Genomic DNA, 143,589 nt, shown 5'->3' with positions numbered 1-143,589 from the left:
ATTAAATTTAAATTATATAGCCAAAAACCATTCTTCTGAAGAGAAGAACCAAACATGAAGTCTTTATTCCTCCTTGCTATTTTGTTCACTTACTCCTTCACTCCAACATGATGCCCATGAACTATGTGCCCAGAAGTGGGAACTGACCTGAAATAAGTAGCCAGTCCTCTTAGTCTATGAGGAGTAGTTCAAAGCCAGGTGTGGTGGCACACACCTTTAATCCTAGCACTTGGAGGATGAGGTGGTTATTATGCCTTTTAAAGCTGAGTATCTTATATTTTAAATATTTTATTTTATTTATTTGAGGGAGGGGGGAGAGAGAGGGAAGGGATAGAGAGAGAGAGAGAGAGAGAGAGAGAGAGAGAGAGAGAGAGAGAGAATGGGTGTACCAGGGCCTTCAGCCACTGCAAACGGGCTCCAGACGCATGCATCCCCTTGTGCATCTGGCTTATATGGTATCTGGGGAATTGAACCTGGGCCATTTGGCTTTGCAGGCAAGTGCCTTAACTGCTAAGTCATCTCTCCAGCCCTGAGTATCTTATTTTTGTTTAGTGGAAGCCTCTTAAATTAGTTCCAACTCATTAGACATGGCTCAACTCACTTTCTAGCTACTAGGTATGAAATTATTTTTCAGATTGAACTCATGCTTTTCTTGTAGCAGACCTGGAGCTCACTCTTTTTCCAAAAAAAAAAAAAAAGCCTTTGTTGGGCTGAAGAGATGGCTTAGCAGTTAAGGCATTTGCCTGCAAAGCCAAAGGACCTCGGTTCAATTCCCCAGGACCCACGTAAACCAGATGCACAAAGTAGCACATGCATCTGGAGTTCATTTGCAGTGGCTAGAGGCCCTGGTGTGTCCATCCATTCTTCTCTCTCTCTCTCTGTCTGTCTGCCTGCTTCTCTCATAAATTAAAAAAAAAAAAAGCCTTTGTTTCTCTCAGACATGGTAGTTCACGACCATAGAATATTTGGTACAAGCATGGCTCATTGCTACTGGGTTAACACTGTTTCTAGGCTTTCTAAACCAAAGAGATGAACAAATACCTCAGATTTATGCTGATACTTCCGTTTCAGTTAGTAGGTTCTTTAGGGTTAACAGTGTTCTTCATCATGTTATAACCATACTAATTTCTCTCCAGGTAATAACACTTCACTATAGTGTGAGAACATTCCAGTACTAAATCTCTGTTGCTTCCCTATTAGACCTCATGCCTGGTTGACATGTATTTTACTTTTTTTAAATCTTTTTTTTTTTTTTTAAGGTAGGGTCTTACTCTGGTCCAGGTTGACCTGGAATTATCTATGTAGTCTCAGGGTGGCCTCAAACTCATCCTCCTACGTCTGCCTCCCGAGTGCTGGGATTAAAGGTGTGCACCACCACGCCTGGCTCTAAGTCTTTTTTTTTTTATTGGTAACATCCATAATTATAGACAATGAACCATGATAATTCCCTTTTGTTGCAGTCAGGTTTGCATTACTGGCAGAAATCTCCTAACCAAGAGCAGCTTTTTTTTTCTTTCTTTCTTTTTCTGAGGTAGGGTCTCACTCTAGCTCAGGCTGACCTGGAATTCACTATGTAGTCTCAAGGTGGTCTCGAACTCACAGTGATCCTCCTACCTCTGCCTCCTGAGTGCTGGGATTAAAGGCGTGCGCCATCACGCCTGGCCCCCAAGAGCAGCTTTTGGGAAAAAAAAAGTTTGTTTTGGCTTACAAACTTGAGGGGGAAGCTCCATTATGGCAAGGGAAAAGGATAGCATGAGCACAGGGTGGATATCACATCCTGGCCAACATAAGGAGGACAATAGCAACAGGAGAGTGTGCCAAATACTGGCAAGGGGAAGTTGGCTATAACACCCATAAGCCCGCCCCCAACAATACACTGCCTCCAGCAGGTGTTAATTCCCAAATCTCCATCAGCTGGGAACCTAGCATTCAGAACACTCAAGTTTATGGGGGACACCTGAATTGAACCACCACGTTCTGCCTCTGGCCCCCATAAACTGATACCCATACATGATATAAAATACAATGCATTCAGTCCAACTTTAAAAGTTCCTATAGTTTTTATCAATCCTAATGATGTTCAAACAACCCCATAATCCAAGGTCTTTTAACTGAGGCATAATACCAAAAAAAATCCTCCCCAAATCCCATATTGGCACAGTATAAACACTCACACTTCAAAAGATGGCATTGGGCATAGCAAAGAAACATTCAACCAATACAAGATTCAAACAGGGCAAACATCAAACTCTGTATCTCCAAGTCCAACAACTCTAGTCAGTGATAAGTCTCCAAGTCCGATAATTCTAACCAGCAATAAGACTCTGGAGTTCCAATTCCACCCCTCCTGGACAACTCCATCCAGGACTGGCAGCTGTCCTTAGCAGCCATCTCATTGTCCTGGCATCTCCACTGGGTCTCCACTGCAAGCCAGGGGTCATCCTCACAGCCCCATCTGGTCTCCATGCAGGCATCTAGCAAACTTGCTTTACACTGATCATGGCCATTTCCAAAACACAAGGCTATGTTGCAAATTCAATGACCCTCTCCTGCATTTCTTATACTACACAATACCAGGTAGGGTGCCAATTTGTTAATCCAGAGGGGAATAAGGCAGACTTTGAAGAACAGGACATTCCTTTAGCGTTCAGGTCCCTTCAAAAGAATCTACATTCTTCTTGTTGCCCCAGTGCAGGTCAGCTACCCAATCTCAAAGGCTGTAATCTCTTATATAATTTCAGTTGAACAGGCAGAAGTTTTAGTCCACAGATTTCATTTCTGTGCCATATTCCTCTGCTCATACCAGTCCATTTCTATGTAATGTAACCCGGTAGAACTTCTCAGTACATGGCCATAACAGCAAGCTTCTCACACAAAATGATTTCATCCCAGTCCAGACAAAGTTCTTTCTGACTCTCACAAGCCAAACCTCACAGTCCATAGCTCTTACTGCATTCAGGTCTTTCAACTCTGACCAGAGTAGTCCACCAAGCTGTACTTATAGCACTGCAAAGTGTCTTTTAGGCCAAGGTTTCAAATCCTTCCACATTCCTCTTGAAAATCAGCTCCAAAAGGCCAAAGCCACACAGACAGGTGTATAGCAGCAAATTATACCACTCCTTGGTACCAGGTTTACTGTTGCAGTCAGGTTCACATTTCTGGCAGAAATTACCTGACCAAGAGCAGCTTTGGGGTAAAAAGGGTTTATTTTGGCTTACGGACTCGAGAGTAGCTCCATGATGGCAGAGGAAAATGATGGCATGAACAGAGGGTGTACATCACCCCCTGGCCCACATAAGGTAGACCATAGCAACAGGAGAGTGTACCAAATACTGGCAAGGGGAAACTGTCTGTAATAACCATTAGCCTGCCCCCAACAGTACACTCCCTCATGGAATTGTTAATTCCCAAATCTCCATCAGCTGGGAACCTAATATTTTTTATTTTTATTTTTATTTTTATTTATTTATTTGAGAGAGAGAGAGAGGGATACAGTAATAGGCAGATAGAGAGAGAATGGGCATGCCAGGGCCTCCACCCCTATAAACGAACTCCAAATGCATGTGCCTCTTGTGCAGCTGGCTTATGTGGGTTCTGGGGAATCAAACCAAAGTCCTTTGGTTTTGCAGACAAGCTTCTTAACTGCTAAACCATCTCTGCAGCCCCAGTCTCTCTTTTATTTTGATGTCATCATCTTTTCCTCCTATTATGAGGGTCTTGTGTTGTTGTGTTGGTAGTACCAGGCATTACAAGGTCATAGATACCCAGGCCATTTTGTGTCTGAAAGATTGCACTGTAAGCAGTCTTACACTTCCTTTGGTACTCACATTCTTTTTTAAAAAAATTATTTTTATTTACTTAGTTTAGAGAGAGAGAGAGAGAGAGAGAGAGGAAGAGAGAATGGGTGCACTAGGGCCTCCAGCCACTGCAAACAAACTTCAGATGCATGTGCCACCCTGTGCATTTGGCTTATGTGGGTCCTGGGGAATTGAACCTAGGCCCTTTGGCTTTGCAGGCAAATGTCTTACCCACTAAACCATCTTTCTAGCTGTGGCTCTTACATTCTTTCTGCCACCTCTTCCTCAATGGAACCTGAGCCTTGGAAAATGTAAGCAGTTCTACCCTTCCTTTGGTCAAATGCTTTTGATTAGGTTTTTAGCACCAGGCATGTATTCTCTACTATGGAGTGGGCCTCAAGTCCAGTCAGAGAACAGTTGGTCTTCCCATTAACAGACATGCACCCATTGTACCCGTTGGTACATTTGGCCTAACTGGCCAGCCATAGAGCTTTCAGGGTCCATTGCTGATTAATACCATTGATGATTTTTCTCCTCCAAAAGGCTGCATAGTTCTTTCCAGCATCATGACAGGGAGTCAACAGGGAGGAGGCCTCTTACTCAGCTCCAGCTTGATTTTCAGTGTCCTACAGCCCAAGCATGTGGAGTCTTCAGCAATGTGGTCTTATCATGAAAGATATTTTCATAGGGGATGAAATTCTATGCCACCTTCAGTTGGTGTTTGGTTCCTAAAAATATTGCTTCATTATCTTTAGAAAATTATTTTATATTATATATATTATAACAGGTTATACACTTTCATCTCATTGCCCTGACTTTCCTGACACCTGAAGACCCTCCTCAGTGGGTTTGTGGTATTCATTGAGGGGTCATCAAGGCCTCAGTTGGTCCTTATGGAATAGGAAGGGGACCATGCCTTGGGGTACTCCTGACACTCTATGGCTTTTACAGTCTTTCTAACCATTCTTCTGCAATGTTTCCTGAGCCATAGTAGGCCTGTTGGCAGTCTAATACAGTGTTAAGTTCTTTATGGCCTCTGGAGTTCTGATTTGATAGATTTTGATTAATTATCATATCTGTCACCTCATCCTGGGGCTGGTTGTCAGCTAGAAGTAGAGCAGTATTCATGACATCACTTCCTCCGCAATTTCTCCTGGGCCCTGACAGATGTGGTAGAGGTGGCAAGTCTCATGGTGAAAAGTTGGATATCTTCTTGTCTTGTTGATGGACATCAGTTCTGTATTTTCTCTTTCATCTGGAAAATAAAGCAAATTCTCAAACCAAGCATGAGAGCAGTTTGCTTTAAAAGGGATATGCACAGTTGTTTGGGAGATTTTTAGTGTGCAAGCCCACTCTTCTCCAGAAAGCAGCGGGTGTTTCTCTCTGAAGTCTGGGTTTCCTGACCCTGGCTGGAATTTTGACTTGGTTTCCAGTACCAGTTGTGAGTTCTGTCCCACTGAGTGGGCTTTGTGTGCAATCAGAGAGCAGTTTGTTACCTACAAGGCTGCACACCACTATTGCACAAGTATGTTCTCTTGTCTGGCTGGTTGGTTTTGTAGTTTTCAGGGTCCCCTGCTCATTCATGCTGTTGGTGATCGTTGTCTTCCTGCGGTTCCAAAAGGGATCCCCAGCACTGCGAGGGCCAGCCAGGAGGTAGCTGGTTTCCCTTTCAGTTCCAGCATGGTATTCTGAGGTCCTGTGACCTCAGTCTCTGGTGTCTTCAGCAATAGAGTCTCACATTTTAGCTCTGGCAAGTGCTTTTGCAATGGCCTACATTGTTTTGGGAAACTTATGGGTCTCCTTGGCCAATAGCTCATTATGGGGATAACCCAATTCTGGGCCTGGGATTTACAAGCCAGAATCTGTGGCTTTAAGGTTTAGCTTTTGCCACCTTCCGTCCAGAATGTCACCCACCCCCCTTTATTAGTGGTTATATCTTGTTGAATGCTGGTCAAAATGAGGCTTTCCATGGAACTGATTCTTTTTTTTTTTCCTTTATCAAATTTTTTTAAATTTTTTAAGTTATTTTTTCCTTTATCCAAATTTTTAATTACAATTTTGCTATTCTTAGATTGCATTGGACTGGAAAATGTGACCTGTAAATTTTCAATATTCAGGATTTGAGATTTTCTTCAGTGCCTAGTATTGATCTGTGTCCCATTTTTTTTTTTTTGGAATATCTATTTTTCTTTATTTTTTTATTTAATTTAATTTATTAGTTTTCTTTTCAGCAAATACAGGCAGTTTGGTACCATTGTTTAGGTTCATCTATGATCTACCCCCTCCCATTGGACCCTCCTTGTTGATGTAAATGGGTTGTGCACTGTGGAGTTAGCCCCCAGTTATTGGTATGATAAATGTTTCTGCAAATCATGACCCAACATGTGACTCTGACATCCTTTCCACCCCCTCTTCCGCAAAATTTCCCTGAGCCATGTTGGGTTCATTTTTGGTCTGCTTCAGTGCTGAGGTGTTGGGGGCCTATGGAACTGATTCTTAACATCATCTTAACTTTTGTGTAATTCCCTCCCCAACTTACCCCTCTAAGTCCCTCCCACACTCAACATTTCATTTCTCTCAACCCATTTCATTTCTCTCCTGGTCTCACTCTGGTTTTATGCCCATATTCCTGGTACTAACTACCATTGGTCTCATCTCCAATTCGTCCCAGATAGGAACCTCATATGAGAGAGTACATGTGGCATTTGTTTTTCTGTGCCTGCATGACCTCACTTAGAATTTTTTCGAACTCCATCCATTTTCCTGCAAATTTCATTATTTCATTTTTCCTTACTGCTGAGTAGAATTCCATGGTGCATATGTGCCATATCTTCATTATCCATTCATCAGTTCATGGGCATCTAGACTGATTTTGGTTCCTAGCTGTTGTGAACAGAAATGCAACAGACATGGTTAAGCAAGTGTCTTTGTAGTGAACAGTGGAGTCTTTAGGGTATGGGCCCAGAAAGTGGTGGGATGTGTCAAATGGTAGATTAATTTTCATCTTTTTCAGGAGGCTCCATACTGATTCCCATAGTGGTTGTATCAATTTGCACTCCTGCCAACAGTAGGTAAAGGCTCCTTTTCCCCATAGCTTCACCAGCATTTGTTTTCATTCAATTTTTTGATGTATGCCATCCTGCCTGGAGTGAGATGAAATTTCAGAGTCATTATTTTAAATTTATTTTCAAGGAGAGAGAGAATGGGCATGCCAGGTGCTTCTAGCTGCTGAAAATGCACCTCAGACACATGCAGCACTTTGTGTATCTGGCTTTGCAAGGGTACTGAGAAATCCGACTTGGCAATCACCTTGACCCTGAGCCATCTTAGTCCTTTTTATTTGCATTTCTCTGATGACTAAAGATGTTGAATATCTTCTTAAAGTGTTCAATGACCAATTGTATTTCTTCCTTTGAAGCCCATTTAAAAATATTTTATTTATTTATTTATTTACCTATTTGAGAGTGGGACAGAGAGAGAGAGAAAAAGGAGGGAGGAGAGAGAGAGAAGGCATGCCAGCACCTCCTGTCATGCAAATTAACTTTAGACACATGCGCCATCTTTTGCATCTGGCTTATGTGTGTACTGGGGAATCGAACCTGGGTCATTAGGCCTCATAGGCAAGTTCCTTACTGTTAAGCCATCTTTCCAGCCCTCTATCCTATTTTTGATTGAGTTATTTAATTTTAAAGATATTTTTATTTATTTGAGAGAGAGAGAGAAAGGGGAAGAGGCAGATAGTGAAAGAGAATGGGACATCATGGTGTCTAGCCACTGCAAACAAACTCCAGACACATGTACCACCTTGTAAATCTGGCTTACGTGGTCCTGGGAAATTGGACATGGGTCCTTTGGATTTGTAGGCAAGTGCCTTAACCTCTAAGCTATCTCTTCAGCCCAGGTTGTTTGATTTTTTTTTTTAATTGTTGTTTTTTTGAGGTAGGGTTTCACTCTAGTCCAGGTTGACCTGGAATCAATGGGGTGACAGATGTCACAGCCAGATCGTCCTCACAATTTTGTTGATTTAGGTCTTCTTTTTTTCCTTTGATCAGTTTGACCAATGGCTTACCAATCTTGTTTATTTTTTGAAGAACCAGCTCTTTGTTTCATCAATTTTTAATTTTTTTCTGTATTTCCAATTTGTTGTTTTCTGTTTTAATCTTGATAATTTCTTTCCATCTGGTACTTTTGTTTGGGCTTGGACTATTTTTGTCTTTCTAGTGCTTTCAAATAGGTGTTTAAGTTATTTATTTGAGATCTCTCTGCTTTTGTAATTTAGGCATTTAGTACTATGAACTTTCCTCTTAGAACTGCCTTCATCGTGTCCCATAAGTTTAGCTTTTTTTTTTAAATGGGTAGGGGGAGAATTGATAAGTCAGGGCCTCAGCCACTGAAATCAAACTTCAGATGCTTGCACCATCTAGTGGGCATGCATGACCTTGAGCTTGCCTCATCTCTGTGTATCAAGCTTACATGGGATCTGGAAAGAGATCAAACATGGGCCCTTTGGCTTCATAGGCAAGCACCTCAACTGTTTAGACATCTCTACAGCCCCCTATATTGTGTTTTTATTGTCAGTTTAATAAAGTTATGGATTTCCTTTCTGACTTCTTCAACAACCCATTTATTGTTTAATAGTGAGTTGTTCAGCCACCAAGAATTGGTGTGTTTTCTGATGTAACTGTTATTGATTTCTAGTTTTAATGTATTGTGGTCAGATATAATGCAGGGACTTTTGTCATTTTTTTTCTGAATTTGTAGAGACATGCTTTTGCCTTATTTTATGATCTGTCTTGGAAAAAGTTCCATGTGCCACGTCATGTACTTCTTTTGGACTAGAATGTTTCACTAATAGTTGGTGTTCTTTTCTCTAGCTATGTTAAATTATTTCCTCTACCAATCTGTTGCTACTCATTTCTTTTTCTCTTTCACCATCCCCTCCTCTTCTGTTTATTATTTATTTCTTCCAATAATATGTTCTATGCAGTCATTTTTTAAATTAATTATTTACTTAGTTGCAAGCAGAGAGAGGAGAGAGACAGGGAGAATAAGTATGCCAGGGCCTCCAGCACTGTAAAAGAAATCTAGATGCAATGTATGAGCCACTTTGTGCATCTGGCTTTATGTAGGTACTGGGAAATCTAACCTGATGAGTCATTAGACTTTGCAGACAAATATCTTAACTGCTGAGCCATCTCTCCAGCCCCATACAGTCACATTTTTAACCTGTTTCCTAACTCCTCATCCATTTCTACCCTTGTTTTAAGTGCACCAGAATTGCTTCTATCTTCAGTAGCTGCTTTTCTTTTTGTAGAAGCTATACATGTGAGGAAGTTGGAAAAAGATGCCATCTTTCAACACCCATCATAGATTAGGACACACTGAGCCAGGCAGGGTAGTAAAACAACAGGCCAGAGGAAAGAAAGAGACATCTCAGAAACAGGAACACGAGCTGTTGGTAGACTGCTGTAAGGAGAAAAAGAAACAGCAGTCTTCATGCTGTATCATGTGCAAACATGGCCACCAGAAGGATGAATCAAGTTAATATGCTATGAAATTATAGGACAAGCTAAAAGAAAATAAGAACCTATCTTTATTACTTAGGAGCAATCAATGTCTTCTTCAGAAAGATCCTCAAAGCAAAAGCACTTCAGCAAAACTCTTGTATTTATTACATCAAAATAAGAATATCTTGCCGGGCATGGTGGCACACACCTTTAATCCCAGCATCCATGAGACAGAGATAGGTGGATTGCTGTGAGTTCAAGGCCATCCTGAGACTGTGTAGTGAGTTCCAGGTCAGCCTGGACTAGAGTGAGACCCTATCTTGAAAAACCAAAAAAAAAAAAAAAAAAATTAAGAAAGCATATCTTTTAAATGGAAGACACCAAAGATGACTTAAACCAGGTGATATATTGGTAGAAGATACTTTCAATATTTAAAACAACATGAGACTAATACATAGATTCTATAAGTAATTATGGTATCATGATCAAAAGTTGGAGCACCCAATACAAAAATGAGCAAAATGCATGAAAAGTAACACAGGGAGGAAAACAAAAAATTGACTTACATGTGAGGAGATGTTTATCCTCAGAAATTACCAGAGGTGGGCTGGAGACATGGTTTAGTGGTCAAGCACTTGCCTGTGAAGCTTAAGGACCCACATTAGCCAGATGCACAAGGGGGCACATGTGTCTTGAGTTTGCTTGCAGTGGCTGGAGGCCCTGGCACACCCATTCTCTCTCTCTCTATCTGCCTCTTTCTTTGTGTCTGTCACTCTCAAATAAATAAATAAAAATAAACAAAAAAATTTAAAAAAAAAGAAATTACCAGAGAGATGCAAATTAAAACAACAGGAAGATAGCTCACAGAATCACTGGTGTACAGTTAACAGGGTAGCCATTGGTCACCACACAGAGCTTGTGTGATGCATGGAATGAATGGAATGGCTGTCATGAGGAAGACTGATGGAAGATATCATCTCAACAGTTCAGGAAGCTAACTCTCATGTACCAAGTCCAATTTAACCACTACTGCCTCTGATTGTCCAAATTGCCAGGAACAGAGCTCAACATAATAACCTTTGATATGGCACTATTTCCTTCTTTCCTTCTTTCTTTTATTTTATTTTTTTCTTTTCATTTTTGTTGGTTTTTCAGGGTAGGGCCTCACTCTAGATCAGGCTGACCTGGAATTCACTATGTCATCTCAGAATGGCTTTTATCTCATGGCGATCCTCCTCCCTCTACCTCACAAGTACTGGGATTAAAGGTGGGCTTCACCACGTGTGGTGATGTGGCACTATTTCTTGAAGAAGCCAGCTGGCTCCTGGGGCCAAGTTTGACTTCTTTAGGTTTTTCTCACTGAATATTCATTAAGGTTTCTTAGAGAAATAGATCCAGCAGTAGGCAGGTAAGTCAGTAGGTAAATAGACAGATAGGAACAGATAATGATGATAGATAGACAAAAGGAGATTTGATATGAGAATTGCCTTATACATTTATAGAAACCAAGAAGTCACACAATCTGTTATCTGCAAGCTAGAAAACTAATAATGCCAGTGTATAATTCAGTCCAGGTAAAAAGACCCAACAATCATGTGGGTGTGGATCTTGGGGAGGCTAAAGGTTTTGAGTCTGAGCACTGAAGACAGATGTTCTGATGTCCAAGGGAAAGAGAATATGGATGTCTGAGCTCAAAGAGGAATGGAAAGAATGAGATGTGAGAAGGGTGAGGGAAGAATATAGATGATGGATGGATGGATGGATGGATGGATGGATAGATAGATAGATAGATAGATAGAGAATTCACTCTTCCTTAATTTTTTGTTTTTTTGAGGTAAGGTCTTGCTCTTATTCTCGCTCTAGCCCAGGATGATCTGGAATTCACTGTGTAGTCTCAGGGCAGCCTTGAACTTAGGGCAACATATCTCCTCTGCCTCCTGAGTGCTGAGATTAAAGGTGTGCACCACCACACCTGGCAGTTTTTTGTCCTATTGAGGTCTTCCACAGATTGGATGATGTCTATCATATTAGTAAGGGCAGATCTTTACTCAGCCTGCTATTCAAACCCCAATGTCTCTTAGAAACACTCTGATGAACACACCCAGAAACAATGCTTTGCCAGTTATCTGAGCATCTCTTAGTGTAGCTAAGTTGGAATATAAACCATTACACATTGGAAGAGCGAATCATTCATCTGTGTCTATGGAGTCTTACTGGAGGAATTATATTAATGGACAAGGGGCTTGGGAGATAATAAGCCAGCTATCTCTTGCCAATGCTAGCTTATTCTTGCTGCTTCCTCTCAGCTGATGTGACAAGATGTGATGCTCAGTTTTCTGATCTACCCTTTATTCCCTGCCATGAGGAACTTCCCTGTAGAGCTGTAAGCAGAAATAACCCCATTCTTTCCATAATATACCTTTAGGCAGGTGTTTTAGCCCAATAATGGGATGGTAACTACTAACATAAGCATGGAAATGTCATGTTTGTGGTATGTGTTTGCTTTCCTGCCTCGAAAATCTCAAACACAACACTACTGGGCTTGACAAATGCCTGATCCATATACATTTGACTATCACCTTATAGTCATGGAGGTATGGGAGAGAACCTGTGATCATGGGATCTAGTGATTGTATCACAAATCACACCATACCAAGGCAACTTTCAGAAAAGTTCTTTATAGCTACAGTGCTAGCTTGGATGAAACACGGAGAGTTGATGCTATCATTCATGACAGGATGTTAATGCAAATCTAGACATCTATATATGATGCTATGTTCCTAGTAGGAAATATTCATCAAGAGAGGGTTGTAAATAAGCTGCCCCACTGACTGACCCTCCCAGTGATCTGCTAAGGGACTTGGTTTCTTGTTCTTGAAACTCAGAGCTTGTCAGTGTTGGAGATTCTAGTCCCAAACAGAGAAGAATCTTGTCATGGATGCTACAACAGTCCCATAGACTTCTTGTGCTTAGAGAACAGCAAGTCAAAAGCGAAGTTACATGGGTGTCAGATATTAACCTCTATCAGCAGGAGGAGGTGAGGCTATTGTACACAATACCAGCAGCAAGTAACCTGGATGGCACTCATGAGGTTCACTTTTGTGCTTCCCAGGATGAGCCAGCATGTGCCAAACCTGAACCAAGAAAGGTATTTCTGTCAAACCTTCAGGCACTTCAGAGCAGTGAGTTGTATATCAGCTAAGCTACTAACATCTGGTGAGGTAACCTCTGAGGATGAAGGAAACTTAACACATATAAGAGGAGAGAAGCTTGCGGCTTTTCTTCCTCTGCTTGAACCTGTGAAAGCGGGCCTACCTTCTTCTGCCATCATGGAACTTCCCCTCTCTCTTCAGTAAATATCCCTTCTTCCATAAAAGAGGAAGAAAGATAGGATTCCATCAGTTACAGTGATAATGGCTACATTTCCCCTCACTAAACTCCGTTTTGTTTCCCTTTAGGATGCAATGCCAATGGAACTGTAGAAGGACAATTAACTTGAAGCTATGGGGAGAGAGGAAGCAGATCTGGGTAGCTCAAGAGCTACCATGCAGCAACCACAAGAATATGCCCCACAGACCTCCAAGTGAAGTATATAACTGACCTAGGGTTCTAGCTGCAGCTTAAGAAATATGGATCTAAGTTATTCCCAAGGACAGTCTTCCTCAAGGCATCTTCCAGCCAATGACTATGTGTAACAAAAATGCTGAGGGCCACCAATTCCTGGAAGACATAGGATTCCCTTAATACCTGTTTTGTTTGATGACTCACTAATGGCTTGACTGAACCTGCCTTATCCAAGGACAGCCTTACATCAGACAGTCTAGCATGCTTTCCCCCAAGATTCTCCCAAGCCTGCATTGTGATCTGACAGCTGTTCCAACCTTGCAAAGCTCTTTGTCTACTCTCTCTCTCTCTCTATCTTTTAAATAAATAAATAAAGTGTGAAACAAAAATGTAAAGAGATGGCTTAGCAGTTAAGGACCCAGGTTTGATTTCCCTGGGTACCATGTAAGCCAGATGTACAAGGTGGCACATGTGTCTGGAGTTTGTTTGCAGTGGCTAGAGACCCTGGCACACCCATTCTCTCTCTTTGTCTCTCAAATAAATAAATAAATAAAATGTGAAACAAAGCTCCTTGTCTAGTTCTTTTTTTTTTTTTTTTGTAATTACTTCAGATATTCTCCCAATAGAGTCCATGCACGATTTGCATCATGCATCTTTGTACCTGCTTCCAAGAGAGGCTGAACTTAAAAACAGAGACTATACACAAGGGATAAGGAGAAAGGACAGTCAAGGATGGCTCTGTGCTTTCCTATTTGGGTATCTGTGTATGAGTGATGATACTGAGAACTGGGAGACCAGGGATCTCCATTTGAATAAAGAAGATATAATAGGAGAATAGTGAGTGTGGGTGGATAGATATGGTACATACAGAAGGACAAAAAGGACAAAAGGCAAAACATGGTTCCACCTATTGGGAGGTCCTATTACAGATAAAGTTGACCCTTTCTCCATGGAGGGCTGGTTCTTATTCTTTTTTAAAAAATTATTTATTGACAGCTTTTACAGATGGTTACAATGTATTTTGGCCACATTCATCTGCCATTATTTTGTTTTGTTCCCCACCCCTCCTACTGATTTTTATTTTCTTCCCAATTTGTCCCACTTCTACTATGGTGTCTTTTTGTTGTGATCCACTGAGTCTAATTAGGCTTGCCTGCATGAGCAGAGAGAAAAGAGTATTTATTGCAGCAAGGGCAGCTTAGTAATGGCTATTTCATTGAAGAAAATGTTTCCTCTTTCCTTAGAAACCATCATCTGCCAATAACTCCTCAGAGAGCGATGGGGACCTCATGTTCTTCTCTGTCATCCCTGATTGAATATTGATGGGTCTAATGTTATACAGGTCTTGTGCAAGTAATGTCAGTAATGTCAATTGCTGAATACAGTTGCTGAACCAAGTTCAAGAGACAGTGCTCCACAGCACTCCTCCCCGTTCTCTGGCTCTTGCATTATTTTCCTAGCCCCACTCTTCCTTAATGTTCCCTGAGCCTTGGAGGGAGTGATTTTGATGTCCCATGTAATGCTGAGCATTCAACAGTCACTTATTGTCAGCATTCTGATGAGTTTTGAGTCTTCCCCCGTGGCTTAAACAGAAGACATTTATTTCTTACAGTTTTGGATGCTGGAAGTTCAAGGCCAAGGTGTGGTCAGAGTCAGTTTCTGGCAAGTGCTTCCCTCCTGGCTTACAGACAGTCGCTTTCTCACTGCATGGCTCATGCCCTTTCTTTGTTACAAATGGATGGAGAGATGGGGGGGGGGGTTTCAGGGCTTCAATATGAAAAGTTGGAGTGAGGGGTGGGGACAAACATTTAGTCTGTAATGGTTTCTTTCAGCTACACTAAGATGCACTCAGTCCCACAGACAGACTTTAAAAATGTCCTGTGCTGTGTGGTCACTTAGCACTGGGGATCTAAGATGTTTGCAATTCTTTTCAAGAAGGAATTAAATTTTGGCTCACGGAACTTGTCCACAAAACCTCATACTCCACTTTCAAAAAGTTGTCACTATTTTCAGCAGAATTTTTACAGACCCTATCATTCACAGCCTTAGGAAGTGGTGTCTGGAGCACAACTGGTTCATAGAGAACAATTATTTGACCTTATCTACTGGCCTTTATTCCCCACCAACTGTTTTATCTCCAAGTTAAATGTTAAAAATGGTGGTGGGGGAAATTGTCCATGTGAGTACAATCACTTCACAAACATTTTTGATAGCTATGTAAGGCTTTCTACACAGGGGCATGTTTGACTGGTATGTTGGATAAAGAAGAAAAAGCTAGAAACACAAGGTTAAGACTGTTTTACTGGAAGTGTCAGATAGCTTAAAATATTCAATAAGGAGATTTTAAATGACTGGCTTTGATTTAAAAGTTGTTTTTTTTAATCAGGGTTTAATGTTGATAATGCCACTCCTCCCTGTGCATCAATTATTTCATTATTCCTCCATGGGTTCCCAAGTGCATGATTCTCACACAGTAGTGCACTGGCTCCCTCCTGCTCTCTCTCCATCCATTCACACTCAGCCAACCCTCCAGCCTTTGTTCCCACTGCAAAACAGTGAGGAAAGGAATTGGCAATGTGGATAAGATATCATCTTGTGTGTTTGTTTTGCCCTGTTAGTAGTTGGATGTTTTAACAAGTTTATCAGTCTTACTTGCTTAACAAATATGTTAAAAACCGGAACTGTGGTGCTAAAGGCCAAAACAAATAGGACAAGTACTTCTGGCTTGAACATTTCCTTCTTGCAATAAACCTGAGTTCAAAGAAGCTACAGAAATATAAGGTGTACTTTTCATGTGCAATTCAAGTCAATAAACATTTGTTAAAGATCCTTTCAACTTTCCTTGCCTGATTACAGTGGGTCCTTTATGGAAGAGGGAGCTAGGCTCCAAACATTGGACAATTTTTCAATTGAGATTATCAGATGCTATGCAAAGGGTTGAGGGGTTCAAGAAGCTTCCTTCCAGTTCTGTGACTTTCTCCTTTCTCTGACTTTTCTTTCCATTTGCCCCAACATCCAAGGAACAGCCTTGTAAAATAGAAATAACATTGTATTCAGAGATTTTAAAAAAATTGTTTATTTTTATTTATTTATTTGAAAGTTACAGACAGATAGAGAAAGGGGGGGGGGAGAGAATGGGCACACCAGGGCTTGCAGCCACTGCAAACAAACTCCAGATGTGTGCGCCCCATTGTGCATCTGGCTAATGTGGGTCCTGGGGAAATGAGCCTCAAACCGGGGTTGTTAGGATTCACAGGCAAACGCTTAACCACTAAGCCATTTCTCCAGCCACAGAGATTTTTTTAAATAGTGTTTATTTATTTTTAAAGGTATTTTATATTTACTTATTTGGGAGAGAAAGAGACATATAAAGAGAGAATGGGTACACCAGGGCCTCTAGCCATTGAAAGGTACAAACTCCAGACACATGTGCCACCTTGTGCATCTGGCTTTACATGGGTACTGGGGAATCAAACCCAGGTCCTTAGCCTTTATAGACAAGTCGCTTAATCACTGAGCCATCTCTTCAGCCCAGATTGTGCTTATTTCTTTGGGACTAACATCAATCCACATCTCCCAAGGTCTCATCAGTCAGTGACAATTACCCAGGCCCCTTAATCCATTAGTGTGATCAAGTGTGGCTTATGTTGTAATGGAGGAAGAACACTCACGCAAAGCCAAAATTCCTAGGAAAGTAGACAATTCCTAGATGCATATGTGACTCTCATGGATGCTTTCAGACCTTCTCACTGTCCAAGAGTAAGTTGCTTTTTACATATCTAGTCAGATATCCACACTGGGGCTCCTAAGGATTTCTTGATAGATAGAGAAAGTCTGAGGCTCTGTAGTGAAGCAACTGAAGGAATATTGGAGAGAAAGACAGAGATAACATTCAATAGGGAAAATGTTGGGCAGAATAAAATGAAAAGTGACATTCAGGTTTAAGGTACTGGTGCAAGGTATGGCCTCAGGGTTCACAGAAACCTATCCCTGTTGCCTTTGGGGGTCTGTGAAGTCTGAGTTAAGAGCCTCTGCCATGGCCAGTGCCTGAACACACAGAAAACTACATGTATGATCTGGCTATGGTGGGCAGAAGATCAGAAGGAAGGAAAGGAAATCTTACTCTTCTCTCCAGAAGGGAGGCTTAGGAATGTGTCTACGTTCCCTTGCAAGTCCTGGGTGACATGGCTCAGACGATGGGAGGCCTTATCAGTAGGACTGGGGAAGGACATCAAGTTGGAGCCCTAAGAGGCCCCTGGTAGCTGGGATCTGCCTGGACACATCAACTTACACAGAATTGTGAGAATTTCTTCCTTAATGGTTCACTGGGAATTAAATTTCATCCACCTGGAAAACATAACAAAAAACAAAACAGCTTTATTTTTTTATTACAAAGTATGAATATCATATACACTAACTTTTTTTCTTTAGACTTTCTATATGATCAAGGGTAACTTTGGACTCCATCTCTCAAGTGCTGGGACTTGACGTGTGCACCACCATGCCTGGATCCATCTATCTACATTAATATTACCCTTTCCCTTTTCCTTGGTGGAAAGTGAGGGTTATTCTTTGCTTGACAGAACCTTTTCATCCTTACAGTGAGGCCGAGGTCAGTTATTTCCTGCTCTTTTAAAGGGCACCAAGATATCCTAGAGTCCCCAGCCCCCGACAGGTTGAGGTGTCACTCCAATCTGGGTGCTGTTTGTATCATGTCCTCTACTTGGCTTTTAGTTGGTAGGACCTATGTGCTGTGCATGTAGCATTTCACTGTATCACTCATGCGCACATCCATCCTTCTCTGACGAAGGTTGTTAACTAGTACCCTGCTTCCTGCCTTGACCACTAGCTCACTGTTTGGGCCACTGTGAAAGCAGCTGGACCCTCCTGAGCCTCCGACACAAGGACTTCCTCATTTCTACAATGGAGCTCTCTAGTTACTCCCAAACAGGGAACAGGAACACTAGACTTCCCTCTGTTTTTTAGGAAAGAAAAACCCATCAACTAGATGTAAAGAGCAACCCATCAACTCAGTGCAAAGGACTTTGGAGAGCTACCACGGTCTTCAGAACCCAGAACTCATGAGATCCAGAGAAGAAATTCAGCTCCCCCAAAACGAGCATGTGGAAATCCAAGAACTTGGGCACCAAGGAAACCGGAGCCATCAATCAATGAGCCAGCTTCAACTCCCCTAATGTAGGTCCTGCTGTGTCTGAATCCACTCTCAACTCAGGAGGGGACCTCCCTGATCATACTGTAGCCCGCAGGAGAACTATGGGTACCTGTTTGTGGCTTAGTGAAAGCTCTGGACTGAGGACTGAGCAAAGGAGAGTTCCAAAGAGGACTAGGAAGTCCTCGTTTCAGAGATAATAGAAAGTAGACCATAGGAGAGTGAAAGGCATTGGGAGATGTCCCATTAACAAGGGTGTTCAAGTTGACTTTGTAAGATGAGGAGGAGGCTCCTATCCCACAAGGGTGACAACAGGGCAAACAGACCTCCTCCTGTAGCCACTGCAACTAACACTGAGATTCCATTCTCATCTATAGCACTGGTCCTTTGGACTGCTGGTACTTGCCCATTGATGGTACTGAAGGACTTTTTATTTTTCTTTTAGTCAAACCTCATGTTTCTAAGAGAGAGATCTGGATCATTTAGAGGATTGTCTGGTGAAGAGATTTTCCCAAGTCTGTCCATGAGTCTGCTTCAAGCTAAACTGATCAGTTGCAGGATCTATTGGCTTCTGGACGGTGCTATGATACAGTCTTCTCCAGGTTGAAAGGAATGACCCCCTTGAAGCCCTATGATAGATCCCCAAATAGGCCTGACTAATGTGTGGGTCACCCAAAAAGTCCTGTGACCTCTGAGGTCACAGATGTCCCAGATGTCTGCTTTGGGGGGAGCTCAGAAAAGAGAGGAGCTTCCTGGGAGCACTTAAGCTGAGGCTTAATCTTCTGCCAATGATTTACTTTCCTCTGTGTCACTGAATTGGAAGATTGGGTGGGGATTTATCAGAATTTATACAGGAAAAACTTGTCCTAAGACCTTAAATACCAGTGAGCGTCAGGTTTCTGGCTGGAAGGTGAGCTCTGCTTTATAGGGTTGGTTTGCATTTTCTGACAGAGCTACATGGAGCATGAAAAATAGGCCTCTAGGCATTGCAATCTCTGCTCTCCTGGAGTCAGCTCCAGGAGTTCAAGCCGCCCTACAGAGAGGTAGGCACTGTGGTGATATTTGGAAGCTGGACTATGGTACTGAATAGGCCTGGGACAGTCACATCTCCACTACTTGCAACTTATGTGCTCTTGAAAATTTATTCGACTCTGTAGGCTTCAGTTTGGATCCTTGGTGAATTTTTTCTCAGTCTTATCAGCAATCATGTTTTCTGGGACTGGTGATACCTTTGCCTCTTCTAATATTCACAGTAGTGATTTCTTTTCTCCAGCTTCATTGCATTGGTTAGAATTGTCAGAATGATACTGATTAGCAATTGTGATGATGGATGTCTATATCACATTCTTGATCTGAATGGGATGTTTGACATTTTTAATGTTAAGTGTGACAGTTCCTATATACCATTATTGCTACATGTTATTCTGGTAGATACCACTTATAAGATTAAGAAGGTTTTGGTTTTTGTTTTGGCAGGGTCTTACTCTACCCAGGCTGACATAGAACTCACTCTGTAGCCTGAGGGTGGCCTCAGACTTATGGAAATCCTCCTGCCTCAGCCTCCTCAGTGCTGGGATTAAAAGCATGTGTCACCACTCCTGGCTTCTTGTATTTTTTTATTAAGTTTTTTTTCTTTTATTTATTTGAGAGAGAGAGAGAGAGAGAGAGAGGGAGAGGGAAATAGGCAGGGAGAGAGAGAAAAAAGAAAATGGGTGCACCAGGGCCCCAGCTGCTGCAAACGAACTCCAGATGTGTGAGCCCCCTTGTGCATCTGGCTTATGTGGGTCCTGGGGAATTGAACCTGGGTCCTTTGGCTTTGCAGACAAACACTTTAACCACTAAACCATTTCTCCAGCCCTTGTATTTTTTTTAAATCACAAATAGACATCAAATTTTCTCACATTTTTTGGCACCTATTGTTAAGACAATGCACTTGTTAAGTTTTCTATTAACTAACTGATTGCTTTCCTATATAAATCCAAGACAAACCTAATGGGCTCTGGTGAGCTTTTCTTTGACTTGATCATAGTTCCCTTAGACCGTGCCTCATCGAAGTCATCATGTGATGTTCTCTTACCTTCTCTTTGCATGCTGTCTCCATCAGGTTTTCTGAGGGTCAACTTTGATGAACTGTGTTGCTCAAAGGAGAGAGGAAGGACATGTTGAAGGAGCTCCAGCTGTTCTTGTCACTGGTCCTTCTGATTGCCTGTGGCTTTCTCTACCGCCTCACCCAGAGGTCTCCCTGTCTCTTCTGCCTGCCTCCCTTCAAGTCCCCAAGAGGGCCAGAAGACCTCCTGAGTGATGGGCGCAGCATTGTGTTCATAGAGACCTCAGAGAGACTGGAGCCGCCCCCGCTGGTCTCCTGTGCTGTGGAGTCTGCGGCCAAAATCTACCCCAACCTGCCCATCGCCTTCTTTATGAAAGGGCTCAGCAATGCCTCACAGCTGGCTCCTGACCCCAGCCACCCAGCCTTCTCCCTCCTCTCAGCCCTACACAATGTTTTCTTCTTCCCTTTGGATATGAAAAGGCTATTTGAAGACACACCCCTGTTTTCATGGTACACTAAAGTAAGTGTTTAGGGAAATTGAGAAAGTCAGCAGTTGGAAGGACCAATAGGACATTTAGAAAATGAATCCCAGGGGGCTAGGGAGTTTCCTCAGCAGTTAAAGGCACTTGCCGGCAAGGCCTGCCAAGTGGGATTCAATTCACAAGTTGCTCACATAAGCTGGATATGGTGCAAGTGTCTGACATAGATTGGTAGCGGCACATGCACACACACATACACACAATTTAAAAATCTCTTTAAAAAAGAAAGTGAATCCAGCATATTAGTCACTGAGCAAATGGGTAAACTAAGGGCAAGGACTGAAGGCAGCGATGGGACTCTTGGGCTCCTGTTGGCCCTCTTTCTACTGAGTCCTGACTTCAGTAAACAAGAAATACTTCAGTTAAGTTTGCATTTGGAACGGTATCTTTTGCTTTGAAGCTTATTTGAGACTTGGTCACTTTGGAAGCTATTCTTAATGAAATTTTAAATACCTTTTCTATGTGTATAGAACACTTGTTTTTTTTTTTTCACTATAATTTTAAACCCACCTATGTTAAACCTTTCTGCACCTTAGACAGAAACTAGGCAATATTTAATGTGAAAATAATGTAGGTAGAAAATGTAAGCTCACTGGTATTTGAGCATGCTGCTATGTGAGATTAGGTTGCATTAAGATATGATAGAGAAACTCCTACAGCTCTTGGGAATCCTATAATCCCCCTCTTAACAGCATAGCATACTAAGGAAATGATGTTTCAATGTGATATTGGTCTTATAGCTTATCCACAGTTGGTTAGTGCTTAAGGGAATTTATAGAACAGTTACTCATGGAGTCTATTATGCAGGACTTAACTATGTTTTATTTTTATTTATTTATTTACTTGAGAAAGAGAGAGAGATAGAGGCAAATCGAGAGAGAGAGAAAGAATGGGAGCAGCAGAGCACTCAGCTGCTGCAAACAAACTCCAGACGCATGCTCCACCTTGTGAATCTGGCTTATGTGGGTCCTAGGGAATCAAACCTGGGTCATTTGGCTTTGAAGGCAAGTGCCCTAACTGCTAAGCCATCTCTGTAGCCCCTTAACTTAACATCTTTTGAAACTTGTAAGACAACTTGGAATGAAAACTGCCTTCACATTTGTAATGTCATTATAAAGACTTTGGCTATGTAACTACCCTCAGCATTTTTTGGGAAAAACATTAAGATCTGAGGAAGCCTTTGGCACATGCCTATAATCCCAGAACCCTGCAGATAACGCAGGAGGATCAGGAGTTGAAGGTCATACTCAGCTCTAGAGCAAGTCTGGGCTACTGCGACCTGTCTCCAAAAGCAAAAGCTGGTTATGATGACTCAACACCTGTAGTGTTAGACTTGGGAGGCTTAAGTAGATGGATCACCATGAGTTTGAGGTCAGCCTGGGCTTCATCGTGAGTTCCAGGTCAGTCTGGGCTAGAGTGAGACCCTGCCTGAAAAAGAAGTCTGAAGTGACAGCATGATAAAGCATGATTAGAATAGAAGTGAATTTAGGGAATGTGTTAATTTTATAAATAAACTTATTTTAAAAAACAGAAAGAATTAATTTAAGAGTTGGCAATATTTGCTTGACACATAAAATCCTATGTAAATTCTAATCTACGCTGAATCAAATGTTGGCAAATCTTTTAGGCTTTGTGGGCCGGGCAGCACAAATGAGGTATTATGCATGTTGCTGTGTTTCCAATGGCTAACGTAACGAATTACCGCACACTTGGTGATCCGCAACAACAGACCTTTGTTCTCTCAGTCCTGGAGACCAGAACCTCCAAGTCATGTTCATCACACTGGGGCTGGTGTCAAGGTGTTGGCAGCACTGAAGGTCCAGCAAGGCCTCTAGGAAAGAGCTTTCTTGTCTCTTAAGAGCTTCTAGTGGCTGCCTGTATTCCCTGGCCAGTAGCCCATCACTCCGCTCACTGCGTCCGCGTCCAAGCCGCCTTCCTCTGTGTGTGTAAAATATCCCTCTACCCATCTCTCTAAATGGTATTTGTGATTTGGTTTTAGGATTCATCTGGATAATCCAGGATTACCACCCCATCTCCAGGCCCTTGACTTAATCACACCTGCAAAGAGCCTTTCCCCATATTTACAGGCTCCAGGAACTAGGACCTGATACTTTTAGGTAGCCGTTATTCAGTTGACTCCGTTGTATGTAAAATATAAAGCCCTGCCCCGTGCTGCTGTGCCTTGTCAGCCTACATGGTGACCATCCTTGAATCTAACTGCTGTCATCTAGAGACATTTTTCAGACTAAACTGCACTTTTAAATTCTTCTTCTGTGTTGTTCACATTTTAGCATCTGCCAGTACCCTTTCCCACCCATCCAATTTAATAGAAAAGGGTGACCAGTTTTATCTGGGGCATAAACCCTGAATCAGATCGCTTCTCTCATCCCCATGAGGATCTCACAAGCCTGGACCAGTTCAAGAAAGGACCTTTAATGGCTCAGCAGTCTCCCCAGCCCAGTGTCTGGATTACTTCAACAAGTTCCTAGCTGCCTCGGCGCTTCTGCCCTTACCACCTTCCACCCTAGCCGCAGATTCTTCAGACAGCAGCCAGATCACATCAGTCCTTTCTGCTCAACCTTCCAAACCATTTCAAAGTCTTGACCCCCCTCTACAGGATGCCTCCTTACCCCATTCTGACCCTTTTCTCTATTCCTCCTCTGCCCCTCCTCCCTTCTCTACTCTGTTTCTGTCTTATAGCCAGTGTGTTCCTTCCTTGGGGCCCCTGTTCTTAGATTCCTTCCCTAGAACCTTCTCTCAGACATGGCCATGGCTGTCCCATCTACTTTATTCAGGTTTTGGCTGAACACAATGTAATGTTGTGTTCCATTACAGCCCTTTTGTAGCTCCTCACTTAGATTTTTTTCCCTCCATAGTCCTTATCAACATCCAACACAGTACGTATTTATTTATTATTGGTGCCCCTCCCAGGAAGGATTTTTGCCTGTTTGTTCACTGCTGTACTCTTAGCAAGTTTCACAGAGCTTGGCATATAATAAATAGGTCCTCCTCAATAAATATTATGAAAAGAATTTAAAAAAAAGACAAAGGCCTGCATGCATTTTGAGATTCTCTTTTGCACCAATTTCTCAACTAGTGAACACATTGATTCTTTTCTAGTTCTGTACTTTAGGTTTTTTTTTTTTTTTTGTATGACTCTTTGGCATTTTGAGGGTTTCTAACAAATTCTTCCTTCATGCTTTCATATTTGTGGTTAATGTACACCCACATGGAGGAATGACTTATGTAGCTCATGGTGAAATTCCTGCTGGATTTCTTCTTTATCTTTCCACCACTTTAATGAAGAAGAAGAGAAAAAAAAAACACTACCGAATTTTGTGAAATCTTTAAAAGCTGCTAAAGTACTTTCATTGATTCTAATTGCTGTCAAAACTCTTTACTTCGAGGGCAATTTGGAGGTGGAGGTAAGCTCAGAAAATTTGCAAAGTTATCAACTGTGATCAAAACGATTTTTGGGGGGAGTAATCTTCCTGGCTGCACCCCTCACCCCCACCAGTGACTCTGGTCCTGGCCCCCTTACATGATAGCTCTCCCTCTGCTCACTGCTGTGGTTGCTTGCGTCTACTCCCCTAGGTCAACAGCAGTACAGAGAGATACTGGCTCCACGTCAGCTCCGATGCATGCCGCCTGGCCATCATCTGGAAATTCGGGGGCATCTACTTAGACACGGATGTTATCTCCATCAGGCCCATCCCCCAGGAAAACTTTCTGGCTGCTCAGGCTTCCCGGCACTCCAGCAATGGGGTTTTTGGGTTCCTCCCTCACCACCCCTTCTTGTGGGGTTGCATGGAAAACTTCGTTGAACACTACAATTCACACATTTGGGGCAACCAAGGTCCTCATTTGATGACGAGGATGTTGAGGGTGTGGTGCAGACTGGGAGATTTCCAAGATCTGGGTGACCTCAAGTGTCTGAACATGTCCTTTCTGCACCCCAAGAGATTTTACCCCATTCCTTATCCAGAGTGGAGGCGCTATTACGAAGTCTGGGACACAGAGCCCAGTTTTAATGACTCTTATGCCCTGCATTTGTGGAACTACATGAACCAGGGAAAGAGGACTGTGGTGAGAGGAAGCAACACCCTGGTAGAAAACCTTTATCGTAAGCACTGTCCCAGGACCTACAGGAACCTGATTCAAAGCCCAGAAGAATCAGCGACCAGGGAGCCAGGCCCGAGTACCAGATAGGTTTCCGCCACCACTGCACACTTTCTGGACTATCCCAATCTCACTTGATCTGTAGTGTCTCCAGGGCCTAGGGACTAACCCACATCTCCCTTCTTCCACTATAGCAGCGCACTCCCGGAGTCAGTGGCTACAGAGCAGAGGAGTGTATTTCTCTTTCATGTCTGAAGGCAGGTTCTTTCCATAGGAATGGGGCAGCAGTCATTGGGATCCCAGGCTGGCATCTTCCTGTTTGTCCTGTTAGCTGTCTACAGCCATTGCCCAGCCCCGTCCTATGTTCATTTTAGGCAGTGGGATGAAGGGATGAGGAAAGGCACAGCCTCTTTATCTTACGAAGTCTTCCCGCAAGCACTTTACAGGTACAAGTGCTACATATCCTTGCATCTCGGGGGCCAGAGGGAAGCTGGGGCAGGCAGCTCACTGTTTTGCTTTACATGTTTCATTTAATATCATAAGGGTCTGATAGAACATTGGGAATAAAAAGGGACTTGATTTCTGGTCCTGCTTTTGACATTTGACTTTGTTCATTTGCTGTTGCTACAACAAAATACCTGACTGGGGAATCCTGACTGGGGATATAAGAAGAGGTTTCTTTTTTTTGTTTTAAATATTTTATTTATTTGCAAGGGAAGAAACAGACAGACAGACAGACACACACACAAACAAACACACACACACACACACAGAGAGAGAGAGAGAGAGAGAGAGAGAGAGAGAGAGAGAGAGAGACAGAGACAGAGAGAGGGAGAGAATGGGTACACCAGAGCTTTTAGCTACTGCAAACAAACTCCAGATGCGTGTGCAACTTTATGCATCTAGCTTTACATGGGTATGGGGAAATCAAACCCAGGTCCTTAGGCTTTGCAAGCAAATGCCTTTTTTACTGCAGAGCCATTTCTCCAGCCCAAAGAGGAGGTTGCTCAAGTTCACAGTTCTGGAGGCCTCAAAGTCCACAATAAGATGGCCACATCTGTTTGGCTTCTGGCAAGGCCATCATGGAGGATGGCATTGCAATGGCGGGACCACATATAGAAGAGACCACATGGGAAGGTCAATGGCCAGGCTAGGATTACAGGCATGTTCCACTATAGGCAGCTCAGGCTTCCTCTCCCCCCACCCCAAAGTAGGGTCTCACTCTAGCCCAGGCTGACCTGGAATTTACTATGTAGCCTCAGAGTGCCCTCGAACTCACAGCAAGCCACCTACCTCTGTCTCCTGAGTGCTGGAATTAAAGGCATGTGTCACCATACCCTGCTGCAGGCTTCCTGTTTTTATAGGAACTAACTGGAGCCCTGTGAGAAGTACATTAATCCCTTCTGGGCACATTACCCCATGACCCAACCACATTCTACTAGGTCCTTCTCTTAATGGTTCCATCGCCTCTCAACATTGGCACACTGGAGACTGAGTTTACCACATGTGAAGCCAAATCCAAACTGTCAGTCAGTAAACAGCAATTAATCTCTTTCTGTGTACCAAGTACTAATTTAAGGGCCAAAGATACAACTGGATCAAGCAGACCAGATTCTTGGCACTTATATCCTAATCACTGGCAACTTTTCCTTGGAACTGCCTCTTCCTCTCCCGTCTGTCATTCCCCATGCTCTTCCTTTCCAATGCACATGTTGACTATGCCTGTGGTGGTTTGATTCAGGTGTCCCACATAAACAGGTGTCCTGAATTTCCAGGTGATAGAGATTTGGGAATTAACGCCTCCCGAAGGCAGTGTATTGTTGGGGGCGGGCTTATAGGTGTTATAGCCAGTTTCCCCTTGCCAGTGTTTGGCACACTCTCTTGTTCCTGTTGTCCTCCTTATGTGGGCCAGGGGGTGATGTCCACCCTCTGCTCATGCCATTGTTTTCCCCTGCCATTGTGGAGCTTCCCCTAGAGCCTGTAAGCCAAAATAAAACTTTTTCCCCCTCAAGCTGCTCTTGGTTGGGTGATTTCTACCAGCAATGCGAACCTGACTGCAACTATACCCAAGCTGATGCAGAAGAACAAACTACTTAAAACTGCTGACTTGGGCTGGAGAGATGGCTTAGTGGTTAAGGCACTTGCCTGGGAAGCCTAAGGACCTATGTTTGACTCCCCAGATGCCACATAAGCCAGACACACAAGGTGACTTAAGTGCAAGATCACACATGCACACAAGGTGATACAAGCATCTGGAGTCCTATTGCAAAGGCTAGAGGCCCTGGCATGCCAATTCTCTCTCTCACTCATTAAAACAAAACAAAACACACACACACACACACACACACACACACACACACACACACACACACACACAAACCATAAAAAACTGCTGACTAATTTGTATTCAAATAAAAAGAAAAATTTACCTCTTTCATTTCCAAGCATCATGTTGTATACCAGGAATATATATGCAATTAAAAATAAATGTATCTCGGGCTAAAGAGATGGCTTAGTGGTTAAGCACTTGCCTTTGAAGCCTAAGGACCCCGGTTCGAGGCTCGGTTCCCCAGGACCCACGTTAGCCAGATGCACAAGGGGGCGCACGCATCTGGAATTCGTTTGCAGTGGCTGGAAGCCCTAGTGCGCCCATTCTCTCTCTTTCTTTCTGCCTCTTTCTCTGTCTGTCACTCTCAAATAAATAAATAAAAATAAACCAAAAAAATTTTAAAAAAATAAATGTATCTCTTTTCAGGAGGGATGAAATTTTTGCAAAAATCTCATTATCCAAGGTTTTCTAGAACTTTCCTTTTGGTAATTTGTTTTATAGAGCAAAATTTACATTTTTCTCTAAATGTGAAATTATGATATCTTGTTAAGCTACCTTAATTCCATGATTTTTATTGCTGTGTTTGAGGCAGGATATCACTCTGTAGCCCAGACTGACCTTGACCTCACTCTATAATAGATCAGATTGGCCTCAAATTCATGGCGATCCTCCTACTTCAAACTTCTTAGTGCTGAGATTAAAGATGTGAGCCACCACACAGGCTCCAGTGTTTTCTTTTTTCTTCTGATATTTTTTCTCTTCAAGAATCACTGTTCTTATAGTCTTGCTAAAAGCTACTCATAAGTCATGTGTCCTCATGAACTTTATTTCGTTGATGGCTCTAGGCCATAAGATAGCTACCTGACATCCCACTCAGGGCTCCACATCCCCATGCCCCATGAGGACTGCCCTCTGGATTACATCCCTGGAACTCCTGCTGGTTTTCAGTTGAGGATTCTTAGGTCTATCCCTCTTGAGAAAGAGAAGCATCTCACCTGGGGGCTTTCATCACCATATCCCCAAACACTAGACACACCTTGTGTGTCTGGTTTTGAGGAATTTGATTGTAACCATTTCAATATCTCAGAAAGATAAGGTGTCTTCCAAGAAGACCAAACAGGTCAAAATGAATGTCATACATATTTCTTTATGCTGCTCAGTGCTCGTATGGGTTTGCCGTGACAATAGTGATATTTTGATGCTTATAGAGACCTTTGCCTAGTAGTAAGATAAGTTTCTGATCGATAAACATGGGGAATAAGTTAATAATATATTATGTAATAAATGCAGTCTGTGTGGTACAAAAGAATAATTTGAAACGTGATAGTGGTGGTTCTGGGGAGAACTGAACAATGTAATTTTGCTGCACATTTTGGTGAGGTTGAGTGTTATACAGGTTTAATTAGTAAGAGATATTTTCTTATTCTGTAAACCATGTGATATCTTTTATCCATTTTATGTTGGGTTCTTTTCTGTTTTTATTGATTCATAAGCAGTGTCCAGTCTGGCCTTTGTTGTTGTTGTTATTTTACAGGTACTAGTGAAAATTTTTATTCAAGCTTAATGTAAAAATCTTAGTCAAGAAAAATGAAGTACCAGATAAATGGTAATAGTTATTTTAACTTTGAAGTATCAAAATAGGAAGTCTTTGATTCCCTAAAGTGGTAGTCTCTGCGAAAACAGAATTTAAATCTTTTACCTACTCATTTGACAAAATAATCTGCTGACCCACACCTGTCGTTTTCTTCCCATGGGTTTTTAAGAGACTCCACACTAATTTAAGGCCAAATGTGTTTTACTCTCTTCTCCCTTTCCTTGACTTTTCCCTCTCTCCCTGCCACCACCCCTTCCCTACCAACCCCACAAGGAAAGAATTCCTGAAATGCAAGCATTTTCTGCTTAGTGGGTCCTGAAGGGGTAAAATCACAGAATTACTAGACTTGGCAAGGCCTGAGGGGCAACTTGGTACAAGAGATTTACTTCACCAGAATCTTACTTTGGGGGTTTAATGGTTAAGTTTTGTGTCAACTTGGTCTGTTTAGGAATCTACAGATCCTCATAACTGGGTCTCTGAGGTTGCTTCCAGGAAGGATTAACTAAAGGAGGAATCCTTCCCCCAGGGTGAGCCCTTACCCCAGAGTGGGTGGCCCCCCTTTGAGGGGGGGCTTTATCTAAGGAAGGTTGGGGAAGGAAAGTATCCCCTCTTCCCACCTGGCTGCTTACTGCTCCCTGCTTGCTGCTTACCAGTGTGGACTGAAGACCAGCGTGGACTGAAAACCAGCTGCTCTTCAGGTCGCCTCCAGACCTCCAGGGCCTGATTGAGACTGCTGGGACATCCAGCCTCCTCGTGGACTGAACAGCTACTGGGTCCCTTGCCTCTCAGGCTTGCAACTGCTATTGTTAGACTGCCTTAAGATGATCCAATAAATTCCCTTTTAATACAATTCATTCTGTAGGTTCGGTTCCTCTACAGAACCCTGACTAATACAGATTGTGGTACCAGGAGTGGTTCTAACTAATACAGGGGGTATCCACAATTCTCTCCAATAGCTGCTGTCACCCTATTTACCCATTAACTGAAAACAGGATATATATGTATAATTTCTTTTTGGTTTTCCAAGGTAGGGTCTCACTCCAGCTCAGGCTGACCTGGAATTCACTACGCAGTTTCAGGCTGGGATTAAAAGCATGAGCCGCCACCACGCCCGGCTTGCAAACAGGATATTTCAAAGGAGACTACGCTGTACTGAGAGCTGTTACAGGGTTTAAAAACACACCATGAATATCAGGCTTTGGGCTTATGTTAAATGTGGAACTGTCCAAAATGAAGCACTTTTCAATGAAGGAGAAGGAAACCTTTCCTTAAACTAAAGGGGATGGGGGGAGGGAACAACTGTTTATAGCATCAATTTGAATGAGGTTCAGTATGGCAACATTTGAAAAGCTGAGAAGGAGTCATCTTCATATTTTTGTGTCCCTAAATGTCCAATAATTTCTAGGAGAAATAACTATGAGGATTTAATCCCAGTTTAAGTATGTTCTCACTTGCTGAATTCTAAGTCTCAACTATTGTATAACCTTCCAAAGTAGTTCTATCTGCTGATTTCTACTCTCTTGATAGATTACACCAAAATGACTCCCCAAGTTGAGAACAACTTGGAACAAACTGTTGAAAACCTAGACTGATGACTGGCATCTCATGTTGGTATATTTAAAATTCTCACTTGAATCTTGAATTTCTTCAACATCAGGTGATAATGTGCCTTCAGGAGTAAAGCAAAAAAGGGGGACTTTCAAAGTACTCCTTTCAATTTCCTTTGTAATGTCCTTCTAAGTGCTGTTTCTGATCATATCTCATGTGGTATTCCAGAAGAGTATCAGTCATACTACATTTCTAAGTCATTGAGGAAACTGGTCTTAAGCTCTTTTAGATTCCAAATGTATACAAATGAAGTCACTTTAATCCTATAAATACTTCTTAATTTATTGTTAAAAAGTTGTGCTGTGGGCTGGAGAGATGGTTTAGCGGTTAGGCGCTTGCCTGTGAAGCCTAAGGACCCCGGTTCGAGGCTCGGTTCCCCAGGTCCCATGTTAGCCAGACGCACAAGGGGGCGCACGCGTCTGGAGTTCGTTTGCAGAGGCTGGAGGCCCTGGCGCGCCCATTCTCTCTCTCTCCCTCTATCTGTCTTTCTCTCTGTGTCTGTCGCTCTCAAATAAATAAATAATTTTAAAATTAAAAAAAAAAAAGTTGTGCTGTTAACCCTTTTATGGGGCAACAAGCTTTGTGAAAAGTACAAAACTTTTGGTTGAATGTAATATTGAGAGTGCTTTTGACATAGTTCACTGGTTTATCATGGGCAAGGCTAGAATCCATGAACCAAGCTGCAAAGATCTGAAGTTAAATAAGGTGGAAAGATTTGGAGAAACGAAAGAAATTCTTTCCTGTCTAATGTATACTCTTCAGATTAATGCATTCTTTGTATCAAGCCTTCGAAACTGTTAAATAAAGGATTTAAACAAGCATTTAAACTTCATTACACAGAAGAAGAATGTAAGAGCCAAAGGAAGGATAGGACTCCTTAAAACGTGCTCCTCCAGACACAAAATGTCCTGGATATCCATGACCTCACAGTGCCTGACACTACCTACACAAGACCATCATAAGAGGAGGAAAAGATGATGACATCAAAATAAGAGAGAGATTGATTGAGAGGGGGAGAAGATGGAGAATAGAGTTTTAAAGGGGAAAGCGGGAGGGAGGACATTACCATGGGTCATTGTTTATAATCATGGAAATAGTCAATAATAATAATAATAAAAAAAAAACCATGAATACAACTCTGTGTTGTATTTCAGGGGCCTCAATGCCCAGCCTGGAACTCGAGGTTCCTCCAGGGCCTTGCCACTCTCCAGGTACTCCAGGTACCTGTGCTGTTGCAGCAAAACCCTCATCCTCACAATTGTCCCCAATGATGTTTGAGAGATTTCAAGCATGCCTCTTACCACAGTAGCTTGAGGAGCATACATGGAAGTCTTTGTAGTCCATTCAGGTCATTTTCTGCCTTATCCCAGTCTCCTTGCATGACATGATTTCAGAATCTGGTAGCGGAAGGATGTTCTGGATGACATCCTGACTCTTGCATGAGGAGATCACCAGTCTGGTTGAGCCCTAGGCCATTGCGCTGCTGTCCATCAGCCTAATGACATCCTCATGGGGCTGCTAGACCTCTTCTTCTTCTTGAGGCTGCTGCCCAAGTTGGGGGGCTTGGCCAGGGTGGCGGTGACTATGGAGGAGGTCCACTGGGGACCCTCATTATTGACACTCAGGCTGTTGCTACTGTTGAGGGCTGCAGAGGGGGTGGTGGGAGGGAGGCAGTCCCACCATCACCACCACCACCACCACAGAGGAGGAGAAGGAGGAGGAGGAAGGAGGAGGCCAAGGTGAGGGCCACAAGGAGGGGCCTCCCCTGCTCATGGGGTGCTCAGTACGGCTGGGTTCTCGCTGGTGCAGAGGAGGGGAGGAACCCTGGTTGTGCTGGTGGTGACAGAGACGCTCAGTGCAAGGTCTGCCTGCTCTTTGTTGCCTTGAAATTTTTATGTAATCTAACCTGCCTTAAAATTTTATGTAAGCTATTTATCCTGGTATTTTAAATTTATTTTTATTTATTTATGGGGGGGGAGGGAGAGAATGGGCACACCAGAGCCTCAAGCCTCTGCAAATGAGGTCCAGATGCATGCACCACCTTGTGCATTTGGCATATGTGGGTCCTGGGGAATCCAAGCTGGGTCCTTGGGCTTCACAGGCAAGCCCCTTAACTACTACGCCATCTCTCCAGCCCGCCTTTCTATTTTTCCAGAAAAGAGCTTTTTCCTCAGAAAGCAGGTATCTTTTGTAAGGGCAAAACTTCCTTCAAAGTAATCTTTTCAGGGAAGGGGCTGAATGTAGGATCTCTTTTTAAGGCACAGGTTTCCTTCAGGTCTAGCCAACTCCATACATGTGAAGGTGCATGCTTTTCATTGAAATATTTTCAGGTTTTTCAAGGGAAACCAGTGAACCAGATCTTAATGCGAACTCTCCCTCTGACCATAGGCCTATCTCTGCATCAGTGAGGTGCAAGCTCTAGAAGACACCTTTGATCTAAAAGCACCTCAAGGACTGTTAGTAACCAGCATCCCAACCCTGGAGACCTCAGCTGCCAGGGCTTCCCTGCAGGAGTGTGGGATGGGATCTGGCATCTCAGCTATGATGCCAGCAGCTGGCAGCAGAGGATGTGCTCTTGGGGACTGCCCAGGCATGTTGTACTGTTTCTTGACACAACCCTGTGTCAGGTATAGGAAGAGGAACACCTGTGACAGGGGATGAGCTGGCCCAAGAGCAGGAGTCTTGTCCTGTACTGAGGAGTGGGAGAGGGACTACAGGGCAAGATGGAAACTGCAGATATTGAAAATTCATCCTCTTGCCTTCTACACAACAGGCATAGCCCAGTGACAGGGTGGCAGGAATGTCTCCTGGTCCAGCCATCTAGGGCCAGTTTTCCTTCATCTTTACCTAGGTATGGACTAAGCATGGTCCCCATTGATGCTGCCCCATGTTTTGTGTGCTGTGACAGGGAAGGTTACGGTTGCCTAGTGCTTTTTTTTAAAAAAATTATTTATTTATTTATTTGAGAGTGACAGACACAGAGAGAAAGACAGATAGAGGGAGAGAGAGAGAATGGGCACGCCAGGGCTTCCAGCCTCTGCAAACGAACTCCAGACGTGTGCGCCCCCTTGTGCATCTGGCTAATGTGGGACCTGGGGAACCGAGCCTCAAACTGGGGTCCTTAGGCTTCACAGGCAAGCGCCTAACCGCTAAGCCATCTCTCCAGCCCTGCCTAGTGCTTTTGATGTAAGACCAAGAAAAGACCTTGACACATGATAGACACTCAAGATATTCCTGCACTGAATGCTGAATGAAGTGAGGTCCAGTGAGGGCAAGACGTGAGTCCCGTGTATAAGAGGTCTTGCTCAGCTCAGCATGGGAGCTTTAGCTTTTGGCCAAAACAAATCTGAGCGCATGTCAAGTCTGCTTTGTCGAAGGAGGGCACCCCATTTGTGCATGGGGAAACTGAGGCTGGTGAAAATCACACACATAAACACATATGTAGGGATCCCCCCCAATAGGAGCTACTTTCTGTAAAGTTTAGGGATTATAATAAGACAGCAGAGAACAAAATATCCAAAAATTTTCACAGTATGAACTCAGAAAGACACATCACAGGTTCCCTAGGAACTGGGCTAAGCTGAAAGATATTGTAGGTAATTTGGTGCTCATTAAAAACCTTGCAAGAAGTTTATTTTTCTCATTTTATAGCTAAGAAAACTGGAGGTTAGGAGGTCAAGTGACTTTCCCAGGATTACCTAGTTTGGGAAGGAGGAATATAGATGTGTTTCTGACCCCAAAGCCTGTATACTGCTCCCAGCAGTGAAAAGGGGACCCTTACTAGATGAGAGGAAGAACAGACTGTCTCAGCGGGGGAGGTGGCTTACAGATGTGCTTACTTGGTTCTGATCCCTGCTCCATTTTTTGAGTACGTTCCCTTATATTTAAAAACCAGTTGGGAGGGCATGGTGGTGCACACCTTAAATCCTAGCACTCAGGTGGCAGAGGTAGGAGGATCGCCATGAGTTCAAGGCTGCCCTGAGACTACATAGCGAATTCCAGGTCAGCCTGGGCTAGAGTGAAACCCTACCTCAAAAAGCCAAAAATAAATGGGGGTGAAACATAATTTTGTTGTTTTAATCATTTCTGAGAATATAATTGGCTGACATGAAGTATTCAGAGTGTTCTGTAAACATCAGTATTGTCCATCTCTGGAAGTTTTGTGCTATTCCTGAACAGAAATTCTGTACCCATTAGACAGTAATTCCCTTGTCCCTTTCCCCATGGTCTCTGGCAACCACAATACTTTCTGTCTTTATGAACTTAACTGTATTTATGGGCCTGGTAAGTGGAAGCACACAGTGTTTTTCCTTTTTTGACTAGCTTATTTTACTGAGCATACATGTTAGCTATCTGTCACCATGATAAATACCTGAGATAATCAACTTGTAAGAGAAAAAGCTTAAGGCTTATAGTTCTATAGAACAGTTTTAATGGGGCCACAGTTTTTTGATTGGCCCCATTGTTTGGGCCTCATGGCAACTCATCATGGCAGGGCCATGTGTTGGACAAAAACCTCTCACCTCATGGCAGGAAGGCATAAGACAGAAAAACAAGGATTTTAGGGTCTCATTGTCACCTTCAACGGCATACTGTTAATGATAGGCCCCACCTCTTTTTTTAAAAAATTTTTTATTTATTTGAGAGCGACAGACACAGAGAGAAAGACAGATAGAGGGAGAGAGAGAGAATGGGCGCGCCAGGGCTTCCAGCCTCTGCAAACGAACTCCAGACGTGTGCACCCCCTTGTGCATCTGGCTAACGTGGGACCTGGGGAACTGAGCCTCGAACCGGGGTCCTTAGGCTTCACAGGCAAGCGCTTAACCGCTAAGCCATCTCTCCAGCCCAGACCCCACCTCTTAAAGGTCCTGCTAACTTCCAATTAGTGCCAGCTCAGGACTAAGCCTTCACCACAAGGACCTTTGGGGGATATTTAGCAGCATTGTACTTTTATTTGTCCTGAATGTTTATGTCCCCACAAAGAGGAGTTGAAATCATAACCTCTCCCTTGGCCATGACAGCTCAAGGAATGAGAACTTTGGGAGATGATTAGGCCATGAGGGTGAACCCCTCATGACTGCATTTAATCCCCTCATGAAAAACTCTGTAGAGAGCTACTATGATGGTTAACCTCTGGTTACCAACTTGATAGGATTTAGAATCACCATGGAATCAAGTCTCTTGGCATTTCTAGATCAGTATCCACTCTAACTGTGAACCATACCACTCCATGAGCTGGGATCCTGAACTGATTTACACAGGAGAAGGCAACTGAGCCACAGCATTCAGTACTCTCTGCTTCCTCGCTGCTCGTGTGAAGAGGTGAGCCAGTTCCCCACTCCTGTCATGCTTTCCCTGCTGTGTTGGACTTCCCTTTAAACTGTAAGTGGAAAAGAAACCCTTTTCTTCCTTAAGGTGCTTCTGGTTGGCTTTTCAGCAATGAGAAAGAAACTGATACATGAAATTGGCAATAAGAATGGGCTCACTGCTGTGATAAACCTGACCATATAGTTTTCAGTCTTTAGGAACTGTTTATGGGAGGAATGTAGAAGGATTTTAGGAGTTTGGACTAGAGAAACCTTATAAGGATGTAAGCAGAAATTAATGTACCATTCTAATGGGAGTTTGAAAGATAAGAAGACCAAGAGAAGTGTGGACAGTGATGGCTCAATTCATGATGAGTTTGCAGAAGGGAATATGGATTCTATCCGGAATTGAGATATTTGCCATTCATGTAATATTCTGGCAGAGAAATGGCTGCAATCTGCTTGTGTCTACAGAACTTGAGTTAAATTGAATTTAAAAAGTCATGGGCTGGGTCTGGAGAGATGGCTCAGAGGTTTAGTTGCTTGCTTGTAAAGCCTAAAGGCCTGGGTTTGATTGCCCAGTACCCATGTAAAGCCAGATGCACAGAGTGTCACATGCATCTGGAGTTCATTTGCAATGGCAGGATCCTGGGGCACCTCTTCTCTTTCTCTCTTTCTGTATGCCTTTCTCTGCTTGCAAATAAATAATATGTATGTATGTATATATGTATGTATGTATGTATGTATGTTATGGGTCAATGTGTTTGGTGGAAGAAATTCCAAAGCAAGAAAAATTGAATCTGTGGGATGGATTCTTGTTGATACTCTGATTCAGATCTACAATAAAGGCAAAATACAGAGTAGAAAGAGATGAAAAATTTAAAATTTGGCACAGAAATGTAAGCAAGTTTCAAGTCACAAGACCAGAGGTTGTAGTTGCTTCAGCAACAATTGTTAAAGAGGTGACTATGATTAAAGATAAGCCACCTCAGGCTGGAGAGAAAGCTTAGTGGTTAAGCACTTGCCTGTGAAGCCTAAGGACCCCGGTTCGAGGCTTGATTCCCCAGGACCCATGTTAGCCAGATGAACAAGGGGGTGCATGCATCTGGAGTTCGTTTGCAGTGGCTAGAAGCCCTGGCGCACCCATTCTCTCTCTCTCTGCCTCTTTCTCTCTTTGTCTGTTGCTCTCAAATAAATAAATAAAAACAAAAACGAACAAAAAAAGATAAGCCAACTCTCCTTCACTGGGACAATAGGAAGGATGGCCAATAGAAGGGAAGGAAAGACTCGACCCATGAAAGGCTCTAGCTAGCAAGAATGCAAATTCTTTAAAAATAAAATGGCCTGAAGAATGCTGAAGGAGGCCTGGAGATGGCTTAGTGGTTAAGATGCTTGCCTGCAAAGTCTAAGGACCCCAGTTTGATTCTCCAGTACCCATGAAAGCCAGATGCATCTGGAGTTTGTTTGCATGGCTAGAGGCCCTGATGCATCCATTCTCTCTCTCTCACTGCCTTTTTATCTCTCTTTCAAATAAATTATCTATCTATCTACACACACACACACACACACACACACACACACACACAGTTAATAAAGAATGCTGAAGGAAATCTCTGCCCCAAGCTCAATATATAGACACTGCTACAGCTTTTCCATGGCTTCCAGGCCTCATCTCAATCTGACAACAGAACTTGGCAACATTGCCCATGTAGTACTGGTTTTAGAAGAATGAATGATGCAAGACTGAGGAAATCATGGAGTATTGCACAAGTTTCAGAAAGCTGATGAGGCTAAGCAAAGTGAGGCAGAGCCGTAGTCCCTGCAGGGAGTTGTAGTTATCTTCTCATTGCTGGGACAAAACATCTAACCAAAAGCAGCTGATGGGAGGAAAGTTTTTATTTTGGCTTATAGATTCAGGGGGAAGCCTTATGATGACAAGGAAAAGCAAGGCATAAGCAGAGGCTGGACATCACCTCTGCCACAGCAAGTGAAAAACAGCAGCAAGAGAGTGAGTTGAACTCTAGCAAGGGATAGATGGCTACACCACCCCTCAGCCTGCTCCCAGTGGCACACCTACTCCAGAAACGCCCCACCTCCCAAATTGCCATCTTTTGTACTGACAAGACAGTCAGAACACATGAGGTTAAGGGAGGCATCTGATTTAAACCACCGCATAAGGACTCTACATGAAGCTGTGAAGGTTGCCATGGAGTCTTCAGGATATTGTAGACCAGGACTATGGGACATCTGTCCAGAAAGGCTGTGGGCTGTGGACAGATCTGGCCATGAGAGAGGCTATAGGCAGCACAGCTGAAGAGACAAATCTACCCAAGCCTATTCTTATCACTGGGAGTCCAGATACTGGACATGGAGCTCTAGAATTTGGTGTTTGATCTGCTGGGTTTTGGTCTTGCTTCGGTTTGATCATTCCTTGCCATGTACCCATTTTCCCTTTGGATTAGGAATGTTTACTTTGTGCCAATGCATGACAGAATTAAATAATTTGTATTTTATATTATTTTATTCATTTATTTGAGCGGGGGGAGGGGGGAGGAAGAAAGAGAAAATGCGCACACCAGGGCCTCCAGCCACTGCAAATGAACTCCAGATGCTTGTTCCACCGTGAGCATCTGGCTTACATGGGTCCTGGGGAATTGATCCTGGGTCCTTTGGCTTTGCAGGCAAGCACCTTAATCACTAAGCTATCTCTCCAGCTCTGTATTTGGATTTTACAGTACTTATAGTTAAGAGTCTTTTTGAGTCTCAGATAAGGCATTAGAATTTTGATCAGTGTTGGAGCTATTAAAGACTATGGGGGGGCTGGAGAGATGGCTTAGCGGTTAAGCGCTTGCCTGTGAAGCCTAAGGACGCCGGTTCAAGGCCCGGTTCCCCAGGTCCCACGTTAGCCAGATGCACAAGGGGGCGCACGTGTCTGGAGTTCGTTTGCAGTGGCTGGAAGCCCTGGCGCGCCCATTCTCTCTCTCTCCCTCTATCTGTCTTTCTCTCTATGTCTGTCGCTCTCAAAAAAAAAAAAAAAAAAAAGACTATGGGGACTTCTAAAGGTTTACTGAATGCGTTCTGCATTATGAGAAGGCGATGGGCTGATGGACAAGGGGTGGTGGGCTATGGCTTCAAAGTGTTATATTTGAGTGTCAAGTTACAAGGGGTGGGCTTGTGATGGTTAATCTTTGGTTGTCAATTTGACAGGATTTAGAATCACCATGGAAACAATCTCTTGGTATGTCTGTTGGGGATTTTCTAGATCAGAAGCCACCCTGATTGTGGATGGTGCTGTTCCATGGGCTGGGATCTTGGCCTTTTACTGTGTAGCAATCGTCATCACACTCTGCTTCCTCCCTGCTGACGTAATGACTTGAGTGTGCTTCCCTGTCCTGTCATGGTTTTTCTATCACATTGAACTGGAAACTGTAAGCTGAAAATAACTCCTTTCTTTCTTTAAGTTGCTTCTGGTATTTTGTCCCAGCAATGATACAGCTGTCTAAATTCTTTCACTCCTCCACATGTGGACACAGTAGTCTATCAAACAGCACATAGTTTCTCTGCAGACACTGCATCTGCTGGTACCCTGATCTTGGACTTGTTAGCTTCCTGAAGAATGAGCAATGAATTTCTGTCCAGTCTATAGTCTGAATGGACTAAGTCAATTTTCAAGGTCCATTCATGTTATAACATATGTCAAAAGAATAGCTTTTCTTTATAAGGATGAATGATACTCCACTGTATGTACTTACCACATTTTGTTTATCCAACTGTCGTGGTACCTTGATTTGTTTCCATATTTTGGATATTGTGAATAATATTATTTTACAAACAAGTGCCTTTCATTGCTGAGCTATCTGCCCAACCCCTGAGTAATGCTATTTTTAACGAGTGTACAAGTATCTGTTTTTTTTTTTTGGGGGGGGGAATCTTGCTTTCAATTACTTTGGATATAAACCTAACGTGGAATTGATGGATCATCTGGTTATCCTCTTTACATTTTTTGAGGAACTACCATTCTGTTTTCCACAACGGCTGTAGCATTTTGTATTCCTACCAGCAATGCACAGAGCTTCCCGTTTTCCAAAGGTTCTGCCCATTCTTGCCAATGCTTATTCCCTGTGCTCTGTCTCGCCCAAGACGCAGAGCTTGGCCTACTGAGGCTATGAGGTTAAGAAAGGCCTGAAGACACAACGAAACTAAAGTTTGCAGAATTCCGAGTCTCAGCACAGTACGGAGCCCCATGCGAAGGGTCCAGGTCAAAACTCCGGAAGTTCTTTTTGGTCTGGGGCCGGCGTGCAGCTGCCTGTTGAGGGTGTGGACGAGCTGCGGCTGTCCCAATTTGTAGCGGGACAAAGGCAGGGAAGTGAGGGAGTGAGGAGCAGGCCCAGCCGCTCCAGCAAGGCCAGGGAACTTGGATGCAGGATTTTCTTAACGGATTCAACGCGGCATTCCCTCCTTCCCTCCGCCTCTTAAGGAGCTAAAAATAGCTGTCCCAGGGGCGATGGGGAGGGGCTCCGCCTCTGCTGCGGCGGGAGTGGGAGGTCCCCGAGACCCCAGGGCTGGAGCTGATGGCATAGGACGCTCTCTCGAGCCCCGCCCCGCGGTGGGCAGCGCTGGGGCGGCCCCGGGCGAGCCTGGACCTGGCGCCCAGCGCGCAGCCTCCGTGGGGATGGGGGAAGCAGCATCCCTGGCTGTTGGCGGCTGGGGTTCCCGGAACTGCCTCGTGCGCTGTCTAGAGGATGATGGATGGAGGATGGAGTGAGTCTGCAGGACTTACGCTGATGGGGTGAGTGGAGAGGTGGCACCCTAGGACCTCTTCCCACTGTCCCTGCCACCGGGGGGCCCCTTCCCCCCCACAGTGGAGCACCCTGCTTCCTGGGAAAACTATGCCAGGAATTCAGCCCGGGAGGCGCGGGCGGGGAGCGCTGCTCCAGGAGGGGCCATGTGGGCGCAGGTTAAACATTACTAACCGCGCTCACCACGCTGCGGAGGGGTCAGCGAGCCTGGGGACCCGACCGCCTGCCACCCCTGCCTCGCGACCCCAGCTCCCCGCACCCGCCGGCCCGCCCGTCACCACGGATTGTTCTGGTCGGAGATACGCTGGAGGGAAGAACTCTCTCGCAAGGGTGATGGATGCGCAGAATAGGAATGATTGACCCCCCCACGATTTGGCTTCCCTGGGAGGTTGGCCCTGGGATGATTGAAGGTGTGCGTTCTGGAGGTAAACGGGGATCTTTTCGGTCTTGAGATCATTGTTAGACAAACTGTATTTGCTTCTCTAGTTTCTTGGTCTTCCAGCCTGCGCTGAAGTGTAGCAATAGGTAGCAACAGTGACTCTGACGCGCTGTGGCTGTGCTTGAAAGTCCAGGGCAGACTGCTTGGGGGCGGAGCAAGAGCGAAGGCCCGCAGGGTTCGAGGACTGGGCCTGGATAGAGACTACCTTCATAAACATCTTTTAGGGGCTTAGGGACCATTGCTTCCCCCCCTCCCTTTCTCTGGGAATTCAAGATCAAAGAGGCCTGGTGAGTGTGAGATGTTCTGACTTGCCTCCCCCCACCCCCTGCAATCTGGAGACTGGGTGAAATGGTCTCTCTCAGCGAGGTCCTTAACACCTCCCCCACATCCTTGGTAAAATTAAGGACTGACAAGCAAGAACAACCTAGCTTAGAGAAGGTTTGTCTTCCGGTCTGGGTCTGTGTGCTTGTCTGAGTCTGGAGACAGCTCCCTCCTGTAAAAAATAGCTCTGGATACATCCAGGATGGGAAATTGGCGCTCTATGGTTGTTTGACTCAGGTTAGTAGTTGAAACCATTTGTGTAACAGCTGTGGGCTCTGCCACGGAGCTGGACTTTTGTCAGAAGATTTGTTGCTCTACTCAAAACTGTCAAAGTGTGGAAGGGGATAACTTAATGGGAATGTCCTTGTGGCCACCTTGCAGTGGTCAGAAAGTTGTCACCTGCCTTCCACAGGCCTGTGACCTCATGAGCCACCTGGCCCAACCTCTGACGATGGAGGAGCACTATTAAGAAGCAGTACGTCCTTAATGGAAAAGAAAACTAGTAGAGTGTAAGGCAGTTTTCTTCTAGATGTGGAAACTTTTTTGAGTATTTAAAATTTTTTTTCATGTTTATATGTGTAGTATGTGTGGTGTGTTGTGTGTGGGGCGCATGCGTGTGCTTGTGCCCCTCATGTGTGCTTGCGTGCAGAGGCCACAGCAGAACACTGGGTGTTACTCCTCGGTCGCCCATCCCGGTTTCCTGGAGGCTAGTCTCTTTCTGGAGCTTGCCACCCGAGTCCCAGGCCTCTGCTCCCACAAGACTGGGGTTACACACATGTGTGGCCATGCCCAGCTGAAGAGCAGGTTTTGTTTGTTCTGAACCTGGGATGATGTCATGCCAATACCTATTTTTCTTTTCTAATGTTCCCAGCAGGCATCAAAAAGCCCCATCCCTTTTGATTTTTCATAAGGAAAATCCATTTGTGACAAAAATTCACCATTTTCTTTTGACAAAAACATGGACACATCTATTTAAAACTATCTCCTTGGGGCTAGAGATGTAGCTCATGTACAGTTTTGGGCTGGATCTGTCATCACACATCAAGTAGATAAAATTAAAAACTTAGAGCTGCTGGTCATAGGAGGCCAATTGCAAGAGAGAGCCCCGTACCTGGTGGAGTGAACTCTCTCTTGCTGCTTGTAAGTTCTGAGAGTGGGTACAGCCCCTAGGAGTGACAGGGAAGAGTAGGGTGGAAATAGGATCTCTTAACAAAAATAAAATAACAATCCAAGGTCAAGACCAAGACCACAGTTTGTAAAAGTAATGTTCTAGAGAGCCCCGAAACCCTCATTTCCACTGGGGGCCCCAGTACTCCCTTGCCTCTGATGTGTTTGCAAACTGTGGAGAGGTTTCCTTGGCAGCCGTGACAATTAATGTTAATGACATGCCTGAGATCCCCAGGGCAGGCACCGTGAAGTTCGCTTGGAAGCCTGGGTGAGTTTGTCAGTGATTGTTGGCAGCTTCTTTGAAACTGGGCACCTTCCAAACTTTCCTTTTGGCTGCATTTTTTGAGGAAGAAAAGAGACAGTGAGGTGGTGTTGTTTATAAGATCCTCACAAAGGTGTCTGGGTGTTGTTTCTTGGAGGGATGCCTGCCTTTTGAGGTGGTGAACACTGGTTACTGGGACAGTGCAAAGCCAGGGTAGTAGATGGGTTTTCTACAAGGGGTGTGGGATTGCCACAGGTAGCAACCCCAACACTCCACCAGTGAAACAAGTTGGCAAGGCTAGCACAAACACCCCTTTGGGTCACTAATTCACAATCATGGAGCAGGATTGGGAAGTTTTCTGGGGCTCCATCAAAACATGTAGAGGCAGAAAACACAGCTTCAGATTTCCTAGCCAAGGTGAGTCATCTCTACCTTGTGTTTCTATTCCCAGATGCAGGAAAGCAGTCTGCTGATAATTCAGTCTGGAGAAGGTATGCGTCCCTGCCTCTGGGGTGTGTGGTTTCCTGGTAACCTGCAACACTCTCATTGGCTTCAGCGGTGCCTGTCCTCCCTAGGAAGCTGTCCGTGGAGCCGTGGAGCAGCGCTGCAAAAGGACGATTTAAGGTCACCAGCACTGACTGTCATCATTTGCTGTATACTCTAGCAGCCTTTGCATTGTGATCAAGACATCCCAGGTACTGTAATTTCCAGGTAGGAAATAGTTTTTATAGACGTTTGTAGACCAGCACCAGGATTATTGGGAGGTAGGTTGGCATAATTCAAATTTGTGGAGCCAGGTAGAAGTTGGTTGGATTCTTACCCTTGTTACTTAGTAGTTGAGTATATGGAGCAGGTCTCTTATCTCCTCTGAGCCTCAGTTTCTATGTCCATCAGATAGGGCAAATCTTGGATACTTCTAAGTCTATATGTCAGCTACAAATAGTACATTTCTTTTTCTTTTTTGCATGACCACACTTTATTTTGTGTATTTGTGCTCCTATTTTTTTTTGAAAAATTTTCATACATGTACATAATGTATTTTAATAGTAATCCCTTCCTGTTATTTTCCCTTTTGTCCCCTCTTTTCTGCTGAGCTACTCCTTTCCAGTTATTCCTTCTTCAACTTGGATTATTTTTCCCCTCCTCCTCCATCCATGATGGAATGTTGATGGGCACTGTCAAGTCATGAATGCAATGACCACTTCATGTCTGGAAGACAGTATTCCAGAGCACTCCTTCCCAGAAATCGCACTATGAAAGGCTAGTATCATGTCTTGCACATAGGTGTTTGATAAATGAATGCTGCCGTCATCATGCCATTACCTTCAAATTTCCTGTTTGACTCATAAGACTGGACCTTCGGGATTCCTAGAGAAAGGGGGGAGTGAGATTTTAGGTGTGCTGTAGACTCGAGATTGACCGAGACCTTGAATCCAGAATCCTGCATAAGTGTGCATGGAGCCTCGACCTTCTGGGTTTATAATGAATGCTTAGGTTGTGGATGCAGAGGTCTAAGAGCTGTTGGGGAGACAAGCTGTGATACTAAGGCTGCATCTTGACAGCCCGCATGAGCTGGCGTTTCTCGCTGATGTGCAGGGCTCCTGCATGCTAAGCTCTCAATAGTCAGTGGGATTAATCTGTGAGTGCAGATGGTCAGCTAGCCAAGCACTTTGCTGTGACTGATTGGCATTTTCCTCCAGTGAGACCACATGAAGGACTTGGAACTCATTTTTACTCTTTACCCTAATTCTTTTTCTTTTAAATTTTTATATCTCTTTTCTAGCTTTCTGGTCTTTGCTACTGAGTTTTCTTCCTACTCACGCAGAAATCCAATCATCTGTAGCTAGGATCCACATATGAGAGAGAACATGCGACGTTTGGCTTTCTGGGCCTGGATTACCTCACTTAGTATAATCCTTTCCAGATCCATCCACTTGCCTGAAAATTTCATAACTTCATTTTTCTTTACTGCTGAGTAGAACTCCATTGTGTAAATGTGCCATATCTTCATTACTCACTCATCAGTTGAGGGACATCTAGGCTGGTTCCATTTCCCCTATTGTGAATTGAGCAGCAATAAACATGGTTGAGCAAGTATCTCTAAGGTAATGAGATGAGTCCTTAGGCTATATGCCTAGGAGTGCTATAGCTGGGTCATATGGTAGATCTATTTTTAGCTGTCTTGGAACCTCCACACTGATTTCCACAATGGCTTGACCAGATTGCATTCCCACCAACAGTGTAGAAGGGTTCCTCTTTTTTTGCATCCTTGTCAGCATTTATGGTCATTTATTTTCATGATGGTGGCCAATCTGACAGGAGTGAGATGAAATCTCAATGTAGTTTTAATCTGCATTTCCCTGATGACTAGGGATGTAGAACATTTTTTAAGATGCTTATATGCCATCTGTATTTCTTCTTTTGAGAACTCTCTATTTAGTTTCATAGCCCATTTGTAATTGGGTTTTTTGATTTCTTATTATTTAATTTTTTGAGTTCTTTGTATATCCTAGATATTAATCCTCTGTCAGATGTATAGCTGGCAAAGATTTTTTTCGCTTTTTGTATATTGCCTCTTTGCTTTATTCAGTGTTCTTTGCTGTACAAAATCTTTGTAATTTTATGAGGTCCCAGTGGTTAATTTGTGGTTTTATTGCCTGAGCAATTGGGGTTATAGCCAGAAAGTCTTTGCCAAACCAGTATGTTGAAGGGTTTTCCCTACTTTTTCCTCTAGCTGTTTCAGAGTTTCAGGTCTGATGTTAAAGTCTTTAATCCATTTGGACTTAATTCTTGTGCATGGAGAGATAGAAGGATCCATTTTCATTCTTCTTCAGATACATACCCAATTTTCCCAACACCATTTGCTGAAGAGGCTGTCTTTTCTCCAATGAGTATTTTTGGCATTTTTGTCAAATATCAGGTGGCTATAGCTACCCAGACTTATATCTGGGTCCTCCATTCTGTTCCATTGATCTACATGTCTGCTTTTGTGCCAGTACAATGCTGTTTTTGTTACTATGGCTCTGTAGTATAGGATAAAATCAGGTATGGTGATACCACCAGCCTTATTTTGTTGCTCAGTATTGTTTTGATATTTGAGATTATTTTGTGCTTCCAAATGAATTTTTGGATTGGTTTTTCTTTTTCTGTGAAGAATGCCATTGGAATTTTGATGGGGGTTGCATTAAATGTGTAGGTTGCTTTTGGTAAGATTGCCATTTTCACAATATTGATTCTTCCAATCCAAGAACAAGGGATGTCTTTCCATTTCCTAGTGTCTTCTGCAATTTCTTGCTTGAGTGTTTTAAAGTTTGCATTGTAGCCACCCTTCACTTCCTTGGCTAAGTTTATTCCAAGGTACTTTATTTACTTTTTTTTTTTGATCCAATTGTGAATGTGAGTGATTCTCTGATTTCATCCTCTGTGTGTTTGTTGTTAGCGTATAGGAAGGCTACTGATTTCTGTGTATTTATTTTGTATCCTACTACATGGCTATAGGTGTTTATCAGCTTTAACAGTTTGCTGGTAGAGTCTTTAGGGTCCTTTATGTATAGAATCATGTCATCTGTAAATAACTTGATCTCTTCCTTTCCAATTTGTATCCCTATTATGTGTGTTTTTTGTCTTATTGCTATGGCTAAGACTTCCAGTACTATATTAAATAAAAGTGGGGACAGTGGATATCCTTGTCTTGTTCCTGATTTTAGTGGAAAAGCTTCCAGTTTTCCACCATTTAGTAATATGTTGGCTGTAGGCTTGTCATAAATAGCCTTTATTATGTTGAGATATGTTCCTTCTATTCCCAGTCTCTGTAGGACTTTTATCATGAAGGGATGTTGGATTTTTGTCAAATGTTTTCTCTGCATCTTCTTGTCTTTTTTTTATTTTTAAAAATATTTTATTTATTTATGAGAGAGAGAAGAGGGGAGAGAGATAGAGTATGAATGCACACACCAGGGCCTCTAGCCAGTGCAAATGAACTCTAGACGCATGCACCACCTTGTGCATCTGGCTCTATGTGGGTACTGGGGAACTGAACCCAGGTCCTTAGGCTTTGCAAGAAAGTTCCTTAATTACTGAGCTAACTCTCCAGCCCCTCTTTACCCTAATTCTTGGTGATCCCTAGCCTTATTCCCTGAAAACATCAAGAATATAGAATTTTGAGGCAGAGAGTCAAGATTTTTAAAATTTTGTTGGGTTTAATAACCTGAACTTCAGGAAGTGGACCTGAGACTGGGATGCAACAATGTACAGTCCCTGGAGGTTGGGGGAGCAACGGAGAGGAAGGAAAGGACACCAAAACGTCCTGGTGGAGCCCCTTCCTTGGTGCTCCCATAGCACCCCTCTTCTGGCTTCTACGCTAGCACTTGCCACTCTACAGGGTAATTACTGTGTATTTTTCTGTCTTTTTGGAGAAGACACTCTGGCACCAGAAGCTGTAGTTAGTTGGGTGATTGTGGGAGAGTTATTTCATTCCCTGTTCATTTTCTTTTTTTTTGCAAATATTTTATTTTATTTTTATTTATTTGACAGAGAAAGAGGGAGGGGAGGGGAGAGAGAGAGAGAGAGAGAGAGAGAGAGAGAGAGAGAGAGAGAGAGAGAGAGGGGGAGGGAGGGAGGGAGGGAGGAGGGAGTGGGTGTACCAGGGCCTCCAGCCACTGCAGATGAACTCCAGATGCGTGCACCCTCTTGTGCTGCATCTGGCTAACATGGGTCCTGGGGAATCGAACCTGGGTCCTTTGGCTTTGCAGGAAAATGCCTTAACTGCTAAGCCATCCCTCCAGTCCCCTGTTCACTTTCTTAATCTGTCTAATGGGTAATTTTCAGAGTTCAACAGGACAACACATGTAAAACCTTAGAATCATGTGTGGAGCATAGAAGGAGTCCAGAAATGTTAATCCTCCCTCCCTTCCTACTGCCTTTTCTTCCTTTGTTCATAATGGCAAGAACCATTGTCTGTGTCCCCAGCAATTCTGAGTGTCAGTTAGAAGCTGGCAGTTAGAACGAGTTTGGGAATCATTTGCTGATGAGGAGATGGGTGGATAAATGCTGGACAGCCTCTCAGCGCTGACCAGAGTGGATGCTTCATGCCCTGGGAACCCAGAGGAGGGCCAGGGAATTTTGACTCTGGGCCTAGAAGGAATTTTTGGTGGTACTGATGATGAGCTGAGCCTTGAAGCCTGTATCCACTTGCAGTAGGAGCAGAAGGAGGTGGCAGTGGGCCATCTGTTTTGACAGGCAGCGTAGAATAGTGACTGAGAGCCGAGTTGGAGTTGGGCTGCCTGGGTTGGAATCCATCCTCCGGACCTTCGACCAGCATCTTTATGTCTATGTGACTTAGATGTAGTAGTGCCTCTTCAGCATCTCTTTGATCTGAGATAGCACACGAATTATTCTTGGTAAAGTGCTACAAAACAGTGACTGTAAAAGAAATAGCACAGAGGTATGAAAGTGTAGCTAGACAGGCAGTCTGGAAAGAGCTCATGGTGATCTTTTTTTTTTTTTTTCGAGGTAGGGTCTCACTCTGGCTCAGGCTGACCTGGAATTCACTGTGTAGTCTCAGGGTGGCCTCGAACTCACAGCGATCCTCCTACTTCTGCCTCCCAAGTGCTGGGATTAAAGGCGTGCGCCACCATGCCCGGCATGGTGATCTTTTTTTAAAAAATATTTTGTTTATTTATTTGTGTGAGAGAGAAAGAGGTGGGGTGGGGCGGAGAAGAGGGAGAGAATGGGTGCACCAGGGCCTCTGGCCACTGCAAACCAACTCCAGATGCATGCGCCCCCTTGTGCATCTGGCTTATGTGGGTTCTAAGGAATTGAACTTGGGTCCTTAGGCTTCGTAGGCAAGCACCTTAAGCACTAAGCCATCTATCTCTCCAGCCCCTCATAGAGAACTTTGAATGTCATTATTTTTTAACATGCATTGATTTTTATTTAATAAAAAGGTACACATAGACTTCCTCTCCCCTGCCCCAGTTCTTGTGAGGGTCTTTGGTGGGTTATTGGTGTTAAAAATATTTTTATTTATAAGGAGAGAGAGAGAGAGAGAGACAGAGTATGAATAAAACGGGGGTTATTAGGGTCTCTTGCTAGTACCAGTGAACTCCAGATGCATGAGCCACTTTGTGCTTTTCTGCATCTGGCTTTATGTGGGTACTAGGGAATTAAACCTGGGCAATCAGGCTTTGCAAGCAAGTGCCTTTAACTGCTGAGCCATCTCTGCAGTCCCTGAATGCCATTCTTAATGAATTTGGAATTAGCGCATGAAGAGATCATAAAATCCATCCCCGATGGCTGACGTCCTTGCCACGACCCCCAACACTTCCAACTGCAGAGGTTCTGCGTTTCTGGCCAGTTCCCAGGCGATGCTGATGCTGCTGGTCCAGGGAGCACACTTTGAACCATGGCCTTACTGAAGCTTGGACAGTAAGGCGGAGACTCAGTTTATCATCAAGCTCGTGTTATGGTTTCTCCTCTACATGGAATTTCACACATTTCATGCTACTTTCTTGGCACTGCTGGAACTTGGGCTTATACTATAAGTAAGCATTTTGGAAAGATTGCATCTAAAGGTCATAACTGGAGCACAGAGATTTGGGGGTATTTGCGGCTCAGAAGAGAGCAGGCATAGGGACTGGTTAAAAGCACTTGCTTGCAAAGCCTGCCACCCTGGGATCAGTTCCCCAAAACACCCATGTAAAGCCAGATCCAAAAAGTGATGTTTGCATCTGGTGTTCATTTGCAGCAGCGGCAAGAGACCCTGCTCCCTCCCTCCCTCCCTTCCTTGAAAATAAGACCTGGAGTAGCTAAAGCGATAGGTATGCGGGACTCGGGAGAGGGTGGTGAGAAGTGGATCACAGGTGAACAGCCGAGTGAATGGCGGGGGCGGTGTGGGGAGGCACTGCCTTAAAGGAAAAGCTGAACAAATTGAGGAAGCTGGGGGGAGCGTTCAGAGAGGTGGGGCGGTGCAAAGCCCCTGTGATGGAGAGTTTTGGCCTTATCATTAGAGAGAGGACTGGCGGCAAACACTGGAGGCCAAGGCTTCAACAGTTAAATGGCGAAGTTCTCAGGTGAGCTCACAGCCTATGGGAGGACAGGAAGTGGGTGTCTTGTTACCCTTGCCCGCAGCCTGCCTGGTAACCAGCTGTTGCTCAGGGGCACAGCTTGTTGTGAGCACTTGTCTCTGAGGTGCTGGTGGTAAAGCGGCAGCTTGGAGTTAGGCATGGTGAGTACCCTGTCCTCCAACTCTGACCCCACTTTTTTGTTGTTGTTTTAAATGTGACACTTGAGGTAGAGTAGAAATGTACCCGTGGTCGTCTGGTGGCCATGGTGGGGATGCTTACCTCTGGATGGTTTTATTTTTGGAATCCATTTTGGGATCTGAGGAAGGAGGAATGGGTGCTGAAAATAAGATGGGCCCACGGCACCCTGTAGCCAGTCTTAGGACCAGTGGGTGCTGTGCTATAAGGAGCCACACTGAGTTCCACCGCGCAGTGTTCCCAGGGCTAGCTGCCGGGCTAGGCTCAAGTAGGCACGTTTCACCGGAGGAGAGACTGTATGCGTGAATTGGAGGCTTGAGGGAAAAGAGGTGATATTCTGGTCAAAGTAAGGTTTCAGGAGGAAGTTAAATGTTTCAAATCCACAGACTCTACAGCTGCATGGCTGCGTAGTTTATACTTCAACTCTAGTCTCCCTAGCCGGAGTAAGCCACGTCCCCTTTCCAGTCTCTAGGGTTTTTTTTTCTTTTTTTGGGTTTCACTGTAGTCCAGGTTGACCTGGAGTTCAATATGTAGTCTTAGGCTGGCCTTAAACTCACAGTGATCCTCCTACCTCTGCCTTCCGAGTGCTGGGATTAAAGGCATGCGCCACCGTGCCCTGCTCTCTAGTTTTTTAAAAAATGTATTTTATTTATTTATTTGAGAGAGAGGGAGAGAGAGAGAGAAAGAGACAGAGAGAGAGAGTGAGAGAATATGGGTGTGCCAGGGCTGCAGCTGCTGCAAACGAACTCCAGATGCATGTGCCACCTTGTGCATCTGGCTTAGGTGGGTCCTGGGGAATCGAACCTAGGTCCTTTAGTCCCGCAGGCAAGAGCCGTAACTGCTAAGCCAATTCTGTAGCCCCCTGTTTTGTTTTTAAAATGGCAACTATAACGCTGCACCTGTGTGTGAATTCACACAGCATCTGTGTGCAGCTGTCTTGCACTGTGCTGGTGCATTCACTGAGCACCACCCCTGCCTCGCCTCACTTCTCCCAGCCCCTGGGAAGCAGTCACGGTTAGTTTTTTCCATGTGAAGACAGAGCTTGGAAAGGCCAGGGTCCTTTCTTGGAGTCTCTTTCTCTTTCCTCACCTAGTCTCACCACTACCCCAAGGCCTATATACTTCATGAGGTCAGTGACCTTTTGTATTAGTTATTTTTCCTCATTGCTGATGCTTGAGAAGGAAGGGTCTACCTTGCCTCATGCTTTGAGGGAATACGAATACAATCTATTATAGCGGGGAAAGCAAGATGGTGGAAGTGTGAGGCAGCTGGTTACTCTCTGGGGTTACAAGGCAGAGAGAGGGCTGGAGAGATTGCTCAACAGTTAAAGGTACTTGCTTGCAAAGACTGAGGGCCTGGGTCTGATTCCATAGCACACAAATAGAGCCAGATGCACAACGTGGTGCATGCATCTGGAGTATATTTGCAGTGGTCAGAGGCCCTGGCACAGCCATTTTCTCTCTGTGTCTCTTCCTGCTTGCCAATAATAAATACAACTATTTTAAAAAAGAAGGCAGAGAGAGATAAATATGGATTCTCTTTTGTCCCATTTTTTTTCATTCTGGGAGCTCAGCTCATGGGATGGTGCTTCCGTCATTCAGGGTGGGTCGTCCCTCCTCAGTTACGCTTCCCTGGAAACAGCCAGGGTTGTGTCTCATAGGTGATTCTAGACCCAGGGCCAGGTTGACAATGATTAATTATCACACCTTTCTATTCTGGCTTTGGGTTGCATTTACATGACTAAATTATACAGGCTAGAAAGAACTTGATTAAAGGGGGTAGCATGAATACCTTCTCAGATTCTTATGTCCTCAGGGGCAGAAATTGTACTATTTCTTTTAAAAAGTAAAGGTAATAAGAGATAATAACTTTGAACAGTATAGAGAGGTGAAACATGAAATTGAAGTGTTTGAATTTAGCATTTTGTAGAGGCAGCTATTGCTAACAGCTCTTTGCCTATCTTTCAAAACTTCTTGTGCTGTGAAATCATGCATATAAATGAGTCACATGATGGATAATAAATTAGTATATTATGAATAATCCCAACAGGTACAAATCACTCAAATTACCATTCTTAAAGACTCGTCTACTGTCTGATCTGTATGCCATTCATCTATTCATTTATTTATCCCCATTTTCACAAACTAATTTCTGTCTCTCATAGGCAGTCATTCCAATATGATACACACACACACACACACACACACACACGCTCATATTCTTTTTTGTTGTTGCTTTAAAGAAGCATCTCACTCTAGCCCAGGCTTGCCTTGAACTCACTCTGTAGACTAGGTTGGCCTTGAACTCATGGCAGTCCTCCTACTTCAGCCTCCTGAGTGCTGGGATTAAAGGTGCATGTCAGTTTTTGTGAGTTATTATTAAATGATCTAGTGTGATTTTATTAATATATTGTTAAGACAGAAAGGAAGGCAGATACATGTATGTTTATGTTATACATATGAACTTATTTCATATCAGTAGCTACATAGTAAACGTATAAAATGTATGTCCTTTATTGTACCTTGCTTTCTTGTGTTTTCTTTGTTATGTCTCCCTTTGTAAACAGAACTAAAATGACAATTTTATCTTAAAAATTATTGAGAACTTTAGTATATGAACACATTGCAAGTTGGTCATATTCCCATTAGGTTATACTCTTACGTCCCCTCTTCCCCACCCTCATTCCACTGAGGGCCCTCTCAGTGGGGTTGTGGGTAATCACAGTGGGGCCAAGAATGCAACAGCAAGGCTGGAGAGATGGCTTAGTGGTTAAGGTGTTTGCCTGCAAAGCCAAAGGACCAGGTTCAATTCCCCAAGAACCATGTAAGTCAGATGCACAAGGTGGTGCATACATCTGGAGCTTGTTTCCAGCAGTTGGAAACCCTGGCACGTCCATTTTCTATCTGCCTCTTTCTTTCTCTCTCAAATAAACAAATAAAAATAAAAATATTAGAGGTAAAGAATGCAGACTGGAGAGATGGCTTAGCAGTTAAGGCACTTGCTTGAGAAACCTAAGGACCCATGTTGGGCTCTCCAAATCCCATGTAAGCCAGACACACAAGGGGACACAAACACTCAAGGTCGTACATGCACAAAAGATGGCACACATGTCTGGAGTTTGATTTCAGTGGCTGGAGGCCTTGGCACACCAATTCTCACTCTCTCATAAAAAATACAAAAAAAAATGCAACAGTGGGTTTCTGTGGGGAGGAAGTGCCTCACAGTAAGCCCTCCCACACTGTGGCTCCCCCATTCTTTCCAACCCCTCTTTCACAGTGTTCCGTGAGTCTTGGGGGGCTATGACAAGTCTCATTTAGTGTTGAGCTCTGGTCAGCCTCTGATTTTGTGCTTTAATGAGTTTTGAGTCTCCTCAGTGTGTTCTGCCATCTCCCTGGAGAAGGTTCTCTTGGTAGCCATGATAGTAGCGCTCACATTTAATCTTCCGCTTCCTCTGCAATGTTCCCTGAGTCCTGGTGGATATGATGGAGGTGACTTGTTCTGGCCTAAGCATTTCACTTTCTCGTCATTCTGAAGAGTCTGGGTTCTACCAATATTTGCTGCCATCCATAAAAAGCAGGTTCTCTAACCAAGAGTGAGAGCAGCATTGGTCAAGGGGGATAAACTTAGACATTCAGAAAACTTTTGTGTGTGTGTGCTGAGGGCTGAAACCAGGGCCTTGTGCTTGCTAGGCTAGCACTCATCCACTGAGCTATATCCTCAACCCCTAGAAGACTTTTTGATGGGATTAAGCCCTCTAGCCAAAGAACATGGTAAGCTTCTTTCTAAGGTCTATGGTCTTTGGAGTCATAGACTTCTGATTTGTTTCTCACTACCAGACACGAATTCTCTCCCACTGAGTGGGCGCCATATCTGATCAGAAAGCAGTTGATTACCTCAGTAACTTTTATTCCACTGTTGCATTGGTGGGTCCATCTTGCCTGGATGATTGACTGTGTAACTTGCAGGATCTACTGCGTGTTCACACTGTTGATAACTTTTATCCCAGCTTAATTTCTCAGTATCCTGTGAACACAGCTTGTGGTATCTTCAGCAGTGGGGTCTTAACCATCTAGTTTTGGTGGGTAACCAGATGCTTTGGTAATGGCCTGAATAAGATTACTTTTTTTTTTTTTCCCCACAAGCACCTTTGTACACATAATTTGCAGTATAAATTGTAATTGCTTGTTTTCTTAAGTTTGTGTAGGGTGCTGGGAATCAAACTGAAGCACTTGCTAAACAACTGATTTACCACTGAACTGTGGTCCCAGCAGCCCCTCTGTTTTGGTGTGTGTGAGGGTCATGACGTGTGTTGCAGCCAGAGGACAATCTGAGGGTGTTGGTCCTTGCCTTTTACCTTGTTTGAAATAGGGTCTCTCTTGTTGGCTGCTGTGAACTCCAGACTAGCTGGCCTGTGAGCTTTAGGGTTCGCCTGACTCTCCTACTATTGCCAGTGGGGGTTGGGGTTGCACATACATGTGCTGTGGGGGTTCTGCTTCCCCTGGGTTCTGAGACCCTGCGTCCTGGTCAGCAGGCTTGTGTAGCAAGTGCTTTTAGCCACTGAGTCATCTTCCTGCTGACCTCACATTCTTCTTTTCCTTTTTTTTCTTTTTTTTTTTTTTTTTAATGTAGGGTCTTGCTGTAGCCCAGGCTGACCTGGAACTCACTATGCAGTCTCAAACTCGCCGTTAACTCACAATGATCCTCTTACTTCTGTCTCCTGAGTGCTAGGATTAAAGGGTCTATCACCACACCTGCCTTTTTTGGGTAAGATTAAAAAAAAATTCTTATTATTTGCAAGCAGGGAGAGGGTATGGGCGTGCCAGGGCCTCTTGCCGCGCACTGCACACGAACTCCAGATGCATGCACCACTGTGTGCATCTGGCTTTTACATGGGTACTGGGGACTTGAACCTGGACCATCAGGCTCACAGGCAAAAACCTTAACCATTAAGCTGTCTCTCCAGCCTCTGCCCCCACCTTTTATTCTGAGACATGTCAGACTAAGTTGATTTAGGCTGGCTTTGAACTTACTCTGTAGTCTAGGCAGGTCTTGGACTCAAAATATTGCTGATTCAGCCTCTGAAGTCCCGGGGATTACAGGCCTGTGCCACCACACTGGCTCTGAGAATCTACTTCTGTTTGTTTATTTTTCAGTGCTAGGGCTAGCATGCCATGAATGCTGTACAATCACTCTCCCACTGAGCTACATTGTAGCTCTAATTGTAAGGCTTACTATTGAAATACTCATTTTGAGTTCTCTTTGGTACTGCCAAATTACTGTTCAAGGAAAGGAGAGAGAAATTTCTATGCCTACCAAGATTATGGAAAATAGAATGTGTCTTTTGGCAAAAAGTACAGAATGCTTTTCTATGATATTTAACAGGCTTTGGGTGTAGCTCGGTGGTAGAGTACTTGCCTAGCGTGAGCAAGGCCCTGGGTTTGATCCCTGGTATAGCAACAAACAGACTAGCCCGGCGTAGATTGAGCACACACTCTGCATTGACACAGCACCTCTCCTGAGCCCCTCCTGGCAGAGGTGAATATCATTTCACATTCATTCCACCAGAGAGAACTTAGTCACATGACTATACAGGAGAAGCTGGGAAATGTGGCCCACACATGCTCTACTAGAATCCTGCATTATGGAAGAAAGATGTGGTTTACATAGATGGCTGTAATATTCCTGACAAGTATTTAAGACTTTATCTCCAGTAAGTATAGGGTTGCGGAAAGACCCCCCTTAAACATATGGCACAGTTCTCTGCCAGGTGCTCTTGCATTGGACCTGGAGGGGATTGCTGAGGACATACCACATGCCAGGGACTTGGCAAGGTGCATCAAATGCCTAATTCTTGGATTCCCTGTTCCCCCATTAGACAAAGGATGACTAAAGGGAAGACACTTGCCCACAGCAGAGAATTCAAATGCATATCTGTATGACAACAGGGGTCACAGTAAAGCAAGGCTTTGTCTTAATTCTAGCTGCTGTACAGATAACCTCACTGTGTCCTCCCTTGAGGGTCATGCTAGCCAGATACACAGTAGGTGTAGCCACTCAAACCTTGTCTAATGTAGGCTACCTTTCATTTCCTAGGCCCTCTTCCAGCTCCTTAGTCAGTGGCCTTGGTGGCACTCTATGCCTGTGGTCAGCCCAGGACCTCTCCTGCCCATGCAGTTCCCAGCTGCCACTGCTGAGAGTCTTAGTGGCTCTCTCTTTGGAGCCTACACACTGCCCACCTTCAAGTTCCAGCCTCGCCGGGAGAGCATAGACTGGAGGCGCATTAGCGCCCTGGATGTGGACCGTGTGGCCCGAGAGCTGGATGTGGCCACTCTGCAGGAGAACATCACCAGCGTCACCTTCTGTAACTTGGACCGGGAGGCGTGTAGCCGCTGTGGGCAGCCTGTGGACCCGGTGCTTCTCAAGGTGCTGCGCCTGGCACAGCTCATCATCGAGTATCTGCTGCATTGCCAGGACTGCCTGAGTGCCAGTGTGGCCCAGCTGGAGGCACGGCTACAGGCCAGCCTGGGCCAGCAGCAGCGGGGCCAGCAGGAGCTGGGCCGCCAGGCCGACGAGCTCAAGGGTGTGCGGGAAGAGAGCCGGCGGCGGCGCAAGATGATCACCACCCTGCAGCAGCTGCTTCTGCAGACGGGCACCCACACCTACCACACGGTGAGGAGTCTTCACGGATGGGGAGCTGGGCGTCCCCAGTCACGAGGCCAGCTGGGTGTCACTGCCTGAGGATATAGGGCCACTGTGGGCTGTTCTCATGGTCATGAGCAGATTTTAGCAATCCTGATTCTGGTCAGAGGGCCTCAGGATGTGTGATTAGAGTCTCTCTCTCTCTATGTGTGTGTGTGTGTGCATAGACCTTGTCGACTACAGGTGTGAGAGATGCATGTATGGAAGATATGTGTATAGAGTAAGTCTGTGCATGGACAGGGTGCATATCTAGTGTGTGTATATGACAGCATGGGTTGCATGGATATGCATGGATGGTAGACGTGCGTGTGCGTTCAATGTTTGTATGTAAATGCTTGCAGGGTTAACTGTATGGTATCTGTGTGTATGGAGAATATGGGGTATGTCATGTGTGTTTGTCCTGTCTTTGTTTTTAAATATATTTATTATTTAATTTATATACAAGCAGGGAGAGGGAGGAGGGGGGAGGAGAGAGAAACAGAGACGGAGACAGAGACAGAGAGCAAGCATGGGTGTGCTAGAGCCTCTTGCTACTGCAAACGAACTCCAGACACCTGTGCCACTTTGTGTCCGTGGTTTTACATGTGTGCTGGGGAGGTGAACCCAGTCCTGCAGGCTCTGCAAACAAGCACCTTTATCTGCTGAGCCACCACCCCAGCTGTTTGCCTGTAAGACTTCAGTAGGTATCCCTTAAAGACAAAGACCCCAGCTCAAGCGTACACACCCCACCAGCATCACACCCTGCTTTCTGTAGTATTGTCATGCGCACTCAGTGCTCACAGTCCCCAGAGTGTCGGCGGCATTTCTAGGTTGACGTCATTGCCTCATTTAATAAATCAAATTCGTCCTTCTTTCCTTCCATCCCCTCTGTATTCTTCCCTCCTTTCATTCTTTCCTTCTTTCTCTGTGGTGCTAAGGATGGAAACTAGTCTCTCACACATGCTCAATAGAAGTCCTTTTCTTAAAAAAAAATTATTTATTTACTTATTTGAGGGAGAGACAGAGAGAAAGAGAGGTAGGTAGGTAGGTAGGTAGATAGATAGATAGATAGATAGATAGATAGATAGATAGATAGACACAGTAGGGCCTCCAGCCACTGCAAATGATTTGCACATGTATGTGCTACTTTGTGCATCTGGCTTTATGTGGGTATTGGGAATCGAACTCAGGCTTTTAGGCTTTGCAAGCAGTCACCTTAACCACTTAACCATCTCTTCAGTCCTCAACACAAGTTTTATTAATAAGTCATACTTTAAAAATAATTAGGGCTGGAGAGAGAGCTTAAATTAAGTTAAGGCACTTGCCTACAAAGCCAAAGGACCTAGGTTCTATTCCCTGGTATAAAGCCACATGCACAAGGTGGTACATACCTCTGGCATTCATTTGCAGTGGCTAAAGGCCCTTAACACCCATTCTCTTTGTCTCTCAAATAAATAAAAATATTAATAATTACTTACTTGGGAGGGATGGAGGGAGGGAGGGAGGGAGGAAGGGAGGGAGGGAGGGAGAGAGAGGATGACTACATGGGTATGCCAGGGCCTCCATCCACTTCAAGCTCACTCCAGACCCATGTGCTACTTGTGTGTCTGTCTTTATGTGAGTCATGGGGAATCAAACCCAGATAGTCAAGCTTTGTAAGCAAGTGCCTTTAACTGCTGAGCCATCTCTCCAGCCCCCTGTCATACTTTTAACCCTTTAAATTCTTTCTTAGACAGCCCATGGGCCCACAAGGAGTTTCAATACAGGGAAATCCCAGATGACTCAGGGTATCTAGCCTGTCACTTCCAATTGCTTCCCCTCTGTGTAGTGCCACCTGTGTGACAAGACGTTTATGAATGCCACCTTTCTTCGGGGCCATATTCAGCGCAGGCATGCCAATGCAGCAGAAGGAGGTAAGTCTTTTGGGCTTGGGATTGGGTGGATGGCCATATATATACTTGAACACGCCTTTAAAACCTCACCATCCAGTTGAGGATGAGGTGGTCCTGCCATTGACTGTGTGTGTGTGTGTGGGGGGGTACTGAATAGGGATGGATGGGTTTTGGGGCCCCTATACAATCTTGCATGTATAGAGAAGAGGAGGGGTCAGAGCGGTAGGTACCAGTCTTAGCTTTGTCCCTTTCTGTGATGTGGCACTAGTCAGTGCTTCCCTACGAATTTCTGTGCGCTTCTGTGAATGGAGCAGTGGCTTGGAGGGCCTTTAGCTCCCAGTCTTTGGCGAATCCACAGCAGTGTGAGGCTAGCTATGAATGAGTGAAAATGGGACAGATGAGCCGTCAGACCAGGTGTTTGGCTGTTCTGTGTATTAGAGCTTATTTTGCCTTAATTATTTAGTTTTACCACTTCAAATTCCAAAATGAGTAGCAAGGCTATGTGTTATCCCATAATCCTGTACATGCTTTTTGAGGTTCAGCAGAAATATCTGTACAATAAGTATAAAAAATAGCATTAAAGAAAACATTTTTCCATCGTTTTAATTCTCTTTTCAATATACATATATCCTGGGTTGGAGAGATGGCTTAGCAGTTAAGGCACTTGCCTGTAAAGCCAAAAGACCTAGGTTCAATTCCCCAGGACCCAGGTAAGCCAAACACACAAGATGGAGCATGCATCTTACAGCAACAAGAAGCTCTAGCATACCTATTCTCTCTTTTAAGTAAATAAAAATAGTTCAAAACAAATGAGTTTTGGGGTTGAGGATATAGCTGAGTATGAATGGCATGTACAAGTCCTTAGGCTCAATTTCCAGTTTTAACAAAAAGTTGCACAACAATATCCTTTATAACCATACATTGATTATATACCTAACTCTTGCTGTTTATGTATTGGAGGTTGCTTAGGAAAAAAAAAAGATGGATTTCTGGGCCTTAAATACTTATTTTCTTATAAAAATATCTGTTTTTGATATAGAAACTTAAATTCAAGAAGACAAGAGAGAAAGAGGCAGATAGAGAAAGAGAGAGAGAGAGAGAGAGAGAGAGAGAGAGAGAGAGGGAGAGAGAATGGGCGCACCAGGGCCTCCAGCCACTGCAAACGAACTCCAGACACGTGAGCCCCCTTGTGCATCTGGTTTATGTGGGTCCTGGGGAATCAAACCCAGGTCCTTTGGCTTTGCAGGCAAGTGCCTTAACTTAGCTAAGCCCCATACACAGTTCATTGCTTATTTATTATTTAGTTATTTTTTCTGAGTACAAGGGTGGATTGAAGGGACAGGGACAGCTCAGTCCTTGGTGGCCACCCGACATGTGGCAGCCAGCACGCTGCTTAGCTCCTGGACCTTTCTCTTGGAGTGGGTGTGTGTCCCCACGTCACTTCTTGATGAACTTGAGCATGCTTTTCCTTGGACACTTGAGCGTCTCCGTGGCGCAGGTGCGAAGCTGCACACCTTGGGGTCACGTCCCGAAGAATGTGCTGTGTGCAGTCGGGCGCCCCGGCGCCGGCTCATGTTCTTAGTCACCTTGTTGGGGCCGGGGCCACGGGGCAGCGCGGCGCCATGGCTGCTGCTCTTCAACGGTGACCAAGGTGGAAGGACCGACTGTTACTTTTTTTGTGAGTCAAGCCCAACAGACTGGCCTTTTTTTTTTTTTTTTTTTTTTTTTTAAATGAAAAAGAGAGACAGAGAGGGAGAGAGAGAGAGAGAACTGGTGTGCCAGGGCCTCCAGCCACTGTAATCAAACTGCAGATACTTGTACTGCCTTGTGTGTGCAGCGTCACCTTGTGCATCTGGCTTATGTGGGATCTGGAGAGGCGAACATGGGTCCTTAGGCTTTGTAGGCAAGTGCCTTAACTGCTAAGCCGTCTCTCCAACCCCTACTGCTTTTTATTTTCCGAGGTAGGGTCTTGCTATAGCCCAGGGCTGATGTGGAATTCACAGTCTCAAGGTTTCCTTGAACTCACAGTAATCCTCCTACCTCTGCCTCCCAGGTGCTGGGATTAAAGACATGTGCCACCACACCTGGCCCTATTGCTTATTTAAAAAAATATATTTTATTTTTATTTATTTATTTGACAGAGAAAGAGGGAGAGAGAGAGAGAGAGAGAGAGAGAGAGAATGGGCACACCAGGGCCTCCAGCCACTGCAAATGAGCTCCAGATGTGTGTGCCCCCTTGTGCATCTGGCTAATGTGGGTCCTGGAGAACTGAACCTGGGCCCTTTGGCTTTGTAGGCAAGTGCCTTAAGCACTAAGCCATCCCTCCAGCCCTTTTTTTAAAAAAAATATTTTATTTATTTATTTAACAGGAGGCTAAAGCAGGGCGTTAAAAGGTCAATCTATGTTACACAGTTCAGAGCCAGCCTGGGCAACTTAGTGAGGGTCTGTCTAAAATAAAAAGGACAAAAAAGGGCTGAGACTGTTGCTCAGTGGTAGGGTGCTTGTGTAGCATGCCCAGTCCCTGGTACTGCCCCTCACCAAATTGTTCCTAAAAACATCTGACTGAGAAAAGCTATGTTTTTCTTTTCTTTTCTTTTTTTTTTTTGCCAAAGAAAAAGTTGAGTTTTTCTTTTTTTTCCCCTTCCCTCCCTTCCCCCTCCCCCTCCCTTCCTCCCTCCCTCCCCCCCCCCTCTCTCTCTCTTTCTTTCTTTCTTTCTTTCTTTTTTTCACTCTAGTTCAAGCTGGCCTGGAATTCACTATGTACTCTCTGGCTGGTCTTATACCTCCTACCTCCCGAGTACTGGGATTTAAAGACATGTGCCACCAAAACCGGCACTTTTATTTATTAATTTTAATTTTTTATTAAGTAGGGATTTGTATGGACACATCATATGTTGGTACCATCATTTCCCTCCTCCCTGCCCCCATTTCACTGGGGGCCCTCCTCAGTGGGGTTGCTGGTATTAGTTGGGAGAGCAGCAGTCAGCCCTGGTGGGGAGGGCTGTGTCTCTGGATATTCCTTCCCAGCTTGTAGCTCTTATAGTCTTTCTGCCCCCTCTTCCACAAAATTCCCTGAGCCGTGGTGGGTGTGTCGTAAGTGTACTTTAGTGTTGGAGGTTGAGTTTTAACAGTACTCAGCACTCTCTATCTAGAGATCTATTCTATTCCAGTTTAAAACAGAGTCTCATGTATGTAAACCAGGCTGACCTCCAATATGTTCCTTCAGCTTTGGTCTCCCAGGTTCTAGAATTACAGGTTTGCATCACCACCCTTCGCTACTAAGTGTTTGTAAAAAGTAATAAATGTTCCAGTATATTTGCCTTTTAAAAACAATTTTAGTTTTGATGAGAGAAAGAGAGACAGTCAGGGCTACAAATGAACTTCAGATGCTCGTATCACTTTGTGGACATGGCTTTACATGAGCACTGGGACATTGAGCCCAGGTTGACAGTCTTTACAAATAAACATTTTTAAACCCTGAGCCACTGCCCCATAGCTGGTCTTTTTGTTGACTCTAACTTTTTCTTTATCCACCTGTGGTTTAGTTTTTCTGATTCATTCTCAGTCTTTTAAATATTTTTAAATTTTAATTTATTTATTTGAGAGAGGGAGAAAGAAAGAGGCAAAGACAGAGGGAGGGAGGGAGGGAGGGAGAGAGGGAGAGAGGGAGAGAGAGAGAGAGAGAGAGAGAGAGAGAGAGAGCGCGCTTACATTTACCACTGCAGATGAACTCTAGACGCATGTACTGGGGAATCGAACCTGAGGCCTTAGGCTTCATAGGTAAGCACCTTAACCATTAAGCAATCTCTCCAGCCCTCATTCTGAGTCTTTGTTTTTGAGGTAGGGTCTCACTCTAGCCCAGGCTGATCTGGAACTCACTCTGTAGTCCCGAGTTGGCTTTTAACTTACAGTAATCCTCCTACCTCTGGTTCTCAAGAGTTAGGATTAATGGTGTGCACCACCAGGCCCAGCCTGACTCACTTTTTTTTTTAAACTTAAAAAAATCTTAAAATGGCTACAGAGATTGCTTGGTGGTTAAGGCGCTTGCCTGCAAAGCCTAAGGATTCATGTTTGATTCTGTAGTACCCATGTAAAGCCAGATGCACAAGGTAGTGTATGTGTCTGGAGTTCATTTGCTGTGCCTGGAGTCCCTGGTGTGCCTATTTTCCCCTTCTCTCATTCTCTGTCTCTCAAATAAATAAAGTAATAAAATTAAAAATCTTTAACAAAGAAAAAGAATTTTAAGGTAGTTTAAAGAATACACTTGAAGTAACTTGGCTAAAATGTTTCCTTCACATTGCCTTATTTTCATTTGAAATTTAAAACTGCATTCAAATTATACTACATTACTGAAAAACAGAATCTTAAAACTAGTTATCTTCCTGACTTTAATTCCTCTTTGCTGCAATAATACCTAATTAGGTTCTCTTTATTAATAACTGGCATGTGCAAACTATTGAGTATTCTCTTACTTTTCCTGTAACAATTTTGCATTTCCATTTGTCAGTAATGTCAAAATGCATTGAGTGTCAGTACAGCAGTGGTCGGTTCACATTTATCAAGCTGTTGTGCAAGGTGCTATGCTAAGCACTAGGTGTTTGCGGCTTGGGGAAACAGTGAGTCAGGTAGGTGAGAGGTATGGCCTTCGCCCAAGATCAGTGAGGTAGGTGGCAAAGCTCGTCTCACATGGAGGTGTAACTGCAGGAGGAAGAAATTCCACTCGGTGGCCTTTGCGCCCTCTCTTGCTCTGTGCCTCTAGGCAAGCCGAAGCCGCAGGAGCCGCCAGCGGAGGAGGTGTTGGCAGAGCTGCGGGCCAAGCTCACGTGGACTCAAGGAGAGCTGGAAGCCCACAGGGAGGCCGAGAGGCAGCGGCAGCTCCAGGTGGGCCTGCGGGGCGGACCGTCCAGGTGACGCAGCGCACAGGATTCCACACACAAGCATCCCATAGAGTCAGAAGTCCCGCCGGTTTCCCAGAGCTGGGAGTCAGGGCCAGAGTGGATGTGGCAAATCATTTTAGGTAGTCTGGAGAGGAGAGTGGAATGGTCTTGCCAGACCCTTGTGGCCAACAGTGGACCGAGAGCTGGGATTTCCTGTGAGCACAGGCCAAAGGCATTGGAACTCCATGATAACATTTTACATTGTTAGTTGGATTTCTGAGGGCAAAGAGTGAGTTTGGTTCTGAAGGTTCTGGAACCCAGCCTGAAAGAAATGTTCCGTCAGTATTTGCAGAATGAAAATGCCTTCTTCGTTCTTTCATCATTCATTGTCTTAGCATACATTTACCGAGTACCAGCCATGCCAGGTGAGGAATATAACAGAGTCTTTATCACAAGGGACTTTGCAGTGTAGATAGGACTAGCTTACAGTGGTCCCACTCCGGGTCTGTGACATATATTCTTTGAATTCCGCATAGTGTCCTCAGGGGCCTTAGCAGCTCCTCAGCAAATATGGTATAATATGGAATTAGTGATAATGTTGCTCTTTCTTTGGTAGGAAGTAGAGATCACTCGACAGAGGGAACTAGAAACTAAGAAAAAATTCGACGAGTGGAAAGAAAAAGAGCGGAGCAAGCTGTATGGGGAAATAGACAAGCTGAAACAGTTATTTTGGGATGAATTTAAAACTATTGCCAACCAGAACTCTACACTAGAAGAGGTATCCAACTTAAAAACCTTTTTCAAAGTTCTTTTGTTGAAGACCTGCTTGCATGTTCTCAGAATTCATTTCTTAGTCCTCACTCGTGTTATTTCATCTTTTTTAGAAGACAGGCTGCCTAATTGTTTTTGGAGGTAGGGTCTCACTACCCCAGTCTGATCTGAAATTCACTGTATAGTCTCAGGCCGGCCTCAAGCTCGCAGTGATCTTCTTACCTTGGCCTCTCCAGTGCTGGGATGAAAGGCATATGTGCCCCGAAGTTTAAATTAACACTTACCTAGTACTTAACATTTTCTGGTGTGTAGTAAGTGCTGTCAGATGTTAATCTTATTTTGTGAAGGATTTTCATTACTGGACAAGGAATGAGGCAGAATTTAAATGAATAATTTTTTTCCTGATATATTTTCCATGAATGCTGACTATATGCTAAACACTCTATTGAGTCCTGTGGGGTCTGTGGAGGTCACAAGTAACAGCTGACGTTTACTGTTCCCTCATCTCCATGCAGAATACTTTATACTCACCTTTAATCTTCATTAGCAATGAAATAGCACATCCTTTAAGTAGGTTGCACCATTTATTTGTTAACTTTCTTCTTTATTTTGAGAGAGAGAGAGAGAAAGAGAAAGAGAGAAAAAGGTGGAGTGCCAGGGCCTCAGCCACTGAAATTGAACCCCAGACATTTGTGCCACCTAGGGGGCATGTGTGACCTTGCACTTGCCCCACCTTTAGTACATCTGGCTTACATGGGATCTGGAGAGTCCAACATGGGTCCTTAGGCTTCGTAGGCAAGTGCCTTAACCACTAAGCCATCTCTCCAGCTCTTGATTTCCTTTTTTTTTTTTTTTTTAAAATTTGTGTTTGTGAGCAGAGAGGCAGAGAGAGAATGAGGGAAGGAGGAAAGGAGAGAGAGAGAAAGAGAGAGAATGAGTGAATGAGTATGGGTGGGCCAGAGCCTTTTGCTGCTGTAGCTGAACTCCAGATGCATATACCACTTTGTGTGTCTGACTTTACATAGGTGGGGAATTGGACCTAGGCAGTCAGGCTTTGCAAGCAGGTACTTTTAGTTGTTGAGCCATTTCCCAGCCCCTAATTTCCTTTTTTTAAAAAATATATATTTTTCATTTTCATTTATTTATTTGCAAGCAGAGAGAGAGAGAGAGAGAGAGAGAGAGAGAGAGAGAGAGAGAGAAGGAAGAGAGACAGAAGAGACAGAATGAGCACACCAGGGTCTGTAGCCACTACAAACGAACTCCAGACACATGTGCCCCTTGTGCATCTGCCTTACGTGGGTCCTGGGGAATCAAATATGGGTCCTTTGGCTTCGTAGGCAGATGCCTTAACCACTAAGCCATCTCTCCAGATCCCCTTCCCTAAATTTCTTTTTAAAGTTTATTTTCTATTTCTTTTTCTTAGATATGATTTTCCTATGGAGTCCATGCTGACCTCAGACTTTGTAGTCCAGGCTAGTTTCCAATTTGTGGTCATTCTGCCTTAGCCTCCTCAGTGGTGGGATTATGGGCTGAGTTTCACGTGTGTGTGTGTATGAATGTGTGCACATGCGTGTATGTGTGGGGGCCTTTGGTTGATGTTGGGTGTCTTCCTCAATCACTCTCCACCTTATGTACTGAGGCAAAGTCTCTCACTTGAATCTATAACTAGCTAGCCAGCTTGCCTGGCGGTTCCCCTGGCTCTGCTTTCTGAGCACTGGGATTATAGCTGGGATCCCATGCCTGCCCAACAATTACAGTAGGTGCTGGGGGTCCAAACTCAGGTCCTCAACTTAAGAGGCACGTGCTTTCCTGATGGAACCATCTGTCTAGCTGTTTGTATTTCAATACCCATTACATTCTGTTTTTAGAGGGGTGGACATGAAGACTACATTACCTGCTCAAGTTCACACAGCTAGTAAGAGGCGGAGCTGGAATCTGAATGTAGCTTTGCTAATTCCACAGTCTTGTTTTTGTACTTGATATAATATCCAATTTTTAATAACCTTTTTTTAAAAAAAATTTAATGAGAGAGAGAGATTGAGAGAGAGAGAGAGAGAGAGAGTGAGTGAGCGCAAGAGAAGGAGAGAGAGAATTGGCGCACCAGGGTCTCCAGCTACTGCAGTCGAACTCCAGACGTCTGTACCACCTTGTGCACATGTGTGACCTTGTGCGCTTATGTCACCTTGTGTGTCTGGCTTACATTGGATCTGTAGAGTTGAACATGGGTCCTTATGTTTCGCAGTCAAGGACTTTAATTGCTAAGCCATCTCTTCAGCCTGGAAGACCTTTAAAATTTTTTTTAAAATTTATTTATTTGCAGGCAGAGAGATAGAAGAGAGACAGAGGGGATGAGCACTGCAAACTGACTCCAGATACATGCATCACTTTGTGCACCTGGCTTTTATGTGGGTTCTGGGGAATTGAGTGCCAGGTCATTAGGCTTTGTAGGCAAGCACCCTAAATGCTGAGCCATCTCTACAGTGCCAGGAAGACCTTTTAAAATTTATCCCTGAATTATATCTCCTTATGTAACTCATAGAGAAAAATATTCTAAAAATGTATTTATCTCTCATTGGTCCTTCATTAGGGGGAAATCTCAATTTCTTTCTAACCTCCAGAACCTTTTTCAAAAAATATGTATGTAGGGCTGGAGAGATGGCTGAGTGGTTAAGCACTTGCCTGTGAAGCCTAAGGACCCGGTTCGAGGCTCCATTCCCCAGGACCCACATTAGCCAGATGCACAAAGGGGCGCATGCGTCTGGAGTTCGTTTGCAATGGCTGGAGGCCCTAGTGTGCCCATTCTCTCTCTCTCTACCTCTGTCTCTCAGCCCAAAAGCTCACTGATTCATCTAGCTGACATTCCCTGATGTTCCTCTGCTTCTGCAGTCCCAAGTGCCGGGATTACTGGCCGGCCACCTTGCCCACCTGGTATTTACACATGTGCTGGCGATCTGAACATGGGTCCGTGCTTGCATGGCAAGTGCTTTATCCACCGAACCACCTCCCTAGCCCAGGAACCTTGTTTTTGAAAAATGAGGTTTCGACAGTGTACTTCATAGTCAGCTCACATCTTATCTCAAGAAACACCTAGGCAAGCATTCCTAGGGGGATTGTCATGGGGTATGCCTGGAATCTGAGATGGAAAGGCAGGGATGGAAGGTGGTAGGATTGGAACGAGAGCTCTGTGTGTGTTAAGATATTAACTAAAATTGTTGCAGAAACGTGGGTTCCAGAGAGCTCAGAGAACTCAGATTATTACACTCGTGGGCTGAGGAGAACTCTGGTGGGTCCGAGTTTTTATAGGCTGTTTGGCAGGTAGTCTGACATAACCTTGAGCTTTATTTTTTTTCTTTTTAAAGAATTTTATTTATTTATTTGATAGAGACATAGAGAAGGACAAAGAGAGAGACTGGGCACAGCAAAGACTCTTGCTGCTGCAAAGGAACTCCAGATGCATGTGCTACTTTGTGCTTCTGTCTTTACTTGGGTACTGTGGTATCAAACCTGAGCCTTCAGGCTTTGCAAGCAATGCCTTTAACCATTGAGCCATCTCTCCATCCCCACTTTGAGTGTTTTTACATTCTGGGCGGGTTAAACTTACGGGCTACACGACTAAGGACATACAGAAAGCTGTTAGTTCAAGCTGGACATGATGGTGCACACCTTTAATCCCAGCACTAGGGAGGCAGAGGTAGGAGGAGCACTGTGAGTTCGAGGCCACCCTGAGACTACATAGTGAATTCCAGGTCAGCCTGGACTAGAGTGAGACCCTATCTTGAAAAGCCAATTTAAAAGAAAGAAAGGAAGAAAGAAAGCTGTTAGTCCAAGAGCAGTTTTTACCCATGGTTTGGCTTTGTAAGAATCTCGCTGCAGGTCAGGATGCAGCAGTGCTGTGGGGCATATACACAGCGGGCTTCAAGGTTGCTCATTCTTAGTATACATTCTTTCAGCTCGGAGGCTGAAACAGTTAAGAGCTACACTACAAAATGACTCAAGCCCTCCTTACCTAAACGATCCCCCCAGTGGATCAAAGACTTGTGGAAGACAAGCTGTCCTTCTACAAAGTGGCCTCTGCTTCCAACGCGAGTGCCACACTCATCATTCCCAAGCTAGCTTAAATGTCTCTGATCTCCACACCTACCTTGACGTGTTGCCTGTTGGGTAAACATTTATAAATAAATACTAATTTAAATTGGAAGTCCTGGTTCAGAAGCTGCTTCTTCAAGAGTCAAAGGATTACTTTTGGTTAGAAAATCTTGAGTTTTGGTAAATGATGACAAAATCCTTTCCTAGATGTGGTTTGTTGTGGACTCAGATCACACTTTCCTGCACTGGAATATCCTATGACTTTACCCACTTTGAGGGTCTTTCTCCTAGAAGATTACTCACATGTTTTGTGTCTCATCCCACCGCCTCTCTGCAGGTATTGTTGTTACTTTTATAATTTTTTTTTGTTTATTTATTTATTTGAAAGTGGCAGGCAGAGAACGAGGCAGGGGGCGGGGGAGAGAATGGGCGCCCCTGGGCCTCCAGCCACTGCAAACAAACTCCAGCTGCATACGCCCCCCTGTGCATCTGGCTAACGTGGGTCCTGGAGAATCGAGCCTTGAACTGGGGTCTTTAGGCTTCACAGGCAAGTGCTTAACCACTAAGTCATGTCTCCAGCCCTTGTTTTTACTTTTAAAGCATAGGAGACAGATTGGATAAAAGGTTCTCAGTACAGGTACACAATTATTTTTTCAATTAACTTTTTTAATTCTAGGGGGAACTATTGGTAAGATTGCATATGTGAAAACAACTGTAAGATAGTCTTCAAGACTCTAGAATATTATTTTCTTGATGTTAGGAGGGCCCAAAAGGCTAAGTGCATTTTGAAAAAAATTTGCCTTGGAGCTTTTCCTGGTGCTGAGTCTGACGGCTTATGTTGGCTAAATTGCCTGGGTGCAGAGAGAACATTTAAATTACATGGGGTAAATCGAGGTGTCTATTAGAAAGCACAGGAGATGAAGGTCTATGATGCAGTGGTGTGGGAACCAGAGCTGGCATACCAGACACCCCTGACTCATGTCTGTGTCGGGTAAAGCATCTCACTGCAAAAATGCTCCAGTTGGGTAATGATTTACACTTGGTCCCGATATTGTTTAAGCAGCCAGTGTAAGCATTAGCAAGAATGTCACCAAGTCAAACTCGGGTCTGAAGTTTCTTAAAGCTGTAATGAGGCTTTTTTTAAGAGGAATACAGATAGGTGTGTGTTGCTTTTGCGGATGCAATACTGACAGGTTTTTAAAAACAATTAGATGGAAAGGCATTCTGTCCTTAATTTTCTGTGCTCTTTCTTTCTGGTCACACAGTGCTAGCCCAGGAATCACCAGATGCTGGTGACTCGCTCTATGTGCTGTGCGAAACCAGCTCTGTCTGGTGACAGCCAGGGTTTTATGCAGGGCAAGGGCCATGGCCTGGGGAGCCAGAGAATCTTGGGTTAGAATCCTGTGGGTGCTAAGTGTGGGTCTTGTCAGCTTACTCCAGACTTGGGAAGAAACAGGGCTGTTGTTGGGAGTGCTCAGGGTGTTGAGGCCATGTAGAATTTCGGGGACATGCAAGCAGCACTCCAGTGTATCTCTCCACAGGACCTTGCCTCTCCTGAGCGTGGGCTGAGCCTCGGGCCAGTGCCACCGAGGGGCCTGGTGACCGTGTGGATATCTGTAGGCACATAAGTGTTTTGTGGTGGCAAACAGTGCTCACAGTTGGGGAAAGGCGTACCCTTCTGATGTGGTATTGGGGTGTGGTATAAAGTTAACATCTCAAGGAGGTCTTTCCTCGCCTAAATAAAATGATGTTCCTGGGGCTGGAGAGATGGGATTAGTGGTTAAAGCACTTTTCTGCAAAGCCAGAGGAACCAGGCTTGATTTCCCCAGGGCCCTTGTAAAGCCAGATGCACAAGGTGGCACATGTGTCTGGAGTTCATTCGCAGTGGTTGGAGGCTCTTGCATGCCCATTTGCTCCTTTGCTTCCGCTCCATTTCCCTTCCTTCTTTCCTTCCTTCTTTCTTATAAATAATAAAAATAACATATTAACAAAAAAAAAATGATGGCCCTGTCTTTCAGAAGCTACAGGCACTGCAGTCGCACAGTGTGACTGAATCCCACCTTGGGTCACTGCGGGATGAAGATTCTGAGGAGCGACTCAGGCAGGCGCGGGAGCTCCAGGCCCTGAGAAAGAAGATGGAGGCTCAGGTAAGCTGACATTTTATGCCCTTCCTCCGAGAGCAAGCCAAGAAATTCGCTGTCTCCACCAGAACCTCTTTTTTTTTTTTTTTTTTGCTTTGTGGATTTAGGGAAGTCAAGAGATTTCAAAGTTGTATATTTTCAGGCCTGTGTCAATGTGTTAAAGCATAAATAAAGATTATCAAGCAAGGCTGGTGATACATGTGTGATATCAGACTTACCTGATATTTACAATTATATACAAATACACTCACATACAGCACACACACACATGCACATACACACGCACATATCCATGTTTTAAATAATTTTTTTAAAAAATATTTCCTTTTAGAGAGAGAGAGAAAGAGAGACAGAGGTAACTGGCATGCCAGGGCCTCAGCCACTACAATTGAACTCCAGATGCTTGCACCACCTACTGGGCATGTGCAATGTTGAGCTTGCCTCACCTTTGTGTGTGTGTGTGTCTTACGTGGGATCTGGAGAGTTGAACATGGGTCCTTAGGTTTTGCAGGCAAGCGCCTTAACCTCTAAGCCATCTCTCCAGCCCTGTATCCTTATTTTAAAAATAAGGTGATTTTAAAAAGATGTGATTTTGTTATTTTAAATAAGGTTATTTTAAAAAGATGCTTTTTTGACATCTATAAATAAAACCTTTTTATTTATTTATTTGAGAGAGAAAGAGACAAAGTATTGAGTGTGCCAGGGTGTTTTGCCACTGCAAACCAACTCAACTCAGTACACATACGCCACTTTGTGTGTCTTGCTTTATGTGGGTACCGAGGAACAGTACCCGGGCCGTCAGGCTTTGTGAGCAAGTACCTTTAACCACTGAGCCTTCTCTTCAGCCCTCTTTTTGCCATTTTTGTCTTTGTTTTTATCCTAATCCAGCTGAAAACAATTCAGAAAGTGTAACCGTTTCCAGGTTCAAAGATAGTAGGGCTGGGTCTTCCGTGTGATGGTAAATGTTTAGCAACCAGCTCTCTGGAGCACCCCACACCCCAAAAACACCGTTTTGCAATTTTTGCAATGTGCATACTGCTACAGTGCTATCCGTGTGAAGTCACTGAACAGAGCTGGAAAGACCAGAGCACAGTGCGATCTGGCTACACTGGGTGGACCTGAGTGAACCCAGGCATGGGAGTCAGCACCACTGATGATAACCTTAGGGCAAGGGAGGTCGTGGGCACAGCCGTTCAGGCATCCTTCTGGGTGTGCTTTCCATGGTGGGTGAGAGACGGCTTGACGTGTGTCAGCCGTACAATGATAAAACTGGATGCTTCACAAATTTCACGTAATAAAAAATTCTTTTCCTGTGAATTTCCTTCCTCCTCCCCTCATCCTCCCTTCCTCTCTTCCTCTGTTTTATTTTGAGGGTCTCATTGTAGTCTATGCTGTCCTCTAGCTGGGTGGCTGAGGATGACCTTGAACTCCTGCATTTCCTTGTCAGGTACGAGGATGACAGCTGTGCCCCACTGTTGTATTTCCTTCTTTTCTTAAAACATTATTTATTTATTTATTGCAGAGAGAGGGTGGGGGGGAGAGAATGGGCGCACCAGGGCCTCCAGCCACTGCAAACAAACCTATAGACACGTGAGCCCCCTTGTGCATATGGCTAATGTGGGTCCTGGGGAATCAAACGTAGATCCTTTGGCTTTGCAGGCAAACAACCGCTCAGCCATCTCTCCAGCCCCACACTATTGTATTTCTGATGCCAATGTCTCTTTACCTATTTGTGGTTTGTTTACTATGTGGAAATTAAGCCATCCCTTTGCTTCTCTACTTGTGGCTATTTTCCCCACTTTTCTCTTGGTCCCTCAAAACTTTATTTTATTGTGGTTTGGCCAAAAAAAAAAAAAAAAGAGCAATTTTTTTTATGGTCAAAATTACTAATCTTTTCTTTATAGTCATTCCCTGACTGGTATTTAAAAAGACAATATTAAGTTGGGCATGCTGGCACATGCCTTTAATCCCAGTGCTTGGGAGGCTGAGGCGGGAGGATCACTGTGTGTTTGAGGGCATTCTGGGCTAGAGTAAGACCCTGCCTCAGAAAAAAACAAAGTAAATAAGTAAATAAATAATAAAATGAAAATATCCCTTTTGTGTATATTTGTACTTGTATGCCCTTGATGCCTTAAAATTTAATTCTCGGGCTGGAGAGATGGCTTAGCTGTTCAGCGCTTGCCTGTGAAGCCTAAGGACCCCGGTTCGAGGCTCGGTTCCCCAGGTCCCACATTAGCCAGATGCACAAGGGGGCGCACATGTCTGGAGTTCGTTTGCAGTGGCTGGAGGCCCTGGAATGCCCATTTTCTTTCTCTCTCTATCTGCCTCTTTGTCTGTCTGTCGCTCTCCACTAAATAAATAAAAATGAACAAAAAATTTTTAAAAAATTAATTCTCTTCCCATCTACATTTTATTTTGGTTTAATGTATAAAAATAAGCACCCAAATTCCTACTTTTTCTAGGCAGCTAGCTCTTTGTTCAAATACAACTATAGTCAATAATCCATGTCCCCATTCCCTTACCAGCTAAATTTCCATTTTCCCCTAAGTTTGCCTGGGCTTTCTATTCTGTTCCACTAGTCTGTCAGACTAACCTTGAGCCAGTACTTTTAAATTTCCATAGTTTATAATTATATTAATATCTAGAGGGCTCCATTTAATAAGCTTTTAATCTTTTCCAGGAAGTGGAGTGGAAGAGAAAAATGAAGGAACTGCAGGCAGAGCGGGCAGCCGAGCGGAGAGAGGTAGCTGGAACGGGCTGGTTCCCTGCGCTCACATGATCTAACGGCCCCTCCCACGTCCCATTTCCCACCTGGAACTGGTTGACAGATATTTTGTTGCTGATATTGTTCCTGTCTTCTGGTCCCCATTAATACACAGATGGTGTTAACTGTTTGGCCAGAAACAGGGGCTCCAGCCTTGACTTCTGAACCTCAGACGAGTCCTTGGGTCCTGTTTTCTGTGGGCTCCTTGAAAACCCCATCCCCAGGGAGAACCAAGCAGAAGAGATCTCAGTGCTTTTTCAGAGGGAGTCCAGATGAAGGGCCCAGGCACTGAGCCAGTGAACAGAGAGGAGTCTGCTTCTGGCAAATGCTCCTGAGGGGGAGGAAGAAGCAATTTGAGGAGGAAGCTGGTTAAGAGACCCCAGACCAGAAGATAGCAAGGCCTGGGTTAGAGCCTGGCCCATGGCAGATGTTCACTCACCACTGTGTTATGGGGATACACAATTCCATATGATGGTTTTATTGCATTTGAAACTTATTTTGAGTTAGCCCAACAGACTGCCCCCCCTTTTTTGAGAGAGAGAGAGGGAGAGAGAGAGAGAGAGAGAGAATTGGCATACCAGGGCCTCCAGCCACTGTAATTGAACTCCAGATGTGTGTGCCACCTTGTGTGCATGTGCGACCTTGTTCATGCATCACCTTGTGCGTCTGGCTTATGTGGGATCTGGGGAGTTGAACATGGGCCCTTAGCCTTCACAGGCAAGCGCCTTAACCATTAATCCTGAAACATTTTTAAATGGTAAATACACTGAAATTTGTTTCAAAAGCAGAAGTCATGAGATTGAGTAGAGTCATTCCTACCTGTCTCCACCAGCCTGGCTTCAACATCCACCCACAGTAGGAGCAGGGAGGAAGGGGCTTTTACTGCTTTCACATGTATTCTTCTAGAGTTCTCTCTCTCTCTCTGTGTGTGTATGTGTGTGTGTGTGTGTGTGTGTGCATGCATATGTGTGTGAGGGCACTCACCTGTACATGCACATTCAAAGCCAGAGAAGGCTTTGTGGCCTCCTGACATTGGATGTGTTCCTCTATCATTTGAAATAGGGTCTCTTCCCGAATCTGGAGCTTGCTGTTTTCCAAGTAGACTGGCTGTCCACTTGTCTCTGCCCCTTTCCCCTAGCACTGGGATTGTAGGCACACACAGCTATCCCCGGGTTTCTGCTAGTTTCCTCATACAGACATTAATGACTAACCTCATTTTATCTCTTACACATCAGAGGTAGCATACTAATACATTTTCTTCACGTCTTGTTTTTATCTAAACACGCATTTGATAACTTCTGTGTGGTCTCAGTATACCTTTGGTGGATGACCACATTAGACAGAGAGAGCACTTTCTCTCCTGGTCTTAAGAGGTCTATATTCCTTTCTGCACATCTCAAAAATGTGCCCCAGATGGGAGGCAGTTACTTAGTGCTGTTAGAAAGCCACTTCCTCTGGTCTAGAATCCTCTGTTCTGTCTCAGAGACAGGTCTTTCAGGCTTGGGGCACTCCAGTCCTTATAGATAGCTAACTGATCCGTCCTTCTGTGCCCATCAGCTGCGGGAGGAGAACGAGAGGCTCCAGGCCGCCTTGTCTGAGGACCAGAGGAAGGCAGCTGCCCAGTCCCAGCGCCATATCAGTTCTCTCCGCACCCAGCTGCAGGAGCAATCCCGGCTTATCGCCTCCCAGAAAGAGATGGTAGGTCTGTTCTCCCAGTCAGGCCCGTCTTCTGTCAGGATGCCTTTGGGTTCTGCTGGCTTCGTTAGGCCCCTGAAGGGGTGAGCAAAGGCCTCTCACTTGAGGGCTGTGGTACATGGCTTACTCTAAAACCAGAGCCCACATAGGATGCATGGCTCCAGGCTGATGCTTCTCTTACTCCCTTTTCTTCTTCTTATTTTCTTATCATTGAAGCTTCACTGCTGCCCTTCAAGGTGGGCATCGACTTCTCCCCATCTTCTTTCTGCAGATGATCCAACAGGCTTGCTTGTGTGTACATAGGGCTTGCTATAAGTAATAGGGGTGACATTCAACCCTGGCTAGGCAGGTAGGACATAAAGTATGTCCTCTTTACACTGTGTTCTCAGATGTCATTTAAAGCAATTATTTATTTATTTACACATGGTGTGTGTGTGTATTCACGCATCAGGGCCTCTTGCTGATGCAAAAGAGCACCAGACCCTTGCAACCACGTTAAACAACAACAACAACAACAAACAAACAAAACTAAAGTTTTATTTATTGATATGAGAGATAAAGATAGAGAGAGGGAAGAAGAGTGACAATGGGCGTGCCAGGGCCTCTTGGTACTGTAAACAAACTCCAGACGTGTGCTCCACTTTGTGTATCTGGCTTTATGTGGGTACTAGGGAATTGAACCTGGGATGTTAGGCATTGCAAATAAATGCCTTTAAGTGCAATATTGGTCAGGGTTCTCTAGAGGAATAGAACCGGTAGAATGAATTATATTAAAAGGAAATTTATTGAATCAGCATACAGCAGTCCAATAGCAGTTGCAGGCCTGAGAATCAAGGAACCTGGTAGCTGCTCAGTCCATGTGGCCAGATGCCTCAGCAGTCCTGATGTGGCACTGAAGGCCGGGAGGCTTCCTGAGGAGCCGCTGGTCTCAATCCACACTGGAAGGCAGCACGCAGCTCTGGCAGCCAAGGGGAAGGCAGGAAGGGGCTCTTTTCACCCAGAGCTTCCTTATCCTAAGTCCCCCTCTGAGCGGGGCTGCCCACTCTGGGGAAAGAGCTGTCCCTGGGGGAAGGCCTTCCTCCTCCAGTTAATCCTTCCAGGAAGCAACCTCAGAGACCCACCCAAAAGGGGATGTCTGTGGATTACTACATCAAGTTGACAACAACTTAACCATCATAAACCCTGAGCCATCTCTCCAGCTCCCTTGCACCACTTTTTGCATTCAGGCTTACATAGGTGACTTGGGGATTGAACCCAGGCCAGCAGGCTTTGCAAGCAAGTGCCTTTAGCCACTGAGCCTCTTTCCAACCCCTAGAAGTCATTTCTCAACCAGTTCCTTTTTCATCGATGATCAGCCCCAGATGAGCTTGGCTAGTAAAGCCAGCATGGCAGGTGCTGACTCTCTAAACAACCCCTCTGAAGCCCTCGTAAAACCGAAGCCTGTGGCTCGTCACCTGTTCTTGGTCAGTCCCAGCCCATCCTGGACTCAGCTGTCCTCCAGAGCCTGTGGGAAAGCTGTGCTTTTCCCCTCTGTGGCCCCCTCCTGGGGCCTTGGGTTCCTGCCGTGGTTTCTGGCACCTCTTGCCTCATGGATCAGCCTCCACACAGCTGCCTGGGGCTACAGAGCTGCTGTCACCACGCAGTCCCTTCTTCCTGTCCGTGTCCCTTTGCTCATGGTGCTTCTGGCCCCAGCTGCTTTCTGCCTAGTCAGCATTTCTACCGCGCTTCTGCTGCTGCACTTGACTCTTCACTGTTGTGACCACCTTGCGACCCGTGTGGAGGTGTCCTTAGGTTTCCTCAAATTTGCATTGGCAAATGTTTTATTGAGAAACCTGTTGGCTCAAGATCACAAAATAAACAATAGGTTTTTTTTTTTTTTTTTTTTTTTTTTGGTTTTCCGAGATAGGGTCTCACTCTAGCTCAGGCTGACCTGGAATTCACTATGTAGTCTCAGGGTGGCCTTGAACTCAGGGCGATCCTCCTACCTCTGCCTCCGGAATGCTGGGATTAAAAGCGTGTGCCACCACACCCGGTTTAGATAATAGTTTATTTTTATCGTATACCCTAAAGGTAACAGTGATTGGCTGTGGTTAGCAACAAAGTTGTGCCATTGGGAATTCGCACTCTATTTTTACTTTAATATGGGTTTTTCGTTCTCATGTTCAACACTAATAGTTACAAGGTAGTTGGCAGAGCTTTCACCATTGCAACCATAATTTGGTGGAAAGGCCCCTTTCCAAGACTTTTGATGATGTACTTGTGGTAGTTTGAAAATGTATGTCTCCCATAGACTCAGGTATTTGATAAAGCTTGAACTTGGGTCTCCAGCCACCTGCTGGAGGAGGTGTCCCTGGGTATGCGTCCCAGAGTCCAGCCCTGAGATGCCGCTGGAGGCGGAGCTGCTTCCAGCTCAAAAGTGGAGAGCTGTCTGAGCTTGGGGTGCATGCTTACTGCCTTTTGGTGGTTGCTGGCTTTTTGGTGGTTTCTGTTTGTTTGGATTTATGAGAGGGAGCCAGCTTCTTTCCCCACTGATGGAACTATCGGGCAAAGCTGTGTCACATGGACAGCTGCGACTTCAAAGAAGACTGGGGCAAGAGCATGGTGTTTCAGTCTAGGATAGAGGTAGGCAAAGGGGAAGGAGCTGGGCATGGATGCTGCTGAGCGGAGCTGCAGCTCATGATGGAGCAGCTAATAAGCAATGACAGAAGCCTAGAGGCGGAGAGAAACATCATAGGGCAGACAGAGCGTTGTACAGCCCAAGTCAGGGAGTAAACTGAGTCTGCTCAGTGGTATTCCTCTTCTGTAGGTCTCTATATCTGTTCTCTCTCTCTTTCTCTCTCTCTATACACACACACACACACACACACACACACACATATATATGAGAGCCTGTATATATATGAGAACCTGGGCTGGCCTCGAATATGCTTGTAGCTAAAGATGACCTTGAACTTTTGACCTTCCTGCCTGTACGTCACTAGAATCGCAGGCACGCGCCACCACACTTGGTTTACGTGGTCCTGGGGATCCAAGCCAGTGCTCTGCTTTGTCCCAGTGCTCTGCTTTGTCCCAGTGCTCTTTTACTCTGAAGTCAGCTTGTTTCATATTGGTTCCATGCGGCAAAACAAACACACCAAGGAAACCAAAGGCATCCGCTGCTGACAACTCTTGGCTCGTGAATAGTCCAGAACTCTCCGCCCGTACATGGACGGTCAGCCGTGGCTGTGGTCTGTGGTCTTGTAGGTCACATTCAGCTGCCCAGTCTGCACCATGTGGGCGAGGAAGGAAAAGGCCCTTCTTGGGCAAGGGATGTTGAGCCAATATTCTGGTCGGTGCCCACCTCGTGCCTCTGGACAGGAATCGTACCTGGCCTCCTTCCTGCTGTGGGTGTTGGGCTCAGGAGGAGCTTCTGCCTTGTCCTGGCTGTTGAACGGCGGTCACTTCTGTGGTACTGACATGTGCCTGTCCCACTCTGCTTCGAGGGCTCCCTCTGCTTCTCAGGTGCAGCCCTTCCCGAAGATGAGTCCTTCTGTTCTCTGCACCCTGAGAACACTGAACAGGCTTGTACCCTGCATTGCCACCGTTCTCCCTTGCTGCCATGCCTTTCCTCATGAACCAAGCACAGTGAGTTGTGCGTGAGGCTGGGTACCGTCTCCTTCCAGTTCCCAGTGGCTGGCGTTGGCAACAGTGGCCGTCTTTTCTTCCTGGTGCCAGGCAGACCTATTGCTCAGGGCACAGTCCCCACAATGCCCCCTGCTGGCTGTAACCTGCTCTGTTCCATTTCTTGCAGATCCAGACCTTGTCCCTCAGGAAGGTGGAGGGTAAGTGTGCAACGGGTGGTTTGTGACAGCCTTAGGGGGTGTCCCGGCTCCTCTTCTTCCCATCTCCTGGTCAGTGTATAGGTGGAGGGCTGGCAGTAAGGGAGACAGCTTCTGAGACAGAGGGTGTTTGCCCTGACGGCTTTCCTTCAGCTGCCACAGATTCTGGCCTGGCCTTTCTCTATTGAGGGAGGGAGGTGGTGGGGAGGGGTAAGGATCTTGGCAATTGATAAGTCTCATGAGTAAGCTTTCTTTTTTTAAAAAATATTTTATTGGGCTGGAGAGATGGCTTAGTGGTTAAGCGCTTGCCTGTGAAGCCTAAGGACCCCAGTTCAAGGCTCGATTCCCCAGGACCCACGTTAGCCAGATGCACAAGGGGGTGCACGTGTCTGGAGTTTGTAGTGGCTAGAGGCCCTGATGCGCCCATTCTTTTTCTCTCTCTTCTCTCTCTGCCTCTTTCTGTCTCTGTCTGTCACTGTCAAAATAAATAAGTAAAAATAAATTTTAAAAATATTTTATTTTTATTTATTTATGAGAGAGAATGGGTGCACCAGGGCCTCTAGCCACTGCAAACGAACTCCAGCTATATGCACTACCCTTGTGCATCTGGCTTATGTGCGTTCTGGGGAATTGAACCTGGGTCCTTAGGCTTTGCAGGTAAGTACCTTAACTGCTAAGCTGTCTTTCCAGCCCATAAGCAAGCTTTCTTATTTACCATGCCTGTGGTGGGCCTCGGGGTTGTCTAGAATTACTGTTAATAACAGCTGTGTGAGGTATCAGGCACTTTGGATTCTTTGTGTCATTCTGTTATTTTCCATGGTTTCATGTGGGATAAGCATAATACCCGAGGAAACAGGCTTAGAGAGGTCCGAAGGCTGCTGCCTCACACCCAACTACATGGTGGGGGTAGAGCTGGAGTGTGAACTCTGATCTGCCCACTTCCATTGTTCGTATTTGTGACCACTGCTCTCTCTGATGAAGACGAATCTATGGGGGGCTTGTTCTTGCTGGCCAGTACTCAACCTGGGGGCCTGCTCTTTTCTCTAAATCAGGGATGGACTTTGAGGTCCTGGAGCCACTAACTATTTCTGTTCCTTTCAGCAGTTCAAGAGACACCAAAGGCTGTGGACACAGAGGAGGAGGAGGAGGAGGAAGAGGACTCTTCTGAGGAAGGTGGGACCTTTTTTTCTTTTCTGGGCATCCAGGGAGGAAAGCAGATTTGCTGCTCTTTTCATTGTTTAGCTGGTCTCTCCTTAGCTGTAGTCTGGACGTCTGAAGCTAGGGTAGCAGGAGCTAAGCACATGTGATAAATATGTCTTAATCACATTGTATGTGCCAGGCATGTTTCATGCAGGTAGTATGTTTCATGCAGGTACTAACATACAGTCGTCTGGTTCACTGGTGGGAAATCCCGTACTCAGCAATGGGCACTGGCTTGCCCACAGTTACAAAGCTAGTAGGTGGCAGAGCCAGGACTTGGGGGACATCTTATTCAAGTCCGATTCCTTGTGCCTGCCCGGTTGCTTCCCACCTGGTACTGTCCAGAGCAGTGGAGGAGAACTCACTGCACTGGCCTTAAAATACCTTTGCTCCTCTATTCTTGTAGTAGAAACTCCTCAAAGGCAGATCATGCGGTCCAACTCATGCGAGAGAATTTGCCCCATTCCCCTTTCAGAGCACTGAGCACCTGCTGTCTTCATTCATCCCTGGCAATGTGCAGAGCGCTCAACCAGGTGTTGCAAGGGACATTAAAGAGAAATGAATCAAACAGACATGTTCCCTGACTGAAAGGAGCTGCTGGGATAATCCGAGGGAGGAAGCTCCCCCAAGAGATGAGAGGGAATTCTCAGAACAATGTAAGGGTCAGAGTCTGGTCCCTCAGCAAGGCTGTGAGAGGACAATTCCAAAGCCATCCAACAGATGTACCCTGGAGAGGGCAACCTTTATCACAGGAAGTTCATCGTGGGCTGTTTTATTAGTTTGTTTTTATTTTTAATTTTTTTTTTTTTGAGGCAAACTCAACAGACTGGCCTTTTTTTTTTTTTTTTTTTGCAAGCTAGGGTCTCACTCTAGCCCAGGCTGACCTGAAATGACCTGAAAGTCACTATGTAGTCTCAGGCTGGCCTAGAACTCAGAGTGATCCTCCTACCTCTGCCTCCCAAGTGCTGGGATTAAAGGCGTGCACCACTACACTTGCCTGCCTTATTTTTTCTTAATGTGAGAGAGGGAGAACGAGAGAGAGAGAGAGAATGGGTGTGCCAGGGCCTTTAGTCACTGCAGTTGAACTCTAGATGTGTGCACCACCTTGTGCACACGTGTGGCCTTGCACGCTTGTGTTACTTTGTGGATGTGGCTTACATGGGACCTGGAGAGTTGAATATAGGTCCTTAGGCTTCACAGGCAAGCACCTTAACTGCTAAGCCATCTTTCCAGCCCTTATTTTATTTTTAATTTAATTTAATTTTACACACACAAACACACACACACACACACACGTATGTTATATACTCTCCCTTTGCCCCTGCTCCCCTTACCCTGGGGGCCTTCCTCAGTGGGGTTATAGTATTTACTGTGTGGTCATGAAGGCCTCAGTCAGTCCCTGTGGGGTAGTGGAGGACCATGCCTCAGGGTACTCCTACATATTTTGTGGTTCTTACGATCTTCCTGCCCCCTCTTCCACAATGTTCCCATTGGCAGTCTAATTTAGTGTCAAGTTCTCTGTAGCCTATGGATTTCTGCTTTGATGGGTTTTTACTGACCACCGTGTCTGTCACCATTGCCCTGGAGCTGGTTGTCTCGCTAGCAGAAAGAGCAGCATTCACGCTGCTGCTTGCTCTGCAATTTCACCTGGGCCCCGGCAGACATGATAGAGGGGGCACGACTTATGATGGGCAGTCAGCTATTTTCTTGTCTTATCGGTGAATCTTGATTCTCTTCCATATTCTGTGTGCCATATGTAAAATAAAGCAGATTCTCCAACCAAGAGTGAGAATAGCTGGGTGAAAGGGGGTGTGCAAAGTTAGTTGAGAGACTTTTTGGTGTGCAAGCCTTCTCTTCCCCACAGAGCAGTGGGGGTTTCTCACTGGAGTCTGTGAATTTTCTGACCATGGGATTTGCACTTGGTTTCCAGTACTAGATATGAGTTCTCTCTCGCTGAGTGGGCTTCATGTCCAATCCAAGAACAGTTGGTAACCCACAGAGGCTGTGTGCCACTATTAACAAGCGGGTGCTTCTTGCCTGGTTGGTTGATTTCCTAGTCTTCAGGGTCCCCCACTTATTCATGCTGATGGTGACCATTGTCTTCCAGCAACTCCCATAGGGCTTTTTATTTAGCACTATGACAGCTGCCCAGGATGGAGCAACCCTTTCTGTTCCAGCATGATATTCTGATGTCCTATGACCATAGCCTGCAGCAGTAGGGTCTTACCTATTAGCTCCGGCTGGTAATCAAGTATTTTGGCAATGGCCTGCATTGTTTTGGGGACCTCATGGGTCTCAACTGGTCACTACAGGGGAGGGGGCAATCGAGCTCCATGCCTGGGATTTGTCAGCCAGAGTCCATGGTTTTAAGGTTAAGCTTTTTCCACCTTCTGTCCAGACTGTGCCCCCTACCCTTGTATTTTATTTTTAATCTAAAACTTTAATTTGTTTGGGGGATCACAAATTATGCACTTGCGAAAGAGAAGTAAAACAAACAACAAAAAAGAAAGCCTGAAGGATGCCCAGTGAGAAGTATGTCTCTTTTCTGTGTGTCCAGTTTTTCTGTCAGAGGTTCTGTGAACGGTTTCTCATGTGTCCTGTAGGCAAATACACGCAAACAATTGTACCTACCCTTTTCCTTTTTCCCAAATGGAAAGGTATTTCCTTTTTTTTTTTCCTGTAGTTACTTGTATTAACTTATTTGGGAAATCATTCCCAGGGCTCTGCGGTAATCCACTCGTACTATGCAGGTGGGAGGGGCAACAAGGGGGCCTGGAATCGGGGACGAGGACCCCAGGGAAAATGCCACTTTCAGGGTTCAAGTGCAAAAGCTGAGTTGAACTGTGGAAGGGCTGGCTGGACCTGACCTGGAGAGAGCCAGACTGGCCGAGGGCGAGAATGAGGGAGGTGGCGGCGGCTGGTCTGAGACAGTGGCACACCCAGGGAGGAAAATGCCCCAGCTGCTGGTCCAGGGTGACGCTTGAAGGATCCCTGACTCTGGGGTCAGGCTGGAAACTGGGTCCTTGGCAGCATGAGGTGCAACAGGGCTCTGGGAAGGGAAGTCTGGGGGTGGGGGGCGCACTAACCTTGGCGAGTGTCTGTTGCAGAGCCGGAGGACTCCCAGGACGAGCGGAAGAAGGTGATGGTGGCCCTGAGGCAGAACCGCACTTGGCTGAAGCAGTTCCGGCCCATCCTGGAGGACACCCTGCAGGAGAAACTGGAAGACTTGGGGATAAAGAGGGTGGGTTTCAGGGCCACTGTTACTTTGTTCTTATTTATTTGAGAGAGAAAGAGAGAGAGAGAGAGAGAGAGAGAGAGAGAAGCAGTCAGAAAGATAATGACTATGGGCATGCTGAGCCTTCTGACACTATAAACAAACTCCAGAAACATGTGCCACTTTGTGCATCTGGTACTGGGGCATTGAACCCAGACTGTCAGGCTTTGTAAGCACATGCCTTTAACTGCTGGGCCATCTCTCCAGTCCTGTTTGTTTGTTATTGAGACAGGGTCTTGCTATGAAGCCCAGGCTGGTCTTGGACTCATGGCAGTCCTCCTCAGCCTCCAGGGTGCTGGGATTACTGGGGTATAAGCCACACCACAGCAGGCTCAGGGCAGTGTTTTAAGGGCTGAGACCTACAGGGGAGACAGGAAATGATCTCACACAGACCAGTGGCTGGTTGTACTTTACCCTGTAACTCCTCCATTGCATTCGCTTCCACGGAGGCTCTGTGGGTGTCTGGGAAGGGAAGCCCACACTTCTCTCACTGCCCAGCACCAGCGTGGACTTCTCGGTTTCTTCCCAGCTTCATGAGGCTGGCCTTACTTGACTGGTGATGTCACCCCTCGTCCTGACCCACTGTACTGTCCATCATTGGGTGCTTCCTTTGTGTGTCTAACCAGATTTCCCAACAGAGGGAGTGTAGGTCGTGCTCTGGCCTATGAACTGGGCCCCTTGAATAATGTCCATCTCCTTCTTTTTTTTGTTTTTGAAAAAAAAATTATTTATTTGAGAGAGAGAGAGAGAGAGGGTAAGAGAGAAAAAAAGAGACAGGGAGGATTAGCATGCCAGAGCCTTCTCTTGCTGCCAACAAACTTAAGATGCGTGTGCCATTTTGTGCATTTGACTTCATGTGGGTACTGGGGAATTGAACCCAGGCCATCAGGCTTTGCAAGCAGTATTTTTAATTCTGCGCCATATGTCCAGCCCAACTTTTTTTTTTTTGAGGTAGGATCTCACTCTAGCCCAGGCTGACCTGGAATTCACTATGTAGTGTTAGGCTGGCCTCAAACTCACAGTGATCCTTCTACTTTGGCCTCCCAAGTCCTGGGATTAAAGGTGTACACCACCATGCCCAGCAAAGAATGGGCTTACCAGGGTCTCTAGCCTCTGCAAATGAACTCTAGATGCATGTGGCACTTTGTGTATGTGGCCTCATGTGGGTTCTGGGGAATGGAACCTGGGTCATTAGGCTTTGCAGGTAAGTGCTTTAACTGCTGAGCCATCTCTCCAGCCTCCAATTATCTTTTTTTTTTTTTTTGAGGTAGGGTTTCACTGTAGTCCAGGCTGACCTGGAATTCATTATGGAGTCTCAGGGTGGCCTCAAACTCATGGTGATCCTCCTACCTCTGCCTCCCGAGTACTGGGATTAAAGGTGTATGCTACCACACCCAGCTTTTCAATTATTATTTTTTAAAAAAGTGTTTTTACTTATTTATGAGTGGAGGAAGAAAGAGACAGAGAATATGAATGGACATACCAGGACCTCTTGTCACTGCGAATGAACTCCAGGCACTTTGTGTATCTGACTACACGTCGGTACTGGGGAATTGAACCCAGACTGGCAGGCTTTGTAAGCAAGTGCCTTTGACCACTGAGCCATCGGTGTCCTTAGCCCTCTAAGTCCACTATCTATGGGACAGCTTGCTATTCCTACTCAGCAGCAGGCACTGAAAGCCATGCTTGGCACCAGTTAGTATTTGAATGCCATTGTGTGTAGCCAGCGCCTACACATTGTCATTAAAGGCACCAATGAAGCATATTAGTAAAATAAAAATACATCTTTTTATTAAAGTAGCCAAGCATCACATCTTTGAAAATGTCATTTGTATTTCAGTAAGATTAGGAAAACAAAACAAACTCAGATAGCTATATTTAATTAGGTAAGGATGTTCTTGGAAGCTGGACTCTTTTGAACTGCTGCTGCTTAATCTCATCCTGGTTCTAGGTTCAGGCTTGATTAGAAGATTAGATTTTTTTTATTCAAGGTAGGGTCTTACTCTAGCCCAGGCTGACCTGGATTTCACTATGCAGTCTCATACTGGACTCAAACTCACAGTGAACCTCCTACCTTGGCCTCCGAGTGCTGGATTAAAGGCATGCCTGGGATTGATTAGAATTTTGTTTAATACTCTTTTTTAAAAAAAATTTATTTATTTATTGAAGAGAGGGGAAGAGGCAGACACACACAAAGGGAAAGAGGGAGAGAGAGAAGCCACTGCAAACGAACTTCAGACATATGAGCCACCTTGCGCATCTGGCTTACGTGTGTCCTGGGAAATCGAACAGAAGTCCTTTGGCTTTGCAGGCAAACACCTTAACTGCTAAGCCATCTCTTCAGCCCAGAATTTTTTAAACTTGAATGAATCTTCATCTAGGAATCAGATGCTTCCTAAGACCTTCCCCTGAGCTCTGGGTCAAAAGCAAGGCAACTTCGGATAGTTCAGATTGGTTTTGCAGTCAGTTTTTCATGTGCTGTTAGCCAGGGAGAACATGATAGTGCTTGGAAGCATCAAAAGGAGCAAGCTGTGCTCTCACCGTAGGATGCAGTTGGGTAGTGGGAAAACACGCTCTGTCCGTATGCTGGGATGGGAGTAGATTGTGGGGCAGCCGTCTGCACATTGTTATGGGGTTCTCAAGCCCTGACCTCTCATGCCTCCATTAACGTGTGATTTTTTTTTTTTTTTCATTTCATTTTGGTACACCAGGCACCAGTCATAGCAATTGAGCAGCCACAGTTGTGAGAAATAGGGAAAAAACAAAGGGGAACCTGAGTGTTCAAAGGTGGACTTCTGTCTCCTCTAGGAAACAAAGGGAATCTCTACTCAGACTTTCAGACACCTGGAGTCCCTGCTGCAAATCCAGCGGGATCAGAAGGCCCGGAGGTTTTCAGAATTTCTGAGCCTGCGGGGAAAGCTCCTCAAGGAGGTCCACAGCAAAGCGAAGAGGAGGTTGGAGAATGGAGCTGTGGCGTCCCAGCATGATGGCCAGCCTCCAGGTAAGCTGGGGACCAGGCTGGCTTTCAGACTGTGGGGCGAGGACTCCACTCTTTGCAAGGCTGGCTTACACAGGGACACTGCTGAAGACCAGAGCTGGTGGGTCCTTAAGGGCCAGTGAGTCCAGAAGTCCTTTGCTGGGGAAACAGAGGTGTACTTGGGTTGTAGATGCTTGTAGTTCAGGTGGAGAATTCAGTATGTGTCTGAGGACCTAAGATCTGTGTCCTCCAATGACCTTTTGGAGTAAGGTGAATTTCTTTCCTAGGTTCAAGAGGACCCCCAGACCCACTGGCTCCTGGGAGGGCTTTGGGGTCTGGGTGTGCTCATGTGGGTGATGCTCATGCAGGTTCCATGTCATTCCCTCAGTCCTGGATGTGCATGGCCAGAAGGAAGCCTGTTTGGCATACCTGACCTGAGCACTTCCTGCAAGGAAATTTTGCAAAGTGTGTCCTGCATATCTCTGGGAACATGTGAGATGATTTTACTGGGTACATGGACCAATCGTTTTTAAATTAAATATTTTTATTTTTCTTCCTTTGAATTAGGAAAAAATTCCTAACAGCAGTAAAGCAGTATTTTATGTTTAGCAGTGTTATTTTATGTAACATGTTAAACACGTAAAAAGATAGTCTGAATAGATGAGAAAAAAATTATGTGGTGATCTGGGAAACTCCATCCTATTCCTTTGACCTTTTGACCTTAAGATCTTAAAGAAATGTCAGCCCTTGGTTCTGCAGACAGCTCTGGTGGAAAGGTTGCTAACCTGCCTTCCTGTATTTACACTTGTTTTCCTTTTCTCTTTTGCCCAAATGTCCTTCCATTAGCAGGTATTTGCTGTGCCTAACTTTATGCCAGAACCTTCCTTGTCACCTGTGAAGTCAGCCAGGACCGGGGATGTGAGGGAGCCAAGCACAGGAGTATTGGTAGCTCAGAAAAGGGAGGGGCAGGGGCCTAGCTAGAGAGGGCGAAGGACACATTCCTGATTTCTGGCTTCCAAGAGAAAGGAAAGGTATCCTGATTTTCTGGAGGCCACTGTCCTGTCTCACACACATTGCTTTTGGCAGAAAGTCAGAGGCAAGGACTTCAGAGAAGGCTCAGTGGTTAAAGGCGCTTGTTTGCAAAACTGTATGGCCCAGGTTCAGTTCCCAAGTATTCACGCAAAGCCAGATGCACGAAGTGGCTCATGTGTCTGGTGCTGGTTTACAGTGGCCGGAGGCCCTGGCATGCCCATGCTCCCCTCTCTCTCCCTCTTTCTCTGGCCAAAATACGTAAATCTTTTTTTAAAAAAAGAAAGTCAGGGCTGGAGAGATGGCTTAGTGGCTAAGCTGCTAGTGAAGCCTAAGGACCCATGTTCGACTCTCCGTGTCCCATGTAAGCCATACGCACAAGGTGACGCAAGCATGTAAGGTTACACATGCGCCCAAGGTGGCACATGCATCTGGAGTTCTATTGCGGTGACCAGAGGCCCTGGCACGTCAATTATCTCTCTCATAAAAAAAAAAATTACAAGAAAAGGCCTGGAGCGTTTGCCTGCAAAGCCAAAGGAGGACCCAGGTTCAATTCTCCAGGACCCATGTTAGCCGGATGCACAAGGGGGCCCATGCATCTGGAGTTTGTTTGCAGTGGCCAGAGGCACTGGTGTGCCCATTCTCTGTCCCCCCACCGTCAGAACAAAATAAATAAATAAAAATTACAAAATTACAAAAAAAGAAAGTCAGAGGTAAGAGCCTCACTTTTTCCTTCCCTGATTTTGGGGTTCAGGTACCTCATAGTGAGATGATAGAACTATTTTCATGGCACTTTGTAGACCTTTTTTTCCCCAGAGCTGGCATTCTCCTGCATCCCATACTAACGCTCACCTCTGGTCAGAACCTGCCGCTTCTGCTGGGGTGGGGGGTGCGGGGTGCAGAGAAGGCAGTGGCGGCCCTGGGACCAGGGTTTGCACCTGTCACTTTCTTCCATGGGAACACGAGCGGGTCACTTCATCTCTCAAAGCCTCTGTGAAGCAGAATGATTCCATTTAAGATGCTCAGGAGCCAAATGGTTGTATGCAAAGTGCTTCACTTGGTGTCTGGTGCACGGCAGTTGTAAGCCATTGCTGTTTTCCCTCCACAAGTTTGTTTAAACCTTCACCATCCTCAGCTCACTCTTTCCCAGAAGGTCTCCATATCTGAACAGATTTTTTTTTAAATACTTTTTATTGACAACCTCTGTACATACACACAATGTACCCTGATCTTAATCTGCCACCCTCCTTTGTTTCCCCTCCCATATCCTCTCTCCATTGAACCTCTTCTCTTTCTAACTAGTCTTTTATTTTATTTCTTAAAAATATTTTAAAATGTGGGCTGGAGAGATGGCTTAGCGGTTAAGCGCTTGCCTGTGAAGCCTAAGGACCCCGGTTTGAGGCTCGGTTCCCCAGGTCCCACGTTAGCCAGATGCACAAGGGGGCGCACGCGTCTGGAGTTCGTTTGCAGAGGCTGGAAGCCCTGGCGTGCCCATTCTCTCTCTCTCTCCCTCTATAGGTCTTTCTCTCTGTGTCTGTCGCTCTCAAATAAAAAAAAAATTTTTTTTAAATGTATTGTTTATTTGAGAGAGAGAGAAAGAGAGAGAGAGAGAGAGAGAAAGAGGCAGTTAGAGAGAATGGGCACCCCAGGGCCTCCAGCCACTGCAAATGAACTCCAGGCACATGCGCTCCCTTGTGCATTTGACTTATGTGGGTCCTGGGGAATTGAACCCTGATCCTTAGGCTTTGCAGGCAAACACCTTAACTGCTAAGCCATTTTCCCAGACCCCCTCTTTGATTTTGATTTTTTTTTTTGCACTCCTATTATGCAGGTCTTCTGTAGGTAGCCTCAGCCACTGGGGAGTCATGACTGCAACTCTCACTGTGTGGAAGACAGCATTCTAAGCACTCCTCCTCATCCTTTGGCTCTTACATTCTTTCTGCTATTTCTTCTGCAGTGGCCCCTGAGCCTTGGGGGATGTGACAGTACTGAACACTCTGCAGTTCAAAAAGTTCACTTTGGGGCTGGAGAGATGGCTTAGCAGTTAAGTGCTTGCCTGTGAAACATAAGGACCCGTGCTCAAGGCTTGATTCCCCAAGACCCACGTAAGCCAGATGCACAGGGGGGGTGCACGTGTCTGGAGTTCATTTGCAGTGGCTGGAGGCCCTGGCGTGCCCACTCTCTTTCTCTCTATCTGCCTCTTTCTCTTTATGCCTGTCACTCTCAAATAAATAAATAAAAATAAACAACAACCAAAAAGTTCACTTTAGGGCTGAAGAGATGGCTTAGCGGTTAAGGCATATGCCTGCAAAGCCTAAGGACTGAGGTCCTATTCTCCAGTGCCCATGTAAGCCAGATGCACATGCGTGTGGAGTTCAGTTGCAGTGGTTAGAGGCCTTGGCATGCCCATTCTCACTCTCTCTGTCTCTGATACATAAATAAATACATAAACATAAATCTTTTTTAAAAAAGATTTTTTTAAAAGGTTCACTTTGATGAGTTCTAAACAAAATTTTAATTTTTTTTATTTTTATGAGAGAAAGAAAATTGGTGTGCTTCCAGGCACTGCATTCAAACTCGAGACCTGTGCACACCTTGTGCGCATGTGTGACCTTGAGTGCTTATGTCTCCTTTTGCTTATGTGGGATCTGGAGAGTTGAATGTGGGTCCTTAGGCTTCGCAGGCAAGCACCTTAACCACTAAGCCATCTTTCCAGCCCTGAACAAATTTTTAGAGCAGTGTATTTTAATCATTTTTGACCTTGAGCTACTACAGTATGAAATGCATTTTATGAGACATGCTTTAAGGAGGCACCATGGAACCCATTTCGGATTTTTCAGTGTCATAGGTCACACTTACTTTGACTCTCCTGCAAGTGTACTTTCTATCCTGTTTGCTTTCCATAAACATCACTGGACATCTTTCTCTCTGTGGTCTTGATGCAATTTGGAAAACAAGGGTGGTATCTAATTGCAACGTTCCTGTCAGGGCCGCCTTGGCTGACAGGTTGCTTGCCTGTGGCTCTTAGTGGCCATGTAGACCTGCGGCGACCTCTGGTGGCAGCAGGGCCTTCCTGCAAGGCCGTCCGCTTTCCAGCGAGATGGGCTGGCCGCACTCTGCACAGAGGGTACTCAGACCTGCTGAGCTCGGTGGTCTTCAGTAATGATACCACCACCTTGGGACGCCTTTCTGCTCTCTGTCTCTGGTGGAACTGTGGCGTTTTGTCCTAGCAGAGGGACTCCTGATGAGTATTATGATGAACCGAGACAAGCATGACTTGACCGTTTGCAGGGTTGCACTCCTGTTACTACGTGGTCCCAAGTTTGCGGGCGTAGCGCGGGCATGCTCTGAAGGTCATTCCCTGTTGTGTTTCCAGTCAAGAGCCAGCTGGGCACACTGTCCATGGGGGAGGCCCGGCCGCAGACCAGAACCCGGCAGTTGGCGTTGCCATCTAAGCCAGCGGAGCCTCCCACGCCAACCCAGAGCCGCAGCGGCCATGGCCCTGTCCTGACCCAGCTGTCCACCCCTACGCCACGTCCCAGAGTGCGCCAAGCCCCTAGTCCGACTGCTTCCCCTGGGCCTGAGCTGAGGTGAGTCCTGGACTCCGTGCTCTCCTAGGGAGCGTGAGGTGTCAGCCACCCCTGGCCTCAGGCGGCCTGTCCTGGGCCCTCATGAATCTCTGTAGACAGGGGTGGGGCAGAGAGACCCGGATGCAAGAGGGACCTCAGGGGGTGACTAGCTTCAGCATCTGGGAAGAGCCTGGGGATCCTTCACCCCCAGTCAAGACTTCTCTCCCTTCTTCCCCTTCTGCATCTCTTCCTCCAGCCAGTTGCTGTAGCGGAAGGTGGGGCAGCTTCAGGAGACCCCGCTGTCCCTGGGCCTGAGGGGAGGAGCTAGGCTGGCTCTGGGGAAAGCAAACAAGCTCAAAAGACGGTCCGGTCTGGCTTTTAACGTTTTCTTTCTGGCCCCTGTTTCCCTTTATTCCCGAAACAGCACACCCCCCTTCAGTTCTGAAGAGGATCCAGAGGGAGACAATGGGCAACATGTGTCTCTTCAGCCCCTGGAAGTTCTTTCCAAGCCGCCGCAGGGGGATGACTGGGACTGGTCTGACTCCGAGACCTCGGGGGAGGACGCCCAGCCTCCTGGCAAGGGAGGACTCACTTCCTCAGGTGAGTGCGTGGGGGGGGGGGGATAGTTCCTCCCCAACCCAGATTTCTGTAAGTCCTGGAAAAATCAATCAATCAATCAATCAATCAATCAAACAAACAAACAAAAAGCCCTTCTTCTTTCTCTGGGATTTCTGATTTGGCATTTCTTCTTTATTTGATTCAGAGAGATTTATGGAATAACAGAGATGTCAGGAGAAGTTAAAATTTGAGTATTCTTTTTCCCCTTATTTTGCCATTGAATTAACTCTTGGAGGTTGGGAGACACCCCCTGCCTCACACCCATTTTTCCCTTGTAGAAAGGGATGTTTTAGACATAACTTCTTCTTAAGGCTGGATTGGAGAAATAGCTAGTGCTATGGCTCAAAGGTGCCAGGGGAGGGTGGGGCGGCTCTCCTAAGCTTTTGAGATCCAGAACTTGACTGTCCTTGGGGTCTTTCCTGGGATGCTGTGGTGAACATCTCTGCTGTCATAAAAACCCAGTGACAGGGGGAGGAAAAGAGGAGCCATTGCCGTGGCCCTGGGCGAGGCTGCAGTTCAGCCCTCTGCTTGGTTGCTTCTCTGGGCATAGCTTGACTGTTCTGTGGAACCGGGAGAAACTGAGTCTATCTTTCTCCCATCCTTGCACATTCTAGTATGTGGAAAGGATGTGAAAGCTTGAGTCTGCCCTGTCGTCACTGATCCCTCCTCAGCGCTGGGGCAGTCTGGGCTGTGCATTATCCCTGACTTACCATGGTTCCGCTTAGAACTTTTAAATTTTTACCATGTTGCAAACTACATATTCAGAAGAAAGTGTACTTTGAGGTGTGTATTTGTGTGTATAATATATATGTATATAACATATGTATGTATAATGTATGTATATAATTTGCAGGAAGAGAGAGAGAGAGAGAAAGAAAGAATGGGCATGCTAGGGCCTCCTGCTGCTGCAAATGAACTCCAGACACACGTGCCACTTTTTTTTTCTTTTTCTTTTTTTTTGGTTTTTCGAGGTAGAGTCTCACTCTAGACCAGACTGACCCGGAATTCACTATTGAAACTTAAAAAAATTTTTTTTGTATTTTTTTTTTTTTGAGACAGAGATTGAGAGAGAGAGGGAAAGAGAGAGAGGGAGGGACAGAATGGGCACGCCAGAGCCTCTAGCCACTGCAAACAAACTCCAGACACATGTGTCACCTTGAGCATCTGGCTTATGTAAGACCTGGAGAATTGAACCTGGGTCCTTAGGCTTCTCAGGCAAGCACCAAGCACCTTAACTGCTAAGCAATCTCTCCAGCCCTCCATCTAGGTTTCCAATTGGTAAGTTCCTATTCTTTTGTTTTTTTAATCAACTTCCATGATTGTAAACAATATCCCATGGTAATGCCCTCCCTCCCTCCACTTTCCCCTTTGAAACTCCATTCTCCATCACATCCCCTCCCCCTCTCAGTCAGTCTCTCTTTTATTTTGATGTCATGATCCTTTCCTCCTATTATGATGTTCTTGTGTAGGTAGTGTCAGGCACTGTGATATCATGGATATCCAGGCCATTTTGTGTCTCGGGGAGCATGTTGTAAGGAGTCCTACCCTTCCTTTGGCTCTTACATTCTTTCCACCACCTCTTCTGCAATGGACCCTGAGCCTTGGAAGGTGTGATGGAGATACTGTAGTGCTGAGCACTCCTCTGTCACTTCCTCCCAGCACCATGATCCTTCTGAGTCATCCCAAGATCACTGCCATCTGAAAAGAGAAGGTTCTCTACCAAAAGTGAGAGTAGCATTAATATATGGGTATGAACATTAAGAGAAGTGCTTACTGGGCAGTTTGATGAGCATAGTATATACATTTAGCTAGACAGCAGCACACGTTACACCTCTAGGGCTCATGACTACCCCTGTTGTAGGTTTTCAGGATCAGCTATGTATTCCCTCCCGTGGAGTGGGCCTCCAGTCCAATTAGAGGGCAGTTGGTTTCCACCATGACAGAAGTGCCACTATTGCACCATTGCTCATTTGGCCAGGCTAACCAAATATAAGGCTTGCAGTGTCCACTACTGAGTATCTTCACTGGTGATTTCTCTCTCCCATTGAATTGCATGCAGAATGGCTTCTTACAGCTGTCTGTCAGCTGTTTTACATGGAGGAGGCTATCAGTTCAGTTCCAGCAGGATTTCTTAATGGCCTTGCAGTTCAAGTATGTGGCGTCTTAGGCAATAGGGTCTTACCATCTATTCCTGGTGGGAAACCAAGGGCCTTGGCAATGACTTGTAATGTTTTGGGGGCATCAGGACCTCCCTGGCCAACAATTCAATGGAAGGTATTACATCCCTGACACTGAAAATTTTCTAGTAACAATCTGTGGCTCCTGAGTGTTCTATTGTCTAAAGAAGTAGGTTTCCATATGATTTATTTATATCCTCTTAAATTTTGATTAGCCCTCCCTCCACTTTTCCTTTAGTGAGTCACTTCCTCTGACCTCACGCGGGCTTTTTCACCCCCATTACTCTATTCTTCTACTTACATATATACAATGCCATCCTCTTAAGTACTCCCTCCCTTCCTTTCTCTTCCCTTTATATCTCTTTTCTAGCTTACTGGCTTTTGCTATTGAGTTTTCTTCGTACTCACACAGAAGTCCAATCATCTGTAGCTAGGATCCACATATGAGAGAGAACATGTGATGTTTGGCTTTATGGGCCTGGGTTACCTCACTTAGTATAATCCTTTCCAGATCCATCCATTTTCCTGCAAATTTCATGACTTCATTTTTCTTTACCGTTGAGTAAAACTTCATTGTATAAATGTGCCATATCTTCATTACCCACTCATCAGTTGAGGGACATCTAGGCTGGTTCCATTTCTCAGCTGTTGTGAATTGAGCAGGGAAGTGAAAGGAAGGGAGGAGGGTAATTAATAGGTTGGTATTGTATAAACATAAGTAGAAGACTAGATTAACGGGGGTGAAAAGGCCCAAAGTGAGGTCAGGGAAAGAGATTGAGTAAAGGAAAGGTAGAGGGAGGGCTAATCAAAATCTAAGAGGATGCAAATAAATCATATGGAATCCTCTGGTTTCAGACAATGGAACACCTAGGAGCCATAGATCGTTGTTAGACCAGCTGACAGAAAGCTGGAAGAAGCCATTCTACATGTAGTTCAATGGGAGAAAGAGATACCACCAGTGAAGATATAATTGGCCAGCCAGCCCAAATGAGCCAACGGGTGCAATAGTGGCACGTCTGTCATGGTGGAAACCAACCGCCCTCCAATTGGACTGGAGGCCCGCTCCATGGGCGGGGAACACATCTCTGATACTGAAAACTTAAAACAGAGGTAGTCATGAGCCCTAGGGGTGTAACATCTGCTGATGTCTGGAAAAATGTATACACTATGCTTATCAACATAGTTTTAATCTGCATTTTCCTGATGACTAGGGATGTAGAACATTTTTTTAGATGCTTATATGCCATCTGTATTTCTTCTTCTGAGGACTCTCTATTTAGTTCCATAGCCCATTTTTTAATTGATTCTTTTGATTTTATCATTTAATTGTTTGAGTTCTTTGTATATCCTAGATATTAATCCTCTATCAGATATATAGCTGGCAAAGATTTTTTTCCCATTCTGTAGGTTCCCTCTTTGCTTTATTCACAGTGTCCTTTGCTGTACAAAATCTTTGTAATTTCATGAGGTCCTAGTGGTTAATCTGTGGTTTTACTGCCTGAGCAATTGGGTTATATTCAGAAAGCCTTTGTCAAGACCAGTATGTTGAAGGGGTTTCCCCTGCTTTATCCTCCAGCAACTTCAGAGTTTCAGGTCTGATGTTAAGGTCTTTAATCCATTTGGACTTAATTCTTGTGCATGGAGAGAGAAGAATCTATTTTCATCTTTCTACAGATACATATCCAGTTTTCCCAGAACCATTTGCTGAAGAGGCTGTCTTTTTTCCAATGAGTATTTTTCGCATTTTTGTCGAATATCAGGTGGCTATAGCTACCCAGACTTACATCTGGGTCCTCTATTCTGTTCCATTGATCTACATGTCTGCTTTTGTGCCAGTACCATGCTGTTTTTGTTACTATGGCTCTGTAGTATAGGTTAAAATCAGGTATGGAGATAGCACCAGCCTTATTTTTGTTGCTCAGTATTGTTTTAGATATTTGAGATGTTTTTGTGTTTCCAAATGAATTTTTGGATTGGTTTTTCTATTTCCATAAAGATTGCCGTTAGAATTTTGATGGGGATTACATTAAATGTGTAAATTGCTTTTGGCAAGATTGCTATTTTCACAGAATTGATTCTTCCGATCCAAGAACAATTGTTGTCTTTTCATTTCCTAGTGTCTTCTGCAATTTCTTGGTTGATTGTTTTAAAGTTTTCATTGTAGAAATCCTTCATGTCCTTGGTTAGGTTTATTCCAAGGTATTTATTATTATTTTTTTATGCTATTGTGGATAGGTGTGATTCTCTGATTTCATCCTCTGCGTGTTGTTAGCATATAGGAAAGCTACTGATTCCTGTGTGTTTATTTTGTATCCTGCTACATGGCTATAGGTGTTTATCTGCTCTAACAGTTTGCTGGTAGAGTCTTTAGGATCCTTTATGTATAGAATCATATCATCTGCAAATAATGATAACTTGATCTCTTCCTTTCCAATTTGTATCCCTTTTATGTGTATGTGTATTTATTTTTTTGTAGTTCTTCTGGTTTTACCTTTGGTCTCTTATGTTAACTAGTATTTGAGTAATGTTTGTTTTTTCCAGGTTCCTTATGTGTGCTTTTCTTTCTCTTCAGCATGGAGGATTCTTTCGAGTATTTTCCGTAGAGCTGTTTTGTTTTCAAATATTCCTTTAGCGTTTTTGTTGTGGAATGTCCTTATTTCTCTGTCTATTTGAATGGATAGCTTTGCAGGATAACATAACTTTGGTTGACAGTTGTTGTCTTTCAGAACTTGGAATACATCACTCCAAGCCCTTTTGGCTTTTAAAGTTTATGTTTATCCGCTGTGTACCTGATGGGTTTGCCTTTGGTGTAACTTGATTTTTCTCTCTAACTGCTTTCAATATTTTTTCTTTGGTTTGTATGTTTGGTAGTTTAATTATAATATGACGAGGAGAGGTTCTTTCTAGGTTTTGTCTGTTTGGTGTTCTAAAGGATTCCTGTATCTGCATTGACATCTCTTTCCCAATTTGGAGGAAGTTTTCTTCTGTGATTTTGTTGAAAACACCTACTTTGCCTTTGGAGTGAAATTCTTTTTCTTCTACTATACCTTGAATTCTTATGTTTCTCCCAAATTTCTTTATGTCCCAAATATCTTGAAATTCCCATTCATACTTTCCTATTAGTTTTTCTTTCTCTTTATTGGACTGTATTAGAGCTGCCACCTGGTCTTCTAGTTTAGATATTCTGTCCTCTCCTTCATCCATTCTACTGGTGTGATTTTCTATAGAGTTCTTAATTTCTTTGACTGTGTTCTTAATTGCTAGTAATTCTGACGGGTTTTTCTTAATTCTATTTCCTTATTTATGTCTTGTATTGACCTCTTTATTTCATTAAAGTGGCGTCCTGTGTCTTCTTTGATTCCTTTGATTTCACCTTTCACTCCTTTGATTTCCTCTTTGACTTCTTTGAGCATATTTATAATCCTTCTTTTGAAATCTTTCTCAGGCATTTCCTCTATCTCTTTCTTACTGGAGGTCATTTCTGATGCATTAGTACTTTTTGATGGATTTATGTTGTCTTGATTTTTGGTGTTTCTTGTGTTATAATGTATATATTTTTGCATCTTGGATTAATTTCATGCTTGATTTTTCTAGTTAACTGCAGTATTATTAGGTGTGTCAATCAATCTGATGTTATATATCTTCAGGGTAGGAGCTTAAGGGGCTAGGTGTGGCTCTCATGACTCTCAGAGTATCTACAGAAGTGACCCTTGATGTTTGGATTGCCTGCTATGAGGGTATTCAAGTAGGCTGAGTGGAACAAAATACAGGTAGATTCTAAAATTTAACTAAACAATGTACACATTCAATGAAAAACAGCACAGAGTTTTTATGCAAGAGTAGGTATTATGACAACCAGATCCTGTAACAAAGTCCCTTAGGATGTGTATTGCCCCACACCCTTAATCCTGACAACTAGGACATTAAGATTTCTGGTCTGTTGAGGGGTCCAAGTCAGCTTGTGACCAAGTGAGACCCTTCCCTAATGTATAACAGAAGAGAAAACAAAGCCACTATAAATCAGGTAGCAGTAAATAACATGCCAAAAATCTAGCTTATTTCAGAATGGTGAATTTGACCATCCATCAGATTTAACATATAATTTATCCTGATATGGAAGGTGCAAATAGCACTTCGGATTCAAGCCTGTATATGAGGCTTATTTGGTAGGTACTGACCTGGTATAATCCCAGTTACCTTTTGGGATGATTTTGGTCTTAGTTATGCTATGCTCCTGCTTGGGTCCCTCTTTGGTGTGCTATGGGTTTAAGTAGGCTGGCTGGGTTGCTGGATCGCTGCTTTGGTCGCTGGTCCTGGGTGCTGTGAGCTCCCTTCCCTAGGTCTCTGGTGCTTGCTGGGCTGGCAGTAGGGGAAGGGAGGCTGTGGATGGTGGTTCTAGTTCTCCCGCCGGTCCATGTGATCCTCTACCTTGTGATCTGCTCCTCTGTTGGTTGCTGCGGTTCTCCCTTCACATTTCTTGAGTTTGCAAGGAGCACTGGTGTGAGTGGTTCCCTCACCTGGCTTTTCCCACAGCTCAAGCTTAGCTTTGCAGTGGCCCTGTGGGCCCAGTGCTGCTGCTGCTGGAGATGCTTCTGCCTGCCTATGTGGGCTCTGGATGCTCTGGATCTCTCGTACTTCTCTGTTGCCATTCGTAATTTCTTATATCCCTCACTTTTTAGTAGAAGAGTGTATTTTGCTATGTTTTTTTGTTTTTGTTTTTGTTTTTGTTTTTTTTTGTCCCTTAGGCTGCTTTGGCGTGGTTCCTACGCTTCCATCTTAACCGGAAATTTTAGGTGCTTATTCTTAATGGACCCTACAGTGATCCTACATGTCCACAGCACAATCGAAGCCTTTCAGCCTGTTAGAATCCACCAGAAGCAGCTTTCTGCAAAAGTTTCTTTGTCCTACCAGGCAGCGTGTTTGTCTGGCAAAGTGGTAGAAGTGGGAGTCAGGGGTCTTCAGATACAGACCTAGCTGTCACTTGCTACCCGTTTGTCTTTGTACAAAGTTTCCCACTCCTTTGTTGTAAAATGAGTTATTTTGATAGGGCAGTTAATAAGAAAGCAAGGAGCAATAGTGCTTGGCATGTAGTTGGGCCTTAATAAGCATTTATTGAATGATTGGTTACCAAGGGCTTCTTCAGTTCTACAAGTCTGCAAAGGTCTCTGGCATTTAAATCCTAGAGGCTGCATGAAGTTAGTGTCCTGCCTTTTCATCCTCTTGGTTTACTGTGAGCCAGGGGCCTGTTGATGATCTGTGTCCCTCTTTAGATTTGCTTCCTGCGTGGCGCACAAATCTCTTGTGCTTCTCATATTCTCTTTTTGTCTGTGTGTGAAAGATGTTGATGTATTTGTTACTTTTGCACCACTGTAGCCAAAATACCTACGGACAACTTAAAAGAAAGGGAGGAATTGTTTATATTGGTTCGTGGTCTCAGAGATGTCAGTCTGTCATGGAGGGGATGGGGTAGTGGAGCAGCTCACATCGTGGCAGGCAGGAAGCAGAGAAAGAACAGGAAGGGACTCCTTTTTTCCAACTAGGCTCCACCTCTTATCTTTCACCATGTTCCCAAAATGCCGTCACATTATGAACCCATTGATTGGGCCAGAGGGCTTCATCGTCTAATCATCTGTAGAAATGCCCTCTGTAGAAGTTACCTTCTTATTGCTGGAACAAAACACCCAATCAGCTTAAGGGAAGAAAGGGTTTATTTCAGCTTTTCATTTCATGGGGAAGTTTAATCATGGCAGAGAAAGCATGGCAGAGCAGAGAGCTGGACGTCACATTCTGTGACATCAGCTAGAAGGAGGTAGTCTGAGTGAGCGAGCTCTGAGCACTCTGTAGGCTGGACTAGACTAATAAATCTCACTGTCCTTCCCAGTGGCATTCCTCCCTCCTCCAGCAAGGCTCCAGCTCCCCAAGGCTCCACAACCTTCCTCAGTTGTCACCACCTCAGCACCAAGTGTTCAAAGCACATGAGGCTGTGAGGGACATTCATACTGTCGCCCTCATTGAACAGTCAAACATTCACCCTCAGAGACATATCTAGATGTGTCCTTTACTAATTTCATGGACAATTCTCAATCCATCTGCTCTAGAAATTCTCTGGAAAGGTCACTCCAGTGCCACTATAAGTGAAAGTAGGAGTTTATTGCCTGGGGGCCTAAAAGCCTGAGGTAGCCCTGCAAAGCAGCTCTGGCCCTGAGCTGAGATTTTATAGTTTTCATAGCCAAGGGGGCGGGGAGTAAGTGAGCAAACAAGATGTGGCAATTTGCATATCAGTCATTTCTGTAGTCAGGCCACCCTAACAGTGAACTCTGCTTTACTCTGTTTTAGCCTAAACTATCTTTTCTTCTTATCATCCCTTTGGGCCCTTTCTGGACAGTTCCTTCTTTGGGATTTTTACATCTGCTAACAAAGATAAGTTTTAGCTCCTCAGCAATTAACTCTTACAGTAACTCAGTGAATCAGTTTGATTTCTGGCTTCTTTTCTACCACACAATCAAGTTGACAAGCAAGATGAACTTTTACACAGGGCTTGTCAGCACACTAATCTAGTAGTTCATGACCAAACCAAGCGGAGGGCTGTCTCTGACTTCCCTGAAATGGAAGAACATCTTCTTGAGCCTCTCCACCAGCCATGTCGTTAAGTCAGTGCTGCAGTCAGGTTCACATTGCAGGAATCACCCAGCCAAGAGCAGCATTTGGGGAACAAAGGGTTTATTTTGGCTTATCGACTTGAGTAGAAGCTCCATGATGGCAGGGGAAACATTGGCATGAGCAGAGGGTGGACATCACCCCCTGGCCAACATAAGGTGGGCAATAGCAACAGGAGAGTGTGCCGAACACTGGCAAGGGGAAACTGGCGATAACACCCATAAGCCTGATGCCAACAATACACTGCTTCCAGGAAGCATTAATTCCCAAATCTCCACCAGCTGGGAACCTAGCGTTCAGAACACCTAAGTTTATGGAGTTCACCTGAATCAAACCACCACAGTCAGCATGGTTATATTATCAGGATATTCCGAGCCCCTCTATCCAGGGGTATGTTAGTCTGGGCCTAGTGAATCCTTGCGCCCCTTCTATGTGGTTGTTATACCTTCCTCCTCCTGACCCTCCCTCCACTCCCTCTGTCCATACTGGAGCCGGGCTGTGACCCACAAGGATGAAGCAATTTAATCTCCAGGCTTGTTCCCTTCCAGAAACACTGGTGCAGTCGATGGTAAAAAACCTGGAGAAGCAGCTTGAGACGCCAGTGAAGAAACCTAGTGGAGGGGTCAGTGTGTTTTTAAGGCCCAATGCTGGCCCACAGAGGACTTCCACTCCAGGAAGGAAGCCGCAGGTAAGATGCTTGGAGGTGGCCCTGCAGAGCCTGCCCCAACCTTGAGGGGTTTGGGTTGAGGGTTGAAGGGACGATCAGTAGTTTTGACCTGAGCGTGACTATGCTGGTAGATGTGGTCTCCTTTGACCTTATACATGTATCCATATTAATATGAAAAAGTCCTTTTGGTTCATTACACAGTGTATACTCAGAGGGTTTCATTATGCATCTCCTGCCTCTGAGAACCTGGGAGCATGTCTGGCTTCTTGCTGGGTCCGCTCTCTCTCTGCACTGTCTCTTCTGCATCGGGGCCTTCCCCAGTTTTCACTCCTTTGCATGTAGAACACAGCTTGTCAAGGATGGGTACTGGAGTGGCACCACGCACAGCATATCAGGCCACAGTGTATGATGGAGAAGTTCAGGTGCCTTTGTCCTAACTTCTCGAGGCAGTGCCTTATCAGTGAGAGGGTCATGGTGACCTCCCGTGCTTCAGGCTGCAGCTGCCATACTATTTTCAGACTCAGCACTCAGATGAGGTATTCCCTCCCCTGTCACTGCCCTCTCCTCCATCAGGAGCAAGAGCCACCTTCCTGTTCTTTTCTTAGGTAGAAAAATTTATAGCTCTCTTCATATTTCTTTCAATCAAAAAGGACACCTTGGGCTGGAGAGATGGCCTAAGGACCTAAGGACTCAGGTTTCATTCCCCAGGACCCACGTAAACCAGATGCACAAGGTGGTGCATATGTCTGGAGTGTGTTTGTAGTGGCTGAAGGCCCTATCACACCCATTCTCTTATCTATCTGCCTCCCCTTTAAATAAATAAATATTTTTAAAACAAGAACATCTTGGGATGATCAGTGCTGTTGCTCTAAATTCTGAAGTCACGACTGATCCTTCTTTCTGGCTTTTTGCTATTATGATGATAGGACCCAGGGCCTCATGCATTCTAACGAACTGCTTTATCACTGAGCTGTGTACCCAGCTCCTCTTCTTTTGTTTGGTGTGTGGTGTATGTGTGTGCATGTGTGCGGTTCATACACATGTGTGTGCACACATATGTTGAGGCCAGAGGACATTGAATGCCCCTTTATATCCTTCTTTTGTCTTATTTCCTTGAGACAGGGTCTCTCACAGATCTTGGAGCCCATGATATTTTTTTTATTAGACTGGCTCACCAGGGCGCCTCAGCAAGCATCCTGTCTCTGTCTCCCTCAACACTGGGGTTACAGATGGACACACTTATGTGCAGCTTTCAGCTTTTTATATGGGTGCTGGGGATTGAACCCAAGTCCTTATGCAGCAAGTATACTTGTCCACTAAACCATCTTCCCAGACTCTTTTTTTTTTTTTTTTCATGTGTGAGAATGTGTGTGAGAGAGAGAGAGAAAGAGAGAGAGAGAGAGAGAGAGAATTGGTGTGCCAGGGTCTCCAGCCACTGCAGTTGAACTCCAGATGTGTGTGTCAAATTGTGCACGTGTATCACCTTGTGTGTCTGGCTTATGTGGGATCTAGAGAGTCAAACATGGGTCCCTAGGCTTTGTAGGCAAGCACCTTAACTGCTAAGCCATCTCTCCAGCCCCTCAGCTTTTTTTTTTTTTGAGGCTTTTATTTGGGAAAAACAAGCTGCTAGGGCTGATTCTCAAGAGCAGAGCAGTCGACTTCGAGACAGTGCGCTATAGAGAGCTCTTCAGGGGGGAAGGTGAGGAAGGGAAGGAACTCCTTTGTTCTTTACATTAGCCGTAGGGTGTTAGACCAGAACAGCCCCCCAGTTTTTTATAGTATTTACTTACCTACCCCCTTTTTAAAAAATTATATAATATGTTTAGTTTATCATGGAGATCACATAAAGAGCCCCAAATTTGGGCTGGGGTGATGGCTCAGTGGTTAAAGGCGCTTGTGTGCAAGGCTGCCAACCTGATTTCAGTTCTTCTCAGTGTCCATGTAAAGCTGGATGCTAAGTGGTGCACGTGTCTGTAACCCCAACACACCTATGGCAATGGGAGGTGGGGCCAGGAGAATCTAGAAGCTGACAAGCAGCAGCAAGAAAGACTGCTTCAAACAAGGTGGAAAGAGAGGAGAAACACCCCGAGATCGGTTCTGTGAGCTCCACATATGGACTATGGCATGTGTGTGCCCACACCCATATCTCTCTCTCTCTCTCACACACACACACATGTGTGTGCATGCATGTATACACATAAAAATAAATAATAACAGTAGAAAAATAATTTAGAAGGGCCCCTAGTTCTTCCCTCCCCTCTATGGTACAGGAACACCAAGTGTTCAGGACCAATGGAAGTGCTGCTCTGGGCTTGCCTGTTGCCTGTGTTGAAAGCAAATGTGACTGGTCAGATCTCCCCCATGGGCTTCTCCAAGGTGCTTTCATCGGCCTGGTTAGCGAAATTCTAGGGGTGTTCAAGTCACTCTGGCCGAGTCCCTGGGGCAGTTCCCAGAGGTAGGAGTGGGAAGAAGTCACCTTTCCCAGTTGCTTTCCTGCAGCTCTGTGCCTTGTCCTCATTTTGTCCTGCCTGACATTTCACTCTCCGCTGCCCACCTGCCTTGGCATTTATCAGAGCGTGTTCTCTTTGCTCTCCCGGCCCGCAGCTCTCTGAGGACGAGAGTGACGTGGAGATCTCTTCACTAGAAGACCTCTCCCAGGATCTGGACCAGAAAGTGAAGCCAAAGCCCTCGCCCCGGTCGAAGCTCCAAGGAAAGTTCAATACCAGTCCTTGGAGCTCTGGTCCACCCAGGGTCCCTGGCTGGTGACCCCTACCCAAGCTCTCTGGCTGGTGATCTTGTCTCAGGCTGCCAGAGACTTAGTCTTGTCACCTGCGTGGGCCAGCTGAGGTCACGCTCTCAGCAGATGAGGCTTCTGGGCCTTTTGTCTTCGCTAGCAACCGAGAGGTTTTCCTCTCAGAGAGAAACAGAGCTGGGGACAGATCTCTTCCCTCTCTCCCTGTGAGGGAGCCTACCTCTGGGTGCCCATGCTTGAGAAAAGGTTATCACAAGACTTTGAAGTGTTTCTTCCTCAGTTCCTATGGCTATGTCAGACTAAAAGGAGTCACTCAGTCACTTTTTCTGAGCTTTCTTTTATATGCATGTCACTGTGTAGATGGGCCCTAATGCCAGTCGATCATTGCTCCAAAGTCGTTTATGGGGTACCTCCTCTATGTTGCTTTCTCCAGCCTTCCACCACTGAGTTGGGGTACAGGAAGAGGTAGGTGGGGCAGAATGTCTTCCACCGTGACAGGCTCAGGTAGTAATCTAGTGATAGAGACTTGAGTGTTAGGAAAACAGAGAGGTCACCTGACCCAGCCAGGAGTGATCACAGAGAACTTCCAGGAGTTGGGATGCCTGGTGGGGTCTATTCATGGGTGGGAGGAAAGGACAGCAATGTCACTGCAGTCCCTTGTCTTCATAGGACCACAAATTTAATTTTTGAAGCCATTTCCAGCGTCGAGTTTTATACATAGCTATTGTATTTTTTTAGTGTGAAAAACATTAATTTATGAGATGCAACCATTAAAGTACAGCATGATGTAATGCACTTCTCTGTTACGTCTTCATTGTTTTTCAGGCTTTGGAGGGGCAAAAGTAACCATTATGTCAGTTGTGGCACTTTGGGAGGATGCACCAATGTACTGTGACAGGTGGGGGAGAGGTTTAGTGAAGATTTAGTTACTCCTAGGAAGGAGAAAGGTGGCAGAAGTGGCAGGGGGGTAGGGAAAGAGCCGAGCGTTCAGTGCCCAGTGGAAAGACAGGAGGCAGCCTTGACTGCAGTGCAGGGGTGACATGGTGGAGTCTCAGAGCAAAGATGCCATCCTGGAGTCTCCACCCGGCAAAGCTCTTTGTACCTGTGCTATGCATGGCTATCAGCTGGGGCAGCCAGGAGCGATGAGAATTCAACCTGAAGGCAGAGGGGAACTCTGTCAGCCAGCTTCATTCCTCATAGCTGAAGAGCATTTTTGTTTCCTAAAAGAAGACACGCTTATGTACTCTTATGGTTGTCGCAGTGAGTTCCATTTTTAAGTTTTTGTTACAGAAGGTTTCAAACATTCATACAAACAGAGGAACTGCTGTGGTAAGTTCATGTCCTTCTCACCAGGCTGCAGCCATGTGAACTCACGGCCAGTCTTATTTACCCACTGCCTGACCTCACATCATTCAGACATCCTTTGGGTGGTCCTGCAGCCTGGGCTAGATGCTGATGTTCTTGGAGGAGGAACAGGGGAAGAGGGGGAGAGTGATAGAGGAAAGGCATTGCAGAGGGTAGAAGGGATGCAGCGGTGGGGCAAAGGAGGGCTGGGACATGTTGGTAGAAAGGAAGCTGCTCACTGAAGTTCAAGCGAAGGTGATGAGGAAGCTTAGTGGGCACTGGCCAGGGCTGTGCAGGTGGGTAATTCCCTTTGAGTGTCCCATCCCATTGAACAGCTGATGGACATCCCAGGAACTGTATGAAGATGAAGAATCAACTAGTGGGGAATGGTGGTGGCACTCGTCCTCCAGTTGGGATTCTGCCAACACTTTTCTGTCCTGTAGATTTGAGCAAACAGCTAGTTGGTTTTGATCCTAGTCTTTTCTGTAACACCCTGACATCTCGCTTCCATTGCCACACCGTACACGTGCCGTGGGGTCTGCTTTGTGGCTTCTGGGTCACGGGTGACTCTCTGGAAGGCTATGTGGCTTACTTACAGGGGCAGCTGGAAGTGCAGGAGAGCTGCCGCTCCGGGGGTGGCCCACAGCCACAGCGAGGTGGGAGTTGGTGAGTTCTAGCCTCCCCATGCTTCTGTGGACCAATTCTGAGCTCTATTCTGCAGAGCTTCTCAAAGAGTCCCCAGAGGAATTCTCATGGTGGTCTCTCTTCCGTTTGTTATATTTCTCTCGCTCCCTCACTTCTGTATCCTGTGCGCACTTCTGAGATAAATTAACCTGCATGCAACTCTACGCCTCCCTCTGCGGAACCAGGTGAAAACTGTGTTTGTGTGCATACCCTGATGATAATTACCAGAGAGAACCATCTTCAGTCCTGGGGATCAGACCCAGGGCTTTATACATGCTAGGCAAATGCTCTACCATGGAGCTTATAGACCCGGCTCTGAGAATGACTCTTGAATATTTATTATTACATTAAAGGCTTCCAGATGGGGTTTTCCATCCACTTGGCAGACAGTAACGAACATATGACATTGGCATTTCTATTCTGTTCACCCCCTCTTTTCATTTTCAATTACATTTTGAAATTCTTAGCAAGTGTATTAGTCCAGGCTCTTCAAAGAAACAGAACCAATAGGATATAAATTATATGTGCATATAGGTAATGTGGGAAGGGATTTTTTTTTTTTTTAAATTAGGGGAACTGGCTTACACAGTGATGGAGGCCGTCTGAAAGCTGGAGACTCAAAGACAATAATGTGGCTCAGTCCAAGTACTCAGGCTCGAGAACCTGGGGAGCCAGGGTCACAGCTGTCAGTCTAAGGCTGAGGACCTGAGAACCTGGGAGTGGCTGGTGCATTTCCTAGAGTGTAATGCCCAGAGAATCTGGAGTTTTGTTGTCCAAAGACAGGGAAAATTCTGTGTGTGTGTGTGTGTGTGTGTGTGTGTGTGTGTGTGTGAGAGAGAGAGAGAGAGAGAGAGAGAGAGAGAGAGAGAGAAAGAGAGAGAGAGAGACTCCTCTTTTTTTTTTGAGCCCTCAGCGAATTGCATAGTGTCTACCTACCTCTGATAAAAATGAACCCTCTTTATTTAGTTTGCTTATTCAAGTACCAGAAATAATCCTCTACTGGCTTAGTGTCCTTTAATCCCATCAAATTGGCATCTAAAATTGACCATCACAACAAGATTTGTAAGGACTATAGAACATATGCAGCAGTATTTAAAATTATACGAATAGACTAATGTAGCTAGGCGCGGTGGTGCAGACTTGCCAGCTACTGGAAGCGAAGGCAGGAGGATTTCAAGTGCAAGGCCTCCCTGGGCTACAGAGTGAGTTCAAGTCTAGCCTGAGCAACTTAGTGAGACCTGTCTCACAATGAGTGAAAAAAGGCATGGAGATGTGGATAGAGCACTTGCCTAGCATGTGGGAGGCCCTAGGTTCAATCTCTAACATTGCAAAACATATGTATAAAAATTAGCCTATATGTCTAGATATTTATGCACCAATGGGAAGAAAATCCCCACAAGACTTCTTCCTAGGGTTCACATATTTATTATTCTCTAGCTTGATTTCCCCCCAGATAGTTTATAATTTTCCTTACATTAATAAATGTACATTGGCATAATTATATCTAATGGACACATAATATTCCAAGGTAAAAATTTCTAAAATTTATTTTAAAATATTATTTATTTATTTATTTTCAAGCCGAGAGAGAGAGAAAGGAGGTGGGGGGCATGCCAGGGCCTCCAGCCACTGCCAACAAACTCCAGACACATGTGCCATTTTGTGCATGTGGCTTTACGTGAGTACTGGGAAATCAAACCTATGTTATTAGGCTTTATAGACAAGCACCTTAATCACTGAACCATTTCTCCAGCCTCCTAAAATTTATTTAACTGGTCATTTCTACTTATCTTTTATATATCATGGAATGGTTTCTAAAGTGTAAATCAAAGTTTTCCTTGGAATGAATACTTAGAAGCACAGTTGCTGGGCCAACATAGTATGAAAAGCCGGTTCTTTCTGCCCTTGGCCCAGGTTTCCCATGAATATTTGCTGCTTTGAGGCCGGTGCCACCAAGAGAGGCATTTTAGGAATTCACTTGAGGAATTTGCTCTGAGTTCTGCCACCAGTAGGTGGTGCAACTGGACTGTGACCCGGCAGCCTGGCTGGAAGTCTGCCCCAGCCTCTCCAGAACGCTTGAGACAATTTAGTGTTTGTTCCTTGAATGCCCTTGCATCGTGGTTCATCTCTCAGTGCTAGGCATTGTGTGACGTACAGAAAACCTTTTGAATCTTTAGGATTTCTTCTAAAGTGGGATCATCTTTCATTTTTTTTATATTAGTCACTTCAATTTTTTATCATGAATTGCCTGATCATAGTTTTAGTCTCTTTTTAAAAGTTTTCTTTTTAATTTTTTTATTTTTTGAGGTAGGGTCTTCCTCTCTAGCCCAGGCTCACATGGAATTCACTATGTTGTCTCAGGCTGGCCTCAGACTCACAGCAATCCTCCTACCTCTGCCTCCCAAGTGCTGGTATTAAAGACACGAATCACCACGCCCTGCCCTTTTTAAAAGCTGGTGGAGTTGAAAAATTTTGGTGCTATTTACATCTTTATCATGGAAAACTTCAACCTTATGTAAAAATAGAAAAAATATATAATGATCTCCATGTTCCTTTTGCTCAGCTTAACAGCACATGGGAATCATTTCTTGTATTCCTCTCATTACCTTCACCCCAAATAATCATACCACTATATCTACACATATTTCTCGTACTTCCTTTAAAAATAATCAATATAGCACCATCAAACTCAGACCAAAAGAATCAATGATTTTTAAATTTCTCTATTTTTCTATTCATTAAAATTTTAATGTTCAGATTCCTTTTTAATTTTCTCATTTCTCCCTTTCTTCCCTCACTCCCTTCCCATGCATTTTGTTTTATTTTTGTTTTTGCTGAAGAAGTCTGATTGTGTTCTTGTAGAATGCCCCCTCATCTGCATTTTGCTTATTGATTTCTGTGGTTAAGTGTAGTCCTCTTTCTCTGGATATCTGATCAGAGCCAGTCTTTCTGACTTATTTTTTTAAATATTATTTACTTATTTAAAAGAGAGAGAGAGAAGGGCAGACAGAGATAATGAGTTTGAATGCACCATGGTCACCACCATTACAAACAAACTCCAGGCACGTGTGCCACTTTGTGCATCTGGTTTTATGTGGGCACTGGGAAACTGAACCCAGGCCATTAGGCTTTGTAAGCAAGTGCCTTTATCAACTGAGCCATCTCTCTCTCTCTCTCTCTCTCTCTCTCTCTCTCTCTCTGTGTGTGTGTGTGTGTGTGTGTGTGCATGTGTTTTAAACATAACCCTTCACAGGTGGTGCCCCATCCTTCCACCAGTAGGCACAGAGCATACGGTTTGTCCTCATATAATGTTCACAGTGACACTAAGATGGGCATGTGTGATCAGTGACTAAATCCACCTGCTGACTAGGGATTTCTAAAATTGTGATTCTCCAAGTTTGTCATTCCAAACACAGCAGTAGCTTCCCACCACCCCTGGTTCTTTCAGTGTTTGAGGAAACTCTTTTTCATAATGTGTGTACCATTTGCTCTTTTTTAAAATTTTATCATGAGTTCACATCCTTGCTGATGTCTGCCTGGTAGCTGCTCACTAAGGGTCCATTGAGCCTGAGATTCATGAGCCCTTTCTTTGCATCATTTGAACTCAACAGTTTTATGGAGGGAGTGTTTAGACTTCCTGACTAAGGATAAGATGACAAGTTGGCTTCAAAGCTATTGCAAGGCCAAGGCATGGAGGCACATGCCTTTAATCCCAGCACTCAGGAGGCAGGGGTGGGAGCATCACTGTGAGTTCGAGGCTACCTGGACCAGAGTGAGACCCTAGCTTGGAAACCAAAACAAAACAACAACAACAAAAGCTATGGCAGCTTCTGTCTTATTCTGTGCAGGAGAAGCCAACAGATGCCTTCCACGTGATGTGGGCCACAAAGGGTAAATGAGTGCCTTCCTTCCCTTTTTTTATTTTTACTTTTTTTGGTTTATTTTTGTATATTTATTTGAGAGCGACAGAAAGAGAAAGAGGCAGATAGATAGAGAAAGAATGGGCACGCCAGGGCCTCCAGCCACTGCAAACGAACTCCAGACACGTGCGCCCCCCTTGTGCATCTGGCTAACGTGGGTCCTGGGGAATCGAGCCTTGAACTGGGTCCTTAGGCTTCACAGGCAAGTGCTTAACCACTAAGCCATCTCTCCAGCCCCCTTTCTTTCCCTTTCATCTTTCCTTCCTTCTTCCATTCCACATGAATATATGTGTATTGTATGCATGTGTGTATGTATGTTCATATGTATGTGGGTACCAGAGGTCGACACCAGGTGTCTTCCTCAATTGCTCTCTACTATATTTTGTGAGACAGGCTCTCTCACTGAATCTGGAGCCCATCACTTTGGCTAGACTAGCTGGCCAGTAAGCCCAATGGCTTCCTGTCTGCCTCCCCTGCACTGAGATTACAGGTGTGTGCCATTGCACCTGGCTTTTTATTTATTTGTTTGGGTTTTTGAGGTAGGCTCTCACTCTAGCCCAGGCTGACCTGGAATTCAGTCTGCAGTCTCAGGCTGGCCTTGAGTGATCCTCCTACCTCTGCCTCCTGAGTGCTGGGATTAAAAATGTGCGCCACCATGCCCGGCTGCACTTGGATTTTTCGTGGGTATTTGGGAATCTGGACTCAGGCCCTCATGCTTGCATGTCAAATGTTTTACCCATTGAGCCATTTCCCAGCTGCTTCTGGGCAGTACTCTGCAAATTGTCTTCAGGCGGTCAACTCTCCTGTGCCTAAAAAACAAACAGAACCTAACAAAATCCCCAAGTCTTTAAAGACTGAATAGAGCAAGACACAGTGTGGCCGGCTGTGGTTCCCTGCCCACCTTGTTGCTAATGTCTAGCAGAGAGCTTGCATCCAGCAATCTGCAAATGCCAGGGCTCAGTTGTGGCTCTGAGACACAGCACATATAAATGGAGACCTTCACTGATGATCCCCAGCAAAACAAAAACAAATAGATAACAACAAATGTTTGGTTTCGCAGCCTGTACCTGCTTTCAAAGGGGCATCCCTGCCAGAGGTTCCTGTCTGGAAAAATCCAACACACATGTTGATTCCACATAGAAAGACCCTTATGACCCTGCTGCAATGTCACACACAAACATACACACACACACACACATACACACACACACCTCCCACTGATAGGTTTATTTATTTTTTAAAGTTTTAATTTTTATTTATTTGACAGAGAAAGTGGGTGGGTGGGGGAGAATGGGCATGCCAGGGTGTCCAGCCACTGCCAACGAACTCCAAACGTGTGCACCCCCTTGCGCGTCTGGCTAATGTGGGTCCTGGGGAATTGAATCTGTGACCTTTGGCTTTGCAGGCGAACACTTTAACAGCTAAGCCATCCCTCCAGCCCCACTTGATATGTTTATACTTGCTGCGTCCTCTTTTCCAACAGTGTCTAATTTGAACTGCGTCATAGCTCTGGCTAACGTGCCTTTGAGCTGCCCTTGACCTCCCACCCATCTGCTCCCCTGCTTCCCAGTACATTGACACACCATCTCTGTTGTCTCCATGATCATCGCTCCTTCATTGCCACCAACACCATGCCACTTCCACAGCTACCACTGTTTCCACCAGTGGTACCACCTCACCATTACCACCACGACCACCAGCACCACAATCTTAATTTTTCATTATCATAAAGAAATACCCAAGACAGACCAACCTCCAAAGGGAAAAAGTTCACTTAGCTCACATGTTAAAAGTCTGGGAGTTCAAACGGTGTGGTACAAGCTCTGGAGAGGATCCCCCCCTTGGCCGCGTCACTTTCTGGTAGATCGTAATGATAAGCGTGCAGGAGCATGCAGTCACACTGCCAGATAGGTCAGCAGAGAGACTTGGATCCTGCAATCCCTTTTGAGGGTAGGTCTTCAGCTGACCTAAGGATCCTTAACTCTTTTTTTTTCAAATTTTTTATTTATTTATTTGAGAGCAACAGACACAGAGAGAAAGACAGATAGAGGGAGAGAGAGAGAGAGAATGGGCGCACCAGGGCTTCCAGCCTCTGTCAACAAACTCCAGACACGGGTGCCCCTTTGTGCATCTGGCTAACGTGGGACCTGGGGAACTGAGCCTTGAACCGGGGTCCTTAGGCTTCACAGGCAAGCACTTAACTGCTAAGCCATCTCTCCAGCCCCCCCCCCTTTTTTTTGAGGTAGAGTCTTACTCTAGCCCAGGCTGACCTGGAATTTACTATGTAGCATTAGGGTGGCCTCGAACTCATGGTGATCCTCCTACTTCTGCCTCCCGAGTGCTGGGATTAAGTGTGTGCACCACCACGCCCAGCTCTTTCTATTTTTCTTTAAAAAATGTGTTTATTTATTTATCTATATGTGTATGTGTGTGCACCCATGAATGTGCGCCTGGACCTCTTGCTACTACAAACAGACTTTTTGTTTTGTTTTGTTTTTTTGCTTGTTTTTGGCAAACAAACTCTTACATCACTTTTTGTGTCTGGCTTTACATAAGTGGCTTGGGAATTGAACCCTGGCTGGCATGCATTGCAAGCAAATGCCTTTAACTACTGAGCCATCTTCCCAGTCCCAAGGTCCAACCCTTTAATGGTCTTCCACCTCAACACTGCCACCTGGAAGACTGAAGCAGTTAATCTTCTCATTGCTAGGACAAAACACCCAACCAGAAACAGCTTATGGGAGGAAAGGGTTTATTTTTGGCTTCCAGTTTAGAGTAAAGTCTTATCATGGCTGGAACAACATGGCAAGCAGGCAGCTGATTCACATTATCACATGTATTGGGAGCAAGAAGGTGGCAGCAGGAGTGAGCTAGCTGTGGACACCTAGTGGCATGGGCTAGTGAGCCCCAAGGCCTGCCCTCAGCCCCTCGCCTCCCTCTCCCAAATACTCCACAACCTTCCCACATTGCCACCAGCTGGGGACCAAGTATTCAGAACACATGGGGCTATGGAGGGACATTTCACATTCATAATAGGCACCACACACTAACCAATTGCACCACTGGAGCACTGACATTTCACATTCAAACTACCACAAAGACCAAGCTTCCACTACATGGGCCTTCGGGGGAACAAACCAAGTTGGAACTATAGAGACCACCATCATCCTTATCTCCACAAATAGCCTCGCTGTGTCAGTATCTAAGCGATGTGAGGACTGTACAGCCATGAAGCAAGCTCCCACTGCAGCATGGACGGAGAGGACCTGGGGACGGGCAGCCTGGGTCGGGATTGGAATCCTGGCAGCCACGGGCCTGTCTCATGACCTTGGGGAGGTTACGCAAACTTGTTTACACACCTCTGAGGTGAAGAGGTTGGCAGAGTCCATTTCCCAGACTTACAGCATTATATAATTCCAGAAGCGTCAGAAATTCATTTTTACCCTTAAAAAGGTCAGACAATTTACTAATTATAACCGGAAAGTTCTTTTGATATTTAAAAAGTTCTGCTTTTTCTTTGTTCTTTGAAAATTTAGAGCTGCTTCATTTCATAATGCCTGAAGCCTATATATATAAAATCAGCATTTATTTCATGGTTCTGAGTTGTTTTCACATAATTATCTATTTTATTTAGGTTTAGTATTTAGTTAACTCTGGTTAACATACAGCACAAATAAAATAACTTTTGCAAAGGTCCTTTAGGAATTATGGGGCTCCAGGGCTGGGGAGACGGCTCAGCTGGTGAAACACTTGCTGCGCACGCGTGAGGACCTGAATTTGGACCGCCAGTACACATATAAACACAGGTGAGTGTGGCAGCCTGCATGTAATCCCGGTGTGGGGCGGCAGAGACAGGGAATCTCTGAGGCAAGCTGGCTAGCAACACTAGCTCAATTGGTGCACTCGTGTGCATTGGTGGCATAGTGGTGAGCTGTGGGTTTGAGAGATCCTGTCTCAAAAATCAAGGTGGAAGTGGGGCGTGGTGGTGCATGTCTTTAATCCCAGCACTCAGGAGGCAGAGGTAAGAGGATCATCATGAGTTCAAGCCAGCCTGGGACTACGTAGTGAATTCCAGATCAGCCTGGGCCAAAGGGAGACCCTACCTTGAAAATCCAAATAAATAAATAAATAAATAAATAAGATGGCAAGAAAGAGAGGGAGAGAGAGGAGAATCTGACTTTGACCTTTGGCATCCATATGTGTGCGTGTGCACATGTGTACACACACATGCACACAATGTGCCCACGCACATATGAACATGCATAGACACGTGATTTCATACCATACATACACACAGGAAAAAAAAAAAACCTAATTATCATTCTGGGTCTACACGGCTTTTGGACAGAACTGGATCTCAGAGGCAGCTCTGTCCTGGGGAGACAGAAATGAGCAACTGAGACAGAGGTGGGTGGCAGGTCTGCAGCAGTGCTACCAGAGCATCAAGGGTGGCTGCTGGGAAGAAGCCAGAAAGCGGTAATCAGGACCCCAAAGGGGGTGGGTGAGGTACATCTAGTGAGTCCAGCAGCGGGGGCAGGCAGCAGAGCGCAGGGTCCTATGTGAGCAGAGGGGCCTCCAGGAGGGAATGAGCTTTACCTAGGAGCCATGGGATAGACCTGGGCACACTTGACTTCCGCCTGTACACCTGGTTACATCAATAGCTCTGATGTTGACACCTTTGTCATGCCACCTATGGATACTGGTTTCCAATGACTCAAATGTTGATAAACACTGACACAAATTTCAACCAGCATATGCAAGAAGATGTGAATGATAATTTTCTGGTCACATTATATTTACTATTTGGAACTTAATAATATTAAGTTTATAAAATAATATATTATTGCCTTCTTCTCACAACCACATAGGTTCAGGGAGTCCAGATGAAGGGCCCGTGGGTAAGGTGAGGAGAGCAAGCTCTGTCCATCGTGCAAGGCATGGTCACGTGCTGATGCCTTACAACTGGCATGTGTCACCATTGGCTGGAGGCGTGTGATGACACTGGCTGGGGGGGGGGTTGGGTCCACTGGTATATAACACGTTAGGTCTCAAAAGTCTTCAGAGAAGTAAGAGGTGAGGTCACACTCAGAAGATACGTGGCGTGGAGCCTGAGAGGGGTTGGGAGACTGTCCCAGGTAAACAGTGCCTGCTGCTGTGGACATTGCAGACCCGGGCAGCACTGTGAACAGAATGTGGAGATGTGAGCATTGAGCCCTGACACATACACAAGGTGATGGGCCTGTCTGAGTGCCCCAGAACTTACTCGTGAAGTGTGGGTGTCACCATCCTGGGATCCCACCCTGGCCCACTTCGTTTCTCAAGCCCATGAATAGGGGAAGCAGTGTTGCCACTGGCTTCTCCCATAATCCTGGAAGCTAAGGTACATCTTCCTGGGATACAATTTTATTTGATTATCTCCATAAAAGTTAAGCATGTTTTTGGTTATTTTAAAATTTTTTCTTTATTTGAGAGAAAGAAAGAGACACAGAGAGAGAATGGCCACACCAGGGCCTCCAGCCACTGCCAATGAACTCCAGACACATGCACCAACTCATGCATCTGGATTATGTGTGTCCTGGGGAATTGAACCTCGGACCTTTGGCTTTGCAGGCAAGCACCTTAATTGCTAAGCCATCTATCCAGTCACAACGTTTGGCATTTTAAGTATTAAATATGTCTAACCTTAGTTGTAAAATGTAGCTCTACTATGGAGCCGAATGCAGCACATATGGTTCCCCCCTGACCCCCAGGCAGGGTCTCACTCTAGCGCAGGCTGACCGGGAACCCTACAGCCTCAGGCTGGCCATGAACTCATGCAGTCTTCCTACCTCAGCCTCCCAAGGGACTAACGGTGTGTGGCACCATGCCTGGCCTTAGAGTTGTTCATTTATATATGAGCCTGAAGGCCTCCAAAGAACACAGGATGAGTTTCCTTTGTGGATTAAAAATGTTATACTATTATGAAACTATAATCCATACAAAACGTTTGTCAGTGGTGAGGGGACAGCGGCTGAGTTCCATATTGCCACCCCTTGTAGCCTGAGGCATTGATTTAAATATTTTAGGAAACGTGACATAGGCAAACCCAGTATTCATGGCTTCAAGGCTGAAAAGAATTTCAGTTCTAGCCAGAATAAAGCAGAGTTGGGGATTTTATTAAAGATATTTTAGGGCTGGAGAGATTGCTTAATGGTTAAGGTACTTGCTTGCATAGCATGAGGACCCAGGTTTGATTCCCCAGTACCCATGAGAGCCAGTTGCACAAAGTGGTGTAAGTGTTTGGAATTTGTTTGCAGTGGTGGGAGGCCTTGGTGTGCCCAACCTCTCTCTGTCTCTCTCTCAGATAAATACATAAACAGAATATTAAAAAGGTGTTTTCATGTAAAGTTGCAACTCGAGAGTGAGCAGGTGGAAAGTAAGACACAGCCCAGTGTGGGTCTTCCCCAGGGAGAGTACTAGAGAGTGAGGCATGCCGCAGCCTGGGTTTGGGTGACTCAGAGGAGACCTATTGAGGGGGTGAAGCATGCAAGTGTGAGCGTGGGCCTCTAGAGGAAAAGTCCCCGTGAATTATCCTGGCACTGGGCACATATGTCATTTTCGTGGATCTCAAGTTACATCCCAAAAGGTTAGTAAGAACCCCTTCCCCACTTTTTCCTTTTTTTTTTTTTTTGTTCATTTTTTAAAAAATTTATTTATTTGAGAGTGACAGACAGAGAGAAAGACAGATAGAGGGAGAGAGAGAGAATGGGCGAGCCAGGGCTTCCAGCCTCTGCAAACGAACTCCAGACGCGTGCGCCCCCTTGTGCATCTGGCTAACGTGGGACCTGGGGAACCGAGCCTCGAACCGGGGTCCTTAGGCTTCACAGGCAAGCGCTTAACCGCTACGCCATCTCTCCAGCCCTCTTTTTCCTTTTTTTGGTAAGTGAGACTGTAAGGTGGCTCTGGGGTTATTGGGTGGAATTACAATCTGATAAGGTGTTTCAAACCTGAAACCAGCGAGGTTTTCACAGTGGTTGAGTGTAGTGGGGTTTCTGGTGAGATTCCTAGAAGACTGCAGGTTTACAGCCGGCAGCAAGAAAAGCCTTTTGCCGTTGTTCATCGTGCTGTGGATCTTGTTTCACTGCCGGCACGAGGTTCCTGCAGACTCCTCAGTGAGGGGCTCCTTTCTACCCCGCTTCGCCTTTGGTCTTCTAAAGGGTGGGATTCAGTGGTCTCAGTGTCTGCCTGGTACTGGACAACCATTTCCACCAATTCCCTGTTTTAAAGTTGATTTTTTTTTTGATCAAAAGTCCAGAAAGTACTATCAGACATTCTGTCTCCAGAGTAGCATTTGCAGTTCCTGTAAAGGAGGCAGAGAAAAGCTACCCCCAACCCCCCAGCCCAGGGTGTGGTTTATGCGGCTCTAAATAACAGTGGTCATGTCTTGGAGCTCTGTGTCTTCAGTTCCCATCAAGTTCTCTTGTGTAGGAACTATCTTTTCTTCTGCTTGGATGGGTACTTTTGCTCCCCAAAAGGGCTTGAGTATTTACTATGGTGTGGATTATGATGAGAAGGAATGAGGATGGAGTCTTCCTGCCGTGGAAGTTACTGCATCACAAGGGAAACCCTGAAGCCTCCTGAGAGAATGGAAGGGGCTGGCCCTACACCGAGTTAGGCTTCAATGCCGAGACAGATAGATGTCCCTTCAGTTTCTTTGTTCAGACACACACTTCTTTTTTAAAATTTTATTAGTTATGTACAGTGTGTATACAGCCACGTTGGTACCACTGTTAGTCTCCTCCTTGTCCTCCCCCCTCCACAGGGACCCTCCTCATTGGGGAATGTGGCTCGTGCATTGTGGGGGTAGCCATCAGTATTGGGGAAGAGGCAATGTCTCTGTGCATAAGGACCCAGCATGTGGCTCTAACAATCCTTTTGCCCCCTCTTCCACAAATTTCCCTGAGCCATGTTGGGTTCATTTTAGGTCTACTTCAGTGATGAGGTCTTGGGAGCCTCTGTGTTTCTGGATATCTGGTTCAGTAGGAGTTGAGTGTTCTCTGTGCCTATCTCCTTCACCCTGGTGCTGGTACCAGGTTCACCAAGGAAGCAGCACTCTTTCTCCTTTCCCCAATTCCTCTTTGTTTCCGTTGGGGTCCTGGTGAGGTGCGATGGGCTGGTTCTCTCCTCAGGATCTGCGTCCATCTGCACAAGAGGCTACACTTCTTGTGGCACTAACCCACAAGTTGGCATTCTCCAGAGATCAGCCAAAGCTTGCTCTGCTGTGAGTTTGTGCCTTTCTGCAAGTGGGAGTCCAGACAGCACAGATAATGGCCTTTGCCCTCCCAGTAGTACCTGGGCTGTTCCAGGTGCCAGATTCAGTAGCTACGTCACTTATCACTTTTCATGCAGATTCATAAGCAGGCACAAACAAAGGTGAGTCCTCTTGTCATTCCTGGCTAGCGACCCAACTGAAGGAAGATTTGGGAGGAGGACAGCAAGTCTTTGAACTTACTTCAGCTTTTCTTTCCTTGCAGATGATCTTGAGAGCTTTAGGACAGCCATATACCTTCTAAAGCCATCTGGCAAAAATCTTGTTAGCTTGGGTCCTGGATACCATCATTCATACCTTTTGCAAGTTCTGTAAATTTGATGTGTGGGAGGATGGCTCCTGTCTCTTTGAGAAATGGCAGCTGATGTAGCTCTGAATCACAACAGCCAGTCTATGTAGACAGCCACCATGCAGGAGGAGCATTTTACATGGTCTTTAATCCTTGCAACAGCCTTGAAAGACTGGTGTTAGTCCATAGTGATGGAATTTTTGAGGCTGGCTCACTTTCCTGCAGTTTACCAGGAAGTGTTGACCTCTAAGTTTTCCAAGACCTTCTCCCTACCCTTTCCATAAAGGATGGTGATTAAGTCATGGTGAAGGGGATTTTTCTCATTTTCCAAGAACCCCTTCTTTCCTCTTCTTTGGGAAACAGCCTGTATTTCTTCCTTCTCTTAATTTCCATAAAAATCTTTCTAATGAAATCTTTTAAAAATGATTTTTAAAATTTATTTGAGAGAGAGAGGGAGAGGGAGAGATTCCTGAGTGAGGGATGCCGGGGCCTCTAGCCACTGCAACCGAACTCCAGACACATGTGCCACTTTGTGCATCTGGCTTTCTGTTAATACTGGAGAATCGAACCTGGGCCAACAAGCTTTGCTGAGCCATCTCTCCAGTCCTTGAAATCATTAAATTTAAAAAGACATGGTGGATTAAAACATCATGGGATCTGAGTCAGATAGACATGATTCAAATCACACTTCCATTAATCAGGAGATGAGAGATGGGCAAGTCCCGTAGCCTTTCCGGGCCTCAGTTTCCTCAACTGTAAGTGTGATAATGACACTCTAAGAGGTTATTGTGGGACTGGAATGAACTGAACACTTGAAAGTCCACAGCGCACGCGGGAATCTCAGCGAATGTATGATACTTCCCTTTCTTCCAGATTCGTTTTTGTAGCTGCTGTGGCACCTGACACTAAGTAAGTACTCAGAAATATTTGTGGAAGTAAATTCAAAGGATTCTCCGTGGCCTTGTTTCATAAGGACATCACGAAGTTGGACCCTCTCCAAAAGCTCCCTGGAGAACAAAGGAAGCTTTGAAGCACGTCTAAGCTCCTCATGGTTCCAATCTTTAGGACGAGGCGGAAACAAGAATAATGCTAAAAATAACAACAGCCCCAAGATTCCGAAGTAAATCTCACTAGGTGGAGAGTGTTGCTGCTCTCTGAGAAGCAGCCGCCATGGAGGACTGTCAAGTATCCTGGAGCACAAGGGACAATGAAAGTGACAAGGAGAGCTTGCTCGCTCGGGTGGACTGTTTGACGATGACTGCATTGGCTAGAGGTAGTGCACTTTTGTAAGTGCACCCTTGCTTAAGAATAGAGCAGAAATAAAAGAGTTTTGAATGCGTACCGGGTGGGAGAGGGATTGCATCCTTTCTGAGATGGGCGGGGGGGGGGGCGTTGGCTGAGGTCCAGCTATGACGGGATTCAGGGACAGGCTCGTGTGGCCGTGTGCGGCTGGCCCCCAGCCAGGTCTGTGATAGGCACTGCTCAGCACAGTTTTTCATGCTTGAGTCCTTCTTAGCACAGTCGGCTGGAGTCAGTCTGAGTTGGCTTTTAAGAGCCAACCAACTATTATTGTCTCTGGCTCCAAAATGGACACCTTTGGGCTTATTGAGTGGGCATCAGGCACCATTCAATGTCTTCAAAGGTTCCCTTTTCTCCCCATGAAATCTGTGGATCTGCTTATATCTTGCTCTTCTAGAATGCCATGAAAATTTTAGAGAAGCAACCATTAATTAAGAAAAATAAGTTATTAATTTAGTTTTCAGGGAGAGAGAGAGAAAGAGAGGGAGGGAGAGAGGCAGATAGAGACAGAATGGGTGCACCAGGGCCTCCAGCTACTGCAAACAAACTCCAGACGCATGCTCCACCTTGTCCTGGAGAATGGGCACTTCGGTTTCAAAGGCAAGGGCCTTAACTGCTAAGCTATCTCTCCAGCCCCCATTAATGGTTTTAGTCATTTTTTTCAGCGAACTTGCTCTAGAACTTAAACTGTGTGTGCCCTAGAGGACAATTAAAATGACAACTATCCCTCCACATCTCTAAGCGTCCCTATTCATCCTTGAAGCAAACTTGCCCTTTTGTCACCTGTCTTCCTTTGACTTGGGACTTTGCAAGCCATTCATTCCTGACGCTCTCTAATCTACTAAACACACCAGGCACAGTGGCTATGTCTAAGGAAGGCTTACTCATCGTGGTGCCTGATGAGACCCTGGCCTGGGTATTCCTGTTTGTTTGTTTTTTTAAGTTTTTTGTTTATTTTTATTTATTTATCTGAGAGCGACAGACAGACAGAGAAAGAGGGAGAGAGGGAGAGAGAGAGAGAATGGGAGCATGAGGGCCTCCAGCCAGTGCAAACGAACTCCAGATGCATGTGCCCCCTTGTGCGTCTGGCTTATGTGGGTCCTGGGGAGTTGAGCCTCGAACTGGGAATCAATAAGGTCATGTTTTAAGTTTACAGCCTGAATACCATAGTAACCTGCTACCAGCCAGGGCCTTCCTTTGTTAGTTTGATGTAAGCCCTAGACTGATAGTCATTTTATATCTCAAGAAGTCTGTAATCTGATAAAGTACTTTGTCTTTAACCTTCCATTTAAGCTTACTCATACCTTCATCTGCATACTTTACTTATACCTTCATGTACATGCTTTTACTCTACAATCTATGTAACCACTCTGTAACATTCTTTTTCATCAGACATTTCCAACAATTAAAGTTTTCTCTCCAGTTTATCTTTTTTAGTCAGTTCATCTTATCACTACCAACAAAAAGTTTCATTGTCCTTACTATAAGACTTTTAATAAAAGGCCTTTTGAAATAACTTTTTTATTTAATATAAAAGAGTAGATCAGATTTGACTTATACTATTTATCTAGGATAAACATACAGATTTTATCATTTATTCATTTTGGAACTTTATTTTTTTATAACTTTCCTGAGACACATGTTTTATAAAATATGAAATCAGATTTGAGCATTATTAGGAATTTTCTTACAAACTCAGTATCGAGCACTTCTAAATTTAAACATAAATCTTGAGCATGTTTTTCTTTTAGTAGTCCCGCAGAAGCATAGTAAACTTAAAAACAGTTGCAAATTTCTTATAGGAAGTCCCCTACTTTTGTCCTTGCTATGGAGAGTTGTCCTAGCCAAAGCAGCTTGTCCCCAGGTTCTAGCATCCTACCGCTGGGGAATACAGTGGGATAGCATAACTTCTTTTTTGTTGTTGTTGTTTTTTTGAGGTAGCTCAGGTTGACCTGGAATTCACTATGGAGTCTCGGGGTGGCCTCAAACTCACAGCAATCCTCCTACCTCTGCCTCCCTAGTGCTGGGATTAAAGGCGTGTGCCACCACTCTGGGCTCTTTGTTTTTAAAATTCTAGGGATAGTTTTGGACTTCCCTCAGGGCTAGTGATCCTGTCATTTTACAACTCTTTAACAGTAGGAGAATCTTTTATTTTTTCTTGGCTATGATCTCAATTAGTTTCAGTGTTCCTTTTGGGGGACACTCAACAGTAAAAGTTGGCTATGCTGCCTACTACAGTGGGCTTGGTGGAGAACATCCCCCACAATGAAATCTTTCTGCAGCCTTAGGGCTGTGAGCCACATACATACTCATACATACACGTTCATTTTAAGTGCACGTTTTAAAAATTTTTTTATTATTTATTTATTTGAGAGCGACAGACACAGAGAGAAAGACAGATAGAGGGAGAGGGAGAGAATGGGTGTGCCAGGGCTTCCAGCCTCTGCAAACGAAGTCCAGACGCGTGCGGCCCCTTGTGCATCTGGCTAACGTGGGACCTGGGGAACCGAGCCTCGAACCAGGGTCCTTAGGCTTCACAGGCAAGCGCTTAAACCACTAAGCCATCTCTCCAGCCCTTAAGTGCACTTTTCATACAGACTCCAGACAACCATTTTCCCCTCATTCATTCATTCAGAAGCTATGCATTTCTATTTTAAAGTTTTATTCTATTTACAACTCCAGAGAACAAAATCAAAACTTGTTACCAGGCAGGGTGTCAGGAGAGGCTGAGGGAGCTGGAAGAGTTGAAGGAGCTGTTGGGGAGAGGGCATCTATGGCATCCAGGTCAAAAACAGAGGGTGAGGATGAGTATGGGGGAGGGGCTGAGTGAGAGTGCATTCCTGAGACCTTGGCTAGAAGGACCTGGTGATTAGAGAAGGTGGAGCACAAAGAAGGCTGTGCACCCAGAGTGAAACATGTTTGAATCTAGGGCATTTTGGACTACCTGTCTATACCCTGGCAGAAGTTTTTTAAATTAGTGAGAATTTGGAAATCAAAAATGCCATTCCCAGGCCATTTGAACCCATCGTCCAGCTTATACTGCAGCCAGGCAGAGTTGCAGAGAAAGATAAGATGTCATCCAAGAGTCGTAGAGACTTTAGGTTCGTTAGGAGACGGGAAGAGCAAAACAAGGGTGGAAGAAAGGAACCAGGGCTTAAGCTGGGTTTACACAGAACACAAAGATGACCCCTGGCCCATTAGGGTGAATCGGGCCTGCACCTCCCACGTGGGCAGAGGCTGTATGGGACATGACTGTCAACTATTTAGTCTGTTAGTTGGAAAGACAAGCACCTGTACTTCTGATGGTGTAAGTGGCTGGCAGAGACCTCAGTAGGTGGAGGGAGAAGAGGAAGAGGGAGAGTGTCCTGAGATGGTACAACTGAACCAAAAGGTGCCCCTTAGGGTACAGTAGACCACAGAGCAAGAGGCCCAAGGTGTTGAGAGTGTGTCTTTCTAGAGTCCTGGGGTTGGAGCCCAAAAGTGGGCTGAGGGTGTTGCCTGGAGTGCTGGCATGGCTTCCATGAGGAGGGATTAAATCTGAAAGCAGGCCAACCTGAGAGGGACACTTACTGAGAAGGAGATGAAGAAGGGAAGAGCGAGGCTGAATTGTGGTGGGTGTGATAGTCAGTATCCAGCAGAGACTGTCTGAAGCCTTCAGAGGGTCAGTAGCGGCTTGGTGGTCTGGTCAGGGGAAAGGAGGTCTGGCCACGCAAGAGGGCAACTGGAAGCCTCCTATCCTAGTCATGGTACCAGAGGTAATGTTTGGGAGTGACCAAGACCATGCAAACCACTCTGAGGCAAAGATAAAAGCGTTTATTTGGGGGAAAGCACGAGCTGCCAGGGCTGACTCTGTGTGGAGCACAGCCAACCTGAGTTATTAGGTAGTGAGCTTCACAGGGCTTGTTCAGTTGGGGGAAGGCTAGGCAGGGGAAACTTGAATAAAAATGGTTCCTTTAGGGGAGATCTAAGATAGCCAGGGTATGAGATAAAACAGTGACCAGGGGACTTGCAAGATAAGGGGGCAGAAAACCATAACCTAGGGGCATTGTCAAGCAAGGAAGGGATAATGGCTGGGCAGTTTCTTGAGGAATGTGGATAATCCACTTCCTTATGTCTTTGTTGCCATCCTGCTGTCCTTGGTGACTCCATTTTGGGAGCCTGTCCCATCCCAACAATACCCAATTCATCTATAGACACAAGGCAAAGAGACCCACATAGAACCTAAAAGAGTCAATGTCAATACACATAAAGGGGGAGACCAAAACATAAAGATAAATACAATGATAGACTGGTGGGGAATATGAAGTAAAAAATATTAAATTTTTTTGTTTATTATTTATTTATTTGAGAGTGACAGACAGAAAGAAGTAGAGAGAGAGAGAGAGAGAGAGAGAGAGAGAGAGGGAGAGAGAATGGGCGTGCCAGGGCTTCCAGCCACTGCAAACGAACTCCAGATGCGTTTGTCCCCTTGTGCATCTGGCTAACGTGGGTCCTTGGGGAATCGAGCCTTGAACCGGAGTCCTTAGGCTTCACAGGCAAGTGCTTAGCCACTAAGCCATCTCTCCAGCCCATAAAAAATATTTTAAAACAATTAAGATGATGCTAGAGCCCAGCATGAGACAAGAAAAGCAGAGCAAGAATTTGATTCTTTCAATTCAGTTTTCAGAACTAAGACTTGACTGGTTTTAGTCTTGGGTTTAGAGCTGCCACGATCTATCTATTGCCGCCGCTTCCTTAACGCCACTGTAGTCCCTCTTGGTACCTGTGTTAGTCAGGGTTGTCTAGAGGAACAGAATTGATAGAATGAACTGAATTAAAGGGGAATTTATTGGATTAGTGCAACAATAGAAATTTGTAGGCCCAAGAGTCAAGGAACACAGCAGCTGTTCCGTCTCCAAGGCATCCAGTCCACACTGGTCTTCAGTCCACACCGGTCTTCAGTCCACATTGGAAGGCAGCAAGCATCACCAGCAGCCAGGTGGGAGGAAGAGAGTCTTTTCTACCCAGAGCTTCCTCAGATAAAGTCCCCCTATGAGAGGGGCTGCCAACTCTGGGCGAAGGACTCACCCTAGGAAAAGGACTTCCTCCTTCAATTAGTCCTTCCTGGAAGTAACCTCAGAGACCCACTCAAGAGGAATGTCTGTGGATTCCTAAAGAGATCAACTTGACAACAGAATTTAAGCATCACAGTACCTAAGCAGGTGAATCCTTTGTTACCCTCAGGGGTTGGTCACAGGACCCCTGCAGCTACCAAAGTGTGTGAAAATGGCACAGTATTTGCAAGTAACATTCACCCTTCTTTAAACTTTTAGTCACCAATAGATCATTTTATGGCTGAGTGCGATGTAAATTGCTATGGTGGTCTTGCCAAATTGTTTAGTGACAATTAAGACAAGACAAAAATCTATACCTAATAAATGTGTGTTTGTTTGTTTGTGGTTTTTTTTTTTTTTTTGGTTTTCTGAGGTAGTGTCTCACTCTAGCCCAGGCTGACCTGGAATTCACTATGGAGTCTCAGGGTGGCCTCGAACTCATGGCGATCCTCCTACCTCTACCTCCCGAGTGCTGGGATTAAAGTTGTGCACCACCACCCCCAGCACATGTGAAAATTTTTCTTGAAGTTTCTTTTTTTTAAAAAAGTAATTAATTAATTTTAGAGAGAGAGAGAGAGAGAGAAAGAGAGAGAGAGAGAGAGAGAAAGAGAGAGAGAGAGAGAGGGTTAGTGAGCCTACGAGGGCTTCCTGCTACTGCAAGTGAATTCCAGATGCACATGTCACTTTGTGCATCTGGCTTTATATGGGTACTGGGGAATTTGACCTGGGCTGTCAAGGCTTTGTGAACAAGCACTTTTAACCACTGAGTCATCTCTCCAGCTGTTTTCTTGAAGTTTCTGATTAGCAGTTGGGTGAACTCCTGGATGCAGAGGGCTGAATGTAACATTTTGGTATGTGGGTCCATGTTCCCAGTCATGTGCGGCAGTGTGCTGTGAGCTCGGAGCGGCCCAGAACTGCTGTGCGCAGTTCCTGGTTTCCCCTGGTTCTCAGGCTGGGAGGCTTGCACTGTAGCCAATGATAGCCCACATGTTGTCCAACAGGACCTGTTGCTGATGCTCTTCATTCCCTCCCTAAGATTCTAATTCCCATCTGTTATTACTTCTCTTCAGTTTGTTTATTATTTTTATTTATTTATTTATTTGAGAATGACAAACAGAGAAAGAGGCAGGTAGAGAGAGAGAGAGAGAGAGAGAGGGAGAGAGAATGGGCGCACGAGGGCCTCCAGCCACTGCAGACGAACTCCAGATGTGTGCGCACCCTTATGCATCTGGCTAACGTGGGTCTTGGGGAGTTGAGCCTCTAACCAGGGTCCTTAGGCTTCACAGGCAAGTGCTTAACCGCTAAGCCATCTCTCCAGCCCATTTCTCTTCAGTTTGAACAGCTTCCTTTAGCTTTTTTTTTTTTTTTCTTCTGAACAGCAGATTTGCTGACAATGAATTCTCTTGGTTTCCTTTTACCTGTTAGCTAAATTTTGCCTTTAGTTCTTAAAAAAGATTAAATTTTTTCCTTCTTTTGTGCTTGTGCATGTGTGGGTGTGCATGTATATGGATACAGGGTGTGCAGGTGCACATGCATGTGTATGTGCATGTGAAGGTCAGAGATCAATGTCAGGGGTCTTCTTCCTTCCCGCTCTCCTTTTTTCTTTGAGATGGCTTCTTGCTGAATCTATAGGTCTGAATTATAGTCAGGTATTACCACCAAGACCAGGGAGCCTGTGGTCAGAGCCAAGATACACTGTGGGATTTTTTTAAAAGAATACTTCATGGTCTCTGCACAACAGGACATCAATGCAAGCACAGATGGAACAAAGGGTATGCAATTGTACGTTTGGGGGCCCTGTCATGGCGTTTTAGGTTTCATTATGGTGTTTTCAAATGTTCTTTTTGTTTCCCTTTCTGCCTTACTCCTTTTCCTCTGCGCCCCCATACCAAATATTTCCTATTGTCCTTTCCCCATTCTCGTCACCTCTTGTTACCCTTTCTCAAGTTGTGCCCATGCTCAGTCTCACATCCTCTTATTTACATATATTCATACATTAAAAGTTAGAGTCCACATAGGAGAGAGAACAAGCACTTTTTGTCTTCTGAGCCTGTGTTACCTCACTTAGCATATATTTTTCCATTTCCATCTATTTTCCTGAAAATCTCATGACTTCATTTTTCTTTACAGATGAGTAAACTTCCATAGTATCTACATGCCACATCTTCTTTAACCAGTCATTGATGAATGCTCATCATGTTGTATTTATAAATGAGGAATTTTACCTTATCACGGAAAATATGAGATTCTCCACTGATTGTGAAGATTTCTTACACATCCATTTCATTGTCTCCCTCCTATTTCTTCATTATTACATCATAGTTTAGCTCCTCCCCTGCTGCTAAAATTAAGTGCTCCCTTCTTTTCTATTTTTTTCCCTCCCTAGTTTTTTTTTTACATTTTTAAAATTTTTTTTTATTTATTTATTTGAGAACGACAGACACAGAGAGAAAGACAGATAGAGGGAGAGAGAATGGGCGGGCCAAGGCCTCCAGCCTCTGCAAACGAACTCCAGATGCATGCGCCCCCTTGTGCATCTGGCTAACGTGGGACCTGGGGAACCGAGCCTCGAACCGGGGCCCTTAGGCTTCACAGGCAAGCGCTTAACCACTAAGCCATCTCTCCAGCCCCCTCCCTAGTTTTATAGAATTACAAACAACCCTACACTGAACTTTGCTACATAGCCTTTTTTTTTGGAGTGAGGATGATTTACTTTAGTCAGGTTCCTAAGAAATCCTAAGGGGTGGCTGGGTTATGGAGAAGGAGCAGGTGGAGTCTTGGTGAGTGTTGTAGGATCATTTGGTGCCAAACAAGCTCCAGTGAACTCTCTTAAAGTTCTCTCTACCCATGGCTGTGCCCTGCCACTTACGGATGGGGCTGGTTTCTGCCTTGGTGGGAGCGTTCTGCCAGTCTTCACAGAGACGCAGTGACATCCACTTCCTTTCAGAATATCTCCACTCTGACCACTCCCATTCTGACCTCCCTCTTGCTCCTCAAAGTGTTTGTTTGCAGTTGGGCATTTTTGTCCCTCTTACTTATGACTTAACTCCCAAGACTTGAACAAACACTCACAGAACCGTAGAGGCTTGTTGGCTGGCTGGGTAGCCTGCACCCACTGTGGTATTTTATTCACTCTTCATTCAAGCTCTGTCCTCCTTGGCAGGAGCAATACCATGGCAACCTCCCTCTTTTGGGCAGTGTGAGTGGCAAAGTCCTACATGCTTCTTATGTTTGATATTTTACTTTAAAATATTCTTTGTCGGGGGGGGGGAGTTCAAGTTGGCCTGTTGAACAAAATAAATAAGATTTTGTTGTCAACAAGGGCTAAGGGCGGCAGCTTTGATAACAGAAAAAAAATCCCCACTGGCCACCACCCTGAAACCAAAGTGAGCGAGTCATGTCCAGCTGCACTTGAGCCAAGAAAGAAATGAGAAACCTCTCAGTGTCGATAGAAACTGATGGATTCTGGAAAAGCCTTAACCAGCAAGGCTTGCTGGGAAGGACTATTTCTGTCTAAGCTGCAGGATGGTTTGAGCTTCTGGCTGGGTCTCCAGACATCAGAGGAGACAGACATTTTTTGTATATACAATGCACTTTGGGGGTGCTGGGGCTTCCCCTGACCTGGATAGCATCACACCACAATTCTCTTTAGACTGGAAACCCTTAAGTGTGCTCACATGTCACAGGGCACCCTAAGAGCTTTGCATAGGTGGACTGTGCCAGCTTGGAAGGGGCCGGGTATAGCCTGGGCATCTCTACTCCATTGTCTAGCTGTGCACTATTTACAAGATTCGTGCTCTTATTTAGCAGATTTTTAAAGATTATTATTTATTTGTGTATTTATTTGAGAAACACACACACACACACACAGAGAGAGAGAGAGAGAGAGAGGGAGAGAAAGACAGAGAGAGAGAGAGGATGTGCATGCTCGGGCTTCAGCCACTGCAAATGAACTTCAGATGCATGTACCACCTTATGCTTTATGTGGGTTCTAGGGAATTGAACCTGGGTCCTTTGGCTTTGTAGGCAAGCATCTTTTTTTTTAAATCAGGTTTTGAAATTGGAAAATTAAAAATGAATATTTGAATTAAATTATTGCATTAAATATTAGACTTCTTGGCTTCATAGGTAAATATTTTTAACTACAAAAATTTTTGTAGTTAAAAATATTTTTATTTATTTGTAAGCAGAGAGGGAGGAGAGAAAGAGAGAGAGGGAGAGGGAGAGAGAAAGAAAGAGAAAGAGAAAGAGAGAGAGAGAGAGACAATGGGTGAGCTAGGGCTCTAGATGCATGTGCTACTGTGCATCTGGCTTTACATGGGTACTGAGAAATCAAAATTGGGTTGTTAGGCTTCCTGGCAATAAGCACCTTAACTACTGTGCCCTCTCTCTATCCCCTTTCTTTTAAGTACATTTATATGACCTCTCCCTCTGGTCCTTCCTTCCTTCCTTCCTTCCTTCCTTCCTTCCTTCCTTCCTTCCTTCCTTCCTTCCTTCCTTCCTTCCTTCCTTCCTTTCCTCCTTCCCTTCCCCTCTCCCCTCCTTCCTTCTTTCCCTCCTTCCTTTCTCATTAATTTTTTATTTTTTCTTTACTTTCCTTCACCTTTTCTTTTGTTCTTTTTATATGTATATGCCTTATTTTCCTCACTTAATGGAAATCTCTCTGGCATTGTGAAGAAGTGTGGAGTCTGTGGCAGAAATCCATGCATTCCTGGTAACCTTGTCATTGCCATCCTGGTCTGCTCATGGCTGGGGCTTTCCCGGAATACAGGGTCTTCAGTGCTGAGCCCAGGGCAGTCCTGGACAGGATGGAATGGTTGGTCACCTTTTTTGTTAGCCTTGGTTTCTTTAACTGTGAAGCAGGTATAATAATACTTGTGGGATTAGGTTAGGGTTAGGGCTGGAAATTCACACAGAGAGTCAGGAACTGCATTTGGGAACTTGGGAACTGTAGATTCTCCATAGATGGTAATGATCACAATACCAACAACAGTAATTAACTTTACTTTTTTGTTTTGTTTTGAGGTAAGCCTATCAGACTGGCCTTTTGTGTGTGTGTGTGTGAAAGAGAGAGAGAGAGAGAGAGAGAGAGAGAGAGAGAGAATTGGTGTGCAGGGTCTCCAGCCATTGCAATTGAACTCCAGATGTGTGTGTCCCCTTGTGCACATGAGTGACATTGCATGCTTATGTCACTGTGAGTCTGGCTTATGTGGGACCTGGAGAGTCCTTAGGCTTTGCAGGCAAGCACTTTAACTGCTAAACTATCTCTCCAGCCCCTCCCTTTACTTTTAAATGTTACTATGATCTTTCATCAGCTTCCATTTCTGCAATCAATGCTTTTCATATCTGAAGTCTTGATATTCTCAATTAAAACAATAGCCAACTTTCCTCAATTCTGAACATGAGTGGTATCTAATGGCTACAGACCAGCTGACATTGAGATGAACGTTTACAAACCTTGAGAAACTCATTGAGGTTTCTACTGTAGTCAGCTTCACATTTCTGGGATGCACATCCAAACCAGACTCAGTTTATAGGATGAAGGGTTTATTTTAAGCTTATAGATCCAAGTGGGGGTACTATCAATGGCAGAAGATGCTGCTCCCGTTCATAAATCCAAGCAGAGAGACACAACCACACAGTCAGCACCACCAGCATTTTCAGAGGCAAGTAGAAGTGACCAGATGAAGAAACAAATACCAAAGGACTCCAAAGAGACAGGTGAATGAAAACAACTTCTGGGCCCATGACAGTGGCCATGCATATTTGTAATCCTAGTCCTGTGGGGATTGTAGACTAGAGAATCTTTGGGGCTTGACAAAATGTAGCTCCAGGATCAGACTCCACCTCATATATATATATGCAGATGAGAGATAGAGGAAAACATCCAACCATCTCCTACAGCACTGGGTATGTGCTTCTGAAAACACACACACCACATCACAATACACATGTGTACACATACTGCACATGTACATGCATAAACACTTTGGAATGCATTTTCAATAGTAAATATTATATAAATTCTTAGTAATATTAATATTTTTATCCTAGTTTAGTTATATATAAAACTTATACATCTCCAGTCTTTTTACATTTATGTATAAACTATTTAAACAATTGATATATATTATTGGATATAAATACATATGATTATATGATTATTTCCTTAGGAATTTTTTCCCTATGATTCCCAGGCTATCCTTCTTAAGTGCTAGCAGGGATAACGTATAACATGTGTACACCAACATGCCTGGCTGAAACTTTCTCTTATCTTTTATTATTAAAACCAAACATGGTCATTTCACATTTATTTGGGATAATGTGAAAATAATGTAAAAGAATATACTTTTACTTTTAAACTGTGTATTGTGATGTATTACAAATAAGACTTGGGCTGGAGATATGGCTTAGTGATTAAAGTTAAGGTGCTTGCCTGTGAAGCCTAAGGACCCACATTCAACTCCTCAGATCCCGCATAAGCCAGAAACACAGGGTGATACATGAGCAAGGTTGCACATGAACACAAGGTGGCACACACGTCTGGAGTTCGATTACAGTGGCTGGAAGCTCTGGTGCACCAATTCTTTCTATCTCTCTCTTTCTCTCACTCTTATTCTTTCTCATAAAAAAATCAGTCTGGCTATAGCTGGGATGGGGTAAAATAATTCAAAAACATTCTCAAGCCATAAGCAAATGCTTAAGAATAGATAAAAGTCAAAGAAATGATGGTGCTTGATGAGTATCCTGAAATGTGACTCTGTGTATGCATGTGTGTGAGTATGTGTGTATAGGAATATGTGTGTATGTATGCATGTATGTGTGTATATGAGTATGTGTGTGTGTATATGTGTATATAAGTATGTAAGTATGTGTGTGTGTGATTCCTGATGAGTGTCTTAAGAGCTTTAGTCCTTTCAGACTGGTCACCGGCTGTAATAAGAGGATTCAACAACAAAATAAGATAGAGAAAACATGATAATGAATTATTGTCATTGATCCTATAAACATTAAATGTTATACCCAAAGAAAACATGCACTCTCCTCCCGTATGTCCTCTTCCTTCTTGCCCTTTTTTGCTGCTACAGATTAAACCTAGGGCCCTGAACATGCCCAGCATGCTTTTGCTTCCTCCCACTGTGCTGCATTCCAGCCTTGAGGACAATCCTTAAACGCAGTTGTAATCTCACTTATTTAAAATTGAATGTGAAGGCTTTTATTTTTTTTTAAAGTTTTAAGTTTTAATTTAAAACCAGGGGAATTTTTTAGATCCTCTCTTCTGTTCTTACATGCACTTTGGTAAAGAGGCCCAGAAGTTAGATCTCTGAAGTTTTCTTTGCAATTTAGGCTCAACCAAAGGAAGAAAATGAATAAGACAAAATGTTGAGTTGGCCTGACATCAAAGAACTCTGAGTCTTTAGAATACAGCAATTGTGGTATATAACAAGTCTCCACATTTTGACTGGGCATCCTGAGATTGACCAACCTAGAAGTCACTGTCTAAGGAGGAAGCTTAGGGATGAAACAGGATGAGGACGGTCCAATGAATTTGGTCAGTATTTCATCACCGGCATGTATCAGGAAAGTGATGCTTGTTCTTGGTTATATATTCCCTTGTTCAAACATAGCTTTCTGCCTGGAAATATAAGCAGCTCTCCATGACACTCTGTAGGGCAATCTTCTTGAGAAGCAAACCAACAGAGAGGAAAACAACACTGAGATATGGGAGCAGATGACAGTGGACCCTTGGACCTATCCCTTGACCTGGTCATACCTGTGCCAACTCTGTGCTTTAGATATGAGATCTATAAATTAATATCCTGTTGGTCTTAAAACTCTGCAAGTGGGCACTCACCACTTAAGCAGGTCCTATATTCACATGATTTCTATTATCCTTTGTGGTGATTTGAATGTGAAATGTTCCCATTTACTCACATATTTGAATACTTAATCCTCAACTGGTAATGCTGTTAGGGAAGTTTGTGGAAACTTTAGGAGGTGAAGCCTTGCTGGAGGCAGATTGGCACTGGGGGTGGGTCTTGGGTTATATCAGGCCCTGTGTGCAGTTCTATTTCCTTCTTGCACATGTGACAATGTGACTCAGGCTTCCTGCTCCTGCCATGCTCCCCCCACATCCCCCTCCCACCACGTAGACTTTTCCTTGAGACTGTAAGCCAAAAATAAACCCTTTCCTTTCTTAAGCTGTCTCTGGTTGGGTTATTTTGTCTCAGCAACGAGCAAATAACTGATACATCCTTATAATCCTCATTTTATAGATAAGAAAACTGAGATTCTGAAAGTCTAAGTGGTTCTTTGCTTAAGCTTGCCACTAGGAAGCAGTGTGATTTGGAATGGAGGTTGGACTGTTCTGACTTTGCAGCTCATGCTGCTTCTATTGCCTGGTTTGGGCTCACTGAGCACAGCTGACTGAGCCGGTCAGCTTACCAAGGGAGCATTAGGAGAGCAGGTGCTGACTCTTGTTTTACTGGACCATGGCCAAGCCACTAATGCCAGACCCCAGGGTGGCACACCATGTGTCAGGCAGGCTGAACTGGTCCTTGGACCCAGTGCTCCATGACTGGTCGTTCGGAAGACCGTCCTTTATTTAGGGTTTCCACTACTGGGCTGGATTCAGGTCTAGCTGGCCTCCCAGTAGCCAGACTGTTGCTGTGCAAGACAAAGATTGGCAAGCAGAAGCAATTCTGAGATGAATTCAGCTTTGAATTGCTGAGACGTCCCACTCCCACTTCCACAAGCTTACAAGAAAAAAGGTGCACAATTACTCAAGTGGAAGATAACAGTGTTTTTTAATGTTTAAGTAACAAAACATGCAGGTCAATACTCAATGCATACATAGTAAGACAGCAACAATAAAATTACAAAGCAAAGTCTAGCTATATGTAGGCCTTTAAACAATTCCACATTGGGTAGAGAATGTAGTAATTGAAAACACAGCTGAGCCTCACTGCCTCTGATCTCACCTGGGACCTTCTGGTAGTTGCAGGAGGAGCTCATTGTACCCATGGGCTTTGATTCAAGGAGATGACCTTAAACTCAGATCCTGAGAAGTCTTATAATCTCCATGCCCTAGAGTGCCAATTTCTACCTCCATCTCGCTCCTCTCTGGAATTGTTTTCTCTCTTCATCCTTGACCCCACTTCAGGCAATGAGTTTCAGGAGTGCCCTCTCAAGTCTGGCCTAAAACCACTGGCATGCCAGTGGGAAGGACTCTGTGAATACTGCCCTGATGCTTGGTGAACACAGCTCTTACTCCTTTATGGACCATGATCTGGTCTCTAAGGAGGAGACACCGCCTGTGCAGCTTGAAGACCGCCCTATTCACCCAGCCCCTGGAGGCCACGTTCCTATGCACTGTGGATGTATGGATTATTCCTTTCCCCCTAACCATCCAATCGCTAGCAGCTCCATGGCAGGTGATTCTTTTAGTGACTGCCCTTACCTTCAGTTCCCATGGATCTCACTCTAGCTTTATGCTAGGAATAGTTCTCATAGTCCTGGAAGAAGGAGTTCAAGCTTTCTACTCAAGAAGGCAGTGATACAAGAGCAGGGAAGGTGTGTGGTCACAAAGAACTTCCAGTGTGGTCTCTGCTGTCAATGCTGCAACAACCCCAGGTGAATAGAGTGATGAGAACAGATGTCAGGGTGACAAAAGTGACAATGGTGGCAAGGAAGCGTCAACCTGCAGTGTGTGTAGCTATGCAAGTGTAGACACCCAACATTCAATACAGGCTCATCGTTTTTTTTTAAAGAACTAGTTTTAAGCTACTCCTTAGGATTTCTGTGTTTATTGTTATTATTATTATTTTACTTACATATTACTTATGCCTGCTCACAGTTGTGGATACCTCAAAAGGAAAGAATTAGGATTAGTGAGCTTTTCTTGGACTTGGTTGTGACTTTACAAACTACAATAAAGAAAATTGAAAAGGCAGTAATTTTTTCAGTCTCTTCTATCTGTGTGCAAGGGTGAGGTCAATTCACATAGATAGTATATCATTTTGCTAGCACATTATTTATTCTAAATGTACATAGGACTCAGATAACAAAATGACCATTTTTACTTTTTCTAGGGATAATTTCTGACTTGTGACAGAAACAGGAGCTCCAGTGAAAAGCTCAGAAAAGCCCTGGGCTGGTCTTGCTGGAACTATCAGATGCCAATAGGAGCTAACAGGCTTGGTTACCTTAAGCAGAAAATCATTTAGATCCAGTAACTTTGTAGAAAAGAAGACTAGATGACGGGGTGGAGAGATTACCAATATCTTTCCCTTTTCATTTTTACCATCTAATTAGTGTGCATTAGTGATCCAGTTGGGAATAGATGAGGCAAAAACCAAATAGCAAACATAATAATGGCTTTTGATCTATTCTCTTTTTTTCCTTGTAAATATTATATTTTGCGGGGGGGAGACATGCTAGCAAACAGATCATGAATGGGTTTATTAAATATAAAGAGAGCAGGTTTGTCTAAACTATATAAGATAGGAGTCAAATTCAATTCTATCACCAGATTTAAAAGATTACATTAAAAAAACCCCAAAGGTTTGGAGTATGGAAGTGGTGTGGCCTCTAACTGGTAAATGACAACTCAACTGTCTTGTGCTGGAATATTTAGAGACACACACATGTGGCTAAGACCATCTGGCCTCATGCCAGATGAAATCAAAACTGTAGGTTCTCTTTAGGGGAGGGATTCTTCCGTCCATGTATGGAGTATTACACATAGTCATACTTGGAAGGATGAGACTGTGCCTCATCCTCCGTGTGGGCACCCCCATCATATATCTTCTTGTTCCTGGTGTTGGACCCAAAGCCAGGGCTGGCCTTGAAACCTCCAGGCTTGTAGGCAACATTATGACCAGAGGCATGGTAAGACACGGCTTTGTAGCTGAAAGCAGAAGAAAAGGGTAATCACCACAGATGTCTTTCATAGAAAGACCAGCCTTCCCATTTACTCTGGATGCTCTCAGGTTTGTCACTGAAAAAGTCAGTGTCCTTGGAAACACATTAGTCCTGGTCAAACAGAGGCAGTGACTCAGTATAGTTTTTCAGAGCCTGTCTTTCTGTCTCTACATTGCAGCATGATTTCCATTAGCTCTTCAAAGAAGAAAGGGGACTACGAGAGGGAAGGAAGAAGCTGGGGGTGCAGGAGGATAAAGAGAGGGTATCAATATACATGATATGAAAACAGAAGGGGGCTATTTGTGGGAGGAAGAAAACCATGAATAAGTGGGGAGGAGATCCGAGAGAGGGAGACAAGAATAAAATATAATGACATACATGTATGGAAATATCATAAAAATAGCTACGTTTCATACTAACTTAAAAATTACTTGTTTTTTGAAGATAGGACCTCATATAGCCCAGGTTGGCCTCTAACTTGCTAAGCAGTAGAGGATGACATTGAACTCCTGGTCCTCCTGCCTCCAGCTCTCAAGTCTTGGGATTACAAGCATATATCTCCATGCTTGGCTTTTGTTTGTTTGGTTTTGGATCTCACATAAAGAATTAATAAACAAAAAAACATACACTAGAGCTTCAAGGGCCTGGTAGTTATTGGATGGTGAGTTCTTTCTGTTAATCAATTAAAACAAAAGTAAACCAGAAACAAATTCAAAGGGACATTGTTTTGACAAAGAGGCATAGACTTTGTGAACTGGAAGATACTTATATATAACTCATCTCTAATTTGTTTGTTTTATGAATAAGATGATAGCGGTGGTTATGAGATGATTATATACCGTCCAAAATTCATGTGAAATTTAATCCCCATTGTGATGGTATTATGGATGAGGTCTTTTACATTAATTTGTGCTTTGTAAAAGGGTTCAAGGTTGAATGGATCTCTCTCTGGCCCTTCCATCCCTTCTTCCTTGTGAGGAACAGTTTGCTCCCCCTGTAGAGAATGTAGCAGCAAGGACCATCTAGGAAGTGAGGACTAAACCCTCACCAGACACCCATATCCCGGTGTCTTGATTTTGGACTGCTCAACCTCTGGCACCTTGACCAGTCATTTTTATTGTTTATACATTCCCCATTGTGTGGCATAGTGTTACAGTTGCCCAAATGGACCAAGGTAGAGGCCTGGAGAGCACAGGGCTGGTTAGTGGTAGGACAACCATAGAATCTAGCTCAAGCAATCCCAGGTCCTTTGTGGCATTAACAACAGAAGTTTTCAGTGACATGCTATTGATACTTTGGAACAGATGCTCTTTTGCTGGGGATGGGGAGGGCATCCTGTGTATTGTAGCATGTTTATGCTGGTCTATACCAATTAGAAAACAGTATCACTTTCTCCTACCCTGTGAAGGATGTAATAATAATTAAGTATCATCAGATGTTGCCAAATGTCCTGGGAGATAGTACTGATGCAAAATATCTCCCAGCTGACGATTACTGAGTTAAGAAACATGGAGCTATGGTCTGGAGGGATGGCTTAGTTAAGGTGCTAGTCTGCAAAGTTAAAGGATTTAGGTTTGATTCCCCAGGACCCACGTAAGCCAGATGCACAAGATGGTGCATGCTTCTGGAGTTTGTTTGCAGCAGCTGATGAATGGGCCCTGGTGTGCCCATTCTCTCTATCTGCTTATTTCTCTCTCTCTCTCTTCCTCTCTCAAATATAAATACAAATGAAATATATTAAAAATTTTTAATAAATAAATATGGAGCTAGAATGAACTTAGTGGGATGCTTTTCCCCCATCTAAATAGTAACACACTCAAAACCTACCAGGCAAAACTATTCTCATTCTATTCTTCAGGTTCCTCATAGAAGAAAAAGTTCTATGAACCATTAGTCAATGAACTTCTCCTAAAACATGTGCACTTATTGGTCTGGACATAAAGCATGCATCAATTGAAGTGTCTTACTGTAGAGAGGTGGAAGGACTCACTTGCTTTGATCAGGTGTCAGGCCCCGGCAGGCGATGCTCATCACTACACCTCCAATTAGTGTGAGGCCTCCAGCGACCCAGCCCACGAACAGAGCTGATCCAAAGGTGTACCTGAGAGGGGAGATGATGGTGTGAATACAGTTGCCTCAGCTCTCCAGGCTCTTCCCACTGGTCATGCTCATTCCCTCAGTTCCTCTTTTGGATCCCCCCACCCACCACCACCTCTATTGGTGAAAGATACTTTTTGGAAGTTTTGGCAAATGAAGTTTGAGAGATTTGGGATCAGTCTCAAATGATTATTCTGAAGGAATTTTAATGTATAGAATATTCTCTGTAGGCTCAAAAGTATTAATCTTACTTTACTCAGGTAATCTTTTAAAAATATTTATTTATTTATTGGAGGGAGGAAGGGAGAGATAGAGAGAGAGAGGGAGAGGGAGAGAACGGGCATGCCAGGGCTTCCAGCCACTGTAAATGAACTCCAGATACATGTGCCACCTTGTGCATCTGGCTGATGTGGGTACTGGGGACTTGAACCTGGGTCCTTAGGTTCCACAGGAAAACACCTTAATTGCTATGCCATCTCTCCAGTTCTTAGGTAACCTTTGTGCTATCATTTGGATGTTGACTGTCCCCTAAAAAGGCTCATGTGTCCCTAAGGTAGAACTATGGAGTAGTGGTGAAATTTTCAGGAGTTGGGACCTAGGAGAGGTCCTCAGGTCATTGTGGATGTGCCCTCAAAAGGGATTATGGATCCTTGGCCCTTTCTTTTATGTATATATATATGTATATTATATTGTTTACTGTTTTCAAGCAGAGAAAGAGAGACAAAAAGAGAATCGGTGCACTAATACCTCTAGCCACTGCAAGTGAACTTCAGTTTCAAGCACCACTTTGTGCATCTGACTTTACATGGGTACTGGAGAATACAACCCAGGTTGTTAACTTAACCACTAAGCCATCATCTCTCTAGTCCTCTCTCTTTCCTTTTGGCTTCCTGGCCATGTAGTGAGCAGTTTGTTCTCCATCATTCTCCTTGCCATTGTGATCAGGTGTCCCTAGCAGAGGCCCAGAGCAAGAGGTCTACATCCAACCTTGGACTGGAACCTCCAAAACTACAAAACTTTTCTTTGTATAAACCAATTATCTTGGCATTTTGTTACAATAACTGGGAGCTGATTAACACACCCTGTGACCATCTGTGCAGGTAGGAATATCATCTTCAGAAAGAAGTAAGTTGAAGTGATCATTCATTCAGTCATTGGTTTTTTTTTTTTTTTCTTTTTTGTTTTCTGAGGTAGGGTTTTACTATAGTCCAGGATGACCTGGAATTCACTATGTAGTCTCAGTGTGGCCTCAAACTCATGGTGATCCTTCTACCTCTGCTTCCCGAGTGCTGGGATTAATGGCATGCACCACTACACCTGGCAGATTATTCATTCTTTACTCATTCATTTACTGTTTATTCTTTAAAAAATAATATATATTAGAGCAAGAGTGAGAGCGAGAGAGAGAGAGAGAGGGAGAGAGAGAGAGAGAGAGAAAGAGAAAATGGCTATATCTGGGCCTCTAACCACTGCAAACAAACTCTAGACACATTTGCAACCTTGTGCAGATGGCTTACGTGAATGCTGGGGAATTGAACCTGGGTTCTTAGGCTTTGCAGGCAAGTGCCTTAACTGCTAAACCATCTCTCCAGCCCTTAAAAATATTTTGATTAAGTAATTTCAAAGGTCCATCAGAAAAGGAGAGCCCAGCATAGTGGATGCTCTCTGTAGGGAGCTCCCTTCGTTCTCCTCCAAGGGTTTAGGGGCTGTTTACATAACACTGTGCATCACTAATTTATCTAAACTCTACTAACATGAACTAAGAAACATTATACTAGCAGTAAAAAGACAGTAAGTCATACATGTGAAGATCTCTACAACTTAAGAAAATATGGTAACTTAGATGTGCTTAAAAGACACATGCATTTTAGTATGATTAAAATTAATGTGTACAGTAAAACTGATCAACTGAGCTCAGCCTGTGAAAACTTGCTGACAAGCAGGGGACACTACTACACAAAATCAACCAGCTGGACAAGATGTACACACCTGTGCAATGGTGGCACTAAGCTTATGTGGGTAACCAATGACTCTCTGATTGGCTAAGAGGCCCATTCAATGGGAAGAAACTTACAGCTGTTACCATTTATCAATCCCTTACTGATATAGTGATAAACATTTTTATGTCCATCTCATCTAAGTTTCCCAACTGTCACTAATAAGATTTATTATGCTCATTTTTCTTGATGTGTTCAGCTCACTTTCTCTCCATTTGTAGAACCCCCCACCTTTTTTTTTTGCTTTTTCGAGGTAGGGTCTCACTCTAGCCTGGAATTCAATATGGAGTCTCAGGGTGGCCTCGAACTCATGGCAATCCTCCTACCTCTGCCTCCCGAGTGCTGGAATTAAAGGTGTGTGCCACCACGCCCGGCTGTAGAACCCTTTATATTTATAATCTCAATACATATAGACAATAATCATAATCCTATATCCCTCTCATTCTCCCCTCCCAAATCCTCCCTCCACTGAATCCCTTCTTCTTTCAAACTTTTATACCCATTTTTAATGAGGAAGCTGAGGGACACAGAGGTTAAGTAGCTTCTTCAAAGATTGGGGAAGGATATGGTCCAGTCAGGGTTTGAATTCATTTCACTCTCCTTTCAGAGACCTCGCTGTTAACCAGTAAGCTCTACCAGGTTTTGCAAATAAGAATGAAGTTCTCATCATAGACACTCTGGGTCAAAGTCAACAAACTTAAATGTCTGGTGCAGGCAGGAAACTAAAGTAAGTGGGATGAGCTGGACATAAGAACATGCCTCATTTCTTGTCTCTAATGTATGGGGAAAACCCCATAAGCACAATGATAACTGGCCTTAGAGCTGGGTCATTTGAGAGCTGTGGAGACGGTGATATGCTGCTGAGCAGGAGCCTCAGCAGCCTCTCAGATACCTGAAGGCTCCTAGTGAGAAAGAGGGCCACAGCTGCTCAATCCCGTAATCTTTTGTTTTTGATAAGAGACGTTGTGAAAACAGGTAAGTGTGGTATCATCATGAACAGGCACTAACTGTGCTCTGACCCTTTAGCCACTTCTGTGTCTCTCCCCCAGCTGCTCCCTGCAGCTCTCCCTGGGCTTCTGGCAGTTTCTGGAGCCCTTTTCTGTCCATGCCCACAGAGAGTGGCTGGCATAGAGCATGCAAGGCCAGCTCTTCAGCTTGTCAGCCTCCCTCAGGATCAGGCGGAACCTGAAGCGCCACCCAGAACCCTCCAGCTGGACTTCCGCTTTCTGTCCCGCCTCCCTCACTCCCAGCCATTCTCCTTGTCCTTAATAAACTCTTGCCAGGAGCCCTCTTCTGCTTCTGAGGAACACAACTTGAGATGCTTCTAGCTTTAGCAGATCGTACAACAAAATGTGTTTTGCTCTGCCCACCAGGCAGGGATTTCTCAGGACATGGGAATTCCAGTGCTAACTCTGGGACAGTCCAAGCAAACTGGAATGAGCTGATCTGCTTACTATCAAGGTGCTCTAATAATTAGGAGACCATGAGAGTGACATGGGGAAGGATGAGGGCAGCTTATGGAGATTGCTTTCCTTTAAGTCTTGAAACAAAGCAGAACCATAGCTGGGGATTGGCATTCCGGGGAGCAGAATAGACTCTCACATCCTGTTTGAACCTCATGCTGGGGTGGCTGGAGAAATAACAAGCACAACCATACAGACAGGACATGTCACTTTGGTCTAATGTTTGTACCACCCTCCCAGAGTAAGGTCTTCCTACTTTGGGATTTTGCTGGTATTTATTGCCATGAGATTCACCCATTTGAGACTTTGGCCTAATGAAAACATGTGTTGATATTGTTTTTATTTTTATTAAATGTTATATCCTCCTTCGGGTACCAAACCTACAGTAGAATTTCATTACCCATGGCTGGACCCCTGTGAAAGTGGGGACCTGTCTATGTCTCTAGCACTCTGATCACTGCTTAGCCAACAGCAGGTGATCAACAAACTTGTGGAATGAATGAGTAAGAGAAAATGGCAGCAGTGGTAGGAAGAAACATTACTTTTCTACCTGTATGGCACCTTGCTCATTTCTATTCAAGAGTCTACCTGTTCCTGCCAAGTTCCCATTATGGACTGCAGAGGTAAGCTGATGTTCATTTACATGCCTGGGTTAATAGTGCCTGTTTCATTGCCACCACAATGGGGCCTGTGTAAGACTGTTAGATAAATACTGTGAGCTGTCACTGTATTTCAATGCAAATGTCAGATCAGCCTCAAGTCATATCAGCACGGATATTTCATGGAAATGAAGTTTATGAATTTGCAGATCATTGTTGATTTATGATATGGTATGGTTGCCTCTGATAAAGTTTTGCTATTTCAGGCCCTGACAGTCACATTAGGCACATGTATTTAATCATATTCTTATAACAATATGCACCACAAAACACAGAGACGTGGACTGGGAGGTTACCTGGTCTGAACAGTCTGCACCATCCCACCCATGCCGCTGTACATGTTGGCCGTGGACATCCAGAAGTTGGTAACCAGCATGTTGGCAAACACAGACACCCCAATAATTGCACAGATTCCTGTGGGCCAAGAACAAAACAGTCCAGGGTCACCCCAAGGAGTCACAATGTTTCTGAGGGAGTTTATGCTTAAATGGTTTAGACGAGCACAGTGAGGAATATCCCACCCCTGTAACAGAGCGGCCAACCCGCCACTGAGTGCCGGACAGTGGACCAGGCACTTATCTCTTACTTCACTAATTTTGGAAGGATTTGTGCATGTCTGTGCACCGAGATATTCCATGTGTCTTGGGACCAAGGTTAAGCAGTCCAAGCAACTTGGGCGTGGTCATTGGTTGATGTCAAGAGCTCTTCCTTTAAAATCTCCGTTTTATTTTATTTCATTTTATTTTTTTTTGGTTTTGCAAGGTAGGGTCTCGCTCTGGTCCAGGCTGACCTGGAATTAACTCTGTCATCTCAGGGTGGCCTTGAACTCATGGCGATCCTCCTACCTCTGCCTCCCAAGTGCTGGGATTAAAGGTGTGCGCCACCATGCCCGGCTCCTTTAAAATCTCTTTATAACCCCTGGGTCACGATTATGAAACTTAATCCTAATTAATCTCAGTGTGTCTAAAAAATACAAATAAAAATAAAAACACCATGAAAGTAGGATGGCAACCCAGTTGGGAAGAAAGGGCTCAGGGGTAGTGGAAATGGCATCAAAGAAACTAATGTAGAATGAATATGATCAAATTACATTATATGAATGGATAAAATTGACAAAATATAAATACATGTCTAGAAATTAAGAACAGAAAAGAAGCTGGGCATGGTGGTGCACACCTTTAATCCCAGCACTTGGGAGGCAGAGGTAGGAGGAGGCCACCCTGATACAACATTGTGAATTCCATGTCAGCCTAGGCTAGAATAAGACCCTGCCTTAAAAAAAGAAAAGAAAAGAAAAAGAAAAAGAAAAGGAATCCTTTTCTAGAGTCTGCCCAAGAAGAAGGCTTTTAGGGATCTAGTCACATGCCTTAGGGTCTAGCCTCTTCTATGGGGTTGGAGTGGCCTTAGCCTTCATGGTTGTTCTGTGGGGTATAATTAGGCCTCCACACTCAGATCCTGATTTTCAGTGTGGAAAACTCTGACCTGTGTTCACTTTTCCTCCACCAGAACACATTGCTTTGACACTCCGAGGAGCATGCCTGAGAGCGGGAGTCTGTGTTTACCTGAAATGATGAACAAGATCCCCGAGGTCAGTGTCATCTTGGCCTTGGCAGAGTCCTCCATGGTGCCAATGCGGATGCATTTCAGGGCAAAGATGGACACTAGGATACCGAAGACGCCCAGAACAATGCCGACAATCATCAGGGCTCGCACTGCCTGCAGCATGGCTGTGGGACACGGGGGTGATACGAGCAGACAGATAATCATAACTGATTAGGCTCTGGGTTAGTAAGACACAATGAACACACCTGTGAAGAATGTATCACTTACAATCCTCACTGATGAAGGATGTCCATAGAATGACAGAATTATAGATGGTTACACTTGGGAGGGAATTTGAATTTTTTCCTTATTTTAAAACTTGATAGTTAGGCCCAGAAAGGAAACATACTCTGTTTAAAGTAATCATTATAATTATTTATAGGTTTGACAGTAAAATCAAGTAGCCCCAGTATCTTTCTGCTCTTGTTTTTCCCTATGAATT

The 143,589-nt window shown here is 44.7% G+C and overlaps 3 protein-coding genes across 3 annotated transcripts in view; 2 read left to right on the top strand and 1 right to left on the bottom strand.

Annotated features, from left to right (window-relative positions):
* The first annotated feature begins 20,197 nt into the window (after window positions 1-20,197).
* A4gnt (alpha-1,4-N-acetylglucosaminyltransferase) lies at window positions 20,198-24,833 on the top strand. Its single transcript, XM_004664357.2, has 2 exons — window positions 20,198-20,605; window positions 24,219-24,833. The coding sequence occupies exons 1-2, from the start codon at window positions 20,198-20,200 to the stop codon at window positions 24,831-24,833; spliced, it is 1,023 nt and encodes a 340-aa protein (XP_004664414.2).
* Window positions 24,834-40,222: 15,389 nt separating this feature from the next.
* Dzip1l (DAZ interacting zinc finger protein 1 like) lies at window positions 40,223-104,264 on the top strand. Its single transcript, XM_004664356.2, has 17 exons — window positions 40,223-40,369; window positions 43,020-43,263; window positions 55,921-56,496; window positions 58,334-58,418; window positions 63,157-63,278; window positions 63,891-64,052; window positions 70,150-70,278; window positions 72,953-73,015; window positions 74,594-74,734; window positions 78,522-78,552; window positions 79,651-79,722; window positions 82,857-82,990; window positions 85,832-86,024; window positions 90,406-90,619; window positions 91,023-91,198; window positions 100,599-100,738; window positions 103,322-104,264. The coding sequence occupies exons 3-17, from the start codon at window positions 55,963-55,965 to the stop codon at window positions 103,481-103,483; spliced, it is 2,358 nt and encodes a 785-aa protein (XP_004664413.2). The 5' UTR covers window positions 40,223-40,369; window positions 43,020-43,263; window positions 55,921-55,962; the 3' UTR covers window positions 103,484-104,264.
* Window positions 104,265-135,143: 30,879 nt separating this feature from the next.
* The window catches only part of Cldn18 (claudin 18), a 24,862-nt gene continuing 16,416 nt past the window's right edge, over window positions 135,144-143,589 (bottom strand). The window contains exons 2-5 of the mRNA XM_004664354.2: window positions 143,108-143,272; window positions 141,842-141,959; window positions 137,320-137,430; window positions 135,144-135,315 (exon numbers count right to left, since the gene is read on the bottom strand). Of these exons, the coding sequence (XP_004664411.1) occupies window positions 135,144-135,315; window positions 137,320-137,430; window positions 141,842-141,959; window positions 143,108-143,272 (566 nt within the window). The remainder of the gene's footprint in view (window positions 135,316-137,319; window positions 137,431-141,841; window positions 141,960-143,107; window positions 143,273-143,589) is intronic.

This window comes from Jaculus jaculus, chromosome 17, assembly GCF_020740685.1.
Source record: "Jaculus jaculus isolate mJacJac1 chromosome 17, mJacJac1.mat.Y.cur, whole genome shotgun sequence".
NCBI classification, from domain to species: domain Eukaryota; kingdom Metazoa; phylum Chordata; class Mammalia; order Rodentia; family Dipodidae; genus Jaculus; species Jaculus jaculus.
Note: the sequence above shows the minus strand (reverse complement) of the source record. Positions and strands in the feature narration are given on the sequence as shown.

Excerpts from the sequence above, each read along its gene's own strand:
- Dzip1l (XM_004664356.2), top strand. The coding sequence starts at position 55,963 with ATGCCTGTGGTCAGCCCAGGACCTCTCCTGCCCATGCAGTTCCCAGCT. Across the intron at positions 63,279-63,890 it reads AGAGGCAGCGGCAGCTCCAG|GAAGTAGAGATCACTCGACA; the intron begins GTGGGCCTGCGG and ends TTTCTTTGGTAG. Across the intron at positions 73,016-74,593 it reads GGGCAGCCGAGCGGAGAGAG|CTGCGGGAGGAGAACGAGAG; the intron begins GTAGCTGGAACG and ends TGTGCCCATCAG.
- A4gnt (XM_004664357.2), top strand. The coding sequence starts at position 20,198 with ATGTTGAAGGAGCTCCAGCTGTTCTTGTCACTGGTCCTTCTGATTGCC. Across the intron at positions 20,606-24,218 it reads TGTTTTCATGGTACACTAAA|GTCAACAGCAGTACAGAGAG; the intron begins GTAAGTGTTTAG and ends CTACTCCCCTAG.